The 111,822-nt window shown below is 41.2% G+C and overlaps 4 protein-coding genes and 1 long non-coding RNA gene across 12 annotated transcripts in view; 4 read left to right on the plus strand and 1 right to left on the minus strand.

Annotated features, from left to right (window-relative positions):
* LOC116638331 overlaps window positions 1-17,208 on the plus strand; it is a 93,720-nt gene extending 76,512 nt beyond the window's left edge. Inside the window, exon 3 of the long non-coding RNA XR_004300688.1 lies at window positions 15,976-17,208. This is a non-coding gene — a long non-coding RNA (uncharacterized LOC116638331). The remainder of the gene's footprint in view (window positions 1-15,975) is intronic.
* On the minus strand, window positions 12,004-19,798 carry GLYATL2 (glycine-N-acyltransferase like 2). The gene is given in 5 exon segments (XM_032414221.1): window positions 12,004-12,757; window positions 12,759-12,974; window positions 15,256-15,653; window positions 17,401-17,508; window positions 18,651-19,798. Coding segments are annotated over 5 exon segments (987 nt in total). The 5' UTR covers window positions 18,729-19,798; the 3' UTR covers window positions 12,004-12,570.
* Window positions 19,799-31,781: 11,983 nt separating this feature from the next.
* LOC116638681 lies at window positions 31,782-58,189 on the plus strand. The gene is made up of 11 exons (XM_032414780.1): window positions 31,782-32,015; window positions 33,732-33,752; window positions 36,936-37,109; window positions 44,399-44,495; window positions 45,380-45,486; window positions 53,429-53,553; window positions 53,845-53,892; window positions 55,831-56,117; window positions 56,313-56,458; window positions 57,647-57,810; window positions 57,900-58,189. Exons 1-10 carry the CDS (start codon window positions 31,782-31,784, stop codon window positions 57,773-57,775), a joined length of 1,368 nt encoding a protein of 455 aa, XP_032270671.1. The 3' UTR covers window positions 57,776-57,810; window positions 57,900-58,189.
* Window positions 58,190-58,745: 556 nt separating this feature from the next.
* On the plus strand, window positions 58,746-70,524 carry FAM111B (family with sequence similarity 111 member B). Of its 5 annotated transcripts, none has more exons than XM_032414218.1 (6): window positions 58,746-59,331; window positions 60,885-61,755; window positions 63,609-63,746; window positions 64,607-64,653; window positions 65,500-65,666; window positions 68,054-70,524. In XM_032414218.1, the coding sequence occupies exons 2-6, from the start codon at window positions 61,631-61,633 to the stop codon at window positions 70,169-70,171; spliced, it is 2,595 nt and encodes an 864-aa protein (XP_032270109.1). In that variant the 5' UTR covers window positions 58,746-59,331; window positions 60,885-61,630; the 3' UTR covers window positions 70,172-70,524. The 5 variants fall into 5 exon arrangements, with proteins under 5 accessions (XP_032270109.1, XP_032270110.1, XP_032270108.1 ...); XM_032414219.1 differs by having other exon boundaries at window positions 60,888-61,755; XM_032414217.1 differs by lacking the exon at window positions 58,746-59,331 and having other exon boundaries at window positions 60,420-61,755.
* A 13,163-nt stretch (window positions 70,525-83,687) lies between these two features.
* FAM111A (family with sequence similarity 111 member A) lies at window positions 83,688-101,249 on the plus strand. Of its 4 annotated transcripts, none has more exons than XM_032414894.1 (5): window positions 83,688-83,752; window positions 93,712-93,741; window positions 95,162-95,254; window positions 96,004-96,117; window positions 97,442-101,249. In XM_032414894.1, exons 4-5 carry the CDS (start codon window positions 96,040-96,042, stop codon window positions 99,194-99,196), a joined length of 1,833 nt encoding a protein of 610 aa, XP_032270785.1. In that variant the 5' UTR covers window positions 83,688-83,752; window positions 93,712-93,741; window positions 95,162-95,254; window positions 96,004-96,039; the 3' UTR covers window positions 99,197-101,249. The 4 variants fall into 4 exon arrangements, with proteins under 4 accessions (XP_032270785.1, XP_032270782.1, XP_032270783.1 ...); XM_032414891.1 differs by lacking the exon at window positions 83,688-83,752 and adding an exon at window positions 90,680-91,112; XM_032414892.1 differs by lacking the exon at window positions 83,688-83,752 and adding an exon at window positions 90,680-91,112 and having other exon boundaries at window positions 95,169-95,254.
* The last annotated feature ends 10,573 nt before the right edge of the window (window positions 101,250-111,822 follow it).

Below are 111,822 nucleotides of genomic sequence, written 5' to 3' on the forward strand. Positions count from 1 at the left end.
AACAGGGACTTCACAGGCAATATGGTGGCACTAAAATCATATCTTTCAATAGTCACTCTCAATGTGAATGGCCAAATGCTCCCATGAAACAGCATGGGGTTGCAGATTGGATAAAAAGACATGACCCATCCATATGCTGTCTACAAGAGACTCATTTTGAACCTAAAGATACCTCCAGATTGAAAGTGAGGGGATGGAGAACCATTTATCATGCCAACGGACTTCAAAAGAAAGCTGGGGTAGCAATTCTCATCAGATAAATTAGATTTTAAGCTAAAGACTGTAGTAAGAGATGTAGAGGGACACTATATCATACTTAAAGGGTCTATCCAACATGAAGATCTAACAATTGTAAATATCTATGCCCCCAACATGGGAGCAGCCATCTACATAAGCCAACTGTTAACCAAAATAAAGAATCATATTGATAATAATACTTTAATAGTAGGAGACCTCAACACTCCACTCTCAGCAATGGACAGATCATCTAAGCAGAAGATCAACAAAGAAACAAGAGCTTTGTCTGACATATTGGACCAGATGGACTTCATAGATATATACAGAACATTCCACCCTAAAACAATGGAATACTCATTTTTCTCGAATGCACATGGAACTTTCTCCAGAATAGACCACATACTGGTTCACAAATCAGGTCTCAACCAATACCAAAAGATTAATATTATTCCCTGCATACTTTCAGACCACAATGCTTTGAAACTGGAACTCAATCACAAGAAAAGATTTGGAAGAAATTCAAACACTTGGAAGTTAAAGAGCATCCTGCTCAAGAATGTTTGTGTCAACCAGGAAATTAAAGAAGAACTTAAACAAGTCATGGAAACCAAAGAGAATGAAAACACATCGGTCCAAAACCTATGGGATACTGCAAAGATGGTCCTAAGAAGGAAATACATAGCCATCCAAGCCTCACTCAAAAAAGTAGAAAAATCCTGAATGCACAAACTAAACTTACACCTAAAAGAGTTGGAGAAAGAACAGCAAATAAAACTTAAACCAAGCAGGAGAAGAGAAATAATAATGATTAGAGCAGAAAGCAATGAAATAGAAATCAGAAAAACAGTAGAACCGATCAATGAAACTAGAAGCTGGTTCTTTGAAACAATTAATAAGATCGATAAACCTCTGGCCAGCCTTATCCAAAAGAAAAGGTAAAGGACCAAAATTAATAAAATCATGAATGAAAGGGGAGAGATCACAACTAACACCAAGGAAATAGAAATAATTATTAGAAATTACTATCAGCAATATATGCCTGGAACAAATTAAGCAGCCTGGAAGAAATGAATGCCTTCCTGGAAATTTATAAACTACCAAGACTAAAACAGGAAGGAATAGACAATCTGAATAGACCAATAACCAGTAACAAAATTGAAGCAGTAATCAAAAACCGCCCAAAAAACAAGAGTCCAGACCAGATGGCTTCCCAGGGGAATTCTCTCAAACATTTTAAGAAGAAATAATACCTAGTCTTCTGAAGCTGTTTCAAAAAATAGAAACAGAAGGGAAACTTCCAAACTCATTCTGTGAGGCCAGCATTACCCTGATCCCAAAACCAGGCAAAGACCCCATCAAAAAGGAGAATTATAGACCAATATCCCTGATGAACATGGATGCCAAAATACTCAACAAGATCCTAGCCAATAGGATGCAGCAGTACATTAAAAGGATTATCCCTCACGACCAGGTGGGATTTATTCCTGGGATGCAAGGGTGGTTCAACATTCACAAATCAATCAACGTGATAGAGCACGTTAATAGAAGAAAAGACAAGAACCATATGGTCTTCTCAATTGATGCAGAAAAAGCATTTGACAAAATACAGCATCCTTTCCTGATTAAAACTCTTCAGGGTGTAGGGATAGAGGGTACATTCCTCAATTTCATAAAAACCATCTATGAAAAGCCCACAGCAAATATCATTCTTAATGGGGAAAAGCTGGGAGCTTTTCCCTTAAGATCAGAAACATGACAGGGATGCCCACTCTTGCCACTATTGTTCAACATAGTATTAGAAGTCCTAGCATCAGCAATCAGACAACAAAAAGAAATAAAAGACATTCAGATTGACAAAGAAGTCAAACTCTCTCTCTTTGCAGATGACATGACACTTTATGTGGAAAACCCAAAAGACTCCACCCCTGAATTACTAGAACTCATACAGCAATTCACTAATGTGGCAGGATACAAATCAATGCACAGAAATCAGTTGCTTTTCTATACACTAACATTATACTTGTAGAAAGAGAAATTAGGGAATCGATTCCATTTACAATAGCCCAAAAACCATAAGATACTTAAGAATAAACCTAATCAAAGAGGTAAAGGATCTATACTCTAGAAACTACAGAACACTTATGAAGGAAATTGAAGAGGACACAAAAAGATGGAAAAACATTCCATGCTCAGGGATTGGAAAAATAAACATTGTTAAGATGTCTATGCTGCCCAGAACAATCTACACTTTCCTTGCCATCCCTGTTGAAATACCATTGGCATTTTTCAAAGAGCTGGAACAAACAATCCTAAAATTTGTATGGAACCAGAAAAGACCCCAAATTGCCAAAGGAATGTTGAAAAAGAAAAACAAAGCTGGGGACATCACATTGCCTGACTTCATGCTATATTACAAAGCTGTGATTACCAAGACAGCATGGTATTAGCACAAAAACAGACACATAGATCAGTGGTACAGAATAGAGTCTCCAGAAATGGACCCTCAACTCTATGGTCAACTAATCTTCCACAAATCAGGAAAGAATATCCAATAGAAAAAAGACAATCTCTTCAATAAATGGTGCTGGGAAAATTGGACAGCTACATACAGAAGAATGAAACTGGACCATTCTCTTACACCATACACAAAGATATAAATCCATCAAAATGGATGAAAGGCCTCAATGTGAGACAGGAATCTATCAAAATCCTAGAGGAGAACATAGGCAGTAACCTCTTTGACACCAGCCACAGCAACTTCTTTCATGACAAGTCTCCAAAGGCAAGGGAAACAAAAGCAAAAATGAACTTTTGGGACTTCATCAAGATAAAAAGCTTCTGCACAGCAAAGGAAACAGTCAACAAAACAAAGAGACAACCCACGGAATGGGAGAAGATATTTGCAAATAACATTACAGATAAAGGGCTGGTATCCAAAATCTATAAAGTACTTCTCAAACTCAACATCTGAAACACAAATAATCCAGTTAAAAATGGGCAGAAGACATGAACAGACACTTCTCCAAAGAAGACATACAAATGGCTAACAGACACATGAAGAAATGTTCATCATCATTAGCCATCAGGGAAATTCAAATCAAAACCACATTGAGATACCATCTTACACCAGTGAGAATGGCAAAAGTTGACAAGACAAGAAACAACAAATGTAGGAGAGGTTGTGGAGAAAGGGGAACCCTCTTACACTGTTGGTGGGAATGCAAGTTGGTACAGCCACTTTGGAAAACAGTGTGGAGGTTCCTCAAAAAATTAAAAATAGAGCTACCCTACAACCCAGCAATTGCACTCCTGGGCATTTACCCCAAAGATATAGATGTAGTGAAAAGAAGGGGCACCTACACCCCAATGTTCATAGCAGCAATGTCCACAATAGCCAAACTGTGGAAGGAGCCAAGATGCCCTTCAACAGACAAATGGATAAAGAAGATGTGGTTCATATATACAATGGAATATTACTCAGCCATCAGAAAGGATGAATACCCACCATTTGCATCGACATGGATGGAACTCGAGGGGATTATGCTAAGTGAAATAAGTCATGCAGAGAAAGAGCAGTATCATATGGTTTCACTCATAATTGGAACATAAGGAATAGCATGGAGGACATTAGGGGAAGGAAGGGAAAACTGAAGGGGAGGAAATCAGAGGGAGAGATGAACCATGAGAGATTATGGACCCTGGGAAACAATCTGAGGGTTTCAAATGGGGGGGAGGGGTTCTGGGGGATGGGGTAGCTGGGGGATGGGTATTAAGGAGGGCATGTGTTGTAATGAGCTCTGGGTTTTATACGGAACTAATGAAGCATTGAACACTACATCAAAAACTAATGGTGTACTGTATGGTGACTAACATAACATAATAAAAAAATAGTCTAGAGATAAAGAAAATAAATTATTTATTTTAGTAAAAAAAAAAAAAAAGTAGTCCAAAACCTTTGGGATGTAGCAAAAGCAATCCTAAGAGGGAAGAATATAGCAATACAGGCCTACCTCAAAAGCAAGAAAAATCTCAAATAAACAACCTAATTTTACATCTAAGGAGCTAGAAAAAGAATAGCATATAAAGCCTAAAGCCAGCAGAAGGAAGGAAATAATAAAAACTGGGGCAGAAATAAATGATATAAAAACTAAAAAAACAGTAGAACAGATCACTGAAGCCAGGAGCTGGTTCTTTGAAAAAATTTATAATTTCCTTCATACATTAAACTATTAATAAGCATAAAAAAGAAAAAATTAATAAAATTGATAAATCCCTTGCCAGACTTGTCAAAAAGAAAAGAGAAATGACCCAAATAAATAATATCATAAATGAGAGGGGAGATAACAACCAACACCACCGAAATACCAACAATTGTAAGAGAATCTTATGAAAAACTATATGCTAATAAATCGGACAACCTAGAAGAAATGGATAAATTCCTACAAACATATAAACTACCAAATTTGAAACAGGAAGAAATAGAAAACCTGAGCAGACCCATAAGCAGCAAAGAAATTGAATCAGTAATCAAAAAACTCCCAGCAAACAAAAGTCCAGAACCCAATGGCTTCACAGGTGAATTCTACCAAATATTTAAAGAGTTGATACTTATTCTTCTCAAACTATTCCAAAAAATAGAAAAGAAAAGAAAACTTCCAAGTTCCTTCTATGAGGCCAGCATTACCCTGATACCAAATCCAGATAAAGATGACAATAAGTAAGAGATCTCCAGGCCAATATACCTGATGAACATGGATGCAAAAATTCTCAATAAAATACTAGCAAACTGAATCCAACGACATTTAAAAAATCATTCACCACAATCAAGTGGAATTTATTCCTGGGATGCAAGAATGGTTTAAACAAATCAATCAGTGTGATACACCACATTAATAAAAGAAAGGATAAGAACTGTATGGTCCAATAGATGCAGAAAAAGCATTTGACAAAGTACAACATCCATTCATGATTTTTAAAAAAACCCACAAGAAAGTAGGGTTAGAGGAAACATATCTCAACATAATAAAGGCCATATATGGAAAACTCACAGCTAATATCATCCTCAGTGGTGAAAAACTGAGAGCTTTTCCTCTACGGTCAGGAACAAGACAGGGATGTCCACTCTCACCACTGTTATTTAACATATTACTGGATGTCCTAGCCACAGCAATCAGACAACAAAAAGAAATTAAGGCATCCAAATCATCAAGGAAAAATTAAAACTCACTCTTTGCAGATGACATGTTACTATATATAGAAAACCCAAAAGACCACTGAAAACCTTCTAGAACTGATACATGAATTCAGGAAAGTCACAGGATACAAAATCAATGTATAGAAATCTGTTGCATTTCTACACACCAATAATAAAACAATAGGAAGAGAAATTAAGGAATCCATCTCACTTACAATTGCACCAAAAACAGTAAGATACCTAGGAATAAGCCTAGCCAAAGAGGTGAAAGACCTGTACTCTGAAAATTATAAAATGCTGATGAAAGAAATTGAATGGCGCCTGGGTGGCTCAGTCAGTTAAGCGTCTGCCTTTGACTCAGGTCATGATCCCCAGGGTCCTGGAATCCAGCCCCACATTGGGTTCCCTGCTCAGCGTAGAGTCTGCTCCCCCCCTCCCCCTGCCCCTCCCCCCCACTTGTGCTCTCTCTCTCAAATAAATAAATAAAATCTTAAAAAAAAAAAAAGAAATTGAAGGGGACAGAAGAAGAAATATTGTTAAAATGTTTATACTACCCTAGGTAATCTATACATTTAATGCAATCCCTATCAAAATACCAACATTTTTCACAGAGCTAGAACAAACAATTCTAAAATTTGTATGGAACCACAAAAGACCTAGCCAAAGCAACCTTGAAAAAAAAAAGCAAAGCGAGAGGCATCACAATCTCTACTTCAAGTTATGTCACAAAGCTGTAGTGATGAAGACAGTATGGTACTGGCACAAAAGTAGACACAAAGATCAATAGAAGACAATAGAAAACCAAGAAATGAACCCACAACTATATGGTCAATTAATCTTTACCAAAACAGGAAAGAATATCCAGTGGGGAAAAGACAGTCTCTTCAACAAACAGTGTTGGGAAAACTGGACAGCAACATGCAAAAGAATGAAACTGGATCACTTTCTTACATCATACACAAAGATAAATTCAAAATGGATTAAATACCTAAATGTGAGACTTGAAACCAGAAAAATCCTAGAAGAGAAGACAGGCAGTAGCTTGACATCGGCCATAGCAACTTCTTTCTAGATATTTCCCCGGAGGCAAGGGAAACAAAAGCAAAAATGAACTATTCGGACTTCATAAAAATAAAATGCTTCTGCATAGCAAAGGAAACAATCAACAAAACTAAAAGGCAACCTATGGAATGGGAGAAGGTATTTGCAAATGGCATATCCGATAAAGGGTTAGTATTCAAAATACCAACTATATACCAAAGAACTTATAAAACTCAACACCTAAAAGATGAATAATCCTATTAGAAATGGGCAGAAGACATGAATAGACATTTTTCTGAAGAAGACATACAGATGGCCAACAGGTACATGAAAAGATGCTCAACATCACTGATTATCAGGGAAATGAATATCAAAACTACTGTGAGATATCACCTTACACCTGTCAGAATGGCTAAACTCAACAACACAAGAAACAACAGGTGTTGGTCAGGATGTGAAGAAAGGGGAACACTCTTGCACTGTTGGTGGGATTTCAAACTGGTGAAGCCATTCTGGAAAATGGTATGGCAGTTACTCCAAAAGTTTAAAATAGAATTACCCTACAATTCAGCAATTGAACTACTAGGTGTTTACCCAAAGAATACAAAAATACCAATTGAACTACTAGGTGTTTACCCAAAGGACACAAAAATACTAATTCAAAGGGATACATGTACTCTCAATGTTTATAGCAGCATTATCTACAATAGCCAAATTTTGGAAAGAGCCCAAATGTCTGTCGACTGATGAATGGATAAAGAAGATGTGTGTGTACACACACACACACACACACACACACATACACAATGTAATATTACTCAGCCATCAAAAAGAATGACATCTTGCCATTTGCAATGACATGGATGGAGCTAGAGAGTATTATGCTAAGGGAAATAAGCCAATCAGAGAAAGACAAATACCATATGATTTCACTCGTGAAATTTAAGAAACAAAACAAGCAAAGGGAAAAAAGAGAGAGAGAGAGAGAGAATCCAAGAAACAGAGTCTTAACTATAGAGAACACATTGATGGTTACCAGAGGGGAGGTGGGTAAGAGGATGGGTGAAATAGGTGATAGGAATTAAGTGGTGCACTTACTATGATGAGCACCAGGTGTTGTATGGAAGTGTTGAATCACTATATTGTACACCTGAAACTAATATTAGACTGTATGTTAACTAACTGTAATTTAAATAAAAACTTTAAAAAAACCACAATACCTTCAAATCATTAAAGCAAGATTTGTAGAGCTAATTCCCAAGGCAAGCCAAAAGACTGAGGTCAAAATGTATTTCAATAAATGCAATTATCTGAGGGACTTACAATGTGGAGTTTTACCCACATTGTAGGAGTGTTATCCTGGAAAATAGCAATGGTTAAAGAAATCCCTCCATCTACTTTGTGTTCCTGGAAGGGCTTATCCAAGGAAACTTTCTTCCTCCTACGTGCCTTAATAAGACTCACTGATGCCCCACTTACTTACCTGTGACAAGGCCAGACACCGACCCTCCAAATTCCCAATCTCTGCCTTATAAATGATTAACTGAGCTGAATCATCCAATGATATATCAAAACAAACTGCTTGTTAGCTAAATGTTGGTTAAATTTCTCTTCTTCCTCTAGACTGAGTCAGCATATAACCCCTTCTTAACAGCCCCTACCAAGAATAGGCTAAACTTGGGTAAAACATTCTCTGAGCTGTATTGGTCCTGCCCCTTCTACATCCCACTTCCCCACACTGGATTTTTCAGCCCTGTTTACTCTTCATAAATGGTTAATTTGACTGTTTATCCTCACTGATCCATCAAAACAGTTGTGTAAACTTTAATTAAGCATCTCCCCTCCACACCGGCCTCTGGACTTTTAGCCACCCTCAGCCTGAGCCATCATTGGCATGCAGAAAAACACTCCATGAGCTTTGCTTACTCCTCTCTATAAAAGAATAGCTCTTCTCTGCCTGACCTTTCAGTTGTTCGTAGATCATATGGCCTTAGGGTTCTTCCTTTTGAAATTCATCCATTCACTTGTTCAGTCACTCAATAAATCTTGATTGAGAACTAACTGTACTGGCTTTGTAAGGCCTCACCCCAGCTAGGCTGAACTACCTTTCCTGGAATTCCCTTCCTTTCCTGGTTCCAGCTACAGTGGGCCACATGAGAGGTTCCTAGGGGAGATTTGGAGGACAGAGTTGAAGCATCGGGCATTTAGTTGCTAACTTCATGACATGAGGCTGTGCCTGGGCTGGCAAGTGCTTCACTGTCCCTTGGGTTTGCCTTCAGCTTCTCTGTCATCTGAGCCAGGGTGTTTAGCCCCCTAATGAAGGAACCTGTCTTCTATAGGACATCCAATCTACCAAGGTCAGAGCCTGCAAGAACTGACAAGATTTCCATCCCTGTGAGCCTCAGCTTTAACATGGTGGGAAATTCTTGGGTAAATTAATGTTTTGATTTTTTCATATGTGCTCCCTTTTCCCCAGGTTCTTGTCAGTTATTTGGATTCTTGCCAGTGAAGCAGTCCCTTCACTTAACCTTGAATTCTCTTCATGATTTGAGGGGAGATCTTGACCAGAACCACTAGGGCAATGATTGTATTTTTTTTCTTTTTTTCCCCAGCTTTACTGATACATAATTGAAACTAACATTGTGTAAGTTTAATGTGTGCAATGTGATTATTTGATACACAGATACATTGTGAAATGCTTGGCACAATAATGTTAACACCTCCATCACATCACATAACTACCTCTGTTTTTGTTGTGAGAACATTTAAGATCTATTCTTTTAGCAACTTTCAAGTATTATATTAATTATCATCACCATGCTGTACATTAGATTCCCAGAACTTATTTATCATAGAACTGGAAGTTTGTACCATTTGACCAACATTTCCCCATTACCTCCAACTCCCAGTTCCTAGCAACCACTATTCTACTCTCTGTTCCTTTCACTTTGGCTTTATTAGATTCTGTACATTAGTGAGATCATATAGTATTTGTCTTACTCTGACCTATTTCACTTGGCATAATGCCCTCAAGGTCCATCCATGTTGTCACAAATGGCAAGATTTCCTTCTTTCTCATGGCTGGATAATATTCCATTGTGTATGTATACCACAACATCTGTATCCATTCATCTGTTTGTGGACACTTAGGCTGTTTCCATGTCTTAGTTATTGTCTATAATGCTGCAGTAAACCTGTACAGATAACTCTTGGAGATTATGATTTCATAACCTTCATATATATATATATGTTAGTTAAGTGTCTATTTTTAATTTTTTGAGGAACGCACATACTATTTTCCATAGTGTTTTTACACCATTTGACACACAGTAAAGAATCAATAAATGTTGGCTGATTGAGTTTATGAAGTATTTATATCAACATAACCATCTATTTAGTCACTCCACTTACCAAGGGTAAAGACTCATTCATTCAACAGGTACCTCTAGAAGACCTACTGTGTGGTGGGCATGGGAACTTGAAAAAGGCCTCAGACCAGAATAGATGCAGCTGTGCCGTAGCTTGGATGGTATCAAGACAGTAGAAGTATAATATTTTCAAGATTAATCTGACATTAGCTAGGAGCATCTCACAAAAAGGTCACATGACAATAAGAAGCCAAGTTGAATTTGATGCCAGATTACTGGAGATGTGATATTGAAAACCTTCAGCACGTGCATGCACACACATACTAAAAACACAAATATGATGTTTAATAAACACATTTGACTGAAATAGGAGATTCAAGGGAGCTGACACATTTTGGTGGTTGCCTGCTTTGATAATGGACAAAGGCCTATAAAGGACACTTTGAAACCTTTGATGAAACCATTCCAATATTTGGAATTTATCCAAAGAAAACAATTCAAATGAACAATGCTCTATGAACAATTTTGTAAAGCAATACTAACTTATGGAGAAGTACTAGACACAATCTCAGACAATTTACATAAATAATGAACTATTATTATTTTACAACTCTAAGACCCATTAACATGAAAGCTATGATATATATGCTGCTATATGGAGAGTCTTAAGATGAACATAAAAAAAGCAGAAAATGACAATACATAATTTCTAATCAGAAAATAAAATAAGACAAAATCAGAGAGGGAGACAAACCAGGAGACACTTAACTATAGGAAACAAACTGAGGGTTGCTGGAGGGGAGGTGGGGGGGGATGGGGTGACTGGGTGATGGGCATTAAGGAGGGCATGTGATGTAATAAGCACTGGGTATTATATGCAACTGATGAATCACTAAACTCTACCTCTGAAACTAATAATATACTATATGTTAATTAATTGAATTTAAATAAAATTTTAAAAATATGAAAATATAGAAGGAAACACCAAATAATATTATAAGAGTGTTATAGCTAAGACTTTTTAAAATTACATTTTTTATGGTTTTAAATTTACAATTAATCTCGTCTGTATTGTAGTCCTCTTACTAGAATCTACCTCATCCCTTTGCAGCTTTAAGCAGGGCACTTAATTTCCCTGGTCATCATTTATCCACGGAAAAGTTCTGACTACCTTAGAATGTTACTAGAGGATGAAATAAGATAATGTTTACATAATATGTCTATAAATTGTGTTATATGTCACCCAAACCAGCATATTCCTTCTAGAGGCTGTTAGATTGTCTCCCCTCTACCAACAGCTGGCTCCCTAATCTCCTCACATTTCTTTTTCAATTCAGAGCAAGAGCCTGGCTTTATACTGTCAAGAATTTCTCGCAGAACTAGGGTATTGCCTATACACAGTAGGTGCCTGATACAGGTTTCTGAAATGGAAGAGCTTCCTTTTTGCCTGGCATAATTTTCAACCCAAATGGGTTCAGAAATTCTTATCCACATCCAACAGTAGCATTTTGATTCATTCTACTTCAGTGGAGGAAGCAAAAAGAGATGAGGGGTCCCAGAACAATGATTTTCCTTTGTTCTCACCTGCAAAGCTGTCAATCTTAGTCTCTGCAGCGATCCCCAAGTAAAAACAAGAAGCTGCAGGCTGTTCTAGGACGTGAAATATACCATCTGCACAAACTTCCGGCAGCAGGGTATGAAATTGAGTCCCTCCCTCAGGATCCCATGTTCAGAGAGACAGCTCCAAAATATTGATAGGTTGGCAGAATGACCTTTGAGGCTCAGCTGTTTTCTGGTCTTAAAGGTCCTTCCATTATTCAGCACCTCTGTCTGGACTGTGAAATCAGCTGGCTAAGCACAGAAAGGTAGGTGGACCTCTATAAAATATATCTCTTTTCCTTCCCCTTTCACAAGCACCAACAAGAAGAGACAGATATTATTAAGATGTGACTTACAGAATCAGAGTTTTTAACTGTAAGTAAAGGAATTACTTATTTGGGGGCCCCTGGGTGGCACAGTTGGTTACGCATCCAACTCTTGGTTTTAGCTGAGGTCATGATCTCAGGGTCCTAAAACCAAGCCCCATGTTAGGCTCCACTCTCATTGCAGTCTGCTTGAGTTTCTCTCTCCCTCTCCCTCTGCCCCTGCCCCTCTTCCACTGCTCGCATTCCCTCTCTCTCTCAAATGAATAAATAAATCTTTTTAAAAAGCTAATCAGAAAACCAAACTTTAAATGATGGCCACATAATTTAATTCAGTAGAGTATCTCAAAACTCTTGAGAGGGCACCCAGAATCAAAGGCTGAGGGCTTTTGAGAGGTCCTTTGGAAAATTTTGTCAGAGGAAGGGGAGGATACCAGAGAAGACACTTTTCAAATCAGCCTTCTTATTTTCAAGCACAGAAGCATGGAAAAGTAGGATTCTTTCATGAAAGAAGTCTTCAAAGAGGAAAACGTTGCTTTGAAAAGGTTATCCTGGCACTAATGATTGACACTGGATGATTTTAATTCTGAGAGGTCTGTCACCATAAAGGCAAAACATAACACCAAAAGTTCAAGCTTCCATTTTTCTGTAATATGGAGGAGGAAAAAATATTATACAAGGGTGGGTTAAGTAATGCATGGAACCCAAACAATTGGATGTTTTTGTGCTAATATAGATTATAATGCTTGTGTTTGAACTGGTATTTTTTTCACTGACCATAAAAGCTTGAAATGGACAATGGCACTAATCAACAATATTTTCTAGGAGTGCATTTCCACTGATGCCAACCACAAGGAGCAGACTTAAACCCCACACTTCTTAGTGGCTGAAGGTTTTCTTTATCTTTTGACACATGGAAATTAAATGGCATTTTTTTCTGAATAAAATACTTTTTAAAGTGAGAACCGATTTTCTTCATGTAGCCTTGGTCTCGGTTTGGGGACAGTGTAACCCATTCTCATCTCACAAGACTGTTTCATCACAGTCCAAGAGACAGTGTCCCCCTCTGGATCCAGCACACCAAATCCTGGAAAATTCTGGAGGCAGCATTCAATATATTTCAAGCTCCTCCCATTTTTTCCAAAATTCCACTGCTCATTCACAAGCCCCACGTGGGAGGCATCCAAGAAGATGTTCTGAAAGCTTCCTTTCCTGTCAACAAAAGAATGTGCATTTATTCAGCCAACATTTACAAAATGCCAGGATTGCAGAAAATAAATATGACATCAACCCTTTCTTTGAGGATCCCACAGCCTAGAAGAAGAAACAGATGGACAAAAAACTACTACTAATTCTTTGTCTGCTTCAAAATGTTCCCAAATAATTAAGAGGGATATAACCCTATGTGCTTTATGATACATTTCATAGCAGAAAGTGAGCATCATAGAATATAGTATATCTCAAAAAAGTCTGATCATATATCCCGAGGAAGAAGAAAATAAGCATATGTCATTTTTATTTTATTTTATTTTATTTTATTTTATTTTATTTTATTTTATTTATTTTATTATGTTAGTCACCATACAGTACATCATTAGTTTTTGATGTAGTGATCCACGAGTCATTGTTTTCATATAACACCCAGTGCTCCATGCAGTATGTGCCCTCCTTAATACCCATCACCGGGCTAAACCATCCCCCCACCTCCTCCCCTCTAAAACCCTGTTTGTTTCTTGGAGTCCATAGTCTCTCATGGTTCATCTCCCCCCCCCTTCCCCCCCCCTTCCTTTTTCCCTTCCTTCTCCTAATGTCCTCCATGCTATTCCTTATGTTCCACAAATAAGTGAAACCATATGATAATTGACTTTCTCTGCTTGACTTATTTCACTTAGCATAATCTCCTTCGGTCCCATCCATGTTGATGTAAAAGCTGGGTATTCATCCTTTCTGATGGCTGAGTAATATTCCATTGTATATATATACCACATCTTCTTTATCCATTCATCTGTTGAAGGACATCTCGGCTCTTTCCACAGTTTGGCTACTGCGGACATTGCTGCTATGAACATTGGGGTGCATATGGCCCTTCTTTTCACTACATCTGTGTCTTTGTGGTAAATACCCAGGAGTACAATTTCTGGGTCATAGGGTAGCTCTATTTTTAATTTTTTGAGGAACCTCCACACTGTTTTCCAAAGTGGCTGTACCATCTCCAAAAGCTAGTGAAACAAAAGCAAAAATGAACTTTTGGGACTTCATCAAGATAAAAACATTCTGCACAGCAAAGGAAACAGTCAACAAGACAAAGAGGCAACCCCCAGAATGGGGGAAGATATTTGCAAATGACACTACAGATAAAGGGCTGGTATCCAAGATCTATAAAGCACTTCAAACTCAACACCCAAAAAACAAATAATCAAGTCAAAAAATGGGCAGAAGACATGAAAAGACACTTCTCTGAAGAAGATATACAAATGGCTAACAGACACATGAAAAAATGTTCATCATCATTAGCCATCAGGGAAATTCAAATCAAAACCACATTGAGATACCACCTTACACCAGTTAGAATGGCAAAAAATGGACAGGGCAAGAAACAACAAATGTAGGAGAGGTTGTGGAGAAAGGGGAACCCTCTTACACTGTTGGTGGGAATGCAAGTTGGCATACCAATTTTAAGAATATTTACACCTACACAGCCATTAAAAAGAATGAAATCTTGCCATTTGCAAGGATGTGGATGGAACTAGAGAGCTAAGTGAAAGAAGTCAGAGAAAGACAATTATCATATGATTTCACTCATATGTGGAATTTAAAAAAGAAAACATGAACATAGGGGAAGGGAAAGAAAAAATAAATAAGATTAAAACAGAGAGGGAGGCAAACCATGAGACTCTTAACTATAGGAAACAAACTGAGGGTTGCTGGAGGGGCAGTGGGTGGGGGATGGGGTAACTGGGTGATGGGCATTAAGGAGGGCACTTGATGAAATGAGCACTGGGTGTCATATGCAACTAATGAATCACTAAATTCTACCTCTGAAACTCAAAATACACTCTACCTTAACTAAATTTAATTTAAATTAAAAAAATTTTTTAAAGAATATTTACATATGGACAGGAAGATTGTGGGGAATCCAAGTGAGCAAACTTTCACTTTTTACTTTGAATACTTGTATACTTTGTAAAGCATGTAGTATTTTTGCAAGAAATGCATAATTTCAGTAAAAATTCTCTAATGTCACCATGATGTTCAGTACCCTCCCAGGAGGACTCTTATGAGAACTAAGTGAGTTATATATGGAAAGGACCTCATCTAATGAAACCCTGCCCCTGCTCAGCAAACCTCAGCTAATATAGTTCCCCTCTTTTACCCCTACAACTGTGTACTGCATAATTTAGTGTCAAATTGTGCATTTCTGAGTGTGGCCCTTATGACAACTAAATGATTTGCTGTCAGGAATTTGGGAAGCAAAACAAAAAAAATATCTCACTTGCTATCTTCATCCATTTTGGGCATGATAAATGACTCCACCAAGTCCACCTGGTTATCACTTGATGTCTTGGGTTCCATTGGTATTTGTGTCATGAGTGTGGTCTTCAAGTAATCCACCTGCACTGATTTTGAAGCTGAAATCTTTCTTATTGCCTCTCCCAAAATCTCTTGGCAACCTGGAGAGAGGAGAAAAATAGGCAGTGCATACCCCCTTCCACATCTAATGTGAAAGAACCAAGGGTCTTTCCCTTTTAACTCACATTGGTTACCTTGGATCTGGAAAGGTTGTTCCCAGTTGATAACCTGGGGGCATGCCAGGACTTCCTTTAACTTATTAGGAGCTTTGGTGAAGATGTGGTAAGTGTTGGTATAATGATCCGGGTCATCTTTCATCTCCTGATACAACAAATATTAATCATATTTACATGGCAGTACAATTTACAAAATGTTTTTGCATATGCCAAGAGTGCTAGAGGCTCAATTGTTTAATACCCTCTGTTTTTGGGAAGCGTGGGTGGCTCAGCAGGTTAAGCGTCTGCCTTCGGGTCAAGTCATGATCCCGGGGTCCTGGGATAGAGTCCCACATCAGGCTTCTTGCTTGGCGGGGAGCCTGCTTCTCCCTCTGCCTGCTGCTCCCCCTGCTTGTGCACTCTCTCTCTCTCTGACAAATAAATAAATAAAATCTTAAAAAAAAAATAATACCTTCTGCTTTTCCCAGAGATGCAGACAGAAAATGGCCTTGGAATCCCTTGAGCAATAAATCACTATTGACAGTCTGAAGGAGGTTGGTTTTGGATGGTGCTCTGAAGACAGCTGCTCTGGGAGGGTGGGTAAGTAGCTCCATTGTCTGAGATGGAAGTTGCACCAGAAATAGGGTGTGTTAAGGGACTGAAAGAGAGTGCCCACCTTATGGAGCAAAATATAGGGAACGGGGTTGATGTCAAGACTTGGGGACTGTGGGGAGGCCATGCCTAGGCTAATGTTGACTCAGCACTCTGGAGCTGCCATGGTGATTGGCTCTTGGTGTGCATGTGAATAGAGAGGACTTTTAGAAAGAGCAATCACACCAGAGGTCACAGCAGCACCTGGAGTGGAGGGCCCATTCTCCCACTGCCCCTCATTCCTGCTTACCTTCTGCAGCTCACACTCCCCTAGGGGTTGTTACAGGTGAGTTGTGCTCTAATTCTCCTGATAACTATGTAAATGGAGAAGTGTGGGAGGAGGGGTTAAAATATCCCTACCCTAGGATGGAAGGGATTCACTACTTATACCCCCCAAATCTAAAAGATGGGAAAGACATTTTTATTAAATACATAGTTGGCTCTTGAACAACACTGGTTTGAACTGTGCAGGTCCACTTTCAAGCCAATTCTTTTCAATAAATACAGTATAATGCTGTAAATGTATTTTCTCTTAGGATTTGAATAACAGTTTCTTTCCTCTAGCTTACTTTATTGTAAGAATCCAGTATACAATCCATGTAACATATCAAATATGTGTTAATAGACTGTTTATGTTATTGGTAAGGCTTCAGGTCAACAGCAGGCTACTAGTATTTTAAGTTTTTGAAGACTCAGGAATTCTACACAGAGTTTTGACGGTGCAGGGGTTGGTGTCCCTAACGTCTGTGTTGTTCAAGGGTCAACTGTACACGATTTATATATAGTTTAACAGTCCTCTGACAGAGGAATTTTTGTCAACTTTGCTTTTATAGCTAAGAAAGCAGCAGTCTTCCCAAGGTCACACAACTAGTCACTTGGCACATTTAGATCTGAAACCCAACACTGATTCAGATATTATTGGATTATATTCATTCAGTCCCAGGGAAAGCAAAACATTTCCTATCCATTTCCAGCTACAGACATCTATCTTGAGGTATATGCCTGTGACTAGAATCTCAATGGAAAAGAATTGACCAGATGGGATCCTGATGTTATTTACAAGCCCTGGATTACTGGCTATTTGGTCTATACCCATGACTTATTTCACTGTCCTCCCCTCTGTCCAAACAGCCCTTCCAAAATCTATATGGATCAGGGATGCCAAGGTTCTTCTCCTCAGCCCCCAGCTTCAGTTCCCTTATTTCCACACAGAGAACATCCTGAGCATGACTGGCTTGGTATTCAGTAGCTAGTGCTCTTACCTCTTTCTGAGGCTGAGTAATGACTATCTGATAATCTGGCCAGGCATCCACCAGCACCTCCGTGTTGAATGGGTTTTTATTTTTAATGTTGAAAATGGCACCATATACCTACAAAAGCAACAGATGAAGAGGTGAGGATGACGTTTTCCTTTGAAATAGGGTCTTGGAGATAGTTTGAGATATAAAGCCAGGAGTTAGGATCACTTAAGGGGATAGATCTAATGATTTCAGGATGGCTCACTGAACTATCCATTGGAGGGTATGCTGCAAAAACAAACAAACAAACAAACAAAACAGGAAAGGTCCACAAAATCTAAGGAAATAGCTAATTCAAGAGGAACTGGCTCCCCTGACATTCATTCATTCATTTTTTGAAAATTCATTCCATTTTTTTTCACTTCATACTATACCAGTTTTTGGCACCTATTGTGTGTCAGATTTGTGTCAAGTGTGGAGAATTTCAAGGTGAGTATGACATGGCCACTGCATTCAAGTCTAGCAGGATGGAGAGGTACACAGTCTCATTGTAATAGGAAACATGTTCTGATAGTGTCATGGTTGTGTGGGGTCTCAAGGAAGAAAAGCATTACCTTTCTAGGAAGTGGTGGGAAACTTACAGAAGTAATATTGGAATTTGGTCTTCATAGACAAGTCTTTTCCGGGCAAAACAGAGCAGGAAGGCAAGTGATTTCAGGTGAGAGAAAAAGTATGCTTGAGTACCTGAAGGTGTGGCAGATTGTATCATACCTGTTGAGCTCTGAGAGGCTTAGTGATTGTAGCCTGTGGTATATAGCAGGGATGTGTTGGGAGATGAAGTGGAGAGGCTGGGACATTTTGTGATCAACCTCACAATTAAGGAGTGTGGACTTTATGCCTTGGACTGAAAGTTTAAAACAAGGGAGTGGTATGATCATACTTGTGTCAGATAAATGACTCTGATCACCATGTGTAGGTGAGTTAGTGATACTGAAGAAAAGCAGATATTGCAATAGCCTGGAGCAGATAAGGAAATCCACTAGAGATAGCAGTAGAATTGATTCGAACAAGGTTTAAGAGGCCAAAGGAGGAGGAGGAGGAGAAAGAGGAAGAAGAAGGAGAAAAGTAGGTGTCTGATATGGGTATTAAGATCATCCTTGCAGGGGGGATCTGATTTTAGATTTGTATTTCCATCTGCCCAGAAAGGTTCTGAACCCTGAATCTATACTCCCACACTTTACTCCTGTCTCCCAGATTTCTCCCTACTGTCTCACCTTCAAGGACTCAGGGATGCTCTTTTCCAGGGATTCATACATAATCTGCAGCTTCTGGGGTTCTTGAAGCACAAACATCTTTTATAGCACCTCAGCCGCCTTTTCTCAGGAAGATGACCTAAGGAAACAACATACAAACAAAAATACCTGGAAGGATGAGACAGGTGTCCAGGAAAAGGAGGAAGGAGAAATCACCTAGGACATCATACATTGCCAGACATAATGGGTTTTAGAAATTATCAAGCCCAAACCTTTCCTGTAGTAAATGAGAAACTAAAGCCCAGAGCTGCAGCTAGACATCAGGGCTCCTTTCTACAGGATCTTTCTACAATTCCACAGAAAGTACCATAACACATCTGGTGAAATGAATCTCCCCGTGCTCATTGATTCAAATTAGGCTAAGACTCTGAGAAGCAAATGTCATCCGCTGTCCAGATGCAAATGAAGAACAATGAATCTTTCAGAAAAACTGTCCCAGGGGACCCTGAGGTCCCTGGGCATGAAACACTTGCTCTAATGTTGCCATAGGATTAGTATTTTCAGGCATCATGAAAGAATGCAATCTTCTGGAAAAGATCATAAAGACCATATTACATGTAGTTGCTTTTTCCTGAGGAACAAAATCATAGGAAGGAAAAATTATTGATCAGGGATGATATTACCCAAGTATAAGTTGGCAAAATATAGAAACTGGAATCATACCCTAGCAATCTTAAAAATAGAGCAAACCTTTTCATTCAATAATTTCACTTTAGAAACTCATCCCAAGGAAGCAATAATAGAAATCTATTATTTATTTGAAGTAAATACAAAGAAATTCATTGCAGTATTATGATACTGTAAATTTAGAAATGATCCAAAACTGGGGTATGAGGCTGGCTCAGTCAGAAGAGTATGTGACTCTTGATCTCGGAGTTGAGAGTTCGAGTCCCACATTGGGTGGAGAGATTACTTAAATTAATAAAACTTAAAAAAAAATAGAAATGATCCAAAATCCATTATAGAGGAATGCTTAAATTAATAGTGGCATATCCGAATTATGGATTACTGGGTAGCCATGAAAATGATGTCTTCAAAGTGTGTTTATTTTTTATTTTTATTTATTTTAAGATTTTATTTATTTATTTGACAGATAGAGACACAGTGAGAGAGGGAACACAAGCAGGGGGAGTGGGAGAGGGAGAAGCAGGCTTCCCGCCGAGCAGAGAGACCCATGCGGGGCTCGATCCCAGGACCCTGGGATCATGACCTGAGCTGAAGGCAGATGCCTAACGACTGAGCCACCCAGGCACCCCTTCAAAGTGTGTTTAATGACAGAGGAAAATGTCCATGTTATAAACACAGGAAAATATCTAATACAATCCCAAAGGAGTAATATAAAAGTGAACAGGTAAACGGTTATTCATATATATGTATGTGTGTGTATATCCACCAAAGTCTTTCTAAAACAAAGTAGTATAAAATAAGATACATATATGAACTTTTTCCAGTTTTATACACATGAATATCTGACTATACATATAATTATATAATATATATTTATATTACATATACCTGATCAAGGTATATATGATACTTAAAGACACTGATAAGACTAGCTATATTTTCTAAAAACCAACAAGTACAATAATTCAAAGCAATTTTGAAGGCTTAGAGTGGAGCCATCAATTTATTTATTTATTTTTAAGATTTTATTTATTTGAAAGAGAGTGCGCAAGTGGGGTAGGGAGAGGAATAAGCAGACTCAGTGCTGAGCACAAAGTTCGGGGCTGGATGTCATGACCCTGGGATCATGAACTGAGTTGAAATCAAGAGTCGGACACTAACCAATTGAGCCATCCAGGTGCCCCACCATCAATTTATTTTTAATCATAACAATCCTGGAAAATCTAGCACCTACTGTATATGTGTGGTATATGTAGCCAGAATCCAACCAAAAGGAAGCACAGTGGTTAAGAACATAGTCTTTGAGTCAAACAGATCAGGACTCAAACCTGGGCTCCTCTACTTGATAGCTGGGTCACTTTAGGTACATTACTTTACTTGAAACTCTCTGAGATTTACTTTCTTCATCCATAAAATGGGGATAATATCTACTTTCTACATTGCCCTCAGGGTGACATCATGAACTGTATATGTATATAAAGTATTTAGTGTTCTGTTAGATGGTGTACACATGTGATTCTGAGGGAAACTGTAAAGACCTGCAAGTCAAATCAAGAGGACCATTCTAGAGGACAGGAACATAACCAAAGAAAACTACAGCTTCACATATCGCACTATATATAACTTGCCCACATAAATCTGTTAACATAAAATAGTCATCTTGAAGCAAACCACAGCTCTAGAGCAAGCTAGTATGTTTCTGGCACTGTCTAAGATGATGGATATATGAACCAAATGGCAGATTATTCTGCTCATTCTTCAGGCCTTTTATAGCATATTTCCCTAGAAGAGTATAATCTCCTTAAAAAGTAGACCATGTCTTATTCTTCCTTAAGTTCAAGCATCAAGCACAATACTTAGCATAGTGTAGCCATAAATGAACATTTTGTTCAGGAATGAATGGAATGAGTGAGGCGTAGAGATGGGGCCCTTGGGATACTTTTCCTTGAAGACTAACCAACAATTTTCTTCACTCTGGGTCCAAGTTTAGTCAACACTCTAAGAAAATGTGGCTGCTACTTCTTTCAAATAAAGAAGAAAATGTTTAGTGATGAGTTGTTTTTAGCATCCTCTCTCAGATATATAAGATGTAGGGGGATGCATTAAGAAGGGATGGGAGAAAGGTTGTGCATAACTTTTGTTCCCTGATGCCACCTGCCATCATCCACAGCACATGCTCTCCCATTTCTGTGCCATGTTACAGCCAACTGCCCTCTGCAGCAGGACCCTTGCTCGGCTCCCACCTGGTGGACACATCTATTTTCAACTCACCCTGGGGCTTCCATGTGGTAGAATCCTTCTGGCTTAACCTAATCCAATAGACACTCTGTTATGATCATCCATAAAAATATATAGACCAATATAGATGTTTAACAAGATTAGAGAAGAGAGGTCAACAGAGGAGACTAGGAAGTAGCAGCCCAAGAAGAGTGTTAAAAGTAAGAGGAGAAACATCTCTGAAGTCAAAACAGGAGAAACTTATTTAAAGGAGGGGATAACCAGAAGAGTCAAATGATGCTGAGAAGCTAAGAGAGAGGAGTACTAAAAATGCCAGTGCAGTTTGGAGTGGGGTATTGATTACTGATCTGGTGGGAGACATACCAGGGAATGATGGAGAATAAACTAGGTAAACAGGATTAGAGACTAAAATGGACTGTGAGGAAGTGAAGATAAGTTTTTAAAGACATTGGCCAGGAAAAGGAAGGAGAAGAATATAAGAGTATGGAGGGAGGAACAAGAGTGTAGGAGCTCAAATGAAGGCATTTCTTATCAGATGAGAGAGGTAAGTATATTTATGCTAACTGCAGAAAGCCAGGTATGATGGAAAGTAATCGACAAGTCCATGGATATAACAGGAAGTGGAATGGGGAAAGATAAATAGCTAAGTCCACTGACCAGGCATTGTTCCAAATCCTTTATGTTTGTTAGTTCATCTAATCTTTAAACTTATCTCTAAGTGTAGGTGTTGGGATAGTTTTGGATGGGAAGAATACCTCTTCTACTGAGATGGGAGAGAAAGATTTTAGTTAAGGCGTATGCACGTGGGTATGTGTGTGAGTACCTGGGGTTAGACAAAAAAGCAGAAAGTTGACAAATTATCTTTGAATATCTATTTTATGGAAGAAATAGAAGGACAAGTCCCCTTGGAAATGAGTAGGGTGAGAAAGTGTGCCAGGAGGTGTAGAGAAAAAAGAATAAGTTTTTATGGGAAATGATCAGGGTTTGAATGGCATCTGATGTTAGTGGTAGAAAGCACAGTCCATGTATACATATAGGGATCTCCAGGCATTTCTTAGGACCAGGTGCAGAAGGAAAACCAACACTTGGGAGTAATATTCATCCACATATACGAGCTTAGTATCCAGAGAGTAGAAGCAGAGAAAACAAATTTAAATCAAACAGGCTAGTGCAGCAGAAAAAGATAAGGGCCAAACTATTTGAGAACAAGGAAATGAGAGACTTTATTTTTAAAAATATTTTATTTATTTATTTGAGACAGAAAGAGAGCACAAGTTGGGGGAGGAGGGTTAGAGGGAGAGAGAGAGAGAGAAGCAGACTTCCTGCTGTGCAGGGACCCAGACGTGGGGCTCGATCCCTGGACCCTGGTATCAGAACCTGAGCCGAAGGCAGATGCTTAACCAACTGAGCCACCCATTTACCTGGAAATGAGAGACTTTAAACTGAATTTAACTTGTGGGATCTAGAAGAGAGAAGGAAGGAAATAAAGGAGGATGGAGACCAATCAAGTGGCACAATATGGAGAGAGCAAGGGATGAAAACACTTTATAAGGTCAAAGAATAGCAATGGTGATAGACAGGGGAAATGTATTCAAACTATAGGAGAGTGGGGTCATAAATTAGACTATTAGAGGTTAGGATTTCAGAGGTCAGTTCAGGATATATGGCTATTGGCTTCAACTTTAAGTCAATAGAGTAGGAGCCAGTAAGGGACTGGGAGCTTTGAGTGTGATAGACATCACCACGATGTGGCAGGAGTTTGACAGAAAAGTCTGTGGGTCAGGTGCCAAATGCATCCATCAATGAAGAGAAATTTGGCAGCAAACAGGAAAGAGTCAGACTTCATCTTAGTCATCTGGCACAGAACTCAAAGAAAGGTTTTCTGTGCAAATAGACAAGTAACACTTTAGAAGATGGGTTAGAGGCCAGGAGAATGCTGAATCTTATCTTTATCAGTGTTTCCATGGGTGTCTAGAGGGTGCAGGGACAGGTACATGTGTATCAGTTTTTTATAGTTCAAGGGAAGGATTTGGCCTGCTTACCAGTTTAAAATGACACAAACTAGCATGGTAGATTCTTAAAGTACTTTCTGGGCTCCAGAGACATACATTTTGAGGACTTGGTTCTCAACATTGGAATTTGTGAGTACTTCTCCCAGGGATTGAAAGGGTGGAAAAGTGAATTAACAAATTCAAATTATTTAGAAGCAGGATTCTGATTAATTTAAAAGCCTAGAAAAAAGACTGGCTGTCCAAAACAATTCTGCATACCTAAATTTTCTTTGTAGATGTGGATACACACCACCTTCTGTCGTTGCTCAGTATGACAGTGGAGAGGCTTCCGGAGCTACCACTTTACAGTCTCATCCACACTAAATTTGAACTGACTCAGGTTGTCAGTGTTTAGTATAAAGCTCCAAGAAGTTGTGGGTTCCTATCGAGCAAACTGGAGGTTCTGTCCTTTGACATTAAGTCAGAGGTGTTGTAGACCAGAGGAAGACCAGCAATATGTTCTATATGAGCAACTTCTACGATTATAAGAAGTTTCCCACTGAAGTTTTTGATTTATATGCAATCACTTATAGCTGATTGGCTATTTCAAAGCAATAATAATAAGGCAACTATAGAGTTGGCAAAAATGGCTCAGCTGCAGCATTATTTAAATGGTATCACTAAGACAAACAAAAGACCTGGAAAATTTGGCTTCACTGCAAAATGCCTGGTTTAATACCTTCCACCATTTATAACCTGGAAAAGCTGAGAACACCCCTGGGCATTTGCTGTTAGTATAAGAACTGAGTTCATACACCATGGCCTTTGCATTGTTTACAGTGAAGAGGACAAATGAGGGAGGGAGAAGAATAAACAGTTACTGGACAAAAGCATGGGAGGGGTTGGAATTCATTTTGGAGAGGAATGGAGGTAAAATTGCTTCTCCAAGTGTTCTCCTCACACTGTCTACATCAAGAACATCTGGGCTTGCTTGTTCAAATTACAGGAATTTCTCTAAATCAATGGAATAAAGGTATGCCAGAATGCTTGGGAATCTGATTTCATACAAAGCTACCTAAAAGAGTTTGGTCTACATTAAAATTTGGAGACACTGAGAGAGAGAGGAGAGGGTAAATAAGCTTTCAACATTTTACCCACTTTCTGGAATGCTATGGAACAAGATCAAAAATTTTAATCATTCATGAAGTGAGAAAAGCAAGAGTTATTTTCACTCAAATCAGGAAGATGACGTTGAGAAAATGAATGTCTTGCACAAAGTCACAAAACTAGCCAACAGCAATGTCTCAACTGAAGCCAAAGACCAGGTTCTTTTAAAGACACCATGATTCTTCAGTGAATCATTCCCTACCCTTGGACAGTTAATATCTTTTATAAACCTACTTCATTCATTTAGATAAAACTGTGAATACCACAGATGAGGATTTGGCACTATGTATGTGCTTGTTATATAAGGTCTTGCAGTTTTAGTAATTCCACTTTTTGAACAAAAAATAGTTCACACAATCTATCAAAGAATTTTGACACACTTGTAATTTTCTATGATTAATTGGTTCACAAATTTATATTAGTTACAATATGTTAATTTATCCTCATTATACATATATTGCTCAATTTCCTGCCAGTAAAAGCATATTTTCTTTCATAGTTGAGATCATACTGTGGATAGCTGAGGTCACACAACTTTGTGTCCCACACTGAGCATCACATAAGTAATTTCTCAAGCTATTAAAATTTTTTCTAAAGATAGTCTATAATGGTTGCACAATTGAATTGCCAACTTAAGAAAGAATTTTATTTCATGGTATTTGGACTCTCCTAGAAAGTTCCTATGTAGGAGACATAATTACTAACATAAAGTTCCTGGATGCCCTCTTCCTTAATTCCATATATTTGTATAGACATTCAGTTTTTGTTTTTAATGGCTTATTCTACCAAATATTCCTACCCCAAATAGAATCACTGTTATTACTCACACCTTTATGCAACTTGGACACTTTGGGATCTTTTATATGCAAATGGCCAGTCTTTTGTAAATGTGTAGAAAAGAAGGTAGGAAAAAGAAAAGGGGGGAAACCAGATGGTAGAGTAGTATAATGAGAGATCTTCTCATGGAGACATTGCAAAGACAAGTGTATTAGAGCAGGCCACCCCAAAATTTCAGTGATTTAACATGCAAGTAAAGTAAAACTTTACTTCTTGCCCACATCACAGTGCCGTATGAAGTAACAGAGACTCTGTCCCACACAGTCCTAGTAGGATGCATGCTTTAAATTCCAGTTAGTTAACATACAGTGTAATATTAGTTTCAAGTATACCATGTAGTGATTCAACACTTCCATATATCACGGGTGCTCATCCCATCAAGTGCACTCCTTCATCCCCATCACCTATATAACCCATCCCCCCACCTCCTCCCCTCTGGTAGCCATCAGTGTGTTCTCTATAGTTAAGAGCCTGTTTCTTGGTTTGCCTCTCTCTCTTTAGAATGCAGGCTTTTCCATATTATTATTCTGTCTTCCTCTAAGACTTCAGAGTTTTCTCCAATCAGCTCATAAATAGTGGAAGAGAGGAAGGGCCAGCCCTGGAAATGGTGCCATCACTTCACTAAAATTCCACTAGCCATAAATCAGGCCTATGACTATACTTAACTACAACTGAGACTGGACAATAATCCCTAGCTATGGTCTCAAGGGAAAAAAAAGAGAGAATATGGTATTGATGAGCACATGCAGAACCTGCCACAATCAGGGAAAAAAACCTATTGTCAAAAGGGAGGAAGCTGGAAAATGAGTAAAGAAGCCCAATGGAGGAGGCAGTCAACATCTTCCAAATCCTAAAATCAGAAAGGCATTGGTGCATGAATGGAGAGCCAAGCACAAGGAAATTGGTATTCCCTGCAACAGACTTCAACTAACCTAACTTAGGGAAACTGTAAAGGAGAGAAGTACTGATTCTGTTCAGAAAAAAGCAAATAGACATAACTGCCTGAATCTTTTATTGAACATGGTTAGGTACAACAACCCACTCACTTGCCACTCCTTTATTTATCACAAGTACTAGTTGAATACCCACTCTGTTAGACACTGTCCTAGACTGTGAGGTTCAAGAGAGCCAGCCAAGTGAAGGAGAGGAGGGATGTTGGAGTTGATGAAGACCATACTCCAGGCAGAGGGATAGCATCTGTGACTTCTCGGAGCAAGAGAGAGTAGAGTACTTTTAGAAGACCTACCTGAGCAACTCAGGTATGACTGGAGCATAGATGGGAGGGTGAAAGAGGGTGCCTGGTGAGAAGGCACTTATTGGTCCTGTTAAGAACTTTCTAATTCATCCCCAAGAGGATGGAAGGCTGTTGGAAAGTCAAGACTGGAGAAACATGGCTGGGAGGTGGGTGTGTGTTGGAGGGGTATGCAGAGAGGTGATGGCCACCTGAGCTGGTATAATAGCTGTTGTCATGGAAAGAGGAGGGTTGATTTGAGATAGTTCAAATGTAGCATTGACAGAATTTGGTGATTGATTGAGAGGGAGGGGAATGTAAAAGATGACATCTAGGTCTGTGGACTGAACTAATGGAAACATCAATAATCTTAATTATTTTAAAGGAAAAATATGTGAGTAGGTAACTGTTACATCACCTGAGGTCTCTATTATGGTTTTAGAACAACTGTAAACCCAAATCTCTCTCCATACTTATAAATGTCCTTACTTTTGATAGGGCTTTCATGGTCTCAAACCTTCTAAAGTCAGTTCCCTCAACCCAATTCTTTCCATGAGACCACATGTTTCTCCACAACAAATTCTGCAGTAAGGGCTAATAGATGCCCAGTCCCATCTCCACCTTCTCCTCATGCTTCAGGAGGAAGGATCCACTGTTTACCAGGGAAGCCTCTTAAATCTGCTTATGGACATTCCATTGGAGAGCAGTGAGAATGTAAACAACAGAAATTCAAAGATGGTCTGGAGTTGCCAGGACTGTTGGTTTTGAATAATAATGGCTATCTTTGATTGAGTAATTAACAATATACTAAGCACATTTTTTTCTTTTAAAGATTTTATTTATTTATTTATTTATTTATTATTTATTTATTTATTTTATTGAGAGAGAGAGAGAGAACCAGGGGAGGGGCAGAGGGAAAGGGAGAGTGAGAATCTCAAGCAGACTCCGTGCTCAGTGCGGAGCCCGATGCAGGGCTCAATCCCACAACCCTGAGAAATGCCCTGAACCAAAATCAAGAGTCAGACACTTAACCAACTGAGCCACCCCGGTTTCCCTACTAAGTATACTCTAATGAACATACTGTTTTATTGATCCTTACCTATGAGGTAAAGCACCACTATTCTCTATATTTTATAGAGGAGTACATGAAGATACAGAGGGATTAAGAAGCTTATTCAAGATCGCACATGATGGAAGTACCTGAGCCAGAACTCAGATCTAGATTGTCTGGTTCCAGAACCTAAGGCCCCAAAAGCTTTGCCAAAGGCCTCCAATGAAATGGAGGTAAACATCGTTTTTGTGCTTCTGATTGCCACCAGCTATCTGAGACCATATTATCTGCCAGTTTCCTCATTGATGTGGAAGCCAGAATTCCCAGACAGACCACAAAAGTGTAAAAAGAGGTAAATATTGAGAGATTTTGTTTGTTCAACTCTTGAAAGTTAATTGCCAAAACTATAAGACAGCACTTGATACAAGAATATTTTCAGGGGTGCTTGAGTGGCTCAGTCAGTTAATTGTCCAATTCATGATTTCGCCTCAGGTCATGATCTCAATGTTGTGAGATTAAGCCCGGGGTCAGGCTCCGAGCTCAACACAGAGTCCGCTTGAGATTCTGCTTAATATTCCCTCTGTCCCTCCCACTGCTCTTGGGCTCTCTCTCTGTCTCTCTCTCAAATAAATAAATAAAATCTTTTTAAAAATGTATTTTCAGATCAAGCTAGTTTACAATAAATGTATTGAGGTCCATAGTGTTCAGGGTTATTTCTGGGAGATTAGCAAGTAAGCCAAAAGGAACTTGGACCAGAGGCTGCTTCATCCCCCTTTTCTGGTGAGTCTCCCCCACCCAGCATTGGTAGAGTTGCAGTACAAAGCAATAGTTAAAACCAGGAGTTTTTGGTGATTGGGCGTGAGTTCTAGACCAGATCCTGCAATTTAGCATCTACATGACATTGAGCAAGCCATTTACAGACCTGCAGCCTTGATTTACAGAGCTGTGATATATAAACAATAATACTGTCTACCTCACAGAGCTGTTGAGGATGATAAAATAAGGCATGGGGTGCACAAAGCAAACTTTCTGGAACATACTGCATGTTTTTAAAGCATTGTTATCTCCACCCCCTTTTCCTAATCATGTCACATTCTTATTCAAAAAAATAGTTTGTTCCTCCAAGTCCCTGGTATGGATGCAAGATAAGCCAACCAGGTACTTTCACTGGACATGTTGAATCCTGAGTGGGTGATGCAAGGCAGAAGTGTGCTAAACAAAGGGTTGCTTGTGGGAGAATGCTTCTTGCTTCCTGAACCTCCAGGACTTTCCTAAGATACTCTCTGTTCCCAAAGCTGGTTCTAAGGTCTCTTCCACCACAGTGAACTCTTGATACTTAAATCACCCAGAGAGTTGCTAACAACCAATAACCCTCACTGATTAAGTACCTTTACATGATAGCAGCACATTTGACATCCATTCATATGGCATTCACTTGATTTGCACATGTACTCAAGAAATCCACTCATGGGGGAGTCTGGGTGGCTCAGTCGTTAAGCCACTGTCTTTGGCTCAGGTCATGATCTCAGGGTCCTGGGATCGAAACCCCCCATCAGGGCTTCCTGCTCAGTAAGGAGCCTGCTTTTCCTTCCCTCTGCTTCTCCCTTTCCCTCTGTTGCTCCCCCTACTTGTGCTCTCTCACTCTCTCCTTGTCAAATAAATAAAAATAAAATCTTTAAAAAAAAGAAAGAATTCCACTCATGTAGTCATTTATTCAAACCTTGTTTTAGCTCTGTCATTTACTGAGCTGTGTGACTCAGGCAAAGGAACCTAAATCTCAGCTTCTTTCTCTGTAAAATATGGTCAATTAGACCAGCCCTGCAAGGTTGTTTGCAGGATTTCCAGCTATCTGAATATATATAATTTTTAACTACCATGACAAATAATATTGACTTGAGCTTCCATGTATTTGGGAGAGATATGGCTTTTGGTAGAAAAATAATGCAATGAAGAAGAAAGAATTAATGTTTAGTTTTGGTTTCTTAAAAATAGGACTATGAAGCAAAGCTTTTTTTTCCCCCCCCTCTTTATCTCATCAGAAACCAAACCGGGAAGCTTCTTCTCATAGACATCTTCCCTTCTGTTTATGGCATCAAGGCCTGTGATTTGCTGCTCTGGGGGAGAAAAGGGGTTATGACAATGAGGACACCTTTGGGTGCTTCAGGCCTGTGAGAGAGAGGAATGAGGTGGTGGGAGAGACTAGCCATCAGACCTGTGATTTTTTTCCTTGAGGGTTTTTGCTTGGAGAAGGCACTGGGGGTGCTGGATGATGAAGGGTAATACCATAGGTGAAGAATTCTTGACTCCACTTCCCCAGCTGGTACCTGGAGAGGGTCATGTTGTGGGATTCCCTGTACAACCCTGGGAGCAGACCAAGAGAGTGTAATTGGTGGTGCATCATAATCACAAGGAGACCTTGAAGCTAATTGTATCTGGGTAAAAGTGGCCCCTGACCTCGGTACCATATTTTAGAGGGATCAGCATATCACAAACATTAATTTACTCAAGACAACATGCCTCCTTTACCACATGGGCTCCTTCTCAGTGCTAACATATAAATATACTTAAGCATCTGTTCTTGTGATTAACACTATTCAGGTCCCAGGAAAATGCTTCACATTTTTAGAACAAAAGGCTACCAATCTAATGCCATGAAGGTAGGTTGGTTGTGCCATTGCTGAAACATTGTAAGAAAAAAGACTTAACTTACATTGTTTATTACTTAATTTGCCAAATCCTCTTCTCAGATAGCCCAAATACAATACATGATGACATTAGGTAGCCCCTGGTGCCCATTTTCTTTGTGCTCCAAATCATGGGTCAAGAGGTTCTAATGACTTAGTAGAGTATTTGCAATAGTTGCATAAGGAGAAAAGGGACAGTTCGCAATAGTAAGTAGTTAATATTGTTCTTCAATCGGTAGTCATGTAGATGCAGAGAGAACATGTATGAATTGTGACATCAATTTTTGTATTGTTTTAGGGATCCAGGTATTGCCTGAAGATATAATAAGAATAGTATTAGAAGTGATTGTGATTTATATGCTGAAATCAAAACAATTTGGAATAGTTCTACAATAATAATTTATCTTACATGACTGCCTTATTACAGCATCTGACATCATATATAAAATTCATGGTTTATTTATGAATTTAGGAATTGCTTTAAGAATTTTAATATCTGTTGCCACTGCCTCAGCAAGGCAAGGTTTGATTGATAGAAATCAATCTCAGAGCTATAATGAGTCAAGAAAGCTTATCTAATTTATCAGTGTTGAAGGAGCAAAAATTATGTGAAACATTGTTTATAAATCATATCTTATAATTTTGATTAAATGGAAGTAAGGAAAATAAATTTTATTAAATAAATTTGTAATAACTGATAAATTATGCAGATCCCCATCGCTTCTCAGCCTTTTGGCTAAGATCAAGTAAAATTATGTAGACCTTATTGTGTTAATCACTTAAACGTTAGTAGTGGGTCATACAGAATACCCAAAGATACTCAGTATAACCAAATCCAGGCATCTTTGATACATTGCCAACTTTTACTCATATTAAAACTACATTTACTAGGATTCTTTTTATTTTGTTGTTATGCAAGTATATTTGTCAGGGTGGGAGCACAAAACATTCTTTAATAGTTTGATAACTAATTTCTACCATATACATATTTAGACGTAGGCATATGGGCCTCCATCTGTATCCTTGTCCTGGCTCCTATAAAGGTGGTGATGTGCCCACTTGAAGCTTAGCCCTCCTGGCAGTTTTTTGTGGCAGGGATACTGAGTTGACTAGGACAGGACTGGTGGAGTTTTCTAAGTAAGAGGGACTAGAGGAAGGACAGAGTGGCAACTACAGGGTTTACAGCCAGGCAACTAACACAGGGGACACCCAATCAGTAAGAGGGAGGTGGCCGGTACTCCCAAGGAGCATTGTGTGAGTCATACAATGGCCAACCAGTTCCCCATATATCAATGCCAGAAGGGAAAGAAGCTACCAGGCAGATGGGGTCTAGAAAAGCAACAGAACTTCCAGTCTGAAAACCTGAGTCTTTTCTTCTTCCATGAAGTTACAAAAGCTACTCCCTTCCTCCTGTACATTCAAACAGCATCTTATAAAATTGCAGGAAGAGGAGAAAAATATCAGAGACTGAATATTACCTATAAAGAGTATTTAAATGGAGTAAAGATACATGGAACTTTCCATCTAACAAGCATATAGGACTCAAGAGGAAAAAAAGAAAAATTCTATAGAAAATAAAGAAGCCACAGAACATTATGTAGGAATTAGAAAAGATGCTTATGAAGACAATATGACAACATGAAGAAAGATTTATTATCATGATAAATGGAAAGAAAAGTTATTCCAACCTGCATTTAGAGGATTGCTCAATCATGATAAAGATAATCATTGAAAAAGTCTGGAGGAAACACATAAAAACTTTCAGTGGTTAGTTAGGGTTTAGGAGCTTTGCACATTAGTTAAGATTCTTTGGGTTACAGGAAGCCAAAACTTTTTCTCTTCTTGTGTAGATGATGTGGTTTGAGTGGTGGGGTTCGCAGCCAAAGGTCAAGAAAGAATTCTCGAAATATTTTCAGTGTAAAAAGGGTGTTTTTATTATAGCACAGGGACGGGACTCTTGAAAGAACTGCACTGGGGTTGTGAGGAGTAACTGATTATATAAGATTTTCTATCCTATGGAGGGGAGGGTGATGTTAGGGTTCCAGGAAATTGAGTCTATAGATATCTGGAGATTGCTTTTTTCTTGTCAATCATTAAGACATTTGCAAACTAATGGAGACTCACTTCCTCCCTGACCATGATCTCTATCAGTTAACCACTTGTTTTTCCCTTTTCTTTGTTCTTGGGCAGTCAGGAGTGCCTGAGGACATATCTCACCTGGGGGGAAGGAGGGGTTTTGAGGTATTAGCTTATGTTTTGCCCTTGGCTTTCCTTTTGTTCCCTCATCATAAAGAAAAGGGGGAATATTGTAGAAGGAATCTCTGAATTTGGAAGGAAATTCAGAACCTAAGGACAGCCAATCCAATAGAAAGCCAGCCTGGAAACATGTCAGGAGAAATCCAAGATAATCTCCATACTGCGGCCCCCATGACCAGTACTACTGCAATGGGGAGCTCAGGCATGCCTTGAATCCTGCTCCAAAGCCCTGCGATATAGGATCTCCTTGACCTAACTTGGATTAGGCATCCATCTTCTGTCCAGGCAGCAGTGACCAGAGCAGCAGGGAAATGGGCTACAAAGTACCACGACTACTGGATTGCACACACTTGTGGCTGGGAGATCATTTGTAGGAAGAGAATGTGGTAAGCAGATAAACATACTCTGTACTCCCAAAAACTATCTACTATTCCACAGTGCATTTTTATCCTGCTTTCTGTTTTGTGCTCTCCTATGTACTGTGGGGATTAAGAGCATGTAATTGAGAGCCAGATATTCAGGTTTGACTCCTAGCTTGACTACTTACTGGATGTGTAATGTTGTGCAAGGAGCTAAATCTTTCTTGTGCCCCTATTTCCTTATGTTTCATAAGCAGAAATGGTATAAAGCAAAGAAGCGATTATCATCAATTTATATGAAAAAAATTTTGAGCATTCCCAGACCAAAGAAATAAACTTTTTTAGGATTTTCTGATACCTTAGGACACATCTTGCCAACAGATGCACAAAATAAATTGAGATAAAGTAGGTGTGTCTCTGAGCAGAGCTTTGAACTCTGGTGGCTGGAGGCTGAGATGCTCATTGTGGTTCCCAGGGAAGGAGGTTGGAGGGTCCACTCTGGCTGCCTCTGTAACAGCTTGCTGCAAAACAAATATTGATTACTATTATCACATTTCACCTTTTTTCATAAAAGCTAAAATCCTCTTCATATTTCTTTCAGTTAGCAAAAACAGTTACTGATGTAGGTCTTTCATAAAAACAAAATGGCATAATGCAAAATTTCAAAAAATGCAGGATACCCATATCTGACTCATAGGGTAATTATAGGAATCAAGAGATTTAGTATACAAAAAGCACTTTACAGTGTCAGCCACATTGTTAGTGCACAATAAATATTAGCTATTTTCATTCTGGATTATCTTTAATGAACTAGTATATTGACTAAAGGACAACCTAACATATTGCTTTGCATATCACCAGAAGCAATATACATTGTACCAAGCATGGAGCCTACAGCATTTATAAAGTGAAAATGTAAGCATGCCTAGAAATAAGAAGGTATAGGACTTAGCCTCATTGTAAAGAAAATTAAGATTTTTAGATAAAAGACTATAATCCTGGATATTAAATTATATTAAATTTAAGAAATAAAGGTGCTATCTTCTGAAGAGGGAGTTAGTCAACATAAAGACACTTGGAATTCTGTGCAAAGAGTAGAACTGGATGCAAGGGAAATTGAGATAATGGGTGACGGGTCCTCCATATAAGGAAGATGATCTCAGAGCAACATCCTGGAACAAAATTTGGGGGAATCATAAAGCCCTTGTGGGAGTAGTCTGGGCATTCCACGGGGAAAGCAAAAGCTGATGAGTGTGAATGTTGGTGTAAGAAGTCTCAAAAAAAAGGTTAAAGATGGCACTGTGGTCAGCAACATTCACTTACCTTATCTCTTTCTTCCCATCCAAGCCAAGAGCTTAGTGGTATTACCAACTTCTTCCTTTCTTCCTGTCCTTGAATGCTAGAATCCTTCAATGTTCTAACCCAATCCTACTATTTTACAGCTGAGCAAGCTGAAGAGAACTGGAGGAAAAAACCTACAAATCACAAAGGGCTCTGCTGTTGTGAGTCACTGGGATGATTGCCCATGGGCACATGGCATGCTGGTGGTTGAGTCTAGAGGCAGAGCCAAGAGTGAATATTTGCAGGTGTGAGCCTGGGGTGGAACAAGGCAGGAGCGGTGGGCTGGTGGAAATGGTAAGAGGTCAGCAGGTAAAAAAAGCACCATTATGCTCACCTTTTCTATGCCTCACAGCCTTGTTTTCACACCATATTCCCTAATAGTTTGATGAAATTTCAACATAGTCTTAGCAAATGTCAGGGCATCATAATATCTCAAAATTGTTGATAAACCTCAAAAAGAATAAAATACCTAGGAATAAACTTAATCAAGGAAGTGAAAGACCTGTCTTCTGAAAACAATAAAACACTGATGAAACAAATTGAAGCCAACACAAACAAATAGAAAGATATTCCATGCTCATGGACTGGAAGAATTAATATTGTTAAAAAGGCCAACAAAAACATGAAAGATATTCAACATCACTAATCATCAGCGACATGCAAAGCAAAACCAAAATGAGATCTTCCCTCACACAAGTCAGAATGGCTAGTGTCAAAAAGGCAAGAAATAACAAGGGTTGGCAAGGATGTGGAGAAAGGGAAACGCTCATTCGCTGTTGGTGTGATGTGTATTGATGCAGTCTCTATGGAAAACAGTATGGAGGTTCCTCAAAAAATTAAAACTATAATTACCATACGATCCAGTAATTCTACTACTGGGTATTTATCCAAAGAAAACAAAAACACTAATTTGAAAAGATATGCACCCTTGTGCTTTTTGCGGTGTTATTTACAATAGCCACGATATAGAAGCAACCCAAGCATCTGTCAATAGACAAATGTATAAAGAAAATGTGGTATACACACAGTGAGTTTTATGTAGCCATAAAAAGCAATGAAATCTTGCCATTTGGAAAAACATGGGTGGATGTAGAGGGCAATTTGCTAAATGAAATAAGTCAAACAGAGAAAGACAAATGCCTATTGATTTCCCTTATATGTGGAATCTAAAAAGCAAAACAAAGACAAAACAGACTCTTCAATATAAAGAACAAATTCCTGTTTGACAGAGAGACAGTGCGTGGGGATGGGCAAAATAGGTGAAAAAGATTAAGAGGTATAAACTTCCAGTTATAGAACAAACTAAGTCACAGTGATGAAAAGTATAACATAGGGAATATTATGATAACATTGTATGGTAACAGATGGTGACTACACTTGTCAGGAAAGAAAACAGGATGCCTTGGGCTAGAGAGGACAAAATATGTATGTAAGGATGTATTCCTCAACTTTTCAACCAGGACACAAGAAGAAGACTCTTCAAAGTTATTTAAGCTAGGACTAAGCTACAGGAAGGGGGGAAATTTTCCAGACTTTATAATTGTGCAGATTAATTAAACTAAAGGGGGAAGAGCCTCAAAATAATATGTTGAAGGTGTTTTTTAAAGCCACCACATGCAAAATGCATCACAAAGTAAGAGCAAGCATCCTACAAAAAAAAAGTGACCTGGGATTCAGAGTGCCTGTGCAATCATGTGTCCACCTTCTGGGACTTAGTTTCTACAAGTGAAAAATGATATTAAGAGTAGTCAATCTCTAACCTACCTCCTTTCCAATTCTACTGTCTTAGCGAGAAGACAGGCAGGGGCTGAGGTCAACTGGTTGGTCCCAGAGAACAAAAGTAGAAGGCATTTGGTGTCCCTTTTATCCACAGTTCTAGAACATGGATTTAGAGAATGAATAGCTTACACATCAGAAGGGACTAGACAAATAATAAAAGCTGAGTTTGGGGTAGAAAATTGAGGAGCAAGTGATCAAAGAATCAGGGAAGAGAAGATTGAAGAGCAACAGAGAAGATCCCCTGAGGCTTTGTAGCATAGCTGATAATGTATTTGCTTTTCCCTTCCTTAGACACCAAGAGATAGCCTTAGATTGCTACAGCACTCTAAAATGTTCTAGATACCCCAAGCCCAGGAAGCATGTCCTGCAAAGCCCACATTTTCCCAAATCACTGTTCCATCCAAGACTATATCCCATTTCCCTGTTTCTAAGGTGCCACTGAAAGTTCATCACCTCCCCAAAACAACTCAGAATGACTTGCCCTGTCCATAAGGTCCTTTTTCTTCCCCCAAGAAGGCCTTAGAATTCTAGTCTGAGGTCTCTAGTTTTTCCACAGGAGCAGGTTGTTGCTTGTCTCAAACTCCAGGACCCCCATTCCATTCTGGGATCTATTCACATTGGTGCCATCAATCTTTTAACCCAAAGGAATCTGCATCTACATGCCTCTTTTATGCATTGCCTCCAGCCACTCACTGGGCAGCTAGAGGAGCTTTCTTCTGCCACAAAGAAGTACAACCACAGCATTCCAATTTCCTTTGACTGGCTGAACAAGCCTTCCTTGAGTGTCCAGACATACAGAATCTACTCACTCACCGAAGTTCCAGAATTGAGAGTCAGGCTTCCCTTTTGGACCATTAAGGTGAACCTCATTAGGAATTCTGAGACAGAGTAGATATATCAGGAAAGTCCCCAGCCCAAGTGTCCTCCAGTCATGTCAGAAGCCAGCAGAGAATACCATGGACCTAGAAAGACTCTCAATATAAAAACTGCCTCCAGGTTTGAGAGTAGGAGGATCTTTCAGTGAATTTCCTGAAGAACAAAAACCAGGAATTCACTGCCACTTAGAAGAGGTGTGCAAGTGTTCAGTCATTGTCTCAAGGTAACTTTTAAGGAGTTAGTTTTAAGGTAAGTCAGGGTCAGAGTAACCCTTTGACCTTCAGGTCCCTCCAAAGGATAAGTCACCTCAGAATCCCTAAGGACCATCAGATGGCCACTTTTTTTTCCCAAGGTAGCTCCCAATCTGACATTGCTAAGGGTAAATGAAGGACATCATTATGAAAGTAGCATCCCAGAGATCATTGACACATTGTGAAGGAATGCAGAGGGTGCAACTACACCAGCCTCCCCTAGTCACTGGCCCTGAGATCCCAAACATTCAGAGTCAGAGCCTCACAAAAGTTCAGGGATGGCCAGTTCATGGCCATTCTTTGTGTTACTAGGGATATTCAAATAAGGACAAACAAAAACATGGTTAAAAATTATAGTAGCTTTATTTCATAGCTTGAAAACGTGTACATTTTATAAGGGTATGCTTAGAAACAACAAAAAATACCATACATTAATATCATGCAATTGCTGTCCTCACAAGATCAGCCCAGGAATTACCACTTTTTGAGCCTTGGTTTCCTCATCTGTAAAATGAGAATAACTTGAGCTATGGAGAATATTAAAGAAAATATTGTACGTGAAGGTCACTAACACATGGCAGAGGCTTAATAAAGTCTGGCTTTTACATGTTTCCAAAACAATTAAGCACCTGTGATTCTCAATTTTAATTCTTGAAATGTAATCTAAGGAAATAACTGTGGCTATTTACAATGATTTGAAAGCATGGAAGATTAAATATAGAGATATTTGGAAAAGTGAAAACTCAGAAACGTATTTAAATGCCCTACCATAGGGAAGTGGTTCAATGAGTTATGTTGTTCTCAATAGTACTATTAAGTAAAAATACTGTTAAATGAAGAAAGCAGACTGCAAAACAATATGGGGAGCATATCAGTCTTACAAAAATGTTACCTGTATGAGTTTTGTTTCTCTCCAGACTCCTGTCTGGATCCTGTCCCAAGCCCAACACGTTGCCCGTCCCCCAAGATTAGGAAGATGCCCAGGCACATCTGGACCCCCAAGTACAGATATTTCCTGGGCATACCTCTGCCCTATTGCAGAGATCTATCTGTGGACAATTCTGTGTTTCCCACTGGAGGACAGGACCACCCTAACATTCGGGCAAATATATAGGTCCATATACCATACTCTAAATATTCAGGCACGTATTATAAGCCCTGAAAGTTGTTGCGTTTTTCTTTTTCTTTTTTTTTTTTTGCCTGACCTAAGCTTTGATTGCTGAGGCATCCATTTCAAGGAGGCATCCACTTGAAAGAAGGCTATTGTGAATAAACACATCGTCAGCCGCACAACTGGATAAAGAGCCAGGCCACCTCCCCTCACCAAGTTTCCTTTGTTTTAGAGATCTTGGTTGATTTTGATAACTAACCATTGTGTCACTTGCCTTTTCTCAGCCTGTGTAAATTCCCGCTTTTACATTATAAATTCACCAATGAGGAGTCAGCCCATGAAATCTCAGGCCCCCAGCCCTTAAAGTCAATAAAAACAGAACCCTAGACCCCTGTGTGCTCTCTCACCTTGACCTCACTGTGTAGCCCCCAGTGTACTGTGTAATTCCCAGGTCTTGTGCGTAATAAAACTCTATTTTTTTCAAAGTACCCTGATGGTTACTGTGAGGGCATTTTATAGTCATAATAGGAACCACAAGGGCTGTTCCAACCACGATATTGGTTATTGATAGGCTGATGCCGACACAAAACAAGGTTACCAAAAAAAAAAAATCTGAAACCTGTTAAATGAAGTATATCTCTCCTCTATCTTGATAAGTATACCTTCATAACTAAGGTGTCAATCATAGAAAATAGCATTGGAAATATATACATTACAATGTCAGCTGTAGCTATCTCTAGATAGTGAGGCTACGGGTTATGTATGTGTACCACAATCCCCATGTTTTATGAGGAACCTGACACTCAAGAAGTCAATGGTGGCTAGTAACTGGAGATGGAATTTGACCCAGGCATTTGGACTCCTGAGTTTCCACTTGTACTCATTATGCTGAATTTACAAGGTGAGGAAGGTGGCTGCCTTTTGAGAGTGGCTCCAGTTTGCTGAATTGTCAACTGTTATCTGGTCTAGAATTTTGATAATTTTGTAGCAGGAAAGAGACTCAACTGGATAAAGTTATAATGATGAAAAGGAAAATAGGACTTTTTTCTGTTTTGATAATCCTGATTTTTAAATATAGTTACAGCATCTTACATGCTTTTTCTACCTTGTATAAAAATAAGATTATACCAATTTTCTTAAAGGAAATTCTGAAAGCCATGTTACCATCACCCCAAAACAATTTTCATGTTTATTTGTTCCTTCCAAGTCCTTTTCCACATGCATGCATGTTTTGCATAAATACCAGGTACAAATTATTATATATTTAGCTTTTTACTTATATAGTTACTACAACTGCTCTTATATATAGTCTTCTCAGTGACTACTGTGTGAGAGTCATGTTTACTAACTACCTTTTTCAAATTCATTTTTGTTCTTCAGTGAACTGTAAATTCTTGAGGAAACTATGCACACCTTTTTTCTCTGTATCACAAACACTAGTGCTTTAGATGACTAGTTTATTTTATAAACTATTTTATATCTTTAGGACATGCTTAAATCTATAAATGTTTTTTGGTTAACTATATATTTAGAAACCATCAATCATTTCTTATTTTCACTTTTCTTGTTTACTTAGGGTTTTGTCATTGAAAGTTTATCACCTGATATCTTGGTATATGGGGTAAACTGCTCTTTCAACAAATTACAGTAACTCAGGGTATAGTCTGGGGGATCTTCAGTGTAGTCACGTGTCATCTAGCAATGTTCACACCTTGGGACCTGAATTCTGACAGCAGGAGAATGGTGACCTGGCATGGTGAATAGGATTTTACCAGTTAAGAAGGGTGGGAAGACACTTGTTCCTTCATGCTCTTTGGTTTCCTGGGTTTGGAAGACATATGGTGTGTAGTAAGAAAAGTCATCTTGGTGCACCGAGTGTATAGAGGGCATGGTATGAAATGAAACCAGGAAGGTCAGTTGGGGTCTAATTGTCATGGCCTAAAATACAAAATCATAAGTTCAGATTCAGTCTTGACACATGAAAAGTGTGGGGCAGAGCTCAGTTTCATTAATAATAGCATCAAAAAGAATAACATAGGAATAAAGTTAGCCAAGCAAGTGAAAGACTTGTGCAATGAAAACTATGAAACATTGCTGAAAGAAATTAAAGAAGATCTAAATAAATGGGAGACACCCTGTTCATGGAATAGAAGAGAAATTTGTTGAGATTGCAATACTACCTACAACAGTGTATAGATAGAATGTAACTCCTATCAAAATCCCAATGGTGTTTTTGCAGAAAGAGAAAAACCCATGGTAACATTCATAGGAATCTCAAGGAACCCCAAATAGCTAAAACGGTATTGAAAAAGAAGAACAAAGTAGGTAGATTCATACTTCCTGATTTCAGAACTTAACACAAAGTTACAAAGTAATCAAAACTGTGTCCTACTGGCATCAGGACAGACATATAGACCAAAGGAATGGAATAGAGGGCCCAGAATAAACCCTCGTATATATGGTCAGTTGATTTTCTTTCTTTTTCAAGGTTTATTTATCTATTTGAAAGAGAGAGAGAAAGCATGAGTGGAACGGGTGGAGGGAGAGGGAGAGAGAATCTCAAGCAGACTCCACACTGAGAGCAGAACCTGACATAGGGCTCGATCTCACAACCCTGAGATCATGACCTGAGCCGAAACCAAAAGTTGGATGCTTAACTGAATACACCATCCAGTTGCCCCATTGTCAACTGATTTTCATAAACAGTGCCAAGACCACTCATACAAAAAACTTAGCTTAAAAACAATGGATCAAAGACTTAAATGTAAGACCTAAAACTATAAATCTCTTAGAAGAAAACATAGGAGGAAATCTGTGTGACATTGTTTGGTGATGCTTTTTTAGATTTGACAGCAAAAGCATGGGCAACAAAAGAAACACTAGACAAATTGGACTTCATCAAAATTTAAAGCATTTGTGCTTTAAAGGGCATTATCAAGAGAGTGAAAAAGACAACCTCAAAATGGGAGAAAATATTTTCAAATCATATATCAGCTGAGGGGTTATTATCTGGAATGTATAAAGAATTTTTCCTATTTCAATAACAGCAGCAACAACAACAATTTAAAAATAGGCAAAAGATTGGAATAGATGTTTCTCCAAAAGATATAAAAAGGTCAATAAGCACATGAGAACCTGCTCAACATCACTGTCTTTAGGGAACTGCAAATCAAAACCACAATGAGATCCCACTTTCCACCTGTTGGGATGGCTGAAATCAAAATACAGAAATAACATGTTGGGAAGAATGCGCAAGCCTGCAACCCTGGCCATTGCTGGTAGGAAACCTCAAATGGCATAGCCACTGTGCAAAACAGTATGGGGCTCCTTAAAAACTTTAACGTAGAATTACTATATGGTCCAGCAATTCTACTCCTAGGTATATACCCAAAAGAATTGAAAGCAGAGACTCAAATATATACTTGTACACTAACATTCCTAGCAGCACTAATTCTAATAACCAAAAGGTGGAAGTCAAGAGATGTCTATCACCAAAAGGTGTCTATCAAGAGATGAATGGTAAAAACAAAATGTGGTATGTATGTATACACAACAGGACCTTTTTACACCTTAAAAAGAAATGAAATACTGATATATGCTACAACATGGGTGAATTTTGAGGGAATTATGCTAAGTGAGGTAAGCCAGACACAGAAGGACAAATATGGTATTCTTCCAGTTATATGAGGTCATCTAGAGTAGGCAAGTTCAGAGGGACAGAAAATAGAAAAGAAGTTATCAGAGGCTGGGGAATGGGGGAATGGTAATTACTGCTTAATGGGCACAGACTTTCTGTTTGTGATGATGAACAAGTTCTGGAAATGGATAGTCATGATGGTTGCACAGCACTGTAAATGTACTTACTGTGGCTGAATTATACCCTTAAAAAAAAGGTAAACTTTATCTTGGGTATATTTTCCCACAATAAAAACAGAGAGTTTGGAGAAGGGCCTATTCAGGTTTTTCAGCAATTTTATTATTTAGAAAGAAAAAAAATTTATTTCATTTTAATGTTTTATTTAAATTCTAGTTAGTTAATATATATGGTAAAACTGGCTTCAGGTGTAGAGTCTAGTGATTCACCACTTACATGTAACAACCCAGTGCTCATAACAAGTGCCCTCCTTAATTCCCATCACCCATTTAGGCCATCCCCCCGCCACACTCCCTCCATCAGTTTGTTCTTTATAGTTAAGAGTCTCTTATGGTTTGCTTCCCCCCCTTTTTTATTCCCCTTTCCCTATGTTCATCTGTTTTGTTTCTTAAATTCCATATATGAGAGTGAGATCATATGGCTTTGTCTTTCTCTGACTAACTTATTTCACTTAACGTAACACACTCTAGCTCCAGCCACATTGTTGCAAATGGCAAGATTTCATTCCTTTTGATGGCTGAGTAATATTCATATATATATATATATATATATATATATATATATATATATATATATATACCACATCTTCTTTATCCATTCATCAGTCGATGGATATTTGGGCTCTTTCCATAGTTTGGCTATTGTTGATAATGCTGCTATAACATTGGAGTGCAGGTGCCCCTTCGAATCAGTATTTTTGTGTCCTTTGGGTAAATACCTAGTAGTGCAATTGCTGGGTCATAGGGCAGTTCTATTTTTAACTCTTTGAGGAACCTTCATACTGTTTTCCAGAGTGGCTGTACCAGTTTGCATTCCCACCAGCAGTGTAAGAGTGTTCCCCTTTCTCTGCATCCTCTCCAACATCTGTTGTTTCCTGAGTTGTTAATTAGACATTCTGACACGTGTGAGGTGATATTTCATCACGGTTTTGATTTGTATTTACCCAATGCTGATTGATGTTGGAGCATCTTTCCATGGGTCTGTTGGCCATCTGGATGTCTTCTTTGGAAGAATGTCTATTCATGTCTTCTGCCCATTTCTTAACTAGATTATTTATTTTTGGGGTGTTTGGGGTATTTAACTTAATAAGTTTCTCACATTTTTTTTCATTATTCTTTGCGTCACTGAATATAATTGGTAACTCTATAACCTGGTGTGTTGATGATATAATCAATACAACCACCTAACATATGTTAGTTACTTTGTGCCAGGCATAATGCTAAGCATTTTACATGCATGGCCTTGTTGTAATACCATACCTCTGAAAGGTCTGCACTCTAATTTCTGGCTTACTGATTAGAAAGCATTTTGAGACTCTGATTGGTTAAACAACTGGGCAATGAAGTAGGAGGCAGAAGTAAAATTTGAACCCATCCTGATCTTTGAATCACTCTCAGTTCTGCTGATGGCCTTCTCCAAGGAATTGTTAAATTCTTGACACATTTTCAACAAATTGAGTATCATTTCAACTGAACTTCATGGTATGGGTTAACATTTTTCCTTGTATTTCAAATATTGTAATGAAACAGGCAACTACGGAAATGGCCAGTAGGCATAAAATATTGACGAGCTGGGCCTTTCAGAAAATGTTTGCTAACCCCGCTCTAAGTTATCCTTTCTTAACTGCCCTTGGAGGGCTGACATTTTTTATTCCCAATAAAAGAGAGCCTGTTAGACATCTGGTGACCAAACTATAGGAAAGGGGTTATGGGAGTGCTGGAGAGTTCTGTTGTGGGCATTTGGGAACCTCCCAGAATGTTTAATGTTCACTTTTAATACTCATTCCGTTCTTGGGGGAAGAGCGTGTGTTTCAGAGTCATTCATACATAGTCTCAAAATCTGCCTCTGCCTCTCATTTCTGGATGAACTTAAGGACGTTACTCGGTATCTCTGAGCTTTGGTGTCTTCAAAATGAGGAAGATCACAGCCTCATGAAGATTACGTGGTGAGTGTGTGTGAAGTGCAGTTTTCAATCCCTTTGGTACCTGGAACACTTTCCCTTTACTTACCTTGTCAGAGTTTCTCCTTGAACTCAGACTGAAGCATCCCGCAAAGTGCTTCTGCTGCATGATTCCCAGAAGCTGCTGACCTCATACAAATCCTTGGCCAGAAGCATCCCTGAGTCCCTGAAAGTGAGGGAGTAGCAGGAGTTCGGGGTGTTGAAGTGGAGCATTGAGGATAAGAAAGTAGCAGGCTCCTGATTCTGGTCCTTCCCCCCTGACTTTCTGCAGAAGTTTGAGCTGCAAACAGAATGGAGGGGGAGGCACATCTAGACCTGCTGCTGCTTCTCAGAGGGAGGCAACTTGGCCCATTCTGCAGGGTTTTTTTTTAAGATTTTATTTATTTATTTGAGAGAGAGAGAATGAGAGACAGAGAGCATGAGAGGGAGGAGGGTCAGAGGGAGAAGCAGCCTCCCCGCCGAGCAGGGAGCCCGATGCGGGACTCGATCCCGGGACTCCAGGATCATGACCTGAGCCGAAGGCAGTTGCTTAACCAACTGAGCCACCCAGGCGCCCCATTCTGCAGGTTTTTTCATTCACATGGGGAGGCAGTGGAGGATGATGGCTAAGGGCATAGGTTTTGGAGCCAGATTGAATGGATATGCATTCCAAGTCTGCCACTTTCTAGTTATGTGGCTTTGGGTGTGTTCCTTTACCTTCCTGCTCCTTGCTCTCTTCATCTGTGACATGGGAATAAAATTAGCACCTTCGTCTTAAGTCGTTATGAGCACTACAGTCCCTAGGATGTAAGTACTAAGAGCCTAGCAAATGCCCAGTTAGTGCACCCTTGCTATTCATTATCATGAGGATGTCTGTGAATTTTTCCAGGTAACTTGCTGGTAACGTCACTTTCATCAGCATGGTCCTAGAGACACGGCTCATCTCTCCTGTCATTGCCTTGATCCCAGTACCCTCTCCTGGCCTATGTGTCTCCCTTGCTCATCATATCCAGGCCCCATGTCTGAGAAGGCCAGTGCAACCTTCCCAACCTCCCCTAATCCCTTCCGCTCCTCCCGCTGTACGGCTCTGTTGATCACATCAGCCATGGAAACCCCTTCAACTGGGAAGTTCAGGTGGACTCCTGGCCTGAGTGCCAGATGCTCATTATCCGGCCTCAGAAACAGGTAAGTACACAGCCCAGGGTGGGTGGGACTGGTCAGCTTCAAAGGGCCTGAGGAGCCAATCTAGTTCAGACTCACCATGGCTGCTTGCAGGGTCAAAGAGAAGTTGAGGTGCTTTAAAGACACTCCCTTGGTGCTTCGTACCTTGGATGAGCACCACATTCCCACCCTGCCTGTCACAGCATAACACTCACCAGGGCAAGGGAAGGATGTGAAGAGAAGGAGGAGGAGAAGGAAAGCACTGGAAGGGCACCTCTGATCTGATGGAAATTCGGCGCTGACTGAGGTGGCAGGCATCAGTGACAGGGGCTGAGACAAGGCCAATCTAAAGGGAACAGTGACTTAGAAACAAACACCAGGCAGAAGTCCACTCCCAAAATCTGCCTCTCAGGAAACAGGGACAGTCATAATGACTTATGTCAACTATGTGGAGGCACTTCCCCTGATAGTGGATGACATCCTCAGGATAACCTTGTCAGTGAGCCTTAATATCTCCAATTTAGAGAGGAGAAAGCTATGCTGAGGGAGGGAGATTAAATCACATGGCTGCAGGAGATCATGTGTTAAAGCATGGTCTTTGGCTTTGCCGAGTGTGACCTGAATTCAAGTTTGAAGGACGGCCAATTTTACTAGGTCTGTGACCACAGGCACAAATTTTTCTGAGCCTCAGTTTCATCTTCTGTAAAAGGAAGATAATAAGAGTAACTTCTTCATAGAATGACAAAATTTAAATGAGATACCATATATCAAAAACTTAGTCTATAGCACATGCTGTAAATATTACCATTGGTACTGGCTGAGGTCACACAAGGAGAAAACAATTAAGCTCAAGTGCAAACCTACATCTGTTTTTGCCCTAAAGCCTCTGAACTTCCCCAGACGTCTAGTCAGTGAACTGATGCTTCATGGCCAGCTGGCTTTATTGTGGGTACAGAACCTGGGTCCCCAAATAATAATAATCTAATCCAGGTCAAGCTAACCTTGCAAACCAGGTTGGGCCTGGAATGCAGACGGTAATGAAGCAACCCCAGCTTGAGGAAACCAGGGAGACAGGCTGGGCCTGGCACTCCCCACATCTTCTTTCTTGGCTCTTTCCCTAGGGATGTGCCTTTGGTCTCCTGGCTTCCTGACAGGCTGGCTTTGAGGACTAACACCCCGTTTAGTAAATTCCATGGCCCAATTTCTTCAGAGCGTAATGTGCTAAATAACTATAGGTGGCTCATGTTACATATTTGTTTTCATTTCGATAATTTTGTATTTATGATGTGTACTGGAGCAATGGAACTATGGCATCAAACCCATGATTTCACACCTCCGTTGCTTTGAACAAGGCCAGTTTTCAACAAGTGAGTCAATAAATAAAAATACTGAATATATAAACATGCCATGGGACACCTATGTGACAAAAATTGGTAAGATTGCTGGCTGCATAATATTCCATTGTATATATATACCACCTCTTCTTTATCCATTCATCTGTTGATGGACATCTTGGCTCTTTCCACAGTTTGGCTATTGTGGACATTGCTGCTATAAACATCGGGGTGCACGTGCCCTTTCGGGTCCCTACTTTTGTATCTTTGGGGTAAATACCCAGGAGTGCAATTGCTGGATCATATGGTAGCTCTATTTTCAACTTTTTGAGGAACCTCCATACTGTTTTCCAGAGTGGCTGCACCAGCTTGCATTCCCACCAACAGTGTAGGAGGGTTCCCCTTTCTCCGCATCCCCGCCAACATCTGTCGTTTCCTGATATTATGCAGCCATCAAAAGGAATGAGATCTTGCCATTTGCAACGACGTGGATGGAACTGGAGGGTATTATGCTGAGCGAAATAAGTCAAACAGAGAAAGACATGTATCATATGACCTCACTGATATGAGGAATTCTTAATCTCAGGAAACAAACTGAGGGTTGCTGGAGTGGGGGGTGGGGTGGGAGGGATGGGGTGACTGGGTGATGGACACTGGGGAGGGTATGTGCTCTGGTAAGCGCTGTGAATTGTGCAAGACTGTTGAATCTCAGATCTGTACCTCTGAAACAAATAATGCAATATATGTTAAGAAAGAAAAAAAGAAGAAGAAGAATGTAGCAGGAGGGGAAGAATGAAGGGGGGAAATCGGAGGGGGAGAAGAACCATGAGAGACAATGGACTCTGAAAAACAAACTGAGGGTTCTAGAGGGGAGGGGGGTGGGAGGATGGGTTAGCCTGGTGATGGGTATTGAGGAGGGCACGTTCTGCATGGAGCACTGGGTATTATGCACAAACAATGAATCATGGAACACTATATCTAAAACTAATGATGTAATGTATGGGGATTAACATAACAATAAAAATTAAAAAAAAATTGGTAAGATTGTGAGACAATACAATCTATTTTGAAATACATCCATCTAGCCAAATTCCATGGCATACCATGTTCTTTTCAGTATTAAAAGTTAATCCAATTGTCATGAAATTATGACTTATTTTTAATTTTTTTTTATTTCTTGAAGATTTTATTTATTTTATTTTAGAGAGAGAGAGAGCATGGGGAGCGGCAGAAGGAGAGGGAGAAAAAATCTTTTTTTCTTTCTTTTTCTTAATTCAAATTAAATTAGCCAACATTTGTACATCATTAGTTTCAGATGTAGAGTTCAATAATTCATTAGCTGTATATAACAGTGCTCATCACATCACGTGCCCTCCTTAATGCCCATCACCCAATTACCCTATCCCTCCCACCCACCTCCCCTCCAGCAACCCTCAGTTTGTTTCCTATAATTAAGAGTCTCTCATGGTTTGTCTCCCTCTCTGATTACTTCTCATTCAGTTTTCCCTCCCTTCCCCTATGATCTTCTCTGCTGTTTCTTATATTCCACATACGAGTGAAACCACATGATAATCGTCTTTTCTCTGATTGACTTATTTTCGCTCAGCGTAATACCCTCCAGTTCCATCCATGTCAATGTAAGTGGTAAGTATTCCTCCTTTCTGATGGCTGAGTAATATTCCATTGTATATATGAACCACATCTTCTTTATGCATTCATCTGTCAATGGACATCTCGGCTCTTTCCATAATTTGGCTATTAGGGAGAGAGAATCTCAAGCAGACTCTGCACTACGTCCATGGGCCCTGAGATCATGACCTGAGCTGAAACCAAGAGTTGGACACTCAACCAACTATACCACCCAGGTGCCTCAACTCTAAGTTTTGATCCCAAATTGTATTTTGAGTTTGGGCCTCTTTCTTTATTCCCCTGACCAACTTCCATTTACTTTGTGGTGTCATAAAAATTCAAATTTATGTGCAAAAACTTTTCTCAGAGACTATTACAATACGTGTCCCACAAATGTTAGGGGTATTATCCAACAGAAGATCAAAATCCTGTTAAAAAGTGAAGTATTTAAGGATGAAATCATCCATTGGAGGGGTCAGATGAAACAAGGTTGGTCGTATGTTGGTAATCATTGAAGCTGGGTCATGGGTCCATGGGGGTTTATTACACTTTTCTACTTTTGTGTCGCTTTTACATTTTCCATTACGAAATGTTTTTAAAAAACTTTTTTTTCAAATAAAAGAAGCAAAAAAATCTACTAACTTCTTCACAACGTGGGAGCAGCTGCAGAAGAGCAGAAGTAACACTGGGCCGGTCCTTCCTCTAACTTGATGGGTCTTTCCTAACTTGGCCGCCCACTTACTAGTTGACCTTGGGAATCTTTCTGCTACACAGTCTGCTTAAGGACCTTCCTTCAGTTCTCTCATTTGAAAAACAGGGGGTTCACCCCGCATCTGAATCCACTGGGATGCTAATTTAAACTACAGGTTTTAAAGTCTTCCCTAGAGGTAAGGACTAAGAACCTTTAGAAATGTGGGATGCAGGAGAATTTATGTAGGCAAGGTTCCAATCTTACCACAAAGGTAACCTATGCTGATTATACAAGGGGAACAATCCCGTGTTGCTTTAAGAAATTACTCCCTGACCTCTTCTCTTCCCCTCCTTTCTCACCCTTTGAGGTAATCAGTGCCCGAGCTCATTCCAACACATAGAGGGGTATTGTTATCTCTTATTGCCATCACATTCTGATTTGCCTTTAACCCAGCATCCCTCCGGGTCAATCAGTGCAGCACTAACTCATTCTTTTCAATTAATGGTGTAATAGTCGGTACAGTGAACATACTGATATTTAGTCAGCCATCCTATTGGTTCACATCGCTCATGGTTCTTTGCTGCTACAAACAGTGCTTCAACAAACATCCTTGTACGTGGATCTTTACATCCTGAACCATTTCCTCAGTAGAACTGATTCTTGAAAGTGGTATTACCAAGTCAAAGGACATGTGTATTTCAAAATCTGGTAGGCACTGCCTGATTATTTTCCCAAAAGATTGCTGTTATTTTATTCCTGTTAACAGTGACTAGAAGAACTATTTTTCCAGCACTGGATATTATCCCTCCTTTTAATTTATGCCAAATTCATGGATGAAAAATAGCATCTTATTATAGATTTAATTTGCATTTCCCTGACTAGTGAGATTGATATATTTCATGTATATCAGCTATTTGGGGTTTACTTCTGAATTGTCTGTTCATATCCTTTGACCACTTTCACACTGGGTTTTTGTGTCTTTCTTAAAATTCTGTAAGGATTTTTAAAAATCAGGGATACTAACACTTAAGGTGTATGCTACAAATTTATTTCCCAACATATAATTATGTTTATTTTATCAATGGAAGTTTTTCATTCAGAAAATTTTAATTCTCATGTTATCACATACATTTTTCACTATGAGTTCTGAGATTTTTTTTAATTAAAAAGCTTGTTCCTACTCCAAAGTTATACAAATATTTCAATATTTTTATTTTTTACATTTCAGTGTAAGCTTATTTTTACTTTTTACATTTCATCTGGAATATATTTTTGAATAGTATTTTTTTAAAGATTTTATTTATTTATTTGACAGAGAGAGAGACAGCGAGAGAGGGAACACAAGCAGGAGGAGTGGGAGAGGGAGAAGCAGGCTCCCCCCTGAGCAGGCAGCCCCAATGTGGGGTTCAATCCCAGGACCCTGGGATCATGACCTGAGCCGAAGGCAGATGCTTAACCGACTGAGCCACTCAGGCGCCCTTGTTTTTTAATAGTATTAAGATTCTTCTACATCTTTCTTCCATATGGTTAACCAATGATGCCAGTACTATTTATTAAATAAATCACCCCACGAAAGCTTAAATACCTCTTTTGTCATATAATACATATATGTATTTGTATCTATTCCTGTATTGGATTTTAGTCTTATGCTGTTTCAGTGGCTTTATGGTAAGTTTTAACATCTCTTTTCCTATCCTTTTTCTTAATTTTCTTTTTTTTTCCTTATGGTTTTATATTATATTCGTATGGACTTAAACAGACTTTTCCAGTTCCCCAACAAGTATTCCAACTACCTACTACAATTGTGATCTGAACTGGATTCACTTGTTAAAAATAATTTTGAGTGGATTGAGACTTACATGTTACTAAATCTTTTCATCTAGAAACATGATATGTATCCCAATTTTCTCAGTTTCTGTTTTACTACCATTTGGTAAAATTATACTGTTTTCCTAGGGTAAGCCAAATGAAATAAAAACCATTCAATTTATTCTTGGCTATTTTATGCTTGTCAAGACTGTCAGTGGAATTAGTTTTCCTTTTGCATTTCTGAGTACTATTACTTTGCTATTGATTTTTTATTTCTGTTCTTAATTTTTTTTAAGATTATTTATTTATTTATTTATTTATTTGACAGATAGAGACATAGCGATAGAGGGAACACAAGCAGGGGGAGTGGGAGAGGGAGAAGCAGGCTTCCTGCCAAGCAGGGATTTCAATGTGGGGCTCGATCCCAAGACCCTGGGACCATGACCTGAGCCGAAGGCAGACGCTTAACGACTGAGCTACCCAGGCTCCCCTCTATTCTTTTGTTGTTGTTGTTGTTATATTTTAATCAGAATCAACATTAAGTGGCTTAAAACATCTATCTCTTCGCTCTTCTCAATCTCATGACCTTAAAACTCAAATACAACACAAGCAGTTTTCAGAATTATTTTGGCCGGCCTCCCCAGTCCCAAAGGAGATTAAAAAGTAATAATGTTAAAAAGTTAAGGTCAAGGTGTCTTAATATCACAGCTAATGACTAACCATTTGCTTACTGGTGGCTTCTGCTCCATCCTGAAGCCTGCGCCCCTCTATTCTTAATTTCTAAACATGCCACACAAGATTCTTTAAGATACTGTTTGTTTATGTGTTTTCCATCAGAGCCTCTTTGACTTTGCCAACACATAATACTATAATATGTACATACAGATGATTTGCTTCTTTTTTCCCCACATAGTATTGGTTTTCTAGTTTCTTGTCCTATTGCATGTGCAGAACCTAGGAAGATAATACCAACTAAGAACAGCAGTATCTCCATCCTTGTCTCATTTCTGACATTAATGAGATGGCTTTAACAATTCACATTTGGAATTATATTTGATCTGCCTTTACATGTTTAGAGTATTTTCCCATGATGCCTATTTTCTTACTATTTATATTTGGAATAGTGACTGAAATTTATAGGTTTCTTTTGTATTTGTTTCTTCCTTTTCTTTTCTTTTTGGCAGTTGATTACACTTACACAGTTTTTCATCCTTTAACAGATTACACTGAAAGATGTTCTGAGTCTAAGCCATTCTTGCCTTTCTAAAATAAACTCTATTTGTTCACATCTACTATTCATTTGATATAATACTGGATATTTTATTCAGAATGCTTGCACCTGTATTCATAAGCAAAAGCGTTGAATAAATACCTTTTATACCTCTTTTGACCAATTTCAGATTGGGGGTCTTTCTAGCTGTTACCATGGCTTGATACTGAAATTGTGTATTAATTCTTGCCTTATGTAGAACTTAAATATAAAATTATCTGATTTTAGCCACCTGATAGTGGATAGACATTTCATTTCCAATTGTTTCTATTAGTATGTTGAGGTGTTTTATTTCTTTGAAGATCAATTTTGAAAATGGGTGGAAATCATCCATTTCTTTTATCAGTAAACATGTTGCCTTGGAGTCACATCTAACCTTCCATTATAATTCCCTTGTTCCCATCGCTGTCTCCTTCCTCATCTCTAGTACTGTCTGATTTTTGGTTTTCTTTCTCTTGTTTTTCCTTAAAAAGTCTCACCAGGAGTTTATCTCGACTTTTTTTTTGACATTTAAATGGGAGTTTATGGTTTTGTCTGCTTTTTGTACTATGTCTCATTCTCCATTTCATTATTTTCAACTGTTGTTCTTATTGACTGCTCCCTTTGCTTTCTTTTGGTCACTTTGATATTCTCTTTACAATCCCTTGAATACTTTGTTTATCCCAGTCATTCTTTCGAAATGAGGCTTCTTAATATATCTACTATTGTGAATTCATCAAGGTTTGGCTTTGGCCACATTCAGGAACCTGCGTTTACTTTTACAAGAACCCTCCAATTCTTGAAGGATTCTTTAAAATTAGTTATATTACTTTATGTTTTAATTTTCAGCAATATAATTTTCCACATAATATATTCACTGCTGAAACTCTCAGACTTCTTGTTGTTATTTACTCTCAGAAACAAATATTGTCTCTCATGGAAGCTGTGGCTTGCCAGAATGGGGTTCCAAGTCTCTTTCTTCCAAGCCCACGAGAATAATATCATAGCAAATTGCCCAGAGTGCCACCAAAACTTCTGATGACCTTATTCCGTTTTAAAGGCTTCTGGCTTTGAATAAGGTATTCTGTCCTCATAGGTTAATAGTCTGTTTCTTTGGACAAGGGTAATGTCTTATTCAAGTTTATTTCCACTGGAGCATCTTGCCCATGCTCTAGACAGTGTAGATTCTCAGTACGTGAAAGCTGGGAAAAAGAAGTTCAAGGGCATGATCTGACCTTTCACTATCCCATACAGGAGCTGACTGGCCATCCATACACAGGCAGACAAAGCATGTTCTCCAAAGAGCCTCAACAATTATGGGAAGTTCTAAAAAATTATGGAGTCATTAACCAGAAGATGCTCCAAATCCACGGCAACTAGTCAGAGACAATGAGCAACTGCACTGGTGACCAAAGTGGGTCCCCAACCAACAGTATCAGCATCACCTGGGAGCTTATTAAAAATGCCAATTCTCAGGCTTCCTGAATCAGAAACCATGGGGCCCAGAAGAGGGACAGCAATGTGTGATAGAGTAAGTGCACCAACTGATTCTTCTTTTTCTTCATATTCTTCTATTTATACATTTATTAACACTTACATCTTAATGAAAGGAAGATGTTTGTTGAAAGATGGTATAAGCACAATGAAGTTTCCACATGGCTTTTCCCTAGTGCTTCTACGTATGAGTTTCAAACACTGATATCTCATGAAAGGAAGATGTTAGTTACAGGATGAATTCAGCACCATGTAGTTTCTAAGAGATAAGCCCATGGCCCTTTCCATATGCTTCTATTTATGCATTTAGTAACAATTACATCTTAATGAAAGGAAGATGTTCCTTGAAAGATGGTATAAGAACACTGTAGTGTCGGGGAAATAAGCACCTGGCTTTACCCAAGTGCTTGTATGTATGAAAACATTTATACCTGGGTGCCTGGGTGGCTCGGTCGTTAGGCGTCTGCCTTCAGCTCAGGTCATGATCCCAGGGTTCTGGGATCGAGTCCCACATCGGGCTCCCTGCTCGGCAGGAAGCCTGCTTCTCCCTCTCCCACTCCCCCTGCTTGTGTTCCTGCTCTCGCTATCTCTCACTCTGTCAAATAGATAAATAAAATCTTTAAAAAAAAAAAAAAAGAAAGAAAACATTTATACCTGACTGAAAGGAAGATGGAACTTGCATGACAGTTTTAACAGATTGTCATTTCTAGGAGTTAAGCACATGGTCGTTTCCATGTGCCTCCACTATTCAGTTTTTATTTTTTTTTTTAAGATTTTATTTATTTATTTGACAGAGGGAAAGAGAGGACAAGCAGGAGGAGTGGCAGGCAGAGGGAAAGGGAGAGGGAGAAGCAGGCTCCCCACTGAGCAGAGAGCCCTATGTGGGGCTGGATCCCAGGACCCTGGGATCATGACCTGAGCCAAAGGCAGACACTTAACTGTCTAAGCCACCCAGGCACCCCCACCATTCAGTTTTTAAACACTTCCATCATAATGAAAGGAAAATGTTAGTTGAAGTGGGGTTTGAGCACACTATGTTTTCCAGGATAATAGCACATGACTTTTCCCTAGTGCTTGTTGAGGAAAGTTTTAAAACACTCGTTACCTTAAAGAAAGGAAGTTGGTAGTTGCAGGACAGATTCAGTACAATGTAGTTTCTAAGAGGGAAGCACATGACCTTTTCCATATGCTTCTCTTTTTTTGTTCCTTTTAAAAAACCTTTTTAGGGGCACCTGGGTGCACAGTAGGTTAAGCATCCGACACTTGGATTCAGCTCAGCGTCGTGGGATCAAGGCTGAGTGCTCAGGGTGGAGTCAGCTTGAGGATTCTCTATCTCCCTCTGCCCCTCTCCTACTCACACATGCTCTCTCTCTCTCTCTAAAATAAATAAACAAATCTTTAAAAAAATTTCATTTGGAAATAATTTCAAACTTAACACAAATTTCAAGAAAATAGTAGTAGAATGAACACCCATTACCTCGTCCATATTTACCCACTGTTCCCATTTCCCTCCATTTGTTTTAGACTTGAGCTCATACTTGCTTGGGCCCCCTCCCTCTGTACTCACAACATAAATACATGGTATGTTCTCATGACCCATGTGGAGCACCTTGCATGTGCCATTGCACTTCACCTCTACATTCTTCAGTGTATATTCCTAAGAATATGGATATTCATTACATAGTCACAGTATTTTATCACCTGTAAACTTAAGATTGATATAATATGATTATTTTCTATACCATCCCTATTCCAATTTTGTCAGTTGACCCAATAGTGTCTTTTATACCATTTTCCCCTTTTGTACAGACTCTAGTTTGGGATCAGGTATTCCATTTACTTACCATGTCTCTTGGGCTCTTCACTGGCTTTGTTTGTTTACTTTTTATTTAAATTCTGGTTATTTAACATACTGTGTAATATTAGTTTCAGGTGTACAATTTAGTGATTCAACACTTACATACAACACCTGATGCTCATCACATGAAGTGCCCTCCTTAATCCCCATCACCTATTTCACCCATCCCCTTGCCCACCTCCCCTCTGGTCACCATCACTAACTGATTCTGATATAAGCTCAGGGTTGGGAACCACCAAGCACTTGTACAGAGTTACTAATCAGGTGAAAGCCAAAGAAGCAGAGAACTCTGAACCATGAACAGGGTTGCTTTCTTACCTCTCTTCCCAGGTTGTCAGGAAAATTTGGGTGAGGAGCCTGGAACAGTTACATTCTCAAAGTCAGTTAGAGTAGAATATCTGAACAAAATCCTCTCTGTAAGGGAAGATATTCTGAAGCTCAGTACCTCCAATGAGAGCAAACCTGGAACCTGGTGTGAACATGCCCTCCAGATGTCGAGTTTGAGACATATTAAAAAACATGTTCTAATCAATATTGTGGCTTTCTTCAATATTGTTATTTCTTACACATTTTTGTATTTCTCCTATATCAGTTTTTGAGTGAGGAGAAGACAAATTCATTCCCTGGGATGAATAAAAGTTGTCAAATGGACAAAATGGACAACTTTTCAAAGGCAGGTATCTCATCAAGGACACGAGTGCTTGAGAGCTCTAGAATGGGATGGTATCAGAAATTACAGGAGTGGGGACTAAAAGTTTGTTTGTCTTGTCTTGTTTCCACAGTGAGGATCTAAACTTGATCTCTCTCATTATGTGCTGGAAAAGGACCACTGGAAACCAGGTCAGAATGAGAGAAGCCTGCCCAACCTCCAGCATGGCACACAGACCCTGCCAGCCCACTATGCTGGGCCTAAAGGGGGCTCAGGCATGAAGGCACGTGGACCTCACCAGTGATGTGTGAATAGGCCATACTTGGATGGATACTGAAACCAGGGTGTCCAAAGACAGCTGATGGCGCATTACATGAAATATCTGTGTCAGGAGAGTGTTCCATATACCTCTCTGTGCCGGCAAGGGTGGGATGCTGTCTGGTTTCTTTGTGGCCTTATGTGCATGGCCCCAGTGGACCTGCTACCCACAGAAATTACTTCCATTTGTTTAAATGTCAAAGCTCTTTAGTCATCTTGGGAAAGTCCTCTATAATACTGAAGCACAAGTCACAAAATAGCTTTCTTTAACTCACAGATGTTTATTGGGCATTTATGATGTGCCGGGAACTTTTCTAATGTTGAGGCAGGATGTTAAAAGGCCCTGTCACAATCCTAAACAACTCACAATCTGGCGAGACCAGACCTTGGAGGTGGTGGGTGCAGCGCCTCCATGTATGATGAGTGTTCTTGGGATAGAAGAGGTTACCAGTAAGCATGGGACAGGGAAGCTAGGGGCAGTTCTTACTGCTGGGAGTCAGAACAGTTTATGAAACTGGATAGATAGAATCTACTATCAAAAATATAAATGAGGGACTTTAATAAAATTGTCAATAGAATAGGCCTAGTCTGTTTAGAGGGTTTGTTGTAAATAACTCTGCTACTTATGGATTTTGAGGCACTGCTATGCTAAATAATGAATGTCAGTCTCCTAGTTTGTGATTAGCAAAGTATAAAAGGTGAAATCCCAAACAAATGGCTTTCCTAGGCTAACTTCACCCACTCACACAAGTAGCATTTATCACTGTGATGTGGAAAATGGCACCCAAAGGATCAAGTTCCATGGCCTCGGGTCCTCTGCTAGATGTGGTATTTCCTGTGACTCCTTTCTCATACCCTTCACTAGTCATTTGTGAAGCTTGATCCTGGGTTAGGTGTTCCTGTGAGTCTGGCTCTTTGTTCAGCCCTTTGTGTTTTTCCCTGTGTGGTCTCAGGAGAAAGATCTGGTATCAGAAGGGTTCCTGGAAGAAGTAACAAGGATGGTGAGGATGGAAGAGTGAGTAGGGGTGAACCAGATGAAAAAGTGGTGAGAAATTCCAGATGAACGAGAGAATATGTGCCAGGCACTATGATAAGCAATTTATAATTGAAAATTGATATTACTAATTCAGAATCCCTGAATTATACACTTCAGGAAGAGCACAAATACAACAATGGCCTCTTCTGGCCCTGCCCTGCAACCCTGCCACTGGAATGTGAAACACTGTGCACACTGAAGCTACTGTATAAAACAAGAAATCTTAACAGAATTGGCTCTGGGTGATTGGCCAATGCCCACCCCCATCTCTCCAACAAAAGGTAAACCATAGAATTTCCTGTTTATGTTTGATATGATTATAAATGATGCAACTCCAATAATTACCCTGTAATTACCTCTGTACCCTAAGATGGCACAGCAAGTTTACCTGCAGAGACAGCCCACTCGGATCAATTGTTGGGCTGCCCCAACTCCCGAATTCAGGCCTCGTTGAAGGTAGAAGAAAATACTGCTTGCTGTGTCAAGGGAAGATTCATATGCAAACTCGAGACTCGGGTCACAATTCAGGGGAGTTCGCTTCCACGGGAAATTTGGGTCGGCCCAGGTTCATGGGATGCCCAGGACAACTGTGGGTGGCTGGTATGAAGGTGCTGATAAAATATGAGCACTGGGTCTGCCTTGAGAAAGAGTGAAGAGAGTCCCAGGTGGAGCGGGGATCAAGATGGTGAACCAAGTTGCAGGTGTCTGTCTCCTTCACACCAATAACTATATGAAATAATGGGGAAAATAAAAGAAACAAAATCAGAATAAATCTGCAACAGCAAAGCAAAAGAAAAGAAAAGGCAATGTCAGTTGGCCTGAAATTTTGAGCAGAGAGATGAACCTGGAGGAAACCCCAGGTGCCAACACATCACAGGGCAGACTGCTGTGGAGACAGGAACTACATAAAACCTTCACGTTTGGGGATAGGGAAGAAAGAAGTGGGTGGGAGGTGGCCTAGCATATGCCCTCCCTGGGCCCATCCTGTCAAGCCCCATCTCTCCTCCATCCTCAAGCCCCTGTTGGTCCTCAACAGCAGGGCAGTGGTGACATTTACCCACAGGCTGACCTGGTGAGTACAGGCACTCAGACTAGAGATGCAGAGCTTGCCTGGTAGGTAGCTGAAGGTCACATGGAGGGACCAGGCACCTCCACTAAGGAATCTTAATTCACTTCTCCATCATATTCACTGATTAACTTTTTATTGATCAATAATATTTTCCCTAGTATTCATAAATGAATACAAATTTCTCTCCTACTATAGGAGATAAAGTGCCAGCTCTTCTCCCTCGGCTTCCCCGGTGCACCCCAATAAGATGATGTCTTTCTAAAGATTCAGCCCTTGTCCTTCTCCCTCCTCACATCCAGAGGAGTGAGTAGATGGTCTAGACCAAACCTCTCTTCCCCCAGCCCTGCTGGCTGGGAGCACAACCCTGGTGGTTCAGACCAGATGTGGTAGACTCGCCCTTGCTGTCAGTCATTTCCAGAGGGTCTACCATGGTCATTGAGATTTAACCATATACATAAATTTGGCCAGACTTTTTTGCTCATCGCTGTTTCCTCTCCTTGTTATCTGCTCTTGTCTGAGGTCTGTGTTCCTATTTACTTGCTCTGTGGTTAGCATTCTTCCTCCACTATTTTCTACAGATGAGTATGTTAGTGATATGATTTCTGAAGTCTTCCAAAGCCGCAGATACCTTTCTCCGATCCTCAGGGGACTGACACCCTGTGACCCCACGTTCGAGACTGATGACATTCTATTTCCTCCATCTTATGTATGATGAACCTGAGGCTCAAAGAAAGTAGGTAACTTGTTCAAGGTCATGCAGCCAGTACGAAGTGGATGACTAGCCATGGGGCGTTTCAGAGTGATTAACAATCAAAAGCACAAGATAAAACAGGGCTGGACCCAATGTCGTGTTTATAAAATGATGTAGGGCTGGACAGAGCTGGCAGAGCATATCCTTCCTCCTCGGGAGTGCTGCCGGGGCCCTGGTGCAAATGCCAGGCTCAGTCGCAGCAAGGGGTGGGGATGTCACAGAGGAGCTAATGTGTATCTGCAATCGACTTTGTCCCTGGCTAGTTATGCTAGCTCTTCCTGGACGTATCACTCATTCCCACTGATTATGAATCATATAATAACCTCCGCACCCTGAGTAGGTTTCTCACGATGTTCTCCTTAAATTATGCCGAAACTGGTAAACTCAGAAGATTCATGTGTCATTTGTTCAGACCATCGGGTGGCTAAGAAGTCACTCCAAGGTCAACTCTCAGGGGTCCTTGGCTCCTGTATAGGAAGTGGGTCAGCTAGGATGAGGACAGGCTGTTCAACCATTCTGTTCAACCTTTCTTCAGGGGCAAATCCAGGCTCCGAGATTAGATCTCCTGGCTCCTAGCCCAGAACACCCGGTACAACCCCACCAGCACCTTAAGGGAGAAGATGCTGAGAGAGACAAGAGCAGAGTCTCTGAACTGTAACTGAGTTCCTGGAGGGATCTGTGTATGGGACATTTACCTGTCCTTCCTGTGGGATAGGGCCTGAAAAGTGGGAGAGAAGAGGAAGAGGCTGCAGCTAAGTGGGCCAGAGGAAAGGGTTGGGTTCCCCTGGCCCTGAGGATTGCAAGAATGGAGGAGACAAAGGAGGCACGAACAAGCTGTCCCCCATATTCCATGTTCTCCCACCTCAGCCCAGGGCTTTCCCCTCCACCTCCTGCCCTTTGGTTCTGTTGCTTTCCTCCCACTATGGGACTCCCCCTTGCCCATCTACAAGCTAGATACTGATGTGAGGAGGCAAAACTAAGCCAATGGAAAATGATCCTATTTATTACAGAGTGAGATACTGTATATGGACAATAAAGCAGGATAGGGAGACAGAAGACATACGGGGGTGGGGGGCATATTCAATAGGAAGTGGTCAGGGAAGGCCACCCTGAAAACCTGGTGTTGTTCTGAAGAAAGAAGGAAGAGAGCCAGGCACAGATCCGGGTGAAAGCTTCCAGACTGAGGAAGCTCTGCAGGAAGTGCCCGAGATGGTCCATTGGGGTGAATGAAGAAACTATTTGAACCTCCATTTATATTTTTATCTAAACATGAAAAGTTACATGCGCCTAACATTTACTATGTTATTAAAATATATAATGTAAATAAGTATATATGGGGTGAGTGCTCGACTTGCTAACAATTATACCCGTGAGAAATTAAAAGTTCAGAGATTACTACAGCACAGCCTAAGGCAATAATCTGAAAGGCCAGGGTAAATTTTTTCCATCATATTACCTGGAAGAAAACTGGTATCTATATGCTGTGTCTATCTTTTTGATCTCCTGTGTACATCTTTTTCTCCTTTACTTTACAGCAGAGTCCCCTATTCTTCTGTATTTTCAATACCAACTAGACCCATGCCTGGCAGAGGAGTCCCGAATAAAGGAATAGATGACTGGACAGACAGAAGGATGCATCAGTGTACAGACCTGTTTCACCGAACCCGCATGCACTGAAATGCTACAAAGGCAGCCTTGGCACAATAAAGGACTTTGGCTTTGGCATCTGACAGGAGTGAAAATCCTTTCAAGGACCACCCACAGGCGACTTACTTCCCTTGTTTCCTAATCTGTGAAATAGGAAATGAATTAAGCAGAAAGAGGAAATGAGGCAATGCTCTGGACAATTTCAAATTACAATGCCTGATGTTTAGTGGACACTTCCCACTCTGCTCTTCTGACCCCCAGGCCCACGCACTCTGCTCCCCGTTGTCAGCACCCAGAAATACTTAGCTGCTAAGGCAATGACAGGTGCCACGCTGGCTTTGCCCCCTCGAAGCCTTTCACAAAACCGCCAAGGACCCAGAGTGATGAACCCAGAGACCAGCGAAGTGGGCCTTAGTTAACTGAGACCAAGGCAGCTAGAAAAAGAGGGTTGAGCCAGTCTGAGCTAAAGCAACCTTGACAGAAGCAGGTCCTTTCAGGGAGTACCTGACGCGGCATAGGCCACTGCCACCTCTCCATCGGTGCCACAAGTGCAGCCCCCTAAAGGGGTGAGAAGCTCTTGGGCAATAGAGAATGAAGGAGTGGGCAAACCAACACCAAGCTGCCTTTGGCGACAATGAGTGTCAAACCTCACCCGCTTCCCCGCCTCCTTTTCCCTCCCCTTTCCATCAGGCTCGTTCTCTGGCGCCCTCTGCAGGCCATGCTCGGAACTCCAGCTGTGGTGGAGAACCTTTACCCACAGTGAGTATCCATCCACTGGTGTTGGGAACTGGGCTCCGTTCTTGGGGTCTCTGTTCCCTGCCTGGGCGATCCTGCAAGGGGACTGCCCGTGCTGACCACATCCCCAGGAGCTGCCTGTACGAGAGCCCGCGGGCGAATAGGGAGGGTCACACTGGGAAAAGTGAGGGCTGTGGGGAGCGGCACTGGAGGGGAGCACGGGCAGAAAGTGCTGGGGTGGGCTTGGGTCCTGGAAGCTTATTGGAAGAAAACAGAGAAGCAATGGAAGGGGGCTAAGGACACCGTGCCTGCCTGCTTAATCCTGGCTTTGCTAATAGCTGTTTATCTTTAGGTCAATTGCTTGATGTCTCTCTATGGCCACAATTTCCTTTAAAATGGGGATAAGGGTAGCTGCCTCCTATGCTTGTTAGAGGATAAAACTAGTTAATATTTGAAAATACTTGGAGTACATTTTGGTCACTGAAATTAACAGTTGGCCTTAGAGATGGCCACCAACAGCACTGGCATCATCTCTTGAGAAATGCAAGTTACCGGGCCATACTCCAGCCTTAGCGAGTCAGCATCTCCACGGAGGGAGCTCAGAAATCTGTTTTGACAAGCTGACCAGAGGATTCTGATGCATCATAAACTTTGCGAAGCCCTGGTCTGAGTTTCCGCGGTTTTTAAAGCTACCCAAGTGGTAAGTTGGAACAGGAATGGAAGGAGAATCAGAAAGGGGCAGACCGGTTTAAGTAACAAGTAGGGAATCAAGACCCGCAAGAGGGGAGTGAACTTGCCCAAGGTCTCCCTGCAAGCTATGACACTCTAAGGTTAAACTCCTCCAGTGCACCACAGTCCCCAACTAGTTCCATGGTCTTAGGCAAACTGTCCTGTTTCCTAATCTGTGAAATGGGAGCAAGCGCCAACCTAACTCCAAGGGTGACTGCGAAGATCCCACGAGACCCAAATATGTCAACTACAAAACACCGGCCAGCTGGGAATAGGGGCTGAACTACAGTGATCAACCAACCCCAGGCCCCAGAGCCTGAGATGCCTGCAAGGCCCTGGGCCCTCGCCGGGCTGATTTCCCTCTAAGAGGTCCTTGATAAAATAAGACTCCTCCGGTAAATCACGGGGGCGGGGGCTGGGGGGAAGATTTAGGGAGAAGTTCAGATCTCTGGGCTTCTTGCTTTGGCCTAAGTGTGTGCATTAGCCTCTCGGTGAGGCTGGTTCATTTGATGGGGGGGGCCAAGTCCCACTAGACAGACCACAGGAGCGCTGCTGCCCGCTTTGGGCCCTTTAGACCGCTGGAAGCCCGTGCTGCGCCCGGCTAACACACGAAGACTCTGGCCAGGCCTCTGCCCAATTCAGGCCGGCCCTCCAGCAGCCGCTGCGTGCCGCCCGGGATGCGCCTCGCGCCACCGCCCACCCCGCAGGCCGAACCATAGCCCGGCGGCTCCAGACGCAGGCCCAGAGCGCCCGTCCCGCCTACGCGCTGCGGACTCGGCCCCGCGAGAGCGGGAATCGCAGGCTCCTCCCACTCCCGCCCGCGCTCGCTCAGCTCCCCGCCCGACCGCAGCCCCACAGACCCGGGCGAGCGGGGGGAGAGTGCGCAGTCGGTCCCGGAATGAGATGCCGGCCCAGGGCCCGCGTGGGGAGTGCGTGCGCGGAGGGACCGAGCCGCAGCCTCAGGCGGCGCCCGCGCGCGGGCTAATTCCCCGAAATCCAGCCTTTGCGCCCTCCAGCTCACCGGATGGGGTCCGCGCCCAGCCTCTCCCGCCCGCCTCCCCGGTGCCGGGAGCGGCCAATGGGTTCCTGAAGTGGCTGTGTTCCTGGCCAATGAGGGCAGACACCGCCCTCTCGCCTCCCGTTGGCAGGACCAAGAGCGCGGGCGTGCGCACTTCCACTTTCCCCCGAGGGAAGAGAGCCCGCGGGGAGCCGTCCGTGCCACGTCTTCTCAGCTCTTGCGACTCCCGAGGCAGCGGTCACCGGCCCCGTGGACACGCTCCGCATCTGTGAGTGGTGCTCTGGTCCTCAGTGGGACGTGGAGCCCTTAGGGGTGGTCGTCAAGAGCACTAGGCAAAACCTTGGTCCTGAGCCAAGAAGTTTTGGGGGTAAGGGATAAGCAGCCTCCCATTGTAGGAACCTCCTTCCCGCCCCCCACCCTCAAAGATCAAGACTTTTCCTCCTAGAAAGACACCTGGAGATCAGCTAGGAAGCTGTTTCAGCTACCCTGTTGTGTGCCTGGGCATCAGGAGAGGGGGATGGGGGGGATGCGGAGGCGGGAACGTTCTGGGCTGGGGGTGGGGGGGGACACGGATCAAATATCATAACTGCAGCCCAGAGTCACTGAATCATGATCTTTGAGGGTGGGATCCGGTATATCTTCCTTTTTAACAAGCCCAGAGGGGTAATTCACAGGAACAATAAAAGGTTGATCTACACCAAACATCTTCATTTACAAATGAGGAACCCCAGATCCCTGGGAGGGGTGTAGGGAGAGGGTTTGACGGTTCGGGGTGGTTCTTTCTTGGCCTTAGGTACTTTCTTCCATTGCTGCTCTGCTCAGTTCTCCCCGGAATACCTGAGAGGAACCCTCTTCGTGTATCCCAAGTTCTCGGTGTGGGGAGGGCATTCCCTTCTGTGTCCTGTCACCTCTGCCACCTCCCTCTCTCTGACTCTTCAACTCAGGGATTCCAGCTGGCTCTGCCGTACTGCCCCCCTCGCAGCCTGGCCTGGGATCTCTCAAGCGGGCAGCTGCAGTAATCACAGGGGGTGCCCTATTTGTACTGTCCTTAATTGCATGATGGCCAGCCAGTTCCTTGTAAATCATTGTTACCTATCTTTTGCCCATTTTGTCTTGTTTTGTTTTCAGTGTGGAGGCTAAATCTGGTCCCTGTTACATTTGGCCAGAGTTTCAAGGTAATAACTATTTCAATGTTCTTTGCTACTAGTTCTGTGAACGGTGTCCCTTCTGGATCTGTTTCTGTTCCTCAGTTTCTTTCTTCATTAGAGGTCCTATTTTCCTCTGCTGTTCATGCCTGGTGATTTTGTATTGGACATCCAGCTTTGTTAATTCCACATTTTGGGGTGCCAGAAATGTTTCAATTCTCATTGATCTTCTTAAGCTTTGCTCTAGTGCCCAGTTATGTGACTTGCAAACAGTTTGATCCCGGCAAATGTTGCCATTCAACTTCCTCAGGTGGGACCAGGGCAGCCTTCAGTCTGGGGCTACTTTTATCCCACTACGGAGACAATACCTTCCTGAATACTCGACCTGATACCTCATGCATGGTGAAGTTTTCTAGTTTGGCTTTTGGGAGCAGAAACTATTCTCAGGCCTGAGTGAGCCTCAGAACTGTTCCACTTTTTCCTTTAAGTGGTTCTTCCCCTGGCTTCCAGTAGCCTCCTCACATGCATGGACTGACCGATACTCGGCTGAGATTTCAGGGGGTACCCATTGCAGATCTCCGATCCTGTGTGTAGCTGTAGCTCTCTTCTCTCTAGTAGTCTGCCCTACAAACTCCAGCCACTTCGGCCTCCCATGACCCTGAGCTTGTCTTCTCAACCCAAGGAAACTGCCAGGCTCTGCTGTTTCCCTTCCCTGAGATATGGTCTGGAAACACTCCCCAGGCAGAAAGCTAGAGGTTCATGGGGATTACCTCATTTGATTTCTGTCTCTGAGAGGTAGGAGATCACTGTTCTGCACTGCCTGGGGCCCAGTGTTTGAAAGTTGTTTCATGTACCTTGTCTTTCCTTTGTTTTTAGTCATTGCAAGTGGGAGGGTAAATCCAACCCTTGTTTCTCTGACTTGGCCACTAGCAGAAGTGAGTCATAGTTTCTTAGAAGTCATCATGAACTCCATGAAACCTGAAGAGAACAAGTCATTCACTGCTACAGAAAATGGCCGGGGTACCAGACCTGAAGAGTCACAGGTGTGTCTCCTTTTTAACAACTCTTGGCTGGAGCAGCATACTCTAACCATAGTACGGTATTAGGATCCTGGAAGGGGATAAGCTCATAAAGAATGGCGGTTATAAACCCTTCCTCTGTGTTGTGGAAATTTTGTATTTGGGAGATCACATCTATAAGTGCCTGTCAAAACCAAATGATAGTGTATGAATTAGCAGTGCAAAGTGTGCCTTGTTAGACAACAAGATCACTAACAAACACTGTAGATGCTTGATATCAGAAGGACAGACAGGCCAAAATAATTAAGTAAGCAGTTACTGCTTACTGAGAAATTAGTGTGTACCTGAAATTACTCTTGCAATGTCCTGTGGATTATCTCATTCAGCATTTAATAAAACAATAGATATTGTTATCATCCCTGTTTTAAAATTGAAGAAACTGAAACCCACTTTTCTTAAAGTTGCAAAAATGATGAACTTGAGGGTGAGGATTTGAATCCAAGCAGTCAGACTTCAGAGTCGGTTTTTGAAGATTACAGTAGGCTTTATTTCAATAAAAATAAAATAGGAAAAGCAAGCCTTTACACTTTTTAGAAAAAAAATAGAATAATTCTATGAAAGGTAATCTTATGACATAGAGTGATTAATAAACGTGACAACAGAAAACTAAGGATTTCTTATCTGGAATGATGCCGATGAGAATGAAAAAGCAAGTCAGATACTCCAAGAATATGTTTAAGACATATAATAAATAAACAACTCGTGTCTGAATATAGAAAGGATTTTCAGTGATCAAAAGGAATATAGTCCAATAGAAAAACGGGCAAGAGACATGAACAGGCAGAAGCACGAAAAGGCATTCAACTCCCATTAGTAAGTAAACTAATTAAGATGCCATTTCACACCCACAAGATTGGCAAATGTCGACAGTTGGGCAGTACTGACTTTGGATGAGGATGTAGATGTCCCACAGTGGAAGTACAAGGTGGTACAACCATTCTGTAAATAATATGGCAGTATTTAATAAAGGGAAGTATTCAGAGATCCTAAATTGGAGCAGTCCCACTCCTACCCCTGAGTGACATTCTTGCACGTGTACACCAGGAAACATTCAAGGATATTCACAGCAGGATGGAACCACTGTTTTTTTGTAGAAAAAACCTGGAAATGAATAAATGCAAAGGAAAAGGAAAGCACCATGAGAGGAAGAAACTCACTGTGCCTGAAACCAGACAGAGCTCATTCAATTGCACTGGCCTCCTAAATAAACCAAGCCCCTCTGTCCCTCCTGAGTTTACTCTCTCCAGCTTTATTCTTCTGTTCATATAGAATAGGTCCAAGACTTGAGACTCCACAAGAATTCCCATCTAAGTTCTACTGAATCCTGTGGTGTCATGTTTTTCACTTATGTCCTTGGTTTTGATTCCTGTTGCCATCAGATTATCAATACTTTTTCCCAGGCTATTGCCAACTGGTTCTATGTGTATATGTTTTTGAATATGTATATTTATGTGTATATGCCCATGTGTATTTACTTGTATATCTATCCGATCCTGGGATTTATCAATCATTTTAGTATCTTATGTATTTCCTTACTGCTGTTGAAACATCTACGGAATAGAACTAAACAGATACTTAATGGGAATTTTTGCAAGGTGATGTTTCAGCTGTCCAAGAGGTGCATTCAATAGCTCCAGCTTTACTAGTAAGTAATGCAGATTTTAGAAACAGTCAAATTAAATGGCATCTCCTCTATCAGTTGGTAGACATTTAAAATAATAGTACTGAAATCCTTTGGAGGAGTCAACCATTTGGTTGGCCTCTTTGGGCAGCAAGGGGAGAAGAAGCAGGATGAACTGGTGCAATTTCTCTGGCAAGGAGTTGGGCAGCATAGATGTTGTGAAGTATATTATAACCTTAGTCTCAGTTTTTCTACAGCAGGGAATCTAGCCTAGGGAAATATTCAGATGTTGAGACAAAATGTTTCGTGTGTAGAAATGTTTGTCGTATTTAGAGTAGTAAAAACTTGGAAACAATCTAAGTATCCAGCAACAGAAGAATGGATTAGAAATTATTGTACAGTGAAATATCCTGTAGCCCCTCGAATTGTGTTTTCAGAGGTTGTTGAATGGCATGTATGTCATTAAATGTGTTTCATGACATGTCAATCAATGGCAGATTGCTTAGTGATTTGTATGTGCATGTGAAATCATAGAAACAAATAAAACAACATGTAGAATGGTTATCTCTGGTGATAGAATAACTTGACTGATATTTTTTCTCCATTATTCATTATCCATGTTATTATCCAATTCTTCTTCACAGTATCTATCAGTTTTATAATTAGAAAAATAGGAAACGTTATTATTAAAGGTGGTTCTTACTAAGTTTTTAATCTTTCCTTTTTTAAGGATACTGTCATGAGGCAGACATGTCCTGGCACACCTGCTGCTCATTCTCTGTCTGACAGGAAAGAGCGTAGCAGTCCCATTAAGCTTAAAAGTGAAGTCAAGCAGGAAGCCTCTGTGGAAATTCAGAACCGAGACTTGAGCACCAGTAAAAAATGTTCTTTTACTTTTACCTTGAGTGGAAGCTCCAGGAAATCAGACCGTAGTGTGTTTACAGCCCATGGTAAACTCACTGAGAATATCTACTCAGCCCTGAGAGCTAAGGCCAATTTCAGAGAAAGGATGAAGAATCATTTTAATAAGAACATCCTTGTTTATGAAGAGAAAACTATAGACGGATTTGTAAATTTAGGAATGCCTCTCAAGTGCCTACCTAAAGGTTCCCATTTTAAAATAACATTTGGTCAAAGAAAGGGTAACCAGGAAGATGATCAGATGTTTCGCCAATGTGAAGATCCAAACATGGAATGCGTTCTTTTTCACGTTGTTGCTGTTGGAAAGAATGTAAAGAAGATTGTCAAGATCAAGGAACTTCATGAAAGAGGAAGTACACTTTGTATCTATGCGTTAAAGGGTGAGACTATCCAAGAAGCTCTAAGCAAGGATGGCCGATTTCGGTCCGACCTTGACAAATTTGAATGGAAAGTAATGGAAGATCATCAGAAAATTCATGAAAAGCCGACCCTGGTGGATGAAGTATGTGGAAAAACCTTAGAAATGGACATTTTTAAGAAATGTGTCAGGAGAGGTGCTCCTAAAAAAATTAATCAGAATGAAAATGCCACTGATGAAATCGGTCCCTGGGATCAGATACAGTCTGAAATCAAAGAACATGAACCAGAGACAGATGGGGAAACTGAAGTTGTAGAGTCCAACAGAGAAAAAATCGTCCCACCTCAGAGTCTAGGGCATGGAATTGAAGGTAAAAAACGACGCACAATTTCCAGAATAAGGAGTTATTATAATAATAGTTTTAACAGAAAACACTGGAGGAACAACTCAAGACATAGGCAAAGGCCCCATGTGGGTATGCAGCATGTTATTCAAGCTATCCCGAGGAAGGCAGCTAACCTCTGGCTAAAGAATTGCCAAATATTGGACAAACGTATAATGGATCAATATCCAAATTTTAATAAGGAGGCACTTTGGATGAGAAAGTATTTTCGGGATGAACGGAAGAGAACCAAACTGACAACCTTTCAACAATTCAACATATATAAAAAGTACTTTGGGAAAGTGACTGAAAATTCTACTTCAGTTGCAACCTATGAAGATCTTATTCATCTTAGTAAGTCAGTTGGGTTCATGGAATGGGACAATAATGGAAAAAAAGGTGATGCTACTTGCTTTGTCTTCAATCATGGTTATATTTTCACCTGTCGACATGTAATACATTTTATGGTGGGAGAAGGCACAGATCCAAGTTTGTGGCCAGATATAATAAGCAAATGTGCAAAGGTAACTTTCACTTATAAAAGGTTCCGCCCTATCAATGTTGATTGGTATGACATTGAGCCATGGTTTGGAGTGTCTGATGGACCTCTAGATTATGCCATTCTAAAGCTAAGAAATAATGGAAATGGATTCCCTCCAGGCCTGTTTGGACGAATTTCCTCTCAACCACTTAGTGGTTTGGTTTATTTAATTGGTCACCCAGAAGGCCAGGTCAAGAAGATAGATGGCTGTGCTGTGATTCCTCTAAAGCAGCGGTTAGAGAGGTACCCAGAACAACACCAAGATGGGATGGTAGGACTCCATGCTGCCCCTTATAATGCTTTCTCCATGTTCACCCAAAGAAGTTTCCTACCAGAAGTTTGGAGCACTGACACACTTAGCTATGATACCAGCTTTTTCAGTGGGTCCTCTGGCTCCCCAGTGTTTAATACATCTGGTGAATTGGTTGCTATTCATACCGTTGGGCATTTTTACAACCGTGGAGATAAAACCCAAGCCCTTATTGAATATGGCTATTCTATGTGTTCAGTTCTTTGTGACGTTAAACGTAAAAATGAGAGCTTTTATAAATTCTTAAATGAAGGGGAAAACGAGAACCATAACGAAGACCGTAACAAACAAGAGTTGTCACTTCAAGATCATCAGATTGAATCCATGGAACATTAGAAAAATGTTTTCTAGAAACATTTTTTTCAAGAAAATATGCCAATAATTTAGAGTATTTGGGGCTGTTTCCTTAAAGTATAATGAATATTCTTTTAAATTAAAAAAGTTTTAGAGATCATGTGGATGTGCAAAACACATATAAGAGTTTAAGTAAATTCTGATTTTTTTTTTTTTTTTTTTTTTTTAATTTGAGGCTATCTCAAGCCTCTGTTATATACATACAAAGAATTTGGTATTTACCATCCTGAATGCTTAGGAGGATACATCCATCCCATCTTCCTAACTGGTAAGGTGACCCCATTCTCTGCATCACAAAATAATGGGTAAATAAACCTTTAGAGCGAAGGAAAAAAGATTTATTGTTCCTCTAAAACTCAAAATTCTTTGGTAATCTTAATGTTTTTTCTCTTTTGTGTCACCTGTAACATCAGCCCCTATTGCAAATGCCAACAGAAAATCCTAGCTTTTCTGTTCATTCCTCTAGTTCTGCCCTTCTGTGGAGGATAGAAGCATGACTTGCTAAGTCTCCATGCCCACCCTCTCTTATCCATAGTCTAGGAAGCTAAAATAGAAATATTTCAGTCTAAGTTGCAAGTTAAGATTCGGGTATAAAATAGATGCACTTGCCTGTTATCTGGAAGATAGAGATAAGATGGAAACTCTTTTTTTCTCCATCTTCTGGCAGACTACGTCATAGATGTATTTACCCACTCCCCTAGATAGTCCAGAATTTCTGAGTGATGTGCCTGTCTCCATCACATCAGGATGCAGCTTTTTGTGGTCTAGAGATGAATCCTACCATTCCCTTTCACCCTACTCACATACCCAATACAGCATAGTAGAGTATGGCCAGAATCCAACCACTTAAAATAAAATTTCTACTCAGAAAAGTGAGTGGAAAATACAACAGTGACTGTCCCATGGCAGTGATCAAATTCTGTTGTATCTATGGTGCTTTATTCCCCAGGTCCCCTAAATGAATGGGCCCTGAATATCAATGTTTCTACGTGACCTGACCTCTAAGTCATAATTGATAGAATTTTTGATAGGCACAGGGTTCAAACTAAAGTTCTCTCCCATGATCCAGACCTAGAATATACAAATGCTAGTCAGTCTCGGACTGAGAACCTGTGAGTTCTGGAAGTATGTGGTGACTTTGCTCATAGAGAAACCTAAACCTGACACTCCTATATGGTAGGATGGATGATGACCCCCAATGCTATCTAGGTCCTACTACCTAGAAGCTTTGAAAGTTAAATTATGTGGTAAAAGGGACTTTGCTGGTGTGATTAAATAAGAATTTTGAGATGGGATGAATATGCTGACTTAACCCAAGTGGGTTCTGAGTGTAATCACAAGTGTCCATGTGAGAGGGACATGGAGAGAGCTTTGAGTACAGAAGAGGAGAAGGTTGTGTGGGAAAAGCACACAAAGGAATGCTGGACCACAGCCTAAGTCATAAAGGCAGCTTTTCCAAGCTAGAAAGGGCAGAAAATGGATTCTTCCCTCCAGACTCCAGAAGGAACTGTCTCCCGACCAAACTCCAGAAGAAACTGATGCTGACACTTTGCTTTTCTTCTCCTAAGATCCATTTTGCCTTTCTGACCACCAGATATGTAAGATAATAAATTTTGCTGCTTTAAGCCATTAAATTTGTGGTGATTTGTCACAAGAACAATAGGAAACTAATATAGAACAGATAGAAAAGTCATGCTGGAAATATGAAGTTAAGCCACACAACTCAACCTATCCAGCCCTGTGATAAAAGGCTAATCAGAAAAACGAAACTTTCGGGGTTCCTGGGCGGATCAATCGGTTAAACATCTGCCTTTAGCTCAGGTCAAGATCCTGGGGTCCTGGAATCGAGCCCCGCATCAGACTCCCTGCTCAGCGGGGAGTCTCTTTCTCCCTCTGCCCTTCCCCCTGGTCAGGCTTGCACACGCTCTCTCTCTCTCTCTCTCTTTCTCATACACACACAATCTTAAAACGTGTATTTGTTTTCTTCTTGGGAATAAATAAAATCCTTCCAATAAATAAAATCTTAAAAAGGAAAAGAAAACCAAATGTTCACTGATGGCCACATAATTTAGTTTGGTAGAGTATCTCAAAACTCTTGAGAGGGCACCCAGGATCAAAAACTGAACTTTTGGGGCACCTGGGTGGCTCAGTCGTTATGCATCAGCCTTTGGCTCAGGTCATGATCCCAGGGCCCTGGGATCGAGCCCCGCATTGGGCTCCCTGCTCAGCGGGAAGCCTGCTTCTCCCTCTTCCACGCCCCCTGCTTGTGTTCCCTCTCTTGCTGTCTATCTCTCTGTCAAATAAATAAATAAATAAATAAATAAATAAATAAATAAATAAATCTTAAAAAAAAACAACAACTGAACTTTTGAAAGGTCCTTTGGAATATTTTGTCAGAGGAAATGGACAATAGCAGAGGAGACACGTTTCAAAATAGACTTTTAATTTTAAAGCATAGAAGCATGAAAAAGCAGGATTCTTTCATGAAAGAAGACTTCAAAGTGGCAAATGTTGCTTTGAAAGAGCCATCCTGGCACTAATGATTGACATTGGATGATTTTAATTCTGAGAGGTCTCTCACCATAAAGACAAAACGTAACACCAAAGTTCAAGCTTCCATTTTTCTGTAATATGGAGGACAAAATATTATACAAGGGTGGGTTAAGTAATGCATGGACCCGAAATCATTGGATGTTTTTGTGCTAATACACATTATCAGGTTTGTGTTTGAAAATGGTATTTTTTTCACTGATAAGAAAGGCTTGAAATGGACAATGGCACTAAGCAATATTTCTTGGCAGTGCATTTCCATCAATGCCAGCCAAGAGGAATAGCATTAAACCCCACATTTCTCAGTGCATGACATTTTTCTTCTTTATCATTTGCCACCGCCAAATAAAATGGCATTTTTTTCTGAATAAAATACTTTATAAAATGAAAACGATTTTCTTCATGTAGCCTTGGTCTTGGTATGTGGGGACAGTGTAACCCATTCTCATCTCACAAGACTGTTCCATCACAGTCCAAGAGATAGGGTCCCCCTCTGGACCCAGCACACCAAATCCTGGAAAATTCTGGAGGCAGCGTTCAATGTATTTCAAGCTCCTATCATTTTTTCCAAAGTTCTACTGCTCATCCACAAGCCCCGCGTGGAGGCATCCAAGAAGATGTTCTGAAAGCTTCCTTTCCTGTCAACAAAAGAATGTGCATTCATTCAGCCAACATTTACAGAACACCAGGATTACAGAAAATAAATATGACATCAGCCCTTTTCCTTGAGGATCCCACAGCCTAGAAGAAGAAACAGATGGACAAAAACTACTAATTCTTTGTCTGCTTCAAAATGTTCCTGAACAATTAAGAGGGAGATAACCCTATGTGCTTTATGATACATTTCACAGCAGAAAGTGAGCATCATATATTGTAGTACGTCTCAAAGAATTCCAATCATATATCCCGAGGAAGAAGAAAATAAGCGTATGTCTTAAGAGTGCAGAGATATGGATAGACCAGAACAGTCTTCAGTTTTGTTTGAAGATGCATTCTGAAACACATGGATTTTGAATTCTCCACAAAATATCTAAATAGATAATATATCTTTCAACAGATATTTCAATAAAATGTGTATCACAGGAAGATGAGAGCCATGTTGATCTTATGGTTTCATGTGTCCCAAAGCCCATCATCACATGCCTCTAGGGAAGTGCCAAAAATGCAATTTAAGAAGCACCAATATAGGAAAAGGAACATTGGACTTTTTGGTGATAACAATTAGGATTTAATCCTGATTCTCTCACTGGACAAGTTATCTGAGACTGAGTCTTCTTATGTGCAAAATCAGAATGACATCCTCTGTGGGTAGAGGAGGTTGGAACAGGTGGAAGAGAGAGCCCAAAGAAGTTTCACCTCTCCCCAGGGAGGAGGAGTTTTCCAGAATTGGTCAGTTTCAAGGTCACTTCTTGTCTGCCAGTGGGTGGGGGTTACTAGGCACTAAAATGTCCACAGGTGGGTCAGGCCTCCTTTTGCTCTCTGCCTGCCTGACCTTCTCTGGCTCTGTTTCCCCAAAGATCTCAGGCATCCTCACCTGCCCTTCTCTTGTAGCAGAGTCAAACCTAGGTTGACAAGATATCAAGATAGCATGTGCGTTTAGAGGAAAGAAAGAATTGCCTTAGGGCAGGTACTCCATTCCACATTTTCAGAGTTATATTATTATTAAGATTCTCATGGGAACACAGCTGGGCCACAGCAAGAATTGATTATTGTTGGCTCTCTTGGCTAAATCAGTTGTACTTCTGAGTAGATAGATTTTGTTTCTTTTTTTTTTTTTTAATTAGTAATGTAATTATAGAGCATAAGTGGATATTAATGGAAATTAATTCTATTTCTTTGAACCCTATTATCCAGTTATACCCTTCTCTAAAGGCTACCAGTGATGTGATATATTTATGTAACTTCCAACGGTATTCTATGCAATTTTAGATGTGTACATACTGTGATAGCATACTGTAAATGTGATTCTGTCCATTTTATTTGTTGTTCTTGTTTTCCACTTAGCAATACATTTTAGAATTCTTTCCTTATTAGTTCATATAAGCTGCTTCATTCTTTAATGGCTACATATTATTCCAATGTGTGGATTATACCATAACGAATGGACCTGTGTTCCTATTGATGGACACGTCTCATGTTATGCTCTCACATATTAAATTCATCAAAGACTTAAAATCCACAGAGGCAACCCACAGAATGGGAGAAGATATTTGCAAATGACACTACAGATAAAGGGCTGGTATCCAAGATCTATAAAGAACTTCTCGAACTCAACACCCAAAAAACAAATAATCAAATCAAAAAGTGGGCAAAAGATATGAAAAGACACTTCTCTGAAGAAGACATACAAATGGCTAACAGACACATGAAAAAATGTTCATCATCATTAGCCATCAGGAAAATTCAAATCAAAACCACATTGAGATACCACCTTACACCAGTTAGAATGGCAAAAATGGACAGGGCAAGAAACAACAAATGTTGGAGAGGTTGTGGAGAAAGGGGAACTCTCTTACACTGTTGGTGGGAATGCAAGTTGGTACAGCCACTTTGGAAAACAGTGTGGAGTTTCCTCAAAAATTTAAAAATAGAGCTACCTTATGACCAGCAATTGCACTACTGGGTATTTACACCAAAGACACAGATGCAGTGAAAAGAAGGGCCACATGCACCCCAATATTCATAGCAGCAATGTCCGCAATAGCCAAACTGTGGAAAGAGCCGAGATGCCTTTCAACAGATGAATGGATAAAGAAGATGTGGTCCATATGTACAATGGAATATTACTCAGCCATCAGAAAGGATGAATACCCAACTTTTACACGAACATGGATGGGACTGGAGGAGATTATGCTAAGTGAAATAAGTCAAGCAGAGAAAGTCAATTATATGGTTTCACTTATTTGTGGAACATAAGGAATAGCATGGAGGACATTAGGAGAAGGAAGGGAAAAATGAGGGGCGGGGGGATTGGATGGAGAGATGAACCATGAGAGACTATGGACTCTGAGAAACAAACAGGGTTTTAGAGGGGAGGGGGGAGGGGGGATTGGTTAGCACGGTGATGGGTATTAAGGAGGCCACGTACTGCATGGAGCACTGGGTGTTATATGAAAACAATGGATCGTGGATCACCACATCAAAAACTAATGATGTATTGTATGGTGACTAACATAACAATAAAATTAAAAAAAAAAAAAGAAAGAAAGAAACTAAAGCCCAGAGCTGTAGCTAGACCTCAGGGCTCCTGGGTGATCTTTCTGCAATTCCACAGAAAGTGCCATAACACATTGGTGAAACAAATCTCCCCATGTCCATTTGATTCAAATCGGGCCAAGAATCTGAGAAACAGAAATCTTCAGCTGCAAGGTGGTAAAACCACTTTGGAAAACAGTGTGGAGGTTCCTCAAAAAATTATAAATAGAGCTACCCTATGACCAGCAATTGCACTACTGGGTATTTATCCCCAAGACACAGTTGTAGTGAAAAGAAGGGCCATATGCACCCCAATGTTCATAGCATCAATGTCCGCAATAGCCAAACTGTGGAAAGAGCCGAGATGCCCTTCAACAGATGAATGGATAAAGAAGATGTGGTCCATATATACAGTGAAATATTACTCAGCCATCAGAAAGGATGAATACCCAACTTTTACATCAACATGGATGGGACTGGAAGTGATTATGCTAAGTGAAATAAGTCAAGCAGAGAAAGTCAATTATCATATGGTTTCACTTATTTGTGGAACATAAGGAATAACATGGAGGACATTTAGAGAAGGAAGAGTAAAATAAAGGGGGGAATCGGAGGGGGAGACAGACTATGAGAGACTATGGACTTGGAGAAACAAACTGAGGGTTTTAGAGGGAAGGGGGATAGGGGGATTGGTTAGCCCGGTGATGGGTATTAAGGAGGGAATGTACTGCATGGAGCACAGGGTGTTATATGAAAACAATGAATCGTGGAATACTACATCAAAAACTAATGATGTATGGTGACTAATATAACAAAATAAAATAAAATTAAAATTCAAAAAAGGAAGACGTGGCATATATTTACAGTGGAATATTACTCAGCCATCAAAAGGAATGAACTCTTGCCATTTGCAACAGCGTGGATGGAGTAAAAATGGGTTATGTTGAGCGAAATAAGTCAGAGAAAGACAAATACCATGATTTGATTCATGTGGAATTTAAGAAACAAAGCAGATGGACATATGGGAAAGGGGGGAAAAAGAAGAGAGAGGGAAACAAACCGTAAGAGACTCTTTAGACTAGAGAATAAACTGAGGGTTGATGGAGGAAAGTTGGTGGTGAATGGGCTAAATGGGTGATGAGTTTTGAGGAGGGTACTTGTCTTGTTGAGCACTGGGTGTTTTATGTATGTGATGAATCACTAAACTCTACTCCTGAAAACAATATTACACTGTATGTTAACTAGAATTTAAATAAAAATTTGAAGAAAATAAATAAATAATATCTCTAATTTGCAACTAGGATTATAAGTCAGATTCCTTAAAATAGACACACTTGCCTCTTATTGGAAGATAGAAATAAGATAGAAACCATCTTTTTTCTTCTGGCAAACAATGTCATAGTAAAATGAGTGTCTAGAGAGAGTAGTGTTGGCCATGGTAAGTGTCAGTGTCTAGTCCTCAGCTTCATGTGTATCGAGGAGTGATTGCAAGCAGTAGGAGAAGCCAAAATCCATATTGCAGTGTCTGGTCATTTACTTTGAGAGTATGAAGAGGCATTTGTAACAGCTTCCTCATCTACCTGGTTTGCAACTGAGAGGGTGCATTCTTGAACTCCATTCCAGTGCAGGCCCTTTGAATCCCTCCCACTGCTTTTGTCATTCTAAAGATGTTCTAGGGACGCCTGGGTGGCTCATTGGGTTAAGCATCCAACTCTTGGTTTCGTCGGCTCGGGTCATGATCTCATGGGTTGGGGGATTGAGCCCCATGTCAGGCTTTGCACTCAGCATGGAGTCTACTTGAAAGATTCTCTCTCTCTCTCCCTCCCCACCCTCACAAATAAATAAATAAATCTTTAAAAAAATGTTCTAGCAGTTAATCCCTTCAGTTGAATCTCTTTTACCTGCACAGATCTCTGATACACCCTCCTTACCAATTGGCCGTTGATTGTCCAAATATGTGATAGCCTTTCAGTTGTGCAAATGCCATAAATCTCAGAGAAATTGTTGGTTCAGAAACTCTAGATCTGTATGTGTATTAGAAAGATACAGGAACAACTGCTAAATTCAAAAGAAAAATAGCATGAGGTTATTTCTCACATGGTAGTCTAAAGATACAGCCCTCTGTGGTTGTGGGAATTTCAGGGGGTGATGGTATTAGGTTTTCTCTGTCAGGTCCAAGATGGCTACAAAACCTCCAGCCAGCACCCCTATACCACAGCCAGGAGTAAAAGGAAAATGTGCAAAAAGGGAGTATACCTCTTCCTCTTAAGAACACCGTCTAGAAACTGCATATATCCCAGCTGCTGGTACCCATTGTCTACCACTTGGTTACGTAGCTCACTTAACTGAAAGTCAGGCTGTGAAATGTAGTGTTTATTCTGGATGACCAGATGCCCAGCCTAAATTCTTTTACTTTGGAATAAAGGGAAAGTAGATTTTGGATGAACTAGTCGTGTCAACCCACTCATCTAGCCTCTCTGGTGTCTATATACACTCTTCTTTCTGCTCCCAAAGATCGTCCAGGATTCTGGGTGATGTGCATGTCTCTCCATCACATCTGGATGCAGCTCCTCATAGCCCAGAGATGAATCTGCCCGTTCCCTTTCACCCTACTCACAAACCCAATAGACCATAGTGGAGTATGGCCAAAATACAACCACTTAAAGTAAAATTTCAATTCAGAAAAGAGAATGGAAAATATAACTGTTCCTGTCCCATTGCAGTGATCAAATTCTGTTGTGCGGGAAGTGCCAGGATGCCCCGCTCTGGCAGGGAGCATAAGTTTAGGTTAGCTCACTGCAGCTGTTGGTCACTGCTCATGGCAGTTGGAATTGCCTTGACCTTTGTCCTTCAAAACCTCAGATTTTGTCCTTCCGGGTGTTTTTTTCTGTCCATTGTTTTCTGTGGCCATTTCTTTTGTTTCTGCAAAGTCTAGTTGTAGTAATTTAGGATTTATGTGTAGTAAAATATATCCTTTTTGGGATACAAGTCTATGAATTCTGACATACATATACTGGAGTAACTACTACCACAATCAAAAAGTTAAGGAGCGTTTATTTTATAAAATATACAGTGCAGTCAACATGCTTATGGAAATTTAAAGGTAATTTCAGTCAATGTATAGCTTTCCCTAACTTCTAGGTGCAATCTGAAGTATCTTCCATGATGAAGTGATAAATTTGCTGTTAATTTTCGTTTCTTTTACTTCTGGAACATTCAAATCAGAATCCAAACAGTCTATACATTGTATTTGGTTCTAGGAGTCTCTTCAGTCCCTTTTAATGTGTAAATTCCCCCTTTATCTTTTTCCTGACATGTATTTATTGAATAAAGTGGATCATACTTGTCCTGTAGAATATTCTACATTCTGGACCTTGCAATTCCATCTTTCTGGTGTCATTTAATGTGTAGTTGGAGTCCCTGTATTTCTTGTAAACTGGTGGTTAGATCTAGAGGCTCAATTATATTCAGTTTGGACTTTTTGCCAAGAATACTTCCTAGGTTGTGCCAAGGGATGTTTGGCCTTCCAGTTACATTTACTGTGGGTCAATATCTGATTCTCATTTTCATAGCATCATGAGATTTAGGATAACTCCCACTGGCTTCCTAAAACTGAGTGTTGAATCGAATCTCTGGGGAGCTCACTACTTCAAAGAACTAAGCGAAAATCATTTTCCATCTTCTTTTATTAAACTTTAAAATCCACTCCCACAAAATTCCCTGGTTTTTGATGGCAAGGTTTAGCAACTCCTGAAAATTCTCTTTGCAAAAAACTTCTTTCCCACACATTCTGCAAATCGCCCTCAGATCATAGTAAGTTTAACTCTGGTGTGAAGGTTAATGTTATGTGTCAACTTGACTCAGCCACAAGGTGACCAGATACTTGGTCAAATATTATTCTAGGTGTTTCTGTGAGGGTGTTTTTGGATGAGATTAACATTTAAATTGATAGACTGAATAAAGCTATTTATTCAGTGGGTAGGTGGGCCTCATCCAGTCAGTTGAAAACCTGAACAGAACAGATTTGGGAGACCCCCAAGTTACAAGGTATGCTTCCTGTAGGGCTGTCTTTGAACTGGGACGTTGACTTTTTCCTGCCTTCGTACTTGAACTGAAACATTGGCTTTTTCAGGGTCTCAAGCCTGCCTGGTTCTCAGACCTTCAGACTCAAACTAGAACTTCACCACCGGCTCTTCTGGGGGTCCAGTTTGCTGACTCACCCTGCAGATCTTGGAACTTTCCAGCATCCATAGTCACATGAATCAATTACCTATACTAAGTGAAATTATATTGTTTTATATATGTTTATGGATTCTGTTTCTCTGAAGAACCCTAATACATATGGTAGCAGGACCTCTACAGTGAGGCATAGAACATGAGGGAAATGTCATCTTTCTCCTACCAGAAGAAAAAAGAGAAGCAGCAAAGAGAATGAATGTGTCATTCAAGTTTAGGGGATGCTATTTTCCATGTCTTAGAAGACTCCCAAATACCATAACTCCAATTCTAAGAAACTTACCCTTTGTAAATGAATGTCTTAAATTTCACAAACAGGACAGGGAAATTTGTGCATGCAGTTGCCATCAGAATTTAGTAACATAAAAAAATCAATCTCAGAGTTCTGGTAATGAAGAGAGAGATAGGGGCGCCTGGGTGGCTCAGTCATTAAGCATCTGCCTTCAGCTCAGGTCATGATCCCAGGGTCCTGCGATGGAGCCCCGCATCGGGCTCCCTGCTCGGCGGGAAGCCTGCTTCTCCCTCTCCCACTCCCCCTGCTTGTGTTCCCTCTCTCACTCTCTCTCTGTCAAATAAATAAATAAAATCTTTAAAAAAAAATGATGAGATAGATATTTCATACCAACTCTCCCACCCTACACACACACACACACACACACACGCGTACACTGAACAACCAGAAAATCTAGACTTAAAATAGGAAACACCTGTGTGAAGGCATCAGGACTCTACCAAAGCATCTGGGAAGTACAGGGCCAATATCCCAGTGAGGAGGGAAGCCCAAAGGTGTCAGCTCTGTAGTTAGTGCTGATTTTACCTTAGAGGCACCTGCCAATTCTGGAGGAGATGACTGAGAGGCTGAGTAGCTGACCAGACATTTGAAGAGAATCATGAAACTGAGGAGGCACAAGAATTAGAGCTTAAGGCCTATCAAGTAGTAGGGGTTCTGGTAAACACAGGATTTTGAATGCAAAGTGTTGCACCCATAAATAAGAATGTTCCAGAAATAGCTCAGCCTTCACAGGGATACACATCAGTTTGAAATCACCTCAGTCCAAAATAGGTTAAGGTGATTGGGGATTACTAGGGATGCCAGCCCCGCCACCTCCCAGAATGAATTGTAAAGTCTCTTTGAAGGAAGGTTATATCATGCTGAGTCTCATAGTTTTCCTACAAGACAAAATTTGCTACATAAAAATGAAACCTTGGACTTTTAAAGAGAAGGAAAAGGACTTGTATTGGTGACATAGATTAAGAAAGACGGCCAAGATGTAGACTTGATGAGAAGAATGTGACCATATTCTTCTATCCAATACTAACATGAGAAATGTATTATGATTATTTACTTATATGCCAATTGAAGGGCCCAACATGTTTACTTGAGAAACAGGCCTTCTTTCTTAATTACTATCTGAATAATGGGGAGTTAAGTTCTACTCTCGGCATTTGACTCATTCTTTCTCTACCAGACCACCACAGGTACTGACATTTCCTGTTTGGTATTTACTGAAATTGAAAGAAGGAATTATGCAACAAAAGGCCAACTATAACTGTAACCAAGAGGATACCTTTAGACGTGTCCACAAAACTGTGGGCCCTCTTGTCAAATCCTGGGAGCCCAGTACTCCTGCACCACACACATAAGGATTTCAGATCACCTGATCCTGCTGCTGCAATTAAATGTCCACTGAAAAATTTTCACGGGAGCTCCTAATTGGGGAAATCAGATCTTCAAACTTATGTTTTTAAAAAGCATGCAAAGGAAGCCTGCCTATCTCAGTGCCAATCCTAGGAGGCTAAGCATATGCCACTGCTTGAGCTTGCCTGCCACTTGACCTGCCCCCTTGAGCCAAAGATGGGTCCAACCAGATGCCCAGACAAGAGGTGGTTCTAAGTGCTTATAGTAAGATGTGTTTTCCACCGAAATTTTCGGTAAAGCTTATCACTGGGATGTGCAGGAGTCAGACACCTAGACCCTGGGACTTTGCCACGATCAGCACATCTGAACTTGGGATCTGTAGCTCAAGCGTCACCAGCTCTGTGCTGGCATCCCTGAAGCGCTCTCTATGCCACCACGCCCTTCCCTCATTTCTGTATAATAGCACACGGGTGGTAACTCTCTTTTACCTGTCTTTTTCACCTACTAGATTGTAACTTATTTGATGATAAGGACAACGTTACATTGACATTCTTCAATGTATCCCCAGTGCTTAACACTTCTTTAGCACACACATCAAGTTCTAGTAACTCCAAAAAGAGTGAGTACATTTTTTTAAAAGAAGAATTTAGATTTATAGTTCTTAGACACAGGTCAACGAGAGATGAATAAAGGCTATCCTCTAGTATATTCATGGGACTTCTACCCCAACAAATACTTGTCCTGGAACAACACAAATCAGCTAAAGATGAGGCCCCAAGGGTCGGCTCCTCCAGCCCTTCTGTCTTTGCTGCTTGGTCCTCCCAGGCTTTATCCAACCCTGCAAAGGGCAGCCAAGAAGAGAAAATCAGAGGCTGGTCCACACCTCCATGGTAAGATGACTTGCAAATCCACCTTCATAGAACATTGGCTTTGGCCTGGTTTTTTTTGTTTTGTTTTGTTTTGTTTTTTCTTGTTGATTGTGAAGGTCAGTTATATGGTTAAAGTAGTACTAAAAAACCAAACCCTCAAAATGAAATCTGACTAGTGATTCTTCTAGTCAGTCTCATCATGTTGTCCAACCACTTCCCAAACTTACAGCGAGGGAGGAAAGGATACATAAAATAACTGGTAGGCTTCGGGAAACAGAAAGCGGCTTCGATTCACCCCCGGGAAATTACAGTGTGCTTTTGCTGTTGTTGCTGCTATAAAAAGGCCAGGGAAGAAACCCAATGTTGAGGAATTAAACTTCCTAATATGTTATATCTTGATTAACAAAAGAAAAATATATAACAAAATATATTTTAAAATCCCGCCTGCTCTCTCCTTTTCAGGGCCAGAAATACCTGGCGGCTAAGTTAATAAAAAACAAGAATCCCTTTACATGTTTACAATAAATCCAGGGTATCATCAATGATGGAGAAAAGGGCACTTGACTCCCAGCAAGGTGAGGTACATCAATGCTAAACTGAAGAGGCGGCGAGGCAGCCCCAGCAGGCCAAGCCAACCTCAGTTCTGGCACCTTTAGGCCAACAGCTGGATCTAGGAGGAGCACTTGAGAGAGAGCGTCCAGTTCCGCAGCTTCTCAGCTCGCTGCTAACGTCTCCGGCTTGTCAGGCACACAGCGAAGGAAAAGCAGTTTCCTGCCGCAGGGAACAGAGAGTTGGGCAAACCGCCTCCCTCTTGTGCTGCTATTGGGCAGGAAGGATGTCAATCCTCGCCCTGGCTCCGCCCCCTTCCCACCCTCTCTCAGGCTCATCCTCTCGCGCCACCTGCAGGCGGCCGCCCGGACTCGGCTCGCGGTGAAGAAACGCCCTCGCTGGGCGGGGTTCTTAGGGACTTGGCTCTAGCGGCCGGGACTTTGCAAGAAGGGGGCTTCCTGCGCTGAACTCGAACTCCGAGTTTAAGAGCACCGCGGACGCCGCGAGAGGATCCTGGAGGGACAGGTGGGGGCGGCGGGACGAGGGGAGAGCGGGGCGGGGAAGAGCTGAGGTGGGGAAGTGCGGACTTGGGGTGGGGTCACGGAAACCCACGGAGCAATGGAAAGGACGCGGATCCTAGAGCCTGAAGGCGCGGGGCCAGCTTTCTCCTCCGCAAAATGGGGGGATAAAAATGGTGCCCATTTCGCAGAGGGGTTGTGGTGATTTAAAATACGTGGCGTGCGTACCATACCGCCAGGCAGAGTGTGCGGTGCTTGTTAATGAACAATTGACTTTAAGGATCTTCTAAGCAGGAGTCTCTCACCGGGGTAATTTTTTAAAGATGCTCCTTACGGAGCCTCACCCAGGATTTGTTGAACTATAACATATTGGGTTGGCTTCAAGAATCTGCATTTTTATTTTATTTATTTTTTTAAGAGTTTATTTATTTGAGAGAGAGAGAACAAGCGGTGGGGAGGCGCCGAGGGAGAGAGAGAGAAGCAGGCTCTCCTGATAAGCAGGAAGCCTGATTCCGGGCTCGATCCCAGGACCCTGGGATCATGACCTGAGCTGAAGGCAGACGCTTAACCCACTAAGCCATCCAGGCGCCCCAAGAATCTGCATTTTTAAAAGACTGCCCTAAATATTTCTTATGGACACTAAAGTTGGGGAATCACTCATCTGTGATTTGCAAATGAAGGAACTGAGAGGTGCCCAAAGTCTCTCTGCAGAGTCCTAAAAGACTGTAAGGCTCTAAGACTAAAATCCTCCCGTACATCTTTCTTTCCCTCCAACTGGTTCCGTGGCGCCTAGCAAATTTACCGGGTTCCTAATCTGTGAAATGTAGACAAAGTCACACCCACTGCCAAAGCAGTGAATGTGAGGATTAAATAAGACTCAGGTGTGTCAAGCACAACCCCAACGGGCGACAAGTGCTGAATGAAGGTTCCCACCCTACCCCATCCAGTTTTCGGAGGTGCAGAGGCCGGTCCCCACCAGGAAGCTCTTAAGTCAAACAGCCTGCCTTGGAAGTGCGAGTCTCAGGAAGGGGGACTGGGGAAGGTGGTTAGGGACCGGCCATCCATGGTGCTCAGTCCCGCTCAGCCAGGTCAGGAGCTGCTGGTGCACCAGGAATGACCCGCGGCGGGTTTCTGCGTCGCTCTGTAGGAGGAAGGACAGAGGGCACTCCAGCCGGAGCCCCCTGCGCTGACCCAAGGCCTAGGAGCTCTGGCCTCTGGCCACGACTGCGCGAGGCGCGGAGGATACCGCTCTTCCCGGAGAGAGGATGAGCACCGCACTCAGGCAGCCTCCTCCTTGGAGTCTCTGCAATCAGGGCGGTGCAGGCACCCTCTAAGCAGTCTAAGCAGAGCCCCCCCCCCCCCCATGACGGCGTTACCTTGTCTTTCGCCCTCCAGATCTTGGGCGGATCTGGAGTCTTATGATCTGGCTCTGAATTTAGGAATCCAGGTCGCTCAACAGTTTTGACCTCAAACTGAAATGAACATCACCTCGTCCTGCTGGTGGAAGAGTAATTTGGTACATCCTTTTGTATTAGTAATATTCCCCCAAACCTAGAAATCATGTGCAACTTTTGACCTAGTGCACAGTCTTGTAGACAAGTATGCACCAAACAGAGTAATATGATAGTCATAAAAGAAGTAACAGTGACAGCACCTATCATTTAGGGACTATTTGTGCCTGGTATATTTGGACACTCATTCCATACGGCCTCACTGAAGCCTCCCCACATTATGACTAGTACTAGCAGGAGCTGTTCTTTACCCGGGGATGGCAGAAGCCAAAGAAAGGCGAACAGAAAGAACAAACAGTGGCACCCAAGGCCAAGCTCAGCTAGTTTTCGGTCTGTGCACATTCCACTGTCTAAAGCCAATCAGGTGGCTAAGCCTGACATTAATGAGGTGGGAGGAACTGCAGAGTCACCGGGCAAAAGGTGTATATGCAGGGAAGGGTGAAGATTTGAGAACAATTTCTCACATTCATCATCTGGTTCTTCCAGTTCTCCAGACTTTCCAAAATCAGAGAAACAGAATTAGGGTTTCCCTAATTCCCAGAAAATCAAAATAAATGTTTTCTAAGGCAAAATTACATAAAGCTTTACAAAACTTTAAATAGCAAACATGTATAGTGTGTCCTGGAAAAGTACTGTGCGTAGAACTAGATTGTATTAAACTGCTCTGGATCCATGAATGTGAGCATTCATTCATTCAACTCTGTATCCCTAATATCCAGTACATTATCTGGAAGCAGGAACCAACGTGTTTTAAAAGAATGAAACCATGTTGGAAATTCCATTATGTGTGTACCATTTCCTCCTTCCTAAGGGCAGGACTCTCCTCAACATTTACACTTTACAACTCTTGTAAATTATAACTGCACATTTATGTGTTGAAGAAAGGATTGCATAAATGAAAAAAATGTGTAGGAAGAAGTGAGCTGCTGTGCCTTCCGCCGTTAAATATTAAAGGCAACCATAGAACTCTTTCAATAGAAAGAGTTTAGCCTTAGTTTCAGATGGGAGTTCAAATCCTGACAGGAATGTTTCTGGGCAAATACTTGCTAAACCTTTGATCTGTGAATCAGGGCAGATGACCACACCTTCCCCACAGGGTTATTGAGAGTATTAAATGAAGCAGGCAGGACGCCTGGGTGGCTCAGTCGGTTAAGTGACTGCCTTCGGCTCAGGTCATGATCCTGGAGTCCTGGGATTGAGTCCCACATCGAGTCCCACATCGGGCTCCCGGCTCAGCGGGGGGCCTGCTTCTCCCTCTGACCCTCTCCCCTCTCATGCTGTTTCTCACTCTCTGTCAAATAAATAAATAAGATCTTAAAAAAAAAATGAAGCAGGCATATGCATGTGTCAAGCAGAGAGAAGGAGCTCAGAGCAGTCCCCCAGCAGATCTTATTTGCCTGTGTACCCTCTTGACTCCTTCCACCTGCAGATATAAGTGTTAGCCCATCTGTGAAAGCAAACAGCCTGGCTGGCCTTTGCCAAGGAATCCCATGCCCCTCTCTCCATTTATAAATTACCAATAAAAGTAATTACAATATAATGTTATACACCACCACCAATTTATTTTAAGAGTTGTTGATATGTTTCCCATAAGAAAATTAGTCATAGAATATGTGAGTGATTTATTAAAGTTAGTGTTTATAGACCACAGTGTCATATAAACCTTTCTTGGTTTCTGAAACGGGTATTTATTTACAGTGCTTTCAGTAATTAAGAATGAGTTATAGAAGAACCATGAGAGACGATGGACTCTGAAAAACAAACTGAGGGTTCTAGAGGGGAGGGGGGTGGGAGGATGGGTTAGCCTGGTGATGGGTATTGAGGAGGGCATGTTCTGCATGGAGCACTGGGTGTTATGCACAAACAATGAATCATGGAACACTATATCTAAAACTAATGATGTAATGTATGGGGATTAACATAACAATAAAAAATTTTAAAAAAAAATCCAAAAAAAAAAATTGTGAATGTTACATTTAAAAAACATGAAAAAAAAAAAAGAATGAGTTATAACAGGCAACCAAAAAAGAAGTTTGTATCAAGTATGATGAACCTGGAATTTTTATTTACTTTTTTGGGTTTTGTTTGTTTTTTTACAGAGGAAGCATGGCTTTTAAGATAAATTCTGAAGTAAAATTGGAAAACAAGGCATCTTCATGTATGATATAAGCTTTTCCTGCAAGAAGGCCTTGCAAAAAAATTAACAGCAACAACTGCGGGGGCGCCCCGACTCTTGGTTTCTGCTCAGGTCATGATCTCAGGGTTGTTAAGTCAAGCTCTTCATCAGGCTCAGTGCTGGGCTTGGAGCCTGCTTAAGATTCTGTCTCTCTGTCTCCCTCTGCCCTTCCCCCAGGACCTCTTGCACTCTCTCTCTAAAAAAAAAAACAAAGAAACAAAACAAAACAAAACAACAACAACAACAAAACCCTGCAGATGAGGTTGTACTTTCACATGTTTTATGTAATGTATTATAGGCACATTATCTAATTAAGATTTTCTAGCAAGGATTTTACATTCAGGAGTCACAGTAAACATTCTCCAAATAGACCAGTTACCACAGCATAATTATACCCATGCATATAATTTTTGATATCTGTTTCCCATAAGAAAATTAGTCATAGAATATATGAGTGATTTATTGAAGTTAGTGTTTATAGACCACAGTGTCTTATAAACCTATGAAAAGCCTATTTTTATGTTTTCCAAAATGTCACAGAGTAGTGTAAACTTTGAATATAATAACAGGGCGAATTTCTGTAGCAGAATAACAAACACAGGAATTATTTATAAAAATGCTACTGTATTAAGTCCATTTGCTCATAACTGTTTAACAACATAAAAGCTAAAAAAAAAACAAAACCATAAAAGCAATAGGCAAGAAATAAAATGGAGAATATGCATAGGAAGAAAACTCATTCCATACTGTTACCTTTATATTCGACCTTGCATGTAAAAATTAATCTCTTCCCATCACGGAAAAAAACACCCCCTCCTGCTTCGCCTCCCCCCCCCCCAACAACTTACTGGCTGCAAATTAAGTATGGAAGAAAACACTTTTAGGGGCTAATGATGGGAAAGAGTTGTTCTCTTAGACCTAATCTAGGAATGAAGAAATAGCCTGTTTGATTAAGCCTTTACAAGGAATGCATCTACTTTTTTAGGAGTTCCCTGGTAATTATAAGAACTCTGGTCTTTAGCAGACAAAAGAAAACAAGAGGAAGATTTCATAAATAAGTTTAATGGTCAAATTGCTTTTAAAAACTTTTTGGTTTCTAGTCTTGAGAATGTGAATTTTATTTGGTTTAGCTCTCACTAGCTCTATATTGTAACTTTGTAATTACAACTTCATTTTGTCTGAAATTTGGAGAAAGAAATAATAGAAGATGTAGGGGTTATGAAGGAAAAAGTGTGACAGTAATCTTTCATCCAAAAAAGTTTATTTTCCTATGTCCTTAAGGCAAAACATATTTTATTGTGAATATATTTAAGGTTTAGGAAATATTTGTTATTTTATGTCCTTTCCCCAAGAAGCCAACACATAACTTACGAAGCCAGAAATGTTTTAAAAATAAGGGTTATTAGGGGCACCTGGGTGGCTCAGTCGTTAAGTGTCTGCCTTTGGCTCAGGTCATGATCCCAGGGTCCTGGGATCAAGCCCCGCATCGGGCTCCCTGCTCTGCGGGAAGCCTGCTTCTCCCTCTCCCACTCCCGCTGCTTGTGTTCCCTTTCTCGCTGTGTCTCTCTCTGTCAAATAAATAAATAAAAATCTTAAAAAAAAAATAAGGGTTATTAGAATTATACAAAATTATAGAAAGATTTAAGAAAAAAGTGACAGATACCTTGCTACATAGTAGGTGGAGTTGCACAGATGTCTCATAGATTAGAACAGATTTTATTTTAACTTTTCACTATCTTCTTGTGCACTAATATTTCATAGAGACAAAATGTTGAATTCTTAACATCCATGTTTGGGAAGTGTTGTTAAGCCTACTGTCTTCTAAGTCACTATTTTGTTTATACATTGAAATGTACAAAAGACAAAAAAAAAAAAGGAAGGAGGGAAGGAAAAAAAAGAGGGGAAGGAAAGAGAAAAAGACACAGAAAATGCTTCACATTGGCATAAATACATTCTCAGTGGACCAGACATTTAGATGTACTCTTCATTATAGGTCTTCTTACTCCATGGTATCTGCACAGGCTGCGGCTTCAACAATACCAAAAAGGGACAACTTCACTCTTCTTCAGAGTTGAGATCGTTTCTTAATTTACAGATAATATCTCAAAAGTCTATCAAATGCTAACAAGTCAGCTGGAGTAATGGACCAGGAGGTTGCTGGTCAATGTTGGATAATCACCAGGATAGCTCTCCAAAACCAGATAGCTCAGATGTTGGGCAGTTTCAACCCCAGTATTTTTACCACCTCTTGCTTGTCATTGAAATTTTTACTGCTTCAGAATCTACAATGCAAAAAAAAAAAAAAAGAATCAGCCAAAGTTAAGTCTTTGGCGATCATTGCATGCACTACTCTCAGGAGCATAGAAACTTCTAATAATTCAGAGAATGATAGTGAGTGGTGAAATTTTCATACAATTTGGGTTTTCTGTTTGTTTTTTGCCTTATTAAAGTTTACTCTTTCCAAACCCCAGAGAACCCACAGAAGAGGAGGCAGTAATTGTAGTTACTTTGGGAGTGCTGTATGCACATTAAGTCCGGTTCCCCCCAAATTATCACATATATTGTAGTTACCAACACACTTTTCAACCCTGTCACTCTACACACATCATATATTCCTCTGTCAATTGCAGAAAACGTGTCACGGTTGTAACTGTGGCTCCTTTTCAAATCGAATGCGTGCACAGAATCGAATGCGTGCACATCTGCTGTTGACGCAGATCCTTCAACAGCAGGCTGTCTGCAAGCCCTATCCTACTGGAGTTGTCAGCTCTGAGATTCTTATTCCTGGAGTCCCTACCGTTTTCTTCATCAGGATTGTAAACGTCTGCCTGTATTGGTGGACGTTTGGAGAATCGATTCATGACAAGGTCCTTCACCCCACCTCCATTCTCGGCTTCCGCTTCTTCCTGATTGTCATAGTCATGGAACCTGTCCCATCCGCTGGGAACGCCGGAGTCGCCCAAGTCCCCTCCTCCCCACCCACCCGCGGCGCCTCCAGCGCGCTGGAGCTGGTGACACGCTGCAGACGCCTGGCTAGTGCCTCTGCCCTCGCCTTCAACATGATCTGCAGGAGGGGACAGCCTGGTATCCGGAAGCCACGTTTCCACCCACCCACTTCCGCGGCGGGTTCCTGCGCGCAGGCCAGGAGCGGCCTCAGTGCCTCGTGTCCTGTGTCCCGCCTCTCGCTCCACCCCCCTCCCCCGGGACTGTCTCGGGGATTCAGGACTAGGGGAAGGAGGGAGATGAAGCAGGCAGTGATGGCAGTGAGCAGCACAGTGAGGCAGGTCCTGCTCGCGGGGACTGCGAATGCTTAGGGAGGGAGAGTGCGCGGACTGCCGCAGCCCCGATTCCTGCCTGGGATTGTATGCACCTTGCAGCGCGTGGGTCCAAGCTCCGCCTTTCCCGCGCTGTACTTGGCGGCTAGGGCGCGACCAATCGGCTTCCGCAGCAGGAGAGCAGCCATCCAATGAGAGCAAAGCGACTCAGGATCTCTCCGGCCTTCGGTCAGATGCACAGACAGCTTCCCCAGAAGGCGGACTTCCTGGCTGGAGGCAAAGGTGCCCCCAAAGTCGCGAGTGAAGGCGAGTGAAGGCGAGTGAAGGCGAGTGAAGGCGAGTGAAGGCGAGTGAAGGCGAGTGAAGGCGAGTGAAGGCTAGGTCCGGGGCGAACTATTCTCTTCGGTGAGTTACCCCTTTGGTTCTGGAGCTGACTTAAGAGTTTAGAGAAAATTTATTGATTGACAGGGTCACGAAGGAGAAAAACCTCAGGCTGGGGAGAGGGGGCAGAAAAACCCCATACACCGGGATACTGTTGTTTCCTGAAAGGTCTGAGGTCTGTCCCTGGAAACTTAGAGTAAAATGAAAGCATGTGTATCTCTTTTGCAGTGCCCAAGGGGAGAGCAGGTTCTAATTTTAAAAACTGATGTGTCTTTGAAGACCCAGCGTTAACTTTATTAAAATGTTTCCTAAGAAGATCAGCCTCTCTGTGTCTGAATTCTGTGTATAGCAAACAAATCATGTCAAATGTGTTTTCCTGAGTGAGCTTCTTCCCAAGATAAAATACTCAGTACTCTAAGTGACAAATGGTGACTATGTTCTCAAGCATGTTCATCATTAAGAGTACTGAAGCCATCTACATTCACATAGCTTGCTAACTACATTAATACTTTAATAGGACTTATCTTCTCTTTTCATCAACATGAATTTACTATACCAGGAAACTTCTGCCCAGGGACATGAAAGTTGCAAATATCTTTATTGTTTACTCCAGTAACTTCCTCAAAGACCCCAGCACTCTTTAGTTGAAAACATCAAAGTACAGTTTCCATCCCAAACCTTCTTGAAAATCCTTGCCTGTCATCCACCAATCCTAAACTGTCACCCAATGCTTACCCTATCCTAACTAATCCCCCACATTAAAGACCCGACTTAAACCAGACTTCGATATCTCAGTAAAGAGCCCAAACTTGCTCTCCCCTTTCTGAGACACTACCAAAGTTCTGTTCCCCGTAACCTCAAGAAGCAGTGGGCTTAGCTTTGTTTTATCAACAGGCGGTTGGCTCTGTTGAGACTTCTGGGAGCCAGCATTTGACCTCGGAGGCCTCACAACACCTAGTCAGTTTCTGCTGCTGTGTGCCTCTGAGATCCCTTGAACTTTCTCTCCGGTTCTCTCTGAGCTCAAAGGTGGGAAAAGTGGATCTTGTGTGATGAGGTTCAGCTCCAGCTTCTTTTTGTTGCGTTCCCCCAAGGGCTGAGTTTATTTTGCCCTTGGGAGTAAAGAAACCTTTTAAGGAATCCTTTTGATTATCTGACCAAAACTTTAAAAGGTCTAGATTTGACGAAAATCCGCCTTCTTAGCAATACAACAATTGGTCTCTGCCCGTGTCAGCTGTGGCTGTCCTTGTGTGACGGCAGAGAAGAGGCCTAGACTCCCATGTCTGTTTCTCAAACCGGCCGTGGGGACGAAAGACGTTGGGAAGATTTTGTTTCAGGCTGGAGGGACAGAGACAGACACGCTAATATTTATTCTGGAGACCCCCGACAGCCAGGCCGGCTTCCCGGGTGTCCAAAGAAGCGAAGACCCAGAGGTGGCGGCGGGGAGAGGCGCGTGGATTTGGAGGCTGAGGCTGTTAGAAGCCGGGCAGATCAGAAAGTGGAAGGAACCCAGCAGCCCCCCGAGCAGCGGATCGCAACCGGCGGGACGCCTCGAACCACAGCCCCCGCCTCCCGCCCGCTCGGCCCGCTCGGCCCGCTGAGCTAGGGGGGCGCGCCTCCCAGGCCAGCTTCCGGCGAGGGCGCGGAGGCCCTGGCTGCCTCCCATAAGCACCGGCCTCGGCTGGGCGCTGGATTCAAGCCCCGGGTGCTGACGGCCGGCGAGGGGTGGGCGAGCGCGCGTGAGCCTGCGGGGCTGGGGCGGAGGGCTGGGGTCTGCTGGCCGGGGCGGGACAGCGCCGCCCACCCGCGGGGCCCGGAGGACCCAGCTTTTATTTCCGTGGCGGCTGCTCGTCACGTCGTGTACTGGGGGGAGCGGGGCGGCGGCCTTGCGGGAGGCCTAGGTCGGCTGAGACCCGATCCCTCTCCTACAGTCTGGCTCAGCTCTGCGCACTTGCTCCAGAGAGGAGGGGAAGGAGCGGGACAGAGGAGGGGGAGGCGAGGGAGGAAGGAAGGGGAGGAGTGGGAGAGGAAGAGGCGGGGAGGAGCTAGAAGGAGGAGAAGCAGAGAGAGCTTGGGGAGGTAGAGGAAGAAGGGAAGAGAGAGATGAGTTGGGGGGGAGGAATTCCAAGGGAGAGCCTCTGGGTGGGCAGGAAATGGACCAAGGACCGGCTGTATATCTTTATCTCCTTACTGGAGGACTTCAGGCAAGCCCTTTAGGTCAGCAGAGCCTTCTCCAACTCCAAGAGTGGGCTGGAGTAGGATACCTAGCTAAGGACACTTCACATTTACTATTACATGGTTCACGCTGGATACTGGAAATGATGTTGGCGGGGGGAATGTTGGGGTGTTTTCTTAATCTCTTGCCCCTTTCCACTGTGAATGCTCAAGTTCATCCCAGTGTAGTGCAAAATTCACATTTCCTTCTGTCCACTTCATATTCCTTTTTTGGTCCATATGTGATAATCACTCCTAAATCTCCTAGGTTCTATCTCAGTCCCTAAGTTTGGGTCATCATCAACGGACACACTGAAACCCCAGATTCTCTTAATTGTTGGACAGTTAAGTTCTTGCCTTCAAGGATCTTCCAGCACAGCCCAGTGATAGGTATCTGTTTTTGTTTCCCCAGGTTCTCTGCTGTCTAAAAAGTATCCCTGTGGTAAGTATATTGATATTGATAATAGTAACAGTGGCAATATTTACTGTGCATCCTGTTATGAGCCAGGCACTGTTCTAAAGGTTTTTCATGCATTCTATTTCTCAGTCTTCACAAGGGAATCAGATTCCACCACTCCTCCCATCTTAGAGCTGTGGACAAGGAGATAGCAGTTAATTAACATGCCCAAGGTCAGGCAGCCAGTAAAAGGTAATCTGATATTGGAACCCAGGTGGTCTTACAAAAACTCCCTTTACTGCAGCACCTTCAGATTCTTTACCTCACTTAGAGTCATTGCCTCATTTTACAAACAGGAGAGTTCGGCTCAGAGATGCTAGAGTTTCCTGGGTAGCTCATTACCGGTAAAGAATGAAGCCACTGCTCCTGCTCCATAGTGAAATGGTTCGGAGAATAGTCATAGTCTTTAGAGAACTTGAACTTGACAAGAAACAGATGCGCTAGAGCGTAAGTTAACCACACGATAAAGCAGCCGGGGAGGTGAACGTTCTGCAGACAACTTCTCTGTTCTCTTTAATAAATCAGGGCCTTTTCTAGAATGAAAGAGACATAATAATTAAAGACAACTTGTGCACCTCAATTGGCTCTTCGTCCAAATAAAATAGTATTGTGATTATGCAAGAAAAAGTTCTTAATTTGTAGAGCTGGAAAGAGACAATTAGGGATAAAATGTCACGATGTATCTAAGTGTAAAATAATCTAGGAAAATAAAAAGATGATGCAAATTTATCAAAAAAAAAAACAGTCATTAACTCTATGTGATAGGCATATGGAAATTCATTATCCCATTCTCTTTTTTTTGTTGTTGTTCCTATTTGAAAATGTTCATAATCAAAAGTATACTCTCTGGAGCTTTGTGACCTTGAGTAAATAGTTTAATCTCTCTGGATGCTCAAGTTTTTTATTAGTAAAATGGAACTAATAATACCTATCACACAGAGTTGGAAGAATTAAATGAGGTAATTTATAAAAAAGCACTTAGGATAGGTCATAGCATCTCATGTGCATACTCCATTCATTCATTGGATCTTTACAAATGTGTCTTTTTTTTTTTTAAGATTTTATTTATTTATTTGACAGAGAGAGAGAAAAAGAGAGAGGGCACAAGCAAGGGGAACAGGAAAGGGAGAAGCAGACTCCCTGCTGAGCAGGGAGCCTGATGTGGGACTTGATCCCAGGACCCTGAGATCATGACCGACCTGAGCCGAAGGCAGGCTCTTAACCGACTGAGCCACCCAGGCGCCCCACAAATGTGTCTTTATTGAGAACTCGCCACATGCCAGGCATCGTGGCACATGCTGGGATACTGAACACAGAGAGCTGCTGCCCTCTATGGCTTTTGTTCTATTTATTGCTAATGAGGATTTCAGTGTTTTATTTACGTTGTTCATTCTCTTCTGGGGAGACGTCAGAGGAAAGATAGAAGGAAAAATATCCCTTCAAACAAACAAACAAAAAAAAACCAAGGAGCAACTAAACTTCCTGACTATCTTCCCAGGTAAACTCTCATTTCAAGATTATTTTTTTTAAAAGATTTTATTTATTTATTTGACAGAGAGAGAGACAGCGAGAGAGGGAACACAAGCAGAGGGAGTGGGAGAGGGAGAAGCAGGCTTCCCACTGAGCATGGAGCCCGATGTGGGGCTCGATCCCAGGACCCTGGGATCATGACCTGAGCCGAAGGCAGACGCCCAACGACTGAGCCACCCAGGTGCCCTCATTCCAAGATTATTTTGTCTTTATGGTTCTTTTCCCATCCATCCCCTGTAATTACACCATCCCTGTGCCACCTCCACCTTAAATGCGGGCCAGATTTTAACATCCCTGTAACTAGAACACACTTTTGAATTCTCATACTACAAACCCTTCTGCATTTGAATTCCATCTCTGCCACGTGGCTCTGGCCTTGAGGGTCACCTACCTTCTCTGAGTTATATTTTCTTCATTTGCAAAAAGCAAATATACCAGCTTCGCATAGTTTCTAGGGGAATTGGCAATTGGAGAAAATTTCGGTAAAGTATTTAGTATAGTACTGACAGGCACGGGCTCCCTCCATAAAAGGGAGCTTTTATCATCAAGGTGATTGTAGTTGTTGGATAAGCTCTCTACTTGCTAAGTTAACATCTCTGAAGAGAGGGATGCTAGAGGCAAAGGGGAAGGGTGGGGTATGGGGTCCCATCAGTGTTATCCTCTACAATTAACATAGCTATGAAAATGCCACTCTAACTTGAACCTTTTTGAAATTAGTGTTTCGGCTAACTGTCCATTCATCTTCAAACCATCATGAGCCCTAAGAAGCGCAGGTCACAGATCGCGTTCGATGAGAAGAGTAATATGAAAATTGAGCACTATTTCTCTCAGGTATGTTTGTAAATACTATTTATGGAATATGCCAATATGAGACATAGCTCTCCTTGGCCCTGGGTGTCATAGTGCTTTCTGCCAAGAAATTACCTTCTTGTAGGTTGAGGATATTGTTAAAATCTTTCTCATCCATTTTATTCTACTTTTTAGTTTTAATACAGTTTTAATACAAATCTTGGCCACATCAAAAGAGCCTTCAGTAAAAAGCTATTGTAACACTTCCTGAACAACAACAACAACAAATCTACTATAATGTATTACAGTCAACTATAGAATAAAAAAATTAATACTATTTCATGGCATGAAAATATATACTATTCCAAATATGGCTAATCTGTTTGATCACAGTAATAACCTACATTTGTGCCATGCTTTCTAGTTTATGAAACAAATTCTAAAATAATCATCCTTATCATAACCTTATCAGGCAGGGAGGGAGGATTTTATTATCCTCAATTTATTTATGCAGAGAGAGAAATGACTTCTTGCTTGAGACAGACTTGTCTCAGACGAGGGAAGACTTGCACTTTTATTTACTGACATTAAGTCAGGGCTTTTTCTAATAAAGGGGCTCTGTTATCATATCAAGCCCTCACATTCTTTCCTGAGTCTGAAATGCTCCTTGCATTTATCAAGAAGAAGGCTGAGAATTTTGAGAATTTGAGGATGCAACGTAAAAGCTTTCATTTGTTTTCTTTTTTCTGGTTGTAACTAGAATATCCAAGTATCTAGGGAAGGCAAGAAAAGCCTAGTTATGCTTCTCTTTGTCCTACTTCGTGACAAAGCCAGCTAATAACCATGTGCTACCTGGTTCCCTTATTTGAAAATGTCTGTATCTGCTCTAGAATCTTCTGAATAGTTGGAAATCCATTACAGTGTTCCAACAAGGATGTTTCTGACAACACTGGGCTGAAGAGATGCTCTTTGAGAGTTTGTTATATTGTGCCCAGAGTAAACTTATATTACCTTATGTTCCTTTTTTTTTTTTTGATCCAGAATATTAACACCATCACAAAGAAGGGAAACAAAAGTTAATCTGTTAATGTGCCGGTCATCATGCTGGGTATTGTCACCCGTGACGGTACACTGAATCTTTACAACCAGCCTGCCTTGTTATTTCCATGGCCAGCAAGTGATCTTGCCACTATATGAACTTGTATCTGTCCACACCAATGCCATGATGAATGTGACTTGGGAAAAATTCTCATTCAGGCATAGAAATCAAATGCTCTTAATTTTTCAGGGAATTTCTGCTATTTGATGAATCCTCCTTGTGTAAGGTTGTATTCAGGGTTTTAAAGCATTTAACATTTATTTTTAGGTCAATAAAAACCAAGAGAATAATTCCAGTATTCCTCAAATGAAGATGGGCTCTAAAAAAGGTCCAAAAGATATAACTAACACCAAGGCTCAAGGACCCAAAGACCAGACCATGCCCCCAAACAAGACAATTTACGTCACCTTGGCTGTGAACCACAGGAAACACGTGCTCACACATAGTGAAGGGGAGAGCTTATACGCCGCACTCAACACTCTAGAGGCTGTCAAGAAGGAACTAAAAACTCAGCAGGGCAAAGAAATGCTGGTGCTTGGCACGGAAGGAATTGAAGGCTACATCAATCTTGGAATGCCCCTCAGTTGCTTTCCTGAAAGCTGCCACGTGCTAATCGCATTTGCCCAGAGTAGAAGTAGGCAGAAAGAAGGGAGCCAGGTATGTGGCCGGCATGACAAGGTGTCCCCTGACTGTGTCAAATTTTATATTCATGCAATTGGGAAGAGAAAGAAGAGGATAGTTAAGCGCAGGCATCTTCACAAAGAAGGGTGCAAACTCTGCGTCTACGCTTTCAAAGGAGAAACCATCAGGGACGCTGTGTGCAAGGACGGAAGGTTTCTCTCCTTTCTGGAGAAGGAGGACTGGAGACTCATCAAAAACCTGGACTCCATTCTAGAAAGCGCACAGACTGTTGACAACCTGGAAGGCGAGCTCTTTGAGGTGGAAGTTGAGAAAAGCACGGGCCCTGGAGCCGGAGCTGCTCAGAATTTGGAGTCAGAGGAAAGAAACACCTGTGTGTTGAGAGAAGAAATTGTAGCTCAGTACCCCAGTTTGAAGAGAGAAAGTGAAAAAATCAGAGACAACTTCAAGAAGAAATTGGGAAATAAAAACAACAAAGCTTCGTTATTTAAATTGCATGAAGTAAAGTTTGGGAAACTGACAAAAAACTCTACCCCGGTAAAAATGCACAAACTTCTTTCTCATCTCAGTGACTCAGTTGGGTACCTGTCATGGGACAACAATGGAAATAGGGGTTCTGCCACCTGCTTTGTTTTTAATAGGCTGTTCATTTTAACTTGTCGGCACATAGTAAATGACATTGTGGGAAAAGGAATAGACCCAAGTAAGTGGGCAGACATAATTGGTCAGTGCGTAAGGGTGACGTTTAGTTATGAAGGGCCCCCCGAGAAAGAAGAGAACTGCTTTTTCGTTGAGCCTTGGTTTAAGGTATCTGATGCAACTCTCGATTATGCCATTCTGCAACTGAAGGCAAATGGACAACAGGTACCTTTGGGACTCTATCACAGAATTGCCCCTGCACCACTTAGTGGGCTGATATACATCATTGGCCACCCGTATGGAGAGGCAAAGTCTAGTGATGCTTGCACTGTGATCCCTCTGGAGCAGCGAGTAGGGAAATTTCAGGAACATCCTCAGGCTAGAGAGGGAGAGGGTAGCTGTGATGATATGCAGTATATCCATATGTACACTCAAAGAAGCTTCCAGGACATCGCTCATGATCCTGATGTGATTACCTATGACACCTCTTTTTACTTCGGGGCTTCTGGCTCCCCAGTGTTCGATGCAAAAGGTTCCTTGGTAGCCATGCATACGGCTGGCTTTGCTTATATGTACCAAGTTGGGTTATCTCATGTCGTTGAGTTTGGGTGTACTATGGAATCCATCCTCCTTCATATGAAGCAAAACCATGGACGGTGGTTTACAGAAGAATGTATAAATCAGTCAAATGCAGAAGACTGTATAAATCAGCAGGATGTGGAAATGGTGAGTGATGAGGATTGAGGATGGTGAGAATTCAGTTTATTTCCTCGCTTCAGTGGAGTTGTTATTCCATAGGCAATGGTGATCATTTCCTAAATTCCCAAAATGGTTACTTCTGTTATGAAAAATTACTGTTATAGAGCACTTCCTATGCACCACTTCTCTAAACACATGAAGACTATAATCCTAACAAGTGGGCTGTTAACCTGTTTTTAAAGTCGAGCAATGGGAAGAATGATGGGATTGTGACACTTAACACTGGTGTCACCGTTGTGTGTGTGTTTTCCCTATCTTCTGTGTCTTCCCCTAAGTTCAAGTGCTTGAAGGCAGGATCTAACACTTGTTCATCTCTTTATCTGCGGTGTCTGGAAGATGGAAAGCAAGTGCTTAGAAAATGTGTGGGTCAACCAGTAGCACAATTTAGGGCTGCAGTTAATCTTAATTGAGGAACTAAATGCTTGGTTAGAAATAATCTCACACAAAATCTTTAGAATTTCCCAAATCTTCATATTACTAAAACCCAGGATATATGTGTTCTGAAATTCAGAGGGTAATACCACTCTTCCTATATTTATCAGGCTATTAGGGCAAAGAGAATGTCTTAAAGATCATATCACTGTGATCTTAATGCCCTTAGTTTTTACCTTTTTCGTTCTAGGATCGCAAGCAGCATAGCGCATTACATTTAGTTGTATGTCTCCTTAGGCTTCTCTTGCCTGTTCTCAGACTTTGACTAGTGACCTTGACAGTTAAGAAGAGTACTGGTCAGGTATTTTGTGGGATGTCCTTCTGTTGGAATTTGTCTGATGATTAGACTGGGGTTGTGGGGTTTGGAGACTGGAGGGGCAAAGTGCCTTTTCACCACATCATATCAAGGGTACATATCCCTTTGACGTATCCTCATTGGTGTGTTGTTTGTTTCCTGGTTTTTTTGAGCACTTTCTTATGTTGTGCTCCTACAAGATGCCCCAGGCTCCGCTTGTATATTTCCTGCCCCAGCCCTAGAATCAGCCATTTCTCCAAGGAGCCATGGTTACTTTTCATGGAGAACAGTATTAGAAACCAAGATCTGGGCACTAGGTATGCTTGTTGCTATTGGGTGTTATTTCTTTTATGCTCACTCAGCAGCTGGAGAAAAGAAATATGTGTGTATATATTAACTTAGGTACAGTCATCCTTCCCAGCTTATTCTTGATTTTGTTTTCTGGGCCTTCAGTTTGCTGTGGTCAGATGATCTTCCTTCTGACTTATTGCCAGGTCAGTGGTAGCCTAATGCTGGGTCACAGCGCCTATGTCATCCAGCTCACTTCATCCCATCAGGTGGGCAATTTACCGCCTCACATCATCATAACAAGAAGGATGAGTGCAGTACAATAAGGTATTTTGAGAGAGGGAGAGAGTTCTATCTTATTATTAGGTATTGCTAATCTCTCACTGTGCCTCATTTAAACATTAAACCTCTTCATAAGTATGTGTATAGAGGAAAAAACAGAGTATATATAGGTTTCAGGCATCCCCTAGGGGTCTTGGAACGTATACCCCGCAGATAAGGGGGAGGGCCACTGCATATACATATATCTACAAACATTCCTACGTGTAACTGTCTGGATGTATAATTAAGTTGAACCCGTTTTTCCTGATGTCTCCCACTGTAGTCCAGTCCCACATGGGTCATTTTCGCCTCCTCCCTTGCTCATCTGTGAACTCCCAGTCCAACAGTGAGAAACTTGGCTCCGACCATCCCCCACCCCCTTAATTGTTTAATTCGGTATTCATGCAAGGCGGCGTCAGAATTGTTCACCTGTACTGGGACGGGAAATAACATGGCCAGCTACGGGGGGGTGTGTGTGTACCATCTCTTTTGCCTCTAGTCTTACAGACTCACTCCCAAAGGGACTGGGGTCAGTACTTGTCGTTCCATGCCCTTCAGTGAGGTGTTTTGTACATTTGCAGTGCAGTTAGTTTCTCTTGTCACAGTCTCCACTCTTTCCTTTCACCTCTCAACCTAAGTGATATTTAAAATTTGCATATATTGGGACACCTGGGTGGCTCAGTCGGCTAAGCAACCAACTCTTGATTTTGGAGCAGGTCGTGGTCTCAGGGTCTCGGGATCGAGCCCTGCATCACGCTTCACGCTTAGTGCAGAGTCTGCTTGAGGATTCTCTCCTTCTCCCTCTGCCCCTCCCCCTGCTCATGCTGTCTGTCTCTAAAAATAAATAAATGAATAAATCTTTTTAAATTTGCATATATCAAGGTTCACTGTCCATGCTATGAGTTCTGTGGGTCTTAACAAGTGCAATAATGTCAGATCTCTACCATTACAATATTGTACAGAATTGCTTCACCAGCCTCAAAGTCCCCTGTGCTTCACCTGCTTCTCCCTCCCTCTCCCCTGCACCCCTGGGGACCACGGATCCATTTTACTGTCTTTATAGTTTTGCCTTTTTCCAGAATATTACCGGAGTGGAATCGTACAGTATGGAGCCTTTTCAGCTTGACTTCTTTCACTTAGCAATATTCAACGAAGGTTGCTCTGCATCTTTTTGTGGCTTGAGAGCTCATTGATTTTTGCCACTGAATAATATTCTCTTGTATGGATTTACCACAGTTTGTACATTCATTTACCTTTTGGAAGATATCTTAGTTGCTTCAGTGTTTGGTGATTATGAATAAAGCTGCTGTAAGCATTTGCGTACAAATGTTTGTGTGAACCTAAGTTCTCAACTCAATTGGGTAAATACCTCAGGGTGTGATTACTGGACTGTCTGGTAAGATTGTGTTTAACTCTGTAAGGATCTGCCAAACTATCTTCCAGCGTGGCCCTACCATTTTGCCTTTCCAGCAGCAGTGAATGCGAGTTCCCTTTGCCTCACATCCTCACTAGCATTTTGTGGTGTCAGGTTTTTTTTTGTTTTGTTTTGTTTTTGGGGGGGGGGGATTGTAGGCCTACTAATAGTGTTGGAATGCCTGGTATTCTGTAGGGGATTATGGGATTTATTCATGAAATTTGGGCTGTCTTGGCTGTGTACATACTTACAGTATGAGTCTGGAGTCTGTCAGGAGAATAAAGCCACTGAATTATCTTTATAGGACTTTCGGCTCTGACCTTCTGAAAGTGAGAGAAGAGACCAGAAACCTGGGGAAATATTAACTAGGACTCTTTTATGGGAAGAAATAATATTGATATTTAGGTAAATGTTAGAGGTTGTAGGGGCTTGAACTGTGTTTTCCAAAAAGATATGTCCAAGTCCTAACCACTAGTACCTGTGAATATGGATGTGACTTTTTTTGGAAATAGTGTCTGCAGATGTTGAGTTAAGTTGAGGATCTCTAGGTGAGACAGTCCTGGATTTAGGGTGGGCCCTAAATCCAATGACTGGGGTCCTTACCAGGGAAAGGAGAGAGAGGTTTAACACATCCTAGAAAGAAAGCTTTTGGGGAGGGGGGGCAGGGAGAAGAAGAAAAGGAAGATGTGCAGATCTGAAAAGCCCTGGATGGGACAGTAGGGGTGATGGTCCAAAGGAAGGAGGAAAAAGAAGACCACCGAGTGAGCAGATCAGTTTCCCTCCAGGCTGTAGCCCATTGCAGAGCCAGTGTCTCCTTTGGATTCACCTCTCCCTGACGTCTCATTCAGCAAGAACCATTTTGTCACTTGTTTACCAAGCCTCCAGTTCTCTCCAGTCCCTTCCTGGCCTCCACCAAACCTCTGGACTCTGTCCACGGTGCTCACTGCAACTACGTTGGGACAACTAAAACATTAAAAGTTCATTTGGTCGACCCCAATCCACCACCAGCTACTCAAAACCAAAAATAAAAGCATGTAGTGACTTTCCTCTCCCTCCTCACCCCTGTTGCCCTCCTTCCTCTCTACCAAAACCTCAGCTGCTTTTGGAGAAAGACAATTAGAGATGAAGCTGAGATCACCCTGTCCCCAAGGGGGACCAAAGGCCATATACACTTGTGTAAATACAGGAGGGAGGACCCAAACTTACAGCCAAATCTCCAAACACAGAATGTCCGAAGAAGAAGGGAAAATCCCAGTTTTGGTTAAGGACGGAAAGGCCGCTGGGGCGCTGAGAGAGGCCATTTCCTGGTACAACGTCGCCACCTGCTGGATGCAGCAACTAGCGCACCCCTTCTAAACAGAGGCCGCCCTTGACCTGTTGCTAAGCCCTGTTGAAACTGACCTCCGGACCTGAGGAGGTCTCTTCCACCTGGCATGTCCCTTCTAGGGCAGTTCGACTCGGACTCACTTACGACAAACGAAGGATCCAAAGGCCTTGGTAGTCAAATACAAACGGTATGTACATTCAGGAGCTCAGCCAGCCTGGCTCTGGCATCATTCTTGCATTTTACATGAAGAGGTGGCAATTGCTTTATCACCTGCATCAACACCTGGATTTTGTTGTTTTCCTCCAGGGAGGGAGATTCCCTGTCTTCTGATAGAATACAATCAGATCACCTTCATTCAGTCAGGGAAAAAACTGACTTGAGACTGAGTCACAGACAGCTCTGTCGACCTGTGGTCTGCTCCATTTCCAGAAGTTAGTCCCAACTGAGAGCTAGGGATGTTTCCTATTGCCATGTCCCTTTTCAAATCCTGAGGTCGTTTTTATCTCGTCAACACTATATAAGCCTTTAGAGAACTCCGCCCCCACTTTTCATTGCCTTAAGCAGGGGAGGGCATGAATATAAATTAGTGCAATCCTTAAGGATCTGAAGAATATAGGAAAAGTGGTCTCTGTCATATATGCATATAATTTATTAGTTGACCCCTGCAGAAAACCAGTAAGTCTGAAGAGCAGCCATTGACTTCCGCAGAGTCAAACCAAGTGGTAGGCCAGTGTGCCACATTGTGATATCACAGTGTGGTATTTTTGCCAGAGCAAATTAGCACTGCCCCAGGTACACCGTATGTGGCCATTGACCGGATTAATGTGTTCTTTTCTGTCACTTTCAGAAAAGAGGATCACAGGCAGCTCAGTGGAACAGATGATAGTATATATTTTTTTAGTTTTGCCCAAGACTATATTAACACTTTCTTCTTTTGATACAATACAGATAGAAAAAGTCTGGACTATTTGTACTTCCTGCAGACCATCACATCAATCCACTCTGTCAATGACATCATGCTAATCAGGCCAGATGAGCAAGAAGTAGCCAGTACATCAGAGGTCATGGTAGACACACATTTCAAATGATAGGAGATCGACTCTATGAAGAATCAGCAGCGCACTAAATCAGGGATGTGCCAGGACATCTCATCCAAAGCAAGAGATAAATTACTGAATCTTATGTACCTCACTATGAAGGAGGTACACTGCCTCTTTGGTTTCTGAAGGTAGCGTATTCCACGCCTGCGCATACCGCTTTAGCCCATTTACAAGGGTGACAGAATAGGCTGCTGGCTCTACATGAAGCTCAGGTTAGAAAAAGTTTCTGCAGACCTTGGCTATGGTGAAAAAGCAGAAACAGTGCTGTTACTTGGATGGTGCCGCCTAGCTGAGCCTATGATATTACAAATGTCAGGTGAGGGCAGAGATACCATGTGGAGTTCATGGCGAACCTAAGTGGGAGAATCACAGTACAGACTCCTGGGGTTTTGCAGCAAGATCATGTCGTTTGCAGTGGAGAATTGTATGCCTTTTGCATAGCGACTCCTGGTGTGCTACTGGGCCCTGTTAAAGGTGGAACACCTGATCTTGAGACATCAAGTGACCACGCATCCAGAATTGTCCATTATGTGGTGAGTTCCTTCAGATTTCCCAAGTCATAATGTCAGGTGTGGCCAAAAGCTGTCTCTTGTAAGATGAAAGTGGTACACCCGGGACGTATGAGCAGGACAAAAGATCACAAGCGAGTTGCATGGGCAATGTGGAGAGCATCTCTACAAAAACAGCCACATCCCAGTTCCAGGAACCTGTGAATATGTTAAATTCCATGGCAAAGGGCAAATGTGGGGCATCTCTAACTGGCCATGTTAGCTTCCGAGCTCCCTGTTGGCCAAAACTGTGACAGGGCAGAAGTTCAGGAGGTCACAAAGACCCCACCTTTAGGTTCAGTAGTTTTATAAGAGATCCATAGAAGTCAGAAAACTGTTATGTTCATGGTTATGGTGTATTACAGTGAAAAAACACAGGTTAAAATCAGCAGAAGAGTGAGATTTATTCGAGGCACGCAAGGCTGGTTCAACCTGAAAAAATTAATTGATTATTGATGTAATGACATCAGCAGGGTAAAGAAGAAAAATGATATGATCATACCAATAGATTCAAAAAAGCATTTGAGAAATTCCAATGCCCATTTATAAAATCTCTCAGCAAACTAGGAATAGTGAGGAACTCCCTCAGGTTGATAAAGAACATCTACAAAAACCTACAGCTAACATAATTCATGGTGAGAAACTTGATGCTTCCCTGCTAAGATCAGAAATAAGGCAAGGATGTCTGCTCTCACCTCTTCAGCATCATACAGAAAGTCCTACCTAATGCAATTTGACAAGAAAAAGATACAAAAGTGATACTAATTGGGAAAAAAGAAATAGAATTATCTTTATTCACAGATGACATGATTGTCTATATACTATGTATAAAATCCCAAAGAATCATCAACAACAAAATCTCCTGGAGCTAATAAGCAATGATAACAAGGTTGCAAGACACACAGTTACTATATGGAAGTCAGTTGCTTTCTTATATGTCAGCAATGAACAATTGAAATTTGAAATTTAAAACATAATACAGATTACTAATGAACTAGAGAATTCTACCAAACTTCTAAAGAAGAATTAATATCAATACTATACAATCTTTTCCAGAAAGTAAAAGAGGGTAGAATGCTTCATTTTATACAGCTGGTATTATCCTGATATCAAAACCATACAAAGATAGTAGAGAGAGAGAGAGAGAGAACTACAAACCAATATCTTCCATAATTTTATACCCCCAAAGCCTCAAAATATTAACAGTTAGAATCCAGCAATATATTAAAAGCATTACTTACCATGACTAAGTGGAGTTTATTTCAAGGATATAAATCTGGTTCAATATTTGAAAACCAATTAATGCAATCTACCATATTAACAGACTAAGGAAGAAAAATCACATGAACCTGTCAATCGATGCAGAAAAAAGATCTGATAAAACTCAATAAATATTTGTGACAAAAAACTCTCAGAAAAATAGGAATAGAGGAGAACTTGATAAAGAACATTTGAAATAAACAACTACTGGGGCACCTGGGTGGCTCAGTTGGTTAAGCAAGGGATTCATGCTTGATTTTGGCTCAGTTTGTGATATTATGGTCGTGAGATCGAGCCCCCCCTTGGGCTCCGCACTGGGCATGGAGTCTGCCTAAGAGTCTCTCTCTCCCTCTGCCCCTTCCACCTCCCTCTGCCCCTTCCACCTCCCTCTCTTGAAAAAAAAAAGGAAACAAACAAACAAACAAGTACAACTGATATCATATTTAACAATGAAAGACTAAATGCTATCTACCTACGATCAGGAACAAGGCGCAAGAATGCCCATTCTCACCACCATATTCAACATAGCACTGGAAATTCTAAGAATTATAATATGGTAAGAAAGGGAAACAAAAAGCATAAAGATCAGAAAGGAAGAAATAAAACAGTCTCATTTTCAGACAATGTGGAAAATTCCAAGGAATCTGCAAAAAAACTCGTAGACCTACACTTGGACTCATGAAAAGTCACAAGATACCAGGTAAACATACAAAAATCCATTGTATTTCTACATAGTAACAAACATGTGGACAATAAAATGAAAAATACAATGCCACTTACATGCACTCCTCCCCAAAACAAAATACTTGGGCGTAAGTTTAACAAAACACGTACTGCACATGTGTGCTGAAAGCTACAAAACACTAACAAAACAAATCAAAGATCTAACTAGAGAAGCATATTGTGTTCCTGGGTTTGACGACTCAGCATAGTGAAATGATGTCAGTTCTCCCCAGATTGATACACGGTTTCAGGTGAAATTCCTTAAAAAATCCCAGCACATATTTTTGCACATATAGACAAGATTATTCTAATATTTATATGGAAATCAAAAGAACTGGAATAACTAAAACAATTTTGAAAGGGAAGAATGAAGTGGGAGGAACCAGTCTACTTAATTTAAAACAAGACATCATACAGCTTATTCATCAACACTATGGCACTTGTGGAAAGACAAACAGACACACCTATGGAACAGAACAGAGAAATCAGAAACAGAGCCACATAAATATGCCCAACTGATTTTTGAGAAAGATAGAAAAGCAATTCAAAGAAGGGAGGATAGCCTTTTCAACAAATGGTGCTGAAACAATTCAACATCCATAGGCAAAAAAAAAAAGGAAGGAAGGAAGGGAGGAAGGGAGGGAAGAAGAAAGGGAAGAAAGGAAGGGATGAGAAAGGAGGAAGGGAGGAAGGAAGGAAGAGGGAAAAAATAAGAAATTCAAGCTAAACTTCATTTTCATACAAAAATTAACTCAAAATGGATCATAGATTTTAAACACGAATTGTAAAACTATAAAAATTTCCAGGAGAGGGGCGCCTGGGTGGCTCAGTTGGTTAAGTGACTGCCTTTGGCTCAGGTCATGATCCTGGAGTCCCAGGATCAAGTCCTGCATTAGGCTCCGAGCTCAGCAGGGAGTCTGCTTCTCCTTCTGACTCTCTCCCCTCTCATCCTGTCTCTCCCTCTCTCAAATAAATAAATAAAATCTTAAAAAAAAAAAACCTTCCAGGAGAAAATACTCAAATCCTAGGACTAGCCAAAAAATTCCTAGAATTGACATAGAAAATAGAAACCATAGAAGGAAAGTTTGGTAAGTTGGACTTCATCAAAATTAAAAATGTTTGCTTTGTGAAAGACCCCACAAAAAGGGTGGAAAGGCAAGCTACAGATTGAGAGAAAATATTTACAAACCACATATCCACCAGAGGGTTATTAACTAGATACACAAAGAACTCTCAAGTTTCAACACTAACAAAAATTAGTGGCAAAAGACATGAAAAAACATTTCATTAAAAAGGATATATAGATGCCAAAAAAAACTAAGCATATGACTTTGCAATTGTACTCCTGAGCATTTTATCACAAAGAAATGGAAACTTTATGTTCATGCAAAAACTGGTATATGAATGTTCATAGCAGCTTTATTCATAATAGCCCAAACTAGAAACAACTGTATGTCTGTAGTGGGTGAGCAATATGGTACATTTGTTTTATGGAATACTATTTAGCAATAAAAAGGAACAAACCCTTGATATACACAACAATCTGGATGAATCTTTAGAGAATTATGCTGAGTGGGACAAACTAGTCCCCAAAGTTTACGTAGTCTGTGATTCCATTTACATAACATTCCTGAAATGACAAAATTATAGATTTGGTAATATATTAGTGATTGCTAGGGCTTAAGGACAGCATGGTAGGGGGAAGATTGGTTGTAGTTATAAAAGGGCCACATAGTGGAGCCTTGTGGTAATAGAAATGTGTATTGTATACACTTGTTTACCAAGTATATATTTTGTATACATTGTGTAATATATGATACAATGATATTGTATCAATAAGGGAGCAGAATTATAACTATTCTGTATCTTGACTGTGTCGATATTAGTAGTGATATGGTATAATACTTTTTTTAAAGATATTATTTTTAAGTAATCTCTATACCCAACGTGGGGCTCAAACTTAAAACCCTGAGATCAAGTCAAACACTCTACCGACTGAGTCAGCCAGGCATCACGTGTACGATACTTTTTTAAGTATAGGTTTGTAATATGTTACCGTTGGGTAATATGAGGGAAAAAGGTACATGGGAGCTGTCTGAATTCTTACAACTACCTGTGAATCTACAATTATTTAAAAATAAAAAACTTAAAGAGAAGGCAATGCAACTTCTGTCTGGCTCTTTCTGTTGGGTCATACTCATTTGGAACCCAACCTCTATGCTATGAAGAAGCCAATCGGCAACATAGGCCATGTGTAGGTGGTTGGCGGATAGCTGTAGCTGGATTCCCAGATGACAGCCAGCATCCGGCACTAGATGTGAATGAGCAAGCCTGCACATGATTCCAGCCCCCAGCCATCCCTCAAGCTGCCTTGAGCTACATGTGGAGCAGAGACTAGCTGTCCTCATTAAGCCCTCACCAAATTGCAGATTCATGTGCAAAATAAATGCTTGTTGCTGTTTTCAGCCACTAATTTTAGGGTAGTTGATAAGAGCAATAGGTAACTGGAAAAAATGAACATTCCACAGAAAAAGAGAATGCCCTTTTCATTGAAACTTAGTGTTAAGTTATGATGGCACCTTTTGGAGTATCATCAGATTATACCTTTAAACAATTCAGACTGGCTTCATTCCAATCAGTCTCACTTAGTGAGGTTTTATTATAGCTGCCGTATTCCAAATTACAAATTGGGCACCTCACTTGGTTAAAGATTAGTATACCACTTGGAAACAGGAGGCAATTAGGGAGACATAGTTTGGATACTAAAATAAAATGTCTGAGGTTTTCAGGGGTTTATGGTATGGGTTATTTGAAATTAGATTGTCTTGGGAGATCTGAGAAATGTATAAATGAATACATCACTATTATTGTTGACATATAATTATAAATTATGATTGCCAAGTGGGTTGTTATAAATTACAACTCATCATAGCTTATCAAAAATACACATATCCTATAACTATAATTAATGACTAATGTCAAGTCATCTATATATTCACTTCTTCTTACAAATGAATCAGTTTGTATATATACAAACCCTCTCTTGTGTCATTAGGCATTTTTGTTCTGTTGTAATACACTGCCATCTTTTGCATGGCAGATACAAGAAGACCAGACACAGAATCAAGCTGGACATAGGTAAGAGCCAGTTTCTTCCTACTTCCTATTCATCTTTCAAATGGCCGGTCTAACATTTTTTCATAGCCCTCTAATCTGGTTTAGGCGTTTTCCGCTTGAGAATTTCTGCTTGAGCTGGTCAGACTCTGTTTTCTCCCTGGAACTTCCAGCATTCCTTAAAGCAATACTGACAGTTCTGGGTCTATACTTACCCAGACCACAAGAAATCTTCCAGAGTCTTCATACTCTTGGTCTTACGACTGGAAATAAAAATAGCTCAATAAAGCTTTAGATTACCTTTTCTTTACTTCGACTTTTGTTGTTGCAAAATACCTTTTCCTCATGTTCTGCCTTCCCTTGTTTCACATGGAGGCTCTTTCACATTGCCACATAACTTGTTTCTTACCGCACCACCTCCTTGTCATGGATGGAATAGGCATTTTTTTTGGGGGGGGGGGGTGGGGAGGAGCCCAACCAAGTTTTGAATACCAATTTCGCCTCTGGCTAAATATGTAACCTAGAGCAAATTGTTTAAATTCCCTAAGTCTCATTATTTGAAAAATAAGAATAATAATGGCTCTTGGTAGGATAAATTGAGATCTCCTTTATTCCTTTCCCCTTTGTCCTTCAAACCCTGAAATTTGATGTTTTAATGAAGGTATTGATTGAATCGGGTTGGGAGGCTGGCCTTTGGGAGAAACTAACTGGAATCTTTAGAAGTCATGCTAGGGAGACTATTGGGCAAGGGCACCATTAGGAACAAAGCTCCGAGGTAGCCTCGATCCTAGTGCTTTTTGGAGGCTGGAAGAAGAATATTTCTGATATTTTTCTTTTGCTTTGTGTTTAGAACCCCGTGAGGGGGAAGGCAAGGTCAGAGAGATGAAGAAGATAGACGTAATACTAACGACAGAAGAAAGGATGGCTGTGGGAAAGCAAATCTTTCACAACAAAAAAGTTTATGATATTATGAGAGAAAACGATTATTTCAAAGAGACCCCAGTCCCTAACACATATACTGTTTTTATTTTTCTATATCCTATCGTGCATCATCTTCATCATATGAATTCATGTGTGTCGTTGCAACCTCAACAAAACGAAGTCTGTGTTCTCTGGCAAAATTAACACTAAATCCTGATGTTAATCTGCCCTTCTAGATTATTTTCCGTGCTAACTAGTGACTGCGAAAATAACCAAGTCTAGCTTGTGTTTGTCCTGGTGTTATTTCGTTCCTAGAAACCCTGCAGAATAAATCGGGTTAGCCTGTATCTTCTGGACTATAGTAGTCTTGAAGCAGGCCAGGAAAAACACATTTGCGCTCCACGTGGACGACACAGACCCATCAGCCACCAAATTGCTTAATCCCTTTGCCCTGGGTCTCACTAGCAAAGGTTAGAGTCGAGCCGTAGAGTGTGTGGCCGGTGGCCCGCACGCGTCGCCTCGGGCCAGCAGGGGGCGTGCGAGCTCCGGGGCACCGGCCCCCGGCGGTCAGGGGCGTGGCTCCGCCTCCTTGACGGACAGCTAAGGATGTGCGAGCGAAGATGAGGTAATAGGAGCCCGAGCAAGGAGGGCGTGGGGGTGCGGGCGCGTGTGTACGAGAGTGTGAGTGTGAGTGCGTGCGCGAGCCGGAGACCTGGCCCCGCGGACACCGATCATGCTGAATTAAAAAAAGAAAGGAAGAAAATTCCATTTCTGGGAGGGAGGCTGCAAAGCGGTGGCGGGCGACAGCGGCGGTCCCGGGGCCGCGTCATGGCCTGTCGCTTTTGGGCGCCTGGGGACGGGGGAAACC

The sequence above is a fragment of the Phoca vitulina genome, unplaced genomic scaffold (genome assembly GCF_004348235.1).
Source record: "Phoca vitulina isolate PV1807 unplaced genomic scaffold, GSC_HSeal_1.0 scaffold16, whole genome shotgun sequence".
NCBI lineage: Eukaryota > Metazoa > Chordata > Mammalia > Carnivora > Phocidae > Phoca > Phoca vitulina.

Coding starts and splice junctions, on each gene's coding strand:
- FAM111B (XM_032414216.1), top strand. CDS start 63,364: ATGCCGGCCCAGGGCCCGCGTGGGGAGTGCGTGCGCGGAGGGACCGAG. Junction 63,747..64,606: donor CGTGGACACGCTCCGCATCT/GTGAGTGGTGCT, acceptor TTTTGTTTTCAG/TGTGGAGGCTAAATCTGGTC. Junction 65,667..68,053: donor CCAGACCTGAAGAGTCACAG/GTGTGTCTCCTT, acceptor TCCTTTTTTAAG/GATACTGTCATGAGGCAGAC.
- LOC116638681 (XM_032414780.1), top strand. CDS start 31,782: ATGGCCAACCAGTTCCCCATATATCAATGCCAGAAGGGAAAGAAGCTA. Junction 45,487..53,428: donor TTATCCGGCCTCAGAAACAG/GTAAGTACACAG, acceptor TATCCCATACAG/GAGCTGACTGGCCATCCATA. Junction 56,118..56,312: donor TTTGTATTTCTCCTATATCA/GTTTTTGAGTGA, acceptor TTCCACAGTGAG/GATCTAAACTTGATCTCTCT.
- FAM111A (XM_032414894.1), top strand. CDS start 96,040: ATGAGCCCTAAGAAGCGCAGGTCACAGATCGCGTTCGATGAGAAGAGT. Junction 96,118..97,441: donor TTGAGCACTATTTCTCTCAG/GTATGTTTGTAA, acceptor ATTTATTTTTAG/GTCAATAAAAACCAAGAGAA.